This window comes from Chelmon rostratus, chromosome 9 (assembly GCF_017976325.1).
Source record: "Chelmon rostratus isolate fCheRos1 chromosome 9, fCheRos1.pri, whole genome shotgun sequence".
Taxonomy (NCBI): Eukaryota; Metazoa; Chordata; class Actinopteri; order Chaetodontiformes; family Chaetodontidae; genus Chelmon; species Chelmon rostratus.
Genome location: NC_055666.1, coordinates 18,155,064 through 18,298,661, shown reverse-complemented (window position 1 = coordinate 18,298,661; position 143,598 = coordinate 18,155,064). Strand labels below are relative to the sequence as shown.

General features: G+C 42.6%; 6 protein-coding genes across 11 annotated transcripts in view; 3 read left to right on the top strand and 3 right to left on the bottom strand.

The window, feature by feature from the left end:
* drp2 (dystrophin related protein 2) overlaps positions 1-42,979 on the top strand; it is a 75,821-nt gene extending 32,842 nt beyond the window's left edge. Inside the window, exons 4-24 of the mRNA XM_041944829.1 lie at positions 780-900; positions 1,438-1,549; positions 3,124-3,280; positions 5,543-5,689; positions 10,725-10,803; positions 12,532-12,592; positions 14,032-14,093; positions 14,622-14,696; positions 16,238-16,439; positions 19,369-19,454; positions 22,115-22,272; positions 24,728-24,894; positions 25,797-25,908; positions 26,798-26,934; positions 28,915-28,980; positions 33,927-33,992; positions 36,422-36,568; positions 38,777-39,029; positions 42,047-42,164; positions 42,324-42,410; positions 42,842-42,979. Of these exons, the coding sequence (XP_041800763.1) occupies positions 780-900; positions 1,438-1,549; positions 3,124-3,280; positions 5,543-5,689; positions 10,725-10,803; positions 12,532-12,592; positions 14,032-14,093; positions 14,622-14,696; positions 16,238-16,439; positions 19,369-19,454; positions 22,115-22,272; positions 24,728-24,894; positions 25,797-25,908; positions 26,798-26,934; positions 28,915-28,980; positions 33,927-33,992; positions 36,422-36,568; positions 38,777-39,029; positions 42,047-42,164; positions 42,324-42,410; positions 42,842-42,861 (2,433 nt within the window). The 3' untranslated portion in view covers positions 42,862-42,979. The remainder of the gene's footprint in view (positions 1-779; positions 901-1,437; positions 1,550-3,123; positions 3,281-5,542; positions 5,690-10,724; positions 10,804-12,531; positions 12,593-14,031; positions 14,094-14,621; positions 14,697-16,237; positions 16,440-19,368; positions 19,455-22,114; positions 22,273-24,727; positions 24,895-25,796; positions 25,909-26,797; positions 26,935-28,914; positions 28,981-33,926; positions 33,993-36,421; positions 36,569-38,776; positions 39,030-42,046; positions 42,165-42,323; positions 42,411-42,841) is intronic.
* A 3,618-nt stretch (positions 42,980-46,597) lies between these two features.
* LOC121612081 lies at positions 46,598-56,301 on the bottom strand. The gene is made up of 9 exons (XM_041944827.1): positions 56,206-56,301; positions 54,798-54,977; positions 54,233-54,421; positions 52,995-53,171; positions 52,394-52,535; positions 49,212-49,424; positions 48,838-49,037; positions 48,033-48,174; positions 46,598-47,412 (listed from the first exon to the last, which is right to left on the bottom strand). Exons 1-9 carry the CDS (start codon positions 56,299-56,301, stop codon positions 46,598-46,600), a joined length of 2,154 nt encoding a protein of 717 aa, XP_041800761.1.
* A 1,446-nt stretch (positions 56,302-57,747) lies between these two features.
* On the bottom strand, positions 57,748-67,102 carry taf7 (TAF7 RNA polymerase II, TATA box binding protein (TBP)-associated factor). The gene is made up of 12 exons (XM_041943678.1): positions 66,931-67,102; positions 66,052-66,128; positions 65,883-65,961; positions 64,253-64,386; positions 63,955-64,075; positions 63,767-63,825; positions 63,193-63,265; positions 62,415-62,528; positions 61,072-61,266; positions 59,190-59,302; positions 58,540-58,599; positions 57,748-58,153 (listed from the first exon to the last, which is right to left on the bottom strand). The coding sequence occupies exons 1-12, from the start codon at positions 66,947-66,949 to the stop codon at positions 58,109-58,111; spliced, it is 1,089 nt and encodes a 362-aa protein (XP_041799612.1). The 5' UTR covers positions 66,950-67,102; the 3' UTR covers positions 57,748-58,108.
* Positions 67,103-68,106: 1,004 nt separating this feature from the next.
* slc9a6a (solute carrier family 9 member A6a) lies at positions 68,107-79,804 on the top strand. Its single transcript, XM_041943677.1, has 16 exons — positions 68,107-68,517; positions 69,717-69,916; positions 70,885-70,962; positions 71,150-71,226; positions 71,362-71,474; positions 71,891-71,996; positions 73,696-73,837; positions 74,347-74,452; positions 75,294-75,382; positions 75,783-75,896; positions 76,070-76,181; positions 76,836-76,989; positions 77,320-77,350; positions 77,444-77,529; positions 78,066-78,171; positions 78,792-79,804. Exons 1-16 carry the CDS (start codon positions 68,226-68,228, stop codon positions 79,062-79,064), a joined length of 2,079 nt encoding a protein of 692 aa, XP_041799611.1. The 5' UTR covers positions 68,107-68,225; the 3' UTR covers positions 79,065-79,804.
* A 4,534-nt stretch (positions 79,805-84,338) lies between these two features.
* fhl1a (four and a half LIM domains 1a) lies at positions 84,339-99,331 on the top strand. Of its 2 annotated transcripts, none has more exons than XM_041944031.1 (6): positions 84,339-84,434; positions 94,321-94,502; positions 96,223-96,400; positions 97,132-97,301; positions 97,498-97,684; positions 98,611-99,331. In XM_041944031.1, exons 2-6 carry the CDS (start codon positions 94,347-94,349, stop codon positions 98,763-98,765), a joined length of 846 nt encoding a protein of 281 aa, XP_041799965.1. In that variant the 5' UTR covers positions 84,339-84,434; positions 94,321-94,346; the 3' UTR covers positions 98,766-99,331. The 2 variants fall into 2 exon arrangements, with proteins under 2 accessions (XP_041799965.1, XP_041799964.1); XM_041944030.1 differs by lacking the exon at positions 84,339-84,434 and adding an exon at positions 91,084-91,224.
* A 49-nt stretch (positions 99,332-99,380) lies between these two features.
* Positions 99,381-128,586, bottom strand: map7d3 (MAP7 domain containing 3). Of its 5 annotated transcripts, none has more exons than XM_041943928.1 (20): positions 128,455-128,586; positions 120,182-120,283; positions 119,787-119,867; positions 118,723-118,886; positions 118,357-118,468; positions 117,252-117,335; positions 116,410-116,517; positions 115,587-115,688; positions 115,051-115,149; positions 113,001-113,126; positions 110,784-110,923; positions 107,151-107,281; positions 106,818-107,038; positions 105,149-105,269; positions 104,460-104,745; positions 104,149-104,202; positions 103,990-104,068; positions 103,629-103,797; positions 102,529-102,821; positions 99,381-102,438 (listed from the first exon to the last, which is right to left on the bottom strand). In XM_041943928.1, the coding sequence occupies exons 1-20, from the start codon at positions 128,498-128,500 to the stop codon at positions 102,431-102,433; spliced, it is 2,526 nt and encodes an 841-aa protein (XP_041799862.1). In that variant the 5' UTR covers positions 128,501-128,586; the 3' UTR covers positions 99,381-102,430. The 5 variants fall into 5 exon arrangements, with proteins under 5 accessions (XP_041799862.1, XP_041799863.1, XP_041799866.1 ...); XM_041943929.1 differs by having other exon boundaries at positions 110,784-110,899; XM_041943932.1 differs by lacking the exon at positions 113,001-113,126.
* Positions 128,587-143,598: the final 15,012 nt, after the last annotated feature.

The following is a 143,598-nucleotide window of genomic DNA, read 5'->3' as shown; positions in this document are numbered from 1 at the left end:
TTATATGGCCCCAAAATACCAGTTTGTCTGAGGGCTTTACAATCTGTGCAACAAAACACACTATCTAACCTTGTTTCAGATAATTGATGCAGTTAAATCAACTTAAATGGATATGAAGCAGTTTATATGAATGATGAGTTCATGCTAAACACCTTCTGCTTCTTACCAGTTTTCTCCTGATTGGCAATTACTGTTTGTTTGGTAGCCTTTAAGCCTATATAACTACCAGGTGCCATGACTAAAATGTTCACTTTTCTCTTAGATTTTTCACATTTTGTCAACATTTTCCTTTCAAGAACCTTGTTCCTGTTTGATTAGATTATATTTACCATTAACATGTTAACACTGTTCACCAGTTTCCCACCATGTGTTGAAGTGGTATTGGCTAGTGGTATTGACAAAAATAGATTTCTGACTGATTGATTGTTTAGTCAGAAAATATCGAAAAATCCTCACATTGGAGAGGGTGGAACCAGCCAATGATTGTCTTTTTTGCTTGATAAATGTATTAGTTTAACTTTGTTCCATAATCGAAATTGTTGTCAATTCAGTTTTGGTCATTTGAATATTTTCAGTACCAGAAGGCACCATTACTCCTGGTCTATGTTTGGCAACAGCGTCCCGTTTGAGGAGTAGGAGCATGTTCAGCTTAGCCTGCAGGACTTTGCTACTCGACTACATTGTTGATTGAACCAGCACCTCAGTTTGAAAACAGCTTATGTCTTTCATTCTCTTCCACTTAGTTACACTCTCCCTCCTCTCTGTTTGTCTCCCGGCAGGCGTTCATGGAGGATGTCAAGTCTCGCGGGCCGTTCATCTACTCAGTCTTGGAGTCTGCCCAGGCCTTTCTGGCTCAGCACCCCTTCCAGGAGCCAGAGGAGACCCTGACCGATGGAAAAGGTCTGCTCCCTTCATTCTCTGTGCCAACTGCTGCGCCAGCCAAAATATCATACTCACAACCTCCCTGAGTTAAACCCCCGGAGTTCATTTGGTAGGACCCATGCAGGTGAAATCTTCCATTAGTAGTTATTAGCAGTGATCCGTCCTCTGATGTCACACTGAGTTTAGGGAAAGTATTCAGGTCAGGACCAATTAGCCGTTGCTCACCAGCTCCACAGTCCTGTCTGCTCAGATCAATAATACAGCACGCTTGGCTTTTCCACCAACGCGTCCTCCTCCTAATGTTTTGCTCTGAACATGGGATGATCTCCTGAGAAATACTGTAGCAATCTACCCTCCTTGTGTCTCCAACTCCCTCCTCCTTCTTTCCTTTCATGGAGTTGATGTACCAACCTCCTCCAATCATTGCTCTTCTCTTTGTCTGACATGTATCCCCTGCTCTCCTCTCTACCCTCCTACTCCTTTTTTATGTCTTCCTTTGCACCTTTATCTTTTTATCCCTGCGTGGCCTCATCTGACCTCTTTCACCCTCTGCAGAGGTCTCTCCACGTCGGCGGATCTTAAATGTGAGCCGCTCAGTGTGGAAGCAGGCAAACGTGGCCAGCGACCTGTGGGAGAAGCTGACGGCACGCTGTGTGGACCGCCATAGGTCAGACACAGTTCTTTTTTTTATATTGAGTACATCTTGTACAGGTTAAGTGGTGGGAAGTAAATTCACAGAGGTATGTTATTCAGGTGCAATTCTGAGGCACCTGTCAGTTGGATGCTAGTTTACACATCTAGTCTTCTACATGTCAAAGAAAAGCAACTATAGTTACAAGCTATTTTACAGATTCTTTATTTTACATTAATTAAAAACATAAGATAAGTGCAATGCAAGATTAAGGCAGTGGTTCCAGACCTTACCTTACCCAAACTGGGGCCTCTTGTCACATTTCAGATGAGTTTTTAGCAGTTCCATCAAAGAGACATTTCACTTAAACTAAACTTGGAGTGATTTGAATAATTGATCAAAGCCCAAAGAGGTAAAAGTCTTCAAGGTTCACAAAAAAGCAAAGATTAGAGAAAAGAGAAAAGATGAATTTGTGTAGTTTTTTTCTTATTTCCTACCTCATGTCAGTTTTATCAGTATTAACAATCTAATAGTAAAGTCCACGTTGCTGGTAATATTTTCGGTACTTCTACTAAAGTGTTGAATGCAACCCTTAATACTTGTCGAGTATTTTTAAATAATTGTATTGAAGTAACGGATCTGAATACTTTCTGCACTGTTATTACTGGGCCTTTGTCAGTAGTTGGAAAAGTACAGAGGAAATATTAAAGGTTTTTGATGGTGATGTGATGAATGATAATGCTTGTTTTATATTCAAGGTTAGTGTTACAGGTGGACTTTCATTCAGAAAACTGTTCCACACCATTTTTTTGTCCTTGTATTTCCAGACTTGGTGATTATTTCAGAATTAAATTGATGATATTAATCATGATTATAGGTCTTAGGTGGAGACAAGTAGATTCCTCAGTCCATGTGCCCTTGTTCTGCTCCTCCTAAGTGACGAACTGTGTCATGCTTGAATGTCAATGTTGTGCCTGGCAAGCAGTGGAAGATTTGTTCTTTTATTTATTCAGTGTTTGGTGTAAATTTGTTTCTTCCTTCTTTTTTCTCTCCCCATGTCTCTCTTTTCTATATTTGTCTATACGTAAGAGGAGAGAGAAGCAGGGAGATAATGCTGTTCAAAGATATGTTATGGTTAAAAAAAGTCTATGTTTGCTGGAAATTTAACAATAAAAAGCTGTTTTTACTACACAACAGCAATGTGCCTGTACCCTTTACAGCCATAGAGTCGAGAGCGTTTTTTTCTCCCCTTGACTGTGTGTGTTGATCTGTAGCAGGGTCATGCAGCAATACATTACACATAACGCAATTACCATAACCTTATTACAAAACGCGGCAAATATAATCCATTACAGGAACAATTGGGAAAACACATTTATCAACTTTTAGCTTATTGAAAATTCAGTTTACTTTGCAGAATATTAAAACATGTCTTGTGAAATGATGGTTAGAAATAATTTGCCGAAATGACAGCCTGTACATTTGAATAAATGATGTGTTTGACTGCATGCTCTGTGATTTAGATTTTTTTTTTTTTGGCTGTTGCTCGCATTAGCTCCAAATTCTAATGGTCGAGGTGGTTAAATGTAATGGATTATATTCCCCACCAGACACATGGAGAGGACTTTAGAGCGTCTACTCCAGATCCAGGCAGCGATGGAGGAGCTGGCAGTGGCCATGGAGCAGGCAGAGGGGGTGAGAGACGCCTGGGAGCCTGTTGGAGATCTCTTCATCGACTCATTGCAGGACCACATAGACGCCACCAAGGTAGACGCATACAGAAAAGCAAGCTGCATCACAAGCACGCCGTCTGCTTTCTCTTTATCTCTCTCGTGCACACACATTTGTACATGCAGACATACTATCAGGAATCTCAGATATAAATTGGTTTTACCTGTGGAGTAACTTAATTGTCTCCTTTGAGATAATTGCCTCCAGCTAACCCTAAAAACAGCACACATCGTGACCCTCCGTGAGCAAACATAAAAAAGAGACATCCAGCTTTTTTTTTTAATCACAAGAACGCAGCATTGATATGATACTCGTGAAAAAGTGAGATAAGCGTACCAGGCGGTGTTGCTTTAAAATGTTTGTTCTGGTTGCCTGCAAACAGTACGCATCCCGGTCAGAGTAGCTGTGATGTGACAGATGATGACAAGGACGTGGCACTTCAAACTGAGGCAGCAGAGATGGGGTTACAATCCTCAGTTGAATAGATGTTGTTAAACAAATGACAGGTCATTGGTTTAGTCATTATGGAGTGCCGAGTGCCGCTGCTGCCTGTAATTGCGAGGCACCATTCATTAGAAGTGAGGGCACTTCACAATAATCATGTCACTGTTTGGACTCCTGTCACAGCCAGCACATGTTCGGCTCGCTCTTCAGGGCAGGCTTGTCAGTTGGCCTCATGTGCACTTCCTCGCTCATTTACGTTCACACACAGACACACACAAGAGCAGAGACATGGATGCATGCAAACAGGACACGATCATACAGTAAATCCGCCTTATGCAAGCTTGTACACACATGTACGTACAGTATAAGGCTGCAACTAAGGCTTATTTTCAATATTCAGTATTAAATTACAGATAATAGTAGAAAATATCTTTCACAGCTTCCCAAAATCCCAGCTGATATCTTTAAATGTCTTGTTTTGTCCAATCAACAAGCCAAAACCAAAAAATGTTTACTATCAAATAAAACAGCAAGAACTCAAATTGGAGAACATGGAAACTTCTTCTTTTTTTTCTCTAAAAAAATACTTAAATGATTCATTGGCAAAATACTTACAGATTGAAATTCTGTTGATTGACATAACTAGCAATTGCATCAGCTCAGTGTGGTATAGCATACAGTATGCACTGCACACAAAGCGTGCACACTCCCATTATAAAGGTTTTTTTTACATTTCTGCTTGTCATTTTCTTTGCCTTTCTCTTTTACCAGCATTCCTGCTGGTGCGTAAACAGTCAGCACATTTGCCGGTATCTGAGATTAATTTCCTGCCACTAAAAGAAGCCATTTAGTGAATTTCACAAATTGCTCAGGCTACAGTAAATCATCCATCATGTTAAATATGAAACCTTAATGTTGATTTCAGCAACATTTGTGTCTGAGCATTATTTGAATGTACTGGAGTTGTTTTTTTTTTTGTTTTTGTTTTTTTTTACATGAATTCACATCCTTTCATTCAAATGACGCTCATGGAAAGAAATGCAGGGAAATGATAAAAAAAAGAAAAAAAAACATGTGACTTCAGGCTGTCCTGGGGCTGAGTTTGGTGGCGTTCATGCCATGCAGTCACTGCTTACTGCTTTTGAACAGCGCACAGTACGTTTCACGTTTCACAGTCTTTTATTTATGCCTCTACTGCATGCTGTCAAATTAAGACATCAACACTCAAAAAACACGAGTATGACTTATTTACTTATTTATATATTGGGTGTCTTTGTTTGCCCTCTTTTAGATGCATTACTTTCAAGTTAGGTCCCACGCTGTGAAGTTCGTAAAAAGTTTTAAAAATCTACAGCAAAAGTTTTCACAAACCAAAAAGAAACAATAAACAAACGGAAACGAACACACTACAGTGCAAAAATAATTCGGGATTAATCATGTGCACACATAAGCTGCCCACACACTCACACTTCAGTGTTATGATCATGGGTTGCACACTGTTTATTGTAAAAAGTCCCTGGTTTCCTTGATTGTTCACATATAAAAGTCTACAATAATCAGACGCGGGTGCTATTCCAATATCATAAACATTCTTTTCACTTTCATTTATATGATTGCTGCCAAGTAGTTTCTAAAACAGAGCTGACAGTAACACTGGATCACAGTTCAAATGATCAAAATGATTATTGTTAAATTTGAATGGAGTTTGGCCAGACTGCATGTTTGTCTCTTTCCATTTCACATTTGATATTTTTCCAAATTTGAAATGTTTTGTGTTTGAGCTGCTTCCTCTTTCCCTCCGCCTCTCTCTACCCCTCTGCCCATCTCGCTCTCTCTGTCTTGTCCCCCCTACAGTTATTTAAGGAGGAGCTGACCCAGGTGAAGGAGGGCATGAAGCACATCAATGATCTGGCCCACCAGCTGGCGATCTCCGATGTCCATTTGTCGATGGAGAACGCCCGCGCCCTGGAGCATCTCAACAGCAGATGGAAAGTGCTTCAGGTAGGGTTCATTGCTGGGTCTGTGCTGTCTGTTTGACATTGTCAGCAGCAGCTTTTTCCAGCAGTCAAATTCAAGGGAGACATTAGAGAGTGATTCCATGTGTAATGTTTGTCCTAATGGAAGTTAAGGGTTTACGCCAGGCTCCAATGGCGCCTTCAAACCGGGCCTCCAACTGCTTTATGGCTTTTTATCTTTTTGAGCTCGTGAAGGTCATTGGGGTGTTTCAGGAGATGGATAAAGGGTGTGTGATAACAAATTCTGATAACATAAGAAGGGGAGATCAGATGAAGTCGGTTAATCACAGGGATCATTAAAACCACTGAACTCTGAACTGCTCCCCCCCCAATACTTTAAAGACCCACACCAAGGGGGTGCCCTGGGGCCAAGATACCGACCATGAGTCGCAACATCCCAGCTTTGAATATAGACAGGAAGCTTTGTTGCATCTCTCTCTCTACTCATTTCCTGGCATCCCTTTACTGTTGGTTATTGAATAAAGGCTGGAAAAAAAAATCCACACCACTTTGCAAGCTTGAGCTGTAACTCCCTAAGAACAAATATTTTATATTTATTCTTTTGCTCACCTTTTGGATGTAGGCTGCACAGTTTTAGGTATATGTTTTGGCATTTTCGCCCCTTATTAGATGATAGGCAATGGAGGATTATTTTAAACACAGATCCCCAGCTGGACTCAAACCAGGGAGGTTGCAATTACAGCAACGGCTACACAAGGGCAGCTTATCTTGTGTAAACCATCGCAGTGAAAGGAAATGAAAAAAAAAAATAAACAAAATGAAGAGAAACCAGAGATGCAATTCATCCAACTGTCTATGACAAGCATTGTTAGCGAAATGGTCAGCGTGCAAAATAAAAATGATTTTTATAAAGGGACTGAAACCTGTTTAACAGTATCGTCTCTTAACATGATATAAGACCAGTAAAAGTGAATATGAGGGCGTTATAGAGGTTTATCTGAGCTGCTACAACTGTGGTGCTGCATATTCAGAAGTTTGGAATCACAGAAGCTTGATTTGGAGAGATGGCTGAAAGGATTACTCGAGATTTCTGAACAGTCTTTTATGCTTTTAGGTTGTAGACGGTCTACAAATAAATGTCATTTGTATGAAGGGTTTGCAAAAATAGCGTTTTGTACACAATGCACAATGTTGTACAATGGTTCAACCAGACTGACAACTGAGAGGGCAGAAAGAGACAAAGATTCCTCTGAACAACAGTTAACTAAGAAAATGAGACGACCAGTCACTGGTAAAAGAAATCTAAAGTTTAGCATCAAAATCTGTGGGAATTTAAATGGGGAAATGTTCCTGTTTCAGTGTCAAGTGCACAATAATGACTATAACAAGCTGAAATTAACATGTTGCTTTAGCAAAGCTGTTCTTAAAACTTCAGAATAGAAATCAAAGGTTAGTTTAGGGTTAGCACTATCAGATGAACATCCTGTGAGCTGACACGGCACAGCTTACACCTATTCACTCTAACCACCGAGCAGACTGCACAGGAAAAACAAGTACCCAATTGCGCCGTTGTCATTCAATCGTGATCCAGGATCAGTGGCGCTTTTCTGGACTGTAAAACAAACGAAAATCAACGGGGGAAAAAGTAGGAGGAAGAGTGGTCGACCCTGTCATGCAAACTGTTGGGACATTGACTGAATGGAAGTTTTCATCATTTAATTCTTCTTTTTGCTGTCTGAATTATACTGTTGAAGGAAAGATGAAAAACAGTCAATATAACAGGTGATTCCAAACTTTTGAACAGTGGTGTATGTGTAGGTCAACTTTGATCGGTGGTTAAAACTTGCAAAACTAACATCTGGCCGGCGCGTCCAGCAGCTGCATCAAAGTAATAGACTATCCCAGTTCTACAGTACGTGAGTGGAAGCTGTTTACTCTAAAGCAGCTGCAGTAAGTTTAACTTGCAGCTTTAACACACTATTCTCGGGATGTACCTGCTTTCTAACAGCTGTTGTTTTTCTGCAGCGCTCCGTCGCTCTCGGTCAGAATGTTGAACAGTTAAAACGAGGAGTCGGTGTCCAGATCGAGTATTTTCACGCACTGTGAGTTGGAAAGAAACGCGACAAAAAGACGAATGCTGAAAAGAAAGATTTGAATTCTTTAATGAATCCAAAGCACTGACTCTTAAAGTCTATTCAAAATTTCAAGAATAAAGTGCCTTGGATTGATTGAACTGGACTTGCCCTCCCCTCGGTGCTTAGCCGAATGTATGGATGCATTATCCAGTGAGCATTACTGTAGCTCTAGTCAGTGTGCAACTTTCAAGCTTGGGCTGGCTGCTCCATCAGCATCCTCTGCGGCGCTCCTACAGGCACAACAAAGCCCCACTCAGCCTTCCCCACACCTCATGAGAGAACACCCTGTTCCCATTAGATAACCTTCATGACACCCTCTCCACAGCCTGTCGGTCGCGTCGTCGTCAGGATGTTGTAATTGCCGCTCCGGCCTCTCCTCCTCTCTGTCTCTCTCTCTGTCTGTTATGTGATTATTTCAACATCCCTTCAACAATTCTGAGAAATTAATTTCCACTATCCACTTTGCACACTCGCTGTCTCCGTGAGGGGGAGGGGGCAAACCAAAAGAAATCAGATCTGTGTAAATGAGCTGTGGGTTTGATTTGTAAGCCTTTTTTTTTTTCTTATTCTAAGCAGGTTTTTAGTTTTGCAGTATTTTCACACTGCTAAACTGGCCGAATAAAGTATACTAAAGACAAACACATATGCATACTAAATACTGTCGATTTTTGAGCGTGTTGTTGAAGCACACTGTACTCCCACAATGCAATGCACAAGGGAAATGGAGGAGCTGAACAAAATGTAAATAAATTGTGGGTGGTGGTGAAACAACAATAAGAAATAGATCTTGGGATGTCACATTTAGTGTATCATTTCCACTTGGTGTAAAATGGTATTTTGACACTAACTGCTTAAGCACTTTTAATATGTTGATTAGCATGTTGCTCATACTGTATAGAATTATTATGTAGCTTGGATTTCAGACACAGCTTGTTTTTGTTAAAAGGTGCTCCTCCTGTGGAAGGTTCTCATGTTTATTTCGAGCTGCGTTCATCCATTTTTAGGATACTCGTTCGACCAGGTTCAAGTGCTTGAAAAACCAGTGAGATACTTCAAATCCTACAGATGCAGCTATACAAACTGAGGCTTTGTATAGCTGTATAGCTGTGTGGGATGAGCTGGCATATCTGTCAGTCTCATTTTTGTGCACACCTGCCCTCTTTTTCGATTAAAATGTTTTTCTTTCTTACGGGGCATAAGGCATAGCAAAGCTTAAATGACCGTTAAGAACATTCAGATGTGCGTAAAAGTGCAATGGCACACTTTCTGAAGCCTGAATTATCCTCTGCAAATTGTCACCAGAGCTTGGTGCATTTTAGGAAAGGATTGCTGGTGGAAGATTGAAAGAACAGAAATTGAGGCTCATCTTGCTCCCCACTGATCCCTTTGTGTTGGATGTAGAAAGAGTCGTCATGAAAAACTTCTTTTAAAGGACAATTTCTGCTAAATCTTTCATGCACGGTGAGCTACAGCAGGTTGGATGTCCTGTGGTCTTTGATTTAGGGAGTAAGTGAAAGCCTCTAATCCCTCCCAGTGATCAACATTCTTCAAAAGGCTTTTAGCACCATAGTCACCAGCAGATATTCATCTCCCAGATCTTGAATCATTCTCTGACTTTCTGTGATATCAGTAGAGCCCAAGTGACAAGAAGTGACATGAAGTAAAGAGACAGGTGTTGCAGATGGCTTTAGAGAGAGAGAAAAAAACGCCCTTTTTCTGTGCGTTTTGACCTTCTTTGAGCTGCCTTGCTCGCACCCCCGGTCGATCTGCTATCTCTGCTCATCCACATTCATTAATTGCAGTGCAATAAGATGCACTGACCTGGTGCTGTGCTATCTTTCACTGTGAAAGCAAGCAGAATGGAGAAACCTTTTTCTTTGTCTCCCGCTCTGTGTCCCATTTCTCTCTTAATTAAAATGATAAATGCTAAATCCCAGCAACATCCTGTGCCCTGTTGATTTTGGCTGCTCCAACACCAGCGAAAATGTATTTCCAAATTTGATTTGCTAATATTTGTCGATCAGGGGTAATTTAGTCATTTGTCTTCCTTATGGCAGGCCAAATTGCCTGTACAACAAATAGATTGTGAGACACGGCACAGTTGGCAGTAACATCTCCGCAGCACACTGACAATGCTCTATATTAGTACCAACCAATTTAAGTCTCGGGTACAGATTATATTGTTTTATTTTCTGGCGAGGGAGCAATGACGTGTGCACACTGAGGAATGATAACTTAATACATCTAACTTTAGACATTACGACTCATTGCGTGTGCTTCTCTTCGAAGTCTAAAGGCTGCTCACACTTTCTCCTTTTATCCGTCTCTCTACCTCACCGCGAGTGGATTCACCTCCCATTGTTTGATGACGCCGTTTCAAACATCCAGCTGACAATGATTCATATGCCAAATCCAATGCATTTCAAGTAAACCAGGATTAGTCAAACTAAATCCCATTTGGTGGGAGACACAACTGACGTGAAGTGCTTTTACAAAGGCAATGGCAAACTTAATTTAGTCAACGCAGTCTCCATGGTTATTGAACACATGCGAGGCTTTGCGGCTCTTTCATTTCATCTTCTCTTCCTCCAAGCTCTTTTCCACACTGACAGTGCAACCAGGAGCCGTTGTCCTCATTTCAACAAAATATATTATTTTGTAATCTCTGTCTTCATTTCCTACCTGCTGCTCTTCAAAGGCTTTCAAAGTCCTTCAAGAGGGCCAGCAGAGGAAAAAGACATAATTTATATTCTGCAGTTAACTAATGGAGGAGAAGCAGGTGGTTTGTGTGCACACTATTTTGGGGGATTTGTGGTGGAAAGGGATGATGAACAGCATGATTCCCTTTGATTTAACTCTGCGTGTGTGTGTGTGTGTGTGTGTGTGTGTGTGTGTGTGTGTGTGTGTGTGTGTGTGTGTCCTCAGGGTTCGATAGAGGAGCGGCTGAAGCAGCTCCAGGATGCACATAGAGACTTTGGCCCCGGCTCGCAGCACTTCCTTTCCAGTAAGAGTCTTCCTCTGCTATTTGAAGTTGTTACCTCATATCGCAACGATATGTGCTGTGCCAGGGCACCGTCTCCGAGTGAGTGAGTGTGTGTGTGTGCGTGGGGGGGGGTGAAAAGAAAGTAAGGTGAATTACAGTTTTTTGTGATAAGGTTATAAATCGCTGCCTCTGTGTGTGCGTGCATGCGTGTGTGTGTGTGTGTGCGTGTGTGTGTGTGCGTATTTGGGTTAGAGGTGGAGCTGGCAGGCTTTGTTCGTCTGTCTTCATCAGTTCCAGCAAGCTGTTGCGATAAGCATCCCCAGTGATGCTCATCACAACAGTCATTGCTCTCATTTGAGCAGAGATACATATTTGTGAATTCTGTCTCTTCTTTTACCTGCTGCTCTTCAAAGGCTACGGAGGGGGAGCCGAGGTGGAGGTGGAGGGGGTTGGTTGTTGGGGGGGTCTGAAAGACGTGATTTACATTGCCTAGTTTAAGCTGATGAAGGAAAAGCTGTGTGTTCCTGGGCTCTGTGTGTGAGCGCGTCTGAAGTGGTGTGTGCTTGTGTGTCTTCGCTGTCCTCAACAACCCCATCCAGTTTTGCTGCTGTCACGCTGGCTCAGAAATGCCACACTGGGGCTTATATAGCTCTACTCCACTGCCAGCTCAGCCCACTGCACCCTGCAGGAACGTCTGGGTTTACGTCTGTGTCGGTCTTAAATGCACCCACATGTATATTTCACTATGTTGTTTGATACAGCACATAGGACATGTGGTCAGTGCATATGGTGCTTATTGTACACAGGTAGACAGATTTGTGCTGTGATGGAATGTAACTGAGTACATGAGTACACTTTTGTTTTGTACTTTCCGTTTTATGCTACCTTTCAGAAGGAATATTGTACTTTTTACTCAGCTTTATTCATCTGACAGCTACGATTACTAGTTACTTTTCAAATTAAGATTTGGAAAATCTGATAAAAAAACAGATAATACAAGATTTATCTTGTGACCCTTTGTACTAAACTACTGAACTGTATGTAAATTAATCAAAAGAATCTCCACTCTGACCAGCTGCAACAGTGAAATGCTTCTTATGCATTGATGCATCAATATTAGCAACCTTATCAAATAATATGTAATAATGTGTTAGTCAAAGGGGACACTTTTCTTTATAATGACTGCTTTTGTTTTTCATACTTTGCTGTTTTTCTCTTAATACTGCTGTAGATTTACTGAAATGGGAGTATTTTTACTTTGTGGTACTTGTACTCAAGTAAAGGATCTGACTATTTTTTCCACCGTTTTTGAATCTGCTTCGGTCTTTGTACATGTGCATGCTTTCCACATATACACAGCAACAACATACATGTGCCGTGTCATAATACAATAATGGACATGAAGTGGTGTGTTTGTGCTGCGTGTATGCCTCTGTATCAGTATGTTGGTGCGCATTGTCTGCCTCTTGCTTCTTGTCCTGTTTTATCCTCTGCCGAAGCCCCTGTGGTTCAGTTTGGAGGCCGGTTAAAACGCTCACCCTGCCTCACAGACATCACCACCTCCTGTATTGTATTAGGCCGTGCCAAATAAACCAACACAATAGACTTGTCTCTTTGGCTTTACGGCGCTTGTTGTGTACCAGAGCAGCTCTGTTAAGAAGGTCTGAATGGACAGGCTGTCTGGACGCGCTGTCAGCTTTTCATGCATGACGTGCCTATTTTGAAATTGATTTGTGTGTGTTTACTTAGGTTCGGTGCAGATACCGTGGGAGCGTGCCATCTCCCCGAACAAAGTGCCCTACTACATCAAGTAAGTGCAGCTTCAGGGTCAGTGTCTGCATTGTGGGAATTAATGTACTTTTTCCATCGCAGGACTAATCTTCTATTTCTCTCTTGAAATTTCAAGAATAGCTTTGCAAAAGCAACACGCCTGTTAATTCCAACTCAAACAGGAACTTTCTCCTATTTAAACCTGCACAGATTTTAATGCTAAACTTCCAATTTCTTTTACCAGTGACTGGTGATCTCTTATATTCTTATTGAACAGATGCTCTTAAAGCATCTACTTCAACACAAAGAAGTGTCTCCATTGTTTTAGGGTAGAAGCTTGGTTTGTTTTCGATGGGTAGGGAAAATCATTGAGTGTCGCTGTGAGTTAATATTTCATTATTACAAACAAATTCAGGAGTACAATTACCCTCCATCGTGCTTGCTTTAAGCACAACCTGTCTTATATTTAAAAAATAAATTCCATTGTCCAAACTGCACACAGTTACCATTAGAAAGCAGATGAATACTAAATACCCTATTGAGCTACTTTGAGCCCAGTTTGCCTGAGCACTCATCTGTTTATCTATTTACCTCATCAATACTATTTCACCTTTAGAGTGCTGCTGGTTTGATCAATGAGCTGCGAATGTGTGTGTGTGCATGTGTAGGAGTGTTTCTCTGCTCAGAGGATGGTATTTTTGCGTGTGCAGGTTAGTGACTGTGCAGGGCCTTTTGTGCAGTTTGTTCCTCTGCAGACTATGAGTATTTATTTTCTTAATCATTTGCAACAGAACCTCATGGGTCTTGTTTTAGTCCACTAGTCAGTTCTTTATGGGCTATATTACTGTACCAATGAGGGTGGGAGTAGTACCTGAGTAGCACTTCATTGGGTACCAATCAATGAGCGCTCGCACTGGTAAAACGATGAGTGCTGCCCTAAAAGGCCCCTGAGTCCTGGCAGACTTCCTACTTCGGGGTTTCTCATTTATTTTTGCTGCACCTGTCCTTTTTTATTGGATCTTTTTTTCTGAATGTGCTCATAGAGCTAGTAGAGGCATAGCTGGTGTGAATGTGTGTTTCTGATGTGTATGTATGAGTTGGCATGTCATTCAATGTCTCTGAGTGAAGTTTTTTAAGTTACTGGCCATATATCTCCAGCAGAGCAGCAGCAGTATGTAATTTTGATGCCTGAACCTGAATCCTTTTTCATGTTTGATGTATGTCTGCACTTTACGGGCCTGAAGTCTCTGTAAACAATGGTCGCCCTATCCTGCCCTCTCATTTTTCTCCTTTTCTCTCACTTACTGACCTCTGATCTCCCTTCTTTTACCGTGTCCCACACCTGCCTGTCTCTGCTCCCTCGACTCATTTGTTCTTCATTTTTTCCTTGATCTTTCTGGCCTGAGAATGTGCGCCTTCGTTTCTTGCCGGCTTCGTGAATTTCTGTGCCTTTGTTTCATTTTTTCTGTCTTCTCCCAGCCATCAGGCCCAGACGACGTGCTGGGACCATCCAAAGATGACAGAACTGTACCAAGCACTGGGTGAGAAAGGAGACAATTAAAGTGCCCTCTGAGTCGTGCTCATTCACCCAGGACCCCCACTGGGCTGCAGCAGCACCAGCAGCACCAGCAGCACCAGCACCTGCTTTGAAGGCCCTGTCACATGGCTCGTTAAGGACCCTGTATTTCAAACACCTTGGGGACTACATCACTGCTGCCATTAACCTACGAGGCCCAATTTACCAGCACTGCGATTGCTTTTTGCTCAGCCTTTAATTAATTGTGATTAAGCGACATCATGTGTTTTACTGTTCATCTGATCTGACGTGGGAGCTTGCAGGCGAGACAGGCGTGCCGTCGCATGCACACATACATGCATGTGCACGTACACTGATAGCATTAGCAATACAGAACCCTACTAATGACTTCTGCAATGGTGTGATAAACATGAGGAGAGATAGTGATGCTTAATTCCTCGATGGCACGGTGGAGTGGTGCAGAATGGGTTTGTTTTCCCTCATCTTTTCATTTACTCTAATCTCTTTCTATCTCTCTCTCTCCCTCCATTAGCGGATCTGAACAACATCAAGTTCTCAGCATACAGAACAGCTATGAAGCTGCGGCGAGTTCAGAAGGCTCTGAGATGTACGTACAGTATTTCATCGATGGTATTTTCTGTCTGCAGCGATGGGATGGCTGGTTAAGTGATATACTGCTATCGTGCACCATCAGTAATCCACTATGACAAGCTCTCTGCGGGAATGAGATGTAACGATTAGCTGTGGCACATTTCTTTATTCAGTTGTCGATGGAATGGTGACTCCTCTTCACCCTACTTGAAAATGCAGTTGAAAATATTCCCTGTGCTCGCCATTACTATTGGCTTTAAAATGTAGAAATCAAAAGTATTGATAAGCTCAAGAGCCATTCAACCGCCGGATTCGTTCCTCATTTTCATCAAGGCCTGGATTGCTGGCATGTTAGGTAATTACAGCCATTAATTGGTCAATTTGGCTTACAAAAAAAGAAGGTAATTAGTTTTTGCCGCATGGTTGAGGCTTGAATGCGTGTCTCTTCAGGGTCACAGCATTTGTTGTATCCTACTTGGGGCCAGAGTCTTTCACTTTCCGCCCATTTTTCTAACTACTGCCGATTCCCCCAATGCCTCACATTCTTTGCTCCGTCATCTCTTCGCTAGCTCAAACATGGCTTTTCTTTCTCCCTCTTCGTGCTCTCAGCCATCCATCTTCCATCACCTGCAGTGCTCCGACTCCCACTGACTCCAGATGAGCCCATTTGCCACTGCATGTGGCCGATTCTGCACTTTTCCTAATTCACGTTCCTTCTCTTTCAACCTTCCTGCCACCTTATCGCTCTTCCATGTTCCGAGCTGCTGTAATAAAAACTCGGCATGCTCAGACCAGTGTGAAAAACCTCTTTCAATGACTCTCCTTCTTTCTTTCTTTCTTTCTTTCTTTCTCTCGGCAGCACTCTTATCTCCCCTTCCTCTGGTCTACTAGTTGATATCGTTACCGAATTTAATTGCCAGGCAGACTTGATAACTGCAGAACTCTCATTCTTCCTCTCTGCACACTTTGTGAATGATTGAGCAGTGCTGCATAAGAGCCCATCAGAAATGCATTTTTAGGTGACTCCCTCCCCAACCCTTAGAACACTCCTGCTATCTCCTCTCTCTGTTCTACCTCATTATCATGCTATCCAATTATACCTGGCATCAACGGACACGCTTTTAGCTCCACTCTTAGGGATGGACCATCAAATTAGTTTAGAAGAGCGAAATCAAATTTGTGTCACTGCTCTTGAAACATCTGGTAGGGCTTAAGTGGGCAAAAAGGGTGAATAAGCGCCACTGCCGCTTGTGCTCTCATTTAAGGAGGTGAGGATGATGATCCGGCTCTGTGTCTGCGTGTGAATGTGCAGTCATGTATGTATGAACGTAGGTGTCGAGGCTGCAGCATGTGCAGATGAATGCCTGTTTACATGCTCTTAAACGGATGATCTGCTTACTTTATTTCGAACCGTATAAAAATATCACATATTTTTGCAAGCAAAACATGACATACATGAGATTGCAATTAAAAGCGTTACAGTTTTAAAAGACTTTCCAGCACGTTCTAAATACAGATGAGTTTGGTGTTATAATAAGAATCCACGTCTGATTTCAGTGGATTTAGTGGCGCTGGGCAGCCTCGTGGAGGTGTTTCGGGAGCAGGAGCTGCAGCAGGGGGAGCACGTGATGGATGTGGTGGAGATGATCCATGGCCTGACGGCTCTGTATGAGAGGCTGGAGGAGGAGAGGTCCATCCTGGTCAATATTCCTCTCTGCGTCGACATGTGTCTCAACTGGCTGCTCAATGTCTATGACAGGTGGGTAAGCTGCGGCGAGATGTTTCCAGCTTGAAGAAAGTGGCCATATTGTTTTAAACAATTCATATCACGATTATTATTTGCTGTGGTTGGTGTACATAAGGCAGTTGAGATTTGTATTTTCATTTCTGTCCTAGTTACACACACCTTACATAGAGTCCCCCCACGGATATGCATTTCATCAGAGAGGTCAGAGCTCAGGGTCGTCTGCAGCACTGAACCTCTGGATGTGCATAGGAAGAAACATTACTTTACCAATCCCCTTGGGGTCAGTTGAATTCAATTAACTCCATTGGTCAATGGTATATGGGGAAGCAGGTTGGCCTAGAGGTGGAGGCCGGCTGGCCTGTAACCAAACTTAGGCATGGATGGTGGATGTGAATCGAGCCACGCTTCCTGCCGGTGTCGGGGATCGAAGCAGAGACCTTTCGGTCAATGGCCAGCCTCTCTATGTTTAACCCCAAGGGGATTAGTAAAGTAGAGCAACATGAGTTGTATTTCTTTCCATCTGGTGAATTCAAGTTCAGTGTCTTTTAGCTTTTATTCAGTCTCCACTAACTCCTGCAAAGTATGAGTGTCTTTACCTCCAGAGATGATTGACTTTCATTTCGAGTGTTTACTGTATTTTGACTCACTGCTCATTTAGACTGCCCGGCTGGCGTGGACCGTGTGTTCAAAGAAACGCCCAAAATGATGAGATAAAAGCTCTTTGTTAAGCCATCATCGAAGAGTACTTGTCACTGACCTGTATAGCTACTTAAAAGGGAACTATGCCAATTTTACACATCAAAGTGTGTTTATAGGTCTGTGAAATAAAGTTGTATAAAACCTTTCGTAGCTCCGGAGGGATGAATTGTCTACAAGTCTGAGAATGAAAAAAATCTGGGGGTGTGGAGTTAGAAAGAAGTGATCTCACCCGACCTCTGTAGTCCACTCCTCATCGCTGCTTGAGGCTAGATTACAACACACCCAGTATCTCCGACCTAACTGTGGGCAGTGGAGTTGCATTATGGGTAATGTACGCCAGGCTTTGACGAGGCAGAAGAATGCATTGAATGAAAAAGACTGTGTTTTTGCTTCTGCTGCATCGATTTTGATTCTTTTTTCTTTTACAGTAGTACATCTTTTAAAGGACATACTCATCCCTGTCACAAAGTGCTCATAAACTTTTGTATTATAATGACAATTCACAGGGTTTTGTATCAGCCTGTGTATAAACAAGGTTCCAACAAATATATCCAGTATATACTAATATACCAGTATTATCAGTATCTTTTTTCTCACTGTGTGTGATATAAAAACTATTCTTAACTCTTCCTCACAGTCCTGGCCCTGTAATCTGTCTGTCTGCAGATTGATGTAGCTACTTGTACAGACATCTATAAAGAGGCTAAAACTTCAACAGCAGTGTCCAGGCAGAGGGCCAATCATCCCTTCTGAGACACGGCAGAAACAAATCCTCCCTCACCAGCATTCAACCCGTCTTTGCTCCCGTTTGACTGCTTTGTCTCCAAAGAGAAAACACAAAGCACAGACACAGAAACACAAGAATAACCCCACTAGTGCTGTAAATTCAGGCAGCAGCTCTTAACTACTTGCTGCTAATGAGAGACAATCAGAGACTTTACCCTCTGCATAAATTTCAGTAATTGCTTTTTGTTTTCCAATAAATAGCAGCAGTGAATCTGAATGAAGTGCATGTACGGTTGTGTGTCCCTTTTAATGTTTGTGCCAGTGAAAGCGCATTACAGTAGCGTGCAGCATCCACACACACACGCGCGTGTGTGTGTGTCCTCCAGAAGTATGTCACACTAGCAGGGTGTGCAGGAGTGACATGTCCCCCGAGGAGCAACACTAGGGTGCATATTGAAGATGGCATGCAAGTGTGCATGAAAGGTGCTGACAGCCAGTGGTCCCTGTGTGCTCTCGAGCTCCTCTGGACCAAATCCAGCTCTGAGTCTAATTGGAGGGAAGACAGTAATGCTCCCGTTATCGCTTCACGTGTTTCCCCATGTGACTCAATTTTTCCTCGACCTGGCTCTAATGGTCTGGCCTGAGCTGGTGTGACCTATCAGCGAATTAAACAGCAGTGTCCCTGATTTGTTCTTCCAACACACCGAGAGCAACATCCAGCTCCGGGAATTGAACTCGCTCTTTGATTCAATTATATACTTCATTGATCTGACGCTCTCAGATGAATGTGATGTGCTTGATTCCTCAATTAACGATTCAAATGTTAATTCGATAAGCCTGTGGTTTCTGCCAATGCTGCTCAGCGCGGCGCTGAATTCTTCCCGGGCCGGCTGCGTTGGCGCCGGAGCTGTGAAATCTTGAACAGTGACGTTGTGGTTGCCTCTCAAATCCGGTCTTCCAGCAGTAGCTTCCCCATGTCCTCGTTTTTTATGTCACGCAGAAAAAAGAGCTAATCCGACCCTTTTAGGCTCAGGTCAGGGCACAACAGCGTCCAACTCACTGGCCTTGCCACTGGCCAGTGATCAGACTATATATTCAGCAGGGGACTCCGCTGCTGATCCTCACAAATGCCGGATATGTGCGTATAATTCGCGTGTGTTCTCATATGTGTTTATGCAGTATGCATGCATGTGTTTGCCTGTAAGTGACATTGGGGTGTGTGTGAGCTTATTATTGCTCTTCTGGGCATAAACTCATGGACACAACACTTCATCAAGTCCCGGTAGTGCCTTTAGTTACTCTGGATGTGCTCTAATCCAATTTCACACTGTTGCACTGACCTGCACTGTACAGCTTTGACCCACGTAATTCCTCCACACTTTGTCCCTCCCAGCAGGGCTCAGCCAACGCATGACCATATTACCACAACACAATAAACCGTGATTTGAGGTAATTCACCGTTGGAAAATTCTAACCTGACACGTTCTTTTTTTTCCCTCCTCTTTCTTTCCGCTAGTGCTCGAAACGGCAAAATGCGAGTTCTCAGCTTCAAGATGGGATTGGTGAGCCTGTGCAATGCAGACGTCCAAGAGAAATACAAATGTGAGTCTGATGCTCGCTCATGTGCCTAATGCATCTCCTCAACTGCAAACAATGAGCCAAAACAAAACGGCTCTGATTGCCAGTATTACATAAAGACATCCACTTAGTCTAATGGAGGAAATGACTCTGCTTCCATAATGGAGAAAGCTTTCGTCTACTACTTCTCCAAAGTACACCAGGGGCCTTTAAAAGGATTGCTTGCCAAAGACACCATTCATGCACACAGTCTTTCTATGGCTCTCACTCTCATTTTTCTTCTCAAGTCAAGCAGCAAAGAGCTAAGTCGCTCCCTTCCCCCCTCTTTCGATTATAAATTATGCTGTAATATTTTATTAGTGTGCTGCTCCAGTCAGAGATATGTTTTTACTGTTCTATTGTAACCCCAGTTTACGAGTCATCCTGTAAATGTAGGTAAAATGGAGAGTGAGCATTTGAACTGACGATACTTGGACCTGAAACAGCTTGTTGATACAGGATCTGAGACAACATGGCCAAACTCATGCCAGGATTATTCATCCCTGGCACACCATCTGTGTCAGCTCCTACAAACGGAGAGTTAGCAGATTTGCCTTCTATTGAGTGGTCCCTGAGGAGAGTCAGCCCATTTTTGGGGGGGTTCAGGTAGACATGTGGTGGCCTTAACAGTTTGTCATTCCTCTGACTGATCCCGTTTTTGCCAACTCCAGACATCACTGGATAATATTTGCAAATATATCTGAAGCATTTGCATCAACCCGCTTTGAGATGCAGATGGTGGGTGTTTATTCCATCATCACCCAGTTTTTGGCTTGTGATTAAAAAAAAAATATACTTGTCAGTACTTGTCATTACTGGTTCAAAAGTCATTTCATTTCTTGACTTTACGGTGACACAAATTTTTGATATGTCATCTGAAGTGCTGCTTTTATTTAAGACAAGCACATTTTTGCAGACATGAACATGAAATGCTTTCACCTCTAATTTGACAAATGCACCATTTGCTGTTCTGTCACTGGCTTCTGCTTCCAATTTTCATATCGGCAAAACATAGCAGCTATTTGAAAACCAGTTTCTGAATATATTTGAGGAATAAATGGTCCATACAGTTGCAGAGTACGACTCCATTTTATGTTTGCAGCGCTTAGTTTAAATATTTGTACATGAACATGTTTTGATTGTTCTTCGTGGTGGTGAATTATCAAGCAAGCTTAACTCCAGGCTGAAAAATCAAGTGAAAATTTGGATTTGTACACTTCGTTTCCTCTTACGTAATATTAAAAACTGGACAAACTCCAGGGTTCTTCTTTTGCAATGCAACTCGGGATGCAAATGTGTATCTGTTGGCCCACCGCTTTCGTCCAGACTGAAATATCTCAAGGACTATTGGATCTCATGATTCTCATGATTTCATTTGTCTCGTGTTTTTGCAAAACTAATCAAGCTCATCTGTAGACCTACATGTATTTAGTGGTAATTAGCAAATGCTAGCATGCTAATGCATTAAACTAAGATGGTGACCATGGTAAACCATTATACCTAGTAAACAACAGCATGTTAGCGTTGTCATCACGAGCATGCTGATGTTAGCATTTAGCTAGTATTAGCTAACTAAAAGTGCAACCAGTGAAGCCATGCTTTCCTTATAACTGCATGTGCACTTCACTGAGGGCTTTATAACTATAACTGCACCCACAGTTGAGTAAAGAGGAAGTTTCATACTAACAAGTAATTAGTAAAAACTTCACAAACAAACTTGGGTGTTCAGATAGTTTGTGGCTTCTGCAGACAGCTCCAGGAATACCATTATCCCACCGCGGGGTTTGCAACATTGCAGGCTGCGTGTTTCAGATGTAATAGTCCTATATACTGCGGTGATGTCTCCGTAAAACATGTCCAAAACTCATCTCTATCAAACAGCTCAATGGGAATGTTTAAAATGTCAAACACACCTCAGCTCTGGTTATGAGAACTATATAGAGGAGGCTGTTTAACATGCAGGTGTTAAACCCAAGTGTTGTCCCAGTAGGGTTGAATAAGTACACAGAGAGGAGGATACATGGGATGATTATACTGGCATTGTGCAGCGCCCTCACACGCCTGTCAGCATTCATCTCCTCAGTGACAGCCAGAGTCCCAGCTAGCTTGGTAAAGGCCTCATTCAAAACCTGACAAGACTCCACTTATGCAGCTCTTTCATCTCCAAGTAGACCAACCAGTCCACTATTACTGATTCTGTCTCTGTCTATACGTCACAGAGGTTTGTTTTATTCCACAAAGCTAGGTTTGGTGAACCTGTTGCCTCATTGTTGAAAAATACATGTAAAACAGATGTGTGGCTTTTATTGACAAGCACTATGATCACACTAAAGTTACTGTATGCTATTATTTTGCAGACAAAGTGCAACACTGTCTAAACTGTTTTACATTTTACATTTTAATTGCATTTATTGTAATCTATATGCTCTTTGTCTACATTGAAGTTACACTTTGAAATGTTAAGAGCATGAACATAAATACAAATGCTTAAATCAGCAGTTGTAGCTGCAGAAGAAAAATGCACATGTTGATAATACCTATGCAAGCAGCTGTTTCTCATGCATACAAATCCAGTGTACAGTCAATGCTCAGATCAGGTGCTGCATAATTGCTACTTTACTTTATGTGTTTTCTGGTGGTTGCAGACTTATTCCGTCAGGTGTCCGGTCCTGGAGGTTTGACAGACCAGCGTCACCTCAGCCTGCTGCTCCATGAAGCCATCCAGATCCCCCGCCAGTTGGGTGAAGTCGCTGCTTTCGGGGGCAGCAATGTGGAGCCCAGCGTTCGCAGCTGCTTTCGTGTGGTGAGGACAGAGGCGCCGCCATGCATGTCACACCTAAACACATTCACGGAAAGGCAACGGTGCGTGCGCACTTTGCTCCATGCGTGCACACACGTGCTATGGACAATGAGAGCAGACGAATTCATCAGTCTGGAATATTTAGTGAGTTCACTTTGTACCTCACTTGCGCAGATAAACCTAGTTCTAGCACTTTCTGGCGTCAACTGCTACTATTGCAACTGGATTTTAGTGTTAAACCATCAGATTCACACTTGAAGCGTGAGCAGCTGACCACCGCCTGTAAGACTTGATAGTTCTAGCTCCAGTGCTTGAATCAATGACATGATTGCCCCGACAAGACATTCGAAGTCGACCTTGAAACCCCACTTATTGATGTTATTACAGAACACTAATGTATCTCATACCCACTAATCTATTAATTACTGGAAATAATTACTAGAAAATAATAAGTGACCTCCACATAATCTGAACGGTCCGTGCCATTTATTACAAATACAGAAACAGAATTTTAAAGGCAGACACTTAAAAAATTAATGGCAAAATCAAACAGTTGCCTTTGGAAGCTTTCCATCAAAAGCAGAGCATGAAAAAATAATGATGTCATACCAGGAAGCTGCCAGCGATGTGAAGCCCATTGTGTTTTACTGACATCAGCACAGTCGGACTTTCCTTCAGAGGAAGGCGAAGTTAAATGCGTCATCTCAGGAAATGAAGAAGTTATAATTATTCTACTTAAAGAAGCCCCAGCTGCACCACACACACTGTTGCCTTACAAACATTACAACACATTAATATTTCATTGCGTTCCTTTCAGTGCTCATAAATGGAGTCAGTGGGAGATAATGCTTGATGTAGCTAGCCATACATTGTCGGTGAAATCCAGGAAGTTTAGCTGGGAAAGCTGCTGACAGAATATGATCTATTTGGGATATTGATATGATGAAGCGAGGTCCAGTAGTGCACAGAGCAACAGATAATGAGGACACATGCTCAAAGCATGAATTTTCCCTCCTTTGCTTGTTCTGAATGCGCCTGTCGTTGTGTGTTTTGGCGAAGGTTGCAGAAACTTAACCTTGCGACATTCAGTTTGGGACACCAGATAATTAGTTAGTTGTCAGCAGCAGGCTGCAGCTTTTTTGGAAGGTGGCCCATGCAAAGCCATTTAATTCCCCCATTTTCAAGGCAGATCCTGATTATACACACTGCATTCTGATCCTGTGCTTGCTATATCAGCTACAGCTACTCAAAATCAATTCCTTTCTCCATTTGCTCCATGTCAGGGCATTTAGTCTTAGATGAAATATCCATGTAATGTGAATGGGTTGGGGGGTGACCCATTTGGCTGTTTTTCACTTGGCATGGAAATGAGTGACATCATTAAGTGGAGATGTGGGTAGAGCGTCTGCTGCCCCCTCGCAAAGACATTGATTTTCAGACTGCTGGCAGAGGAGCAGATGGGTTGAGGCGGTCACACAACAATATGCTGCTGTTGAAGGTGTTGTTGCAGAGGTTCTTAGGTCAAACTCACCTGAGGGAATAACTCAACAGTGAATATTTTCAGACTTTGTGAGAAGCGTTGTACGATGATTTGTTTGATTCGCAGACACATGCCATTCAGTGGATATATGGTGCAGAAAGAGTTGTGATGGATGACTGAATGTTTATCACTCGACTTGTCAAATGATGTCTAAAGCATCCCATCTGCTCAGCGCGCTGCTTTGAGATGCAGCAGCGTGCTCAGCATAGTCAGGGCCGTTTCCAGGTGTTTGGTATGCGAGGGGACTGCTGTTTGACCTCCCACGTGGAGCAAAGCTGCCTGCTCTACTACCAGAGAGAAGCTCCTTTATCCCCGGGAGACTCTGTACCTCTGTACACCTCACAGTCTGTGTGATCAGTGCGCACACACACACATTTATTATGCTACTTTGCTTGAGCGGTGGAGGAAGCCCCAGGGAAATCAACCTCTTAATGCATCTCTGATGCAGACTTAATGAGAATTTAGCACATCACGGATTTTCAGCGCTTGGTGAGTCATTCTTTTATTAGGTTGACTTCCTTTTTATCCCACTTTCTGGATTTCTCAACAAGGTGAGTCTGCAAACACATAAATTCATGTACAGTATACACACAGACACATAATTTATGTCTGCTGAGTTTTAGCCTTATAATTGTTCAAGTAGTTAGATAAAAGCAACAGATATCCCACAGTGTATCACATCTTTCACCCTCTCAGTCCTTCTCTTAGCTTTCATTTTCTCTTTTATTTCTTTTTTTCTATTTTGTATTGTAATTTCTTCCTCTTTTTTTTCAAACAGTAGCTTGTTGCTAAACCGTCTTTGAAAAGGAAGCAAACCTTCTCCTCTCATTACTTCATGTACTGCCCTGCTGTTGGTCTATATTTGGGTTGTTTATAGTCTCCTGCACTTCTTTCCTCCCTCCAACCTTCCTTTTCCAGGCTCCAGGGAAACCTGCCATCGAGGTGTCTCACTTCCTGGAGTGGATGAGCCTGGAGCCCCAGTCCATGGTTTGGCTGCCTGTCCTCCACCGTGTGACTGCTGCGGAGTCGACCAAGCATCAGGCCAAATGCTGCGTCTGCAAACAGTGTCCCATCAAGGGCTTCAGGTAGGCCTGCCAGTGAAGGTAAACAAATGTGCAGGTACATGCAGACACTTCAGTATGTAGTTCACATGCATGTATAAGTAACAGCACGACATAAGATGACCCTTCAGTGATCATGTTGGCCTATTGCCACATGTAAAGAAAAGCACATAAATGAAAATGTTCCTAAGGAGGAACATGTGCACATACACAACCCAAATACACGTTAAATAAAACTGTGAATTTCTATGGATGTGCTTGTGGGAACTTTCTGAAAGTCAAAAGGAGAAACAAAGAAATCTGTTTCAGTGATGGCAGCTGGTGTTTTCATTATATATAAGAATCACTGCTCACTAGATAACGGCTTGCTGGAGACACAGCAACTAAGATACAATAATATTCTTTGATTGAGGCGAGCTTTAAGCATCATGCATGAAGGTCTGTGAACAAAAGCGCGCCTCCAAAAAATCTGAATATCGCACAGACTGTAGTGCAGATGCTGCTTCTATTATTATGCAATATTCTTCATCCTCATAAGATGGCACAGAAATTAATTTGTGATGTGTGCAAGCCTCAACTGTGTTTAATGAATATGGTAATCAAATACTGAATTCACCTTCTTTTATCTCAGTTTCATGCATTAATCACAAAGCACATAGCTGAAAGTAATCCCAATACATCATTTATTACTTAAGATACAGTTACTAATCACAATTTTGATTAACAGGTGGCTGCAATGGAGCGCACACACGTCTGGAGCAGAGGGATATGTGACAAAAGCATGCATGTGGACAAGCATATAAATTGGACACACAGACATGCACCGACCGTTTATTCTGCACTCACACGCTCACACACACCCCTCTAGTCTGCCAAGTTCTCTTTCAGACATCAGTTCAGACTCTGTGCTGTATTGATCTTGACAGGTATCGCAGTCTGAAGCAGTTCAATGTGGACATCTGCCAGACATGTTTTCTAACTGGCCGCACTACCAAGGGAAAGAAGCTGCACTACCCCATCATGGAGTACTACACCCCAGTAAGACAAACACAAGTGCTTTCGCTGCGTGCAAAAATTCAAGGCTTCAGGGACGAATAAAACTCAGCTGTTCTCCAAAAAAATACTACTATCTCCTTATTCCTGCTGTCAGACATAGATTAGCCTCCTCTCCAGTGTAAGATCTCTTTCATCTCTAAGTGCACGCTGTTACGTATGCTCAAGATGCCTCATCCAGATCTATCGTATGCAGAGATTGAGTACCACTCAGCAGTAACATCCTCTCTGGCTCACATAGTGCACGCATAAAGTGCTATTTGGAGCACACATTGAGGACTAAGCCCCAATAAAACCAGAGTCTTAAGCGATTGCACGCACAGTTTTCGAAGTGGAGTTAATTCCAAAGGAGTAGCTGTAGCACTGTAGCTGCAGTGCGCTGAGATGGTGCCAGATTTAATCTCTAATCAATTCTGAGCTGTAAAATATGGCAAAAGGCCATCTGTACAATGATTTTTTTTTCCACTGGACGATATTTTATATTAGCTAGTGACAGTTTTTCACAGCGGTGAGGCAGACAGGCGCCCATAGATTTCTACCATGATAGAGACAGCAGGAAATAGACAGAGAGAGCGAGAGAGAAAAGGGAGGATTTGAAGAGGAGGAGGCAGACAGAGCAGCAGAAACTGAATGAGAAAGCAGATGGAAGAGAAAGTTTGTCTTCTAAAGTCAAAACAAGACAAACCAACGCTGAGTCAGAGAGGGCAAATTTTAGATGGTGTCATTTTTTGAGAAAGCAATGCTTTCAAGAATTCTTAAGCGGTGTAATTTGTCTCCCACCCATTCACTCCCTCTGCCTCTACCACCATCACCTCCGCCACCTCTCACCCCTCCTCCAAACCCCCGACCGCTCTCCTCCTAAATCACACTCCAGACGACGTCGGGAGAGAAGATGAGGGACTTCGCCAAGACTCTGAAGAATAAGTTCAGGTCAAAGCAGTACTTCACCAAACACCCTCAGAGAGGTTACCTGCCGGTGCAATCTGTGTTGGAAGCCGAGAGCTCGGAGACGTGAGTCACACACGTAAACACTCGCGAACACTCACATCTCTCGGTCTCTGCTTTTCTGTCATCCATCTCTCACTTTGTCTCGATTCCACCGTAGCCGCTGAAGGCAAATTATCATGCTCCGACAATTTTGGGCCCTCTGACTCGATGAGATGGGTTAAAGGGACGGCTCTGTGTTCAGAATTAACATAACATTATTCCTGTGATCTCAGTCTGGATCAGATGCCCTGTTCACATGAGTGAGTCTCACCCAAAGGGAAAAACAAGAGTGATGAGACCAAAATCCATGAGATTATCAAGAAGCATATCTTAGGGCTACTACAGTACCCAAGAAGATTTTGCATGATTGTGGGTCCATGTTTTGGCTGATTGTGTTCGCTGTTGGGGGTCACCTCTTATAACCTCACACATTACATGAGTTAATCCTGCCGTCCACTGGCACACAGCAGAGATGAGCGGAAGCCAGATGCAAGTTTTATGCGGAATAATCCCTCATATTATTACATTAATATATTATTTTATGTCATTATACTTACTGCTTATTATATTATTGTATCATTGCTACTGGTGCATTAGTGTTTAATCAGCATTTTAATGTTGTAGCTGGTTGAAATTGAGCTGATTTAAGCTTTTTTATACACCTTGCGGGGTAGTTTACTACAGAGGTTTGTAGCCTGGAGGTGGGGACCCCTCAAGGGAGTTTTAGGATAAATCTGAGAGGCTGCAAAGTTATTAACAAGATGGAGAAGAAGACAAAAAAACACGTCCGCAACAAAATGTGTGTTTATTTTTTTCAAACTGCTCTGAAAGCTTTGTTTTCTCCTTGTGAAGTGTTGGGTAGTTTGACCTGAATGTGACTAAAACTCTTGAAACAATCTGAGAAGGAGTTCTTTGGTTGAAATGCTCATAGAATAAGGAATGAAGGTGCTAAAAGTGGACAGGACAACTGAGGCAGGATCTGCAATGAGGAGACCTGGAGCACACTGAAATAATATAATGAGACCTTTTAATAAGGTGCAGCACCTGCACTGCAGCAGAAAACATGTCTTCATCAGACTAAGAGGAGACATTGTAAACATTTAAATAGCCTGCGCCCAGCTGATAGCTGTCTCTCACTGGATGGACTTTAGTTTGGTCTTTGCTCGCAGTACTTCTAGCCAATGTCATATTGCTACATATATTAATATGCATAATAAAGCATTATAGAAACCATCAAAGTACTTTCGAAGCATCAAAGGAAAATCATAGAAAACAAGATACATTCATTTCCTCATTACAGTCCATCGTTCAGTTGTATTTCATTTGTAAATCCAGTAGCATTCCCTGCTCATCAGTTTGTTTGTGTCCTCTCCCCAAGGCGACGTGGAAGTCCTTTCATTACCCAAGAATTTCAGAGTCGATCCATGTTTGCATTAACATAATGATGTACCACCATGTATTCAAGATTCTTGGTCCAGGGGCGCCACGGCAGCTACTGTCTAGAGTGTGCTCTGAGGCTGAGTCCTGCGTCCTGGGCTCAATTCCAACCTGCGTCCCTACATGTCTTCACCTCCCCCTCCCCACCTCCTGTCTCTACAGCTCTCACTGTGACTGTATGCTCCACAGCTCATCTACTCATAGCTCGTAGACATATGCAACCTGTGGTGAAGGGCCATGAGTAGTGTAGCCAGAAATGTGGGAAATAAACAGAGATGCATCACATTTTAAGACAAATATATGTTTTGTGTGTAAAATCCTCAAAATTGTGCTAAATTACAGGACTTGCCTAAATGTTCAAGTTTCTCTTTCCTCCTCTGTAAAGCTAATCAGATCTCTCTTGTTTGCATCCTAACAAGACAGGTTTCCATGTTTACAAAAAAAAACTCTCTTCCTCTGAATTATAGCAAATATATGTGAGTTAAGTTAAGCTTTGGCTTTGGTCACACTTGCAGAGTGTTAAAAATGTCTCGGTGAGACGCTGACGTTGGCTTCTGTTGTTCTCAGGCCGTGCTCGTCGCCCAAGCTGCCCCATGCAGACACACACAGCAGGATTGAACACTATGCCAGCAGGTACGTGGCTCTCTGTGCTGTGCTACACATCAAATCATTGCAACAAAGCCTGTCTCCCTTTAACTCCGCCCCTGCCTCCACCTCTTCTCCTCCCCTGCCTCCTCTGCTCCCTCACCTTTCGGACTTCGCCTCGTCCTGATTGAAGTATTGATTTTGCCGCCCTGTGCACTGTACTCCAGCCGGGCTAGAGACTGTACCGCCCAGCGGTTTCCTTCACGCTTACTCTCCACGCAAACACACGCTGGTGCACACAAGCAGAGCAGCTCGTGGCTGTCGTTGTGTGTGGAGGTCGGCGGGGTTCAGCGTGCCTAGCGGCTTGTCGCTTGCTGGGGCAGTGAGCCCATTGGTCACCTGGGAGCTGCTGGTGTGGATTAGTGTCTGTCTGACAGGTTATAAACAGGCCACAGCACTGGACTCCCACACTCCTGGCAGCTCTGCCCACAGTGCTGCAGAGCTGGACACACACACACACACATACACACACACACACACATTACCCCTGAGCCTGCAGTGTGTGTCTGTGCTTGTAAATGTGCTATTGTGTATTACCTCCCTGAGGCTTTTACACAAAACTGCCTTACATCCTGCCAAAACAGAGGGAACACACACCAACAAGAGAGCAGGCACAATTGTCCTCTTTACTCCTCTTATCTCTTCCTTTTTTCCCCTTTCTCCTGTTTTTTCTTGCCTTTTTTTCTTTCCAGTCTTATCTTTGATCCTTCTCTTCTATTGTCTCCCACCCACACATTGATTCCCCCTTTTCCCATCTCTTGCTCTCTTTCTTCTACTCCTTTCTTCTTTTCTTTAATATCTTCTCAGTTACATCCTCCTACGTTAGCTCATTTGCAGCTAATTAAAGTACAATTTGCTTCAAACAGCACACGTTGGTCACTTAAACCAGCACAGACATTGTAGCTGCCAACAACCTTCACCCAAACAAACTAAAGGAAGTGAAATGCAAACGTGATGACGGTGAGACAGTCTGAGTTAGTTTAAATGAGACACATTCATGGAGGAAGTTTGTCTTAGCCTTCCTCCACGTGTCCACTGTATCTTAGCAACCTTACTCATCTCTCAAGCATCTTTTTCTGCTTATTCCCAAAAACAGCTGAGCAGTGTTGCTTTTAGCAAATGCTACACAAACAGAACTAAACAGTGATTTTGTCGCGGTCTATTTTCAGCCTCGGATCTGGTGAGCTAGCTCCTATTTTTTGGCAGCAGAATTTTATTTGATGGATTAACTCTAAATAAACTGCAGCGCCCGTATTCATCATAATGGGACATGTCACCCGGTGGCACGTTGATGTGTTTTTAATAGTTTTGAACAACAATGGCGCTCTGTGGCTCAGAGGCACGTATAAGCTGTATCATGCTTTGCAAGACAACGCTTGTTATTAGCAGCAATTCAGTGTTGGTTTTGGTCCTCTCATGCAGTTTGTTGACTGAAAGAAAAATACAGAATATCACCAGACTCGTGCTTTGAAACTGCTTGTAAAATATCTGTATGTCTTTGTAAAGACTTACCAAATGCTTTGAAACACACTGCTCATATGTCTAGTTATACATCTTCAAGCATTCATATATACACTCATAAGCGGAGCTACAGACACATTAATTAAACTTTGAAATTTCCTTATATTTGCTTACACATTACATTATAGTATATAATGTTCCTGTCTGTGATCATTACTCAGTGTTTGGATACTGCTAATAAATGCTCAATAAAGGGGTCAAAATGAAGTGTTACTATTGTGCTGCATGTTGCCACACATGGCACAAGAACACGAGGATGTTGCACACACAGGGGCAGTTGCACCATTATTTTCATAGTGTTTACCACTAACACACACACCTGTGCAATTGGCTGCAATTGCCCGGCAATAAATGACACAGCTTTGAAACTCATTAGCGTAAATCTTTACTGAGACAGAGTCAGAGGTATTTGAATTCAATTCAGTGGCACTTTCTGAGGCCTTTGTCAGCTGTGTGGAGTTGGCCTGCACGCTACTGGAGATGGCCACTAATCACAGGGTTGGCGGTTCGGTTCCTGGTTCCTGGTGCCAGCATGTCAGCGCTGCTCCGGATGGTTCGGCCGGTGCCTGGCATGGTCGTCTGGCGAAACAGAGGCAACAAGATTAGAGGCTGAGCAAAGATGAGAGCCATTGTTTTCACTTTACAAAAACAGTATTTACTGGGTATATTGTACCGTGTTTTTGTTGTCTTGTCCCCCTTCCACGTGTAGGTCACCTACCAGTATGACTTTGGTCCAGCGTGCCGTAAACACGTTATACTGGCTAAAATAAATAAGAGTCAGCATTTGCAGTTTTAGATGCAATAAAAAAAGAGAGGTGAGAGCACTGATCTGAGCACTGTCGTAATAGGAGAGGAGACAGTCCTTATTATAGGAATGTTAAGTATTTTATCTTTACTCAGGCAGCTCGCAGAATTGACTTTAATCGTCTTTTTCTTTCTTTCTTTTTTCTGTCTTTCTTTCTTTATTTCTTCCTCTTCTCTACCTGTCAATTAATATAGGAAATAAAGGGAGAAATCAGGTTTTTATTTGAATTCATTCCCCGTATTAATCATAAAACAGCTCACTTTGAGCACTAATGGAAAGTCAAGCCGATATCAAAATACTGGATGTCATCCCTGGCAGGTCAGTGTCTGAAATGTTCTCCCTCTGGATGACATATTAGACAGGTGTGTGTGTGTGTGTGTGTGTGTGTGTGTGTTTGTGTCAAAGTGCCCTTCAGCCAGTTAGGGGTGTACGTGTTAATCCATGGCAATAACGTAGTCTACAGTCATCTTCAGGGAGATAAAATATTGGATGTTTGAGGTTAGGAAAGCCAAATTCGTTCGCATGTCAAACACAGAGACGTCTCCCGCCCCTCCCCCCGTATCGATGCAGGAGTTCATTCCTTTCATCATCAGAGCTGCTTCGACATCTTACAGAGGATGGATAAGAAGAAGATAATAAAAAACCTCTTAGAGCTCTGTTAGGATTTCTCCTCTCTCGCCCTCGTGCTATCCCATTTCTCATTTCCTCTCACATCTATTTACATTCATACAAGAAGCTTAACACACATGTATGCACAAGACGGCCATGCGCACACACCCGCACCACTACTACCTATTACTTTGTGCCCTTTCCTTTCTCATTTGCTGTTGTCCCTGACGGAGACTCCGCGTTTGTGGAGGAGGTCTGATGAATAGCGTCGCAGGATGAATTATGAGCGGTCGGGTTCACAGGCCGAGCCTCCTGTAACGGGACATGGATAAATTCTGCATTTCTCAGTGTTATGGTCTCATTGGACGCTGGAGAGAAATAGGATGTAATGTGGATGTCCCTGACAGCCTCTACATCAGTCACTCCTCCTCCTCACATCCCTCACTCCCTCAGCTGACGACATTCTGCAAAAGATGATGCAGCACCGTGTGTGTTTGCTGCAGTGTAGATTTAACACGAGCTTTCATGCGGTACATGTGTGTGCACGGATGCATGTGGGCAGCCACAGGGCTCCTAGCACATCAGTGGGTTGGTTCTCTGTGCTGGTTAATTACCTGAAGTGAAGGAGAAACCCTCCCTTTGATCATCAAGCATTGTTATATATATATTGATGTGTGGTATTGAGTGGGCTGCACTGTCAACAAGCACCTACTTCAGATCATGTCTTCCATGCATTTCCTTTTAGTACGTGTCAGAGAGTGGGTGGCCTTGTGCATTCAGGTGTAAGCTATACCTGTGGGTGGAGGAGACAAAGGCGTGAGGTGATATGGACACATGCTCACATACACAACCCATACACAAAGAGAACACTACCAATGACTGAGTAAGATGCCAACTCTAAAAAAGAAAAGCAGTTGCATATTGTAACAGAGTGCTAAATAATTAAATAGCATGGGAGTAGTTTATTTGAGCTAGTATATTAGCTATAGCATACACTTTATATGTATTAGCCAAAATGTGCACTCTAATAGGCAGTGTAATATGCCACATTCTTGCCATAGCCAGTCTCTGTGTTTTTCTACCCAATTTCTCTTTATTTTCATTATTTATTTATTCAGTAAATGGACTGAATTTATCCAAAGCACACTACAATTTGCCAGTTCACACACACACACACACACACAAACTGACAGCAGTGAGCTATCATGCAAGACACTGGCCTAAATACTGGGAGCAACTGGGGTTCAGTGTCTTTGCTCAAGGACGTCGAGCCCATTTACAGCTTTTTATTTTAAACACGCAGTTATTTTTATGCAGTAATATGATTTCTATGCCATCAAACCAAAACAAGTTTAAGCACTGGGTATTTTTTAACACACTTCAACTATTTTTCCCTCCTGCAGAATTTTTATTTCTGATAGGACTGAAGCAGCTTACGGAGCTACGTGCATAGTGCGACTGTCAGCAGGACAGACAGCAGAACTAGAAGTGCTGTCCCTGGTCCCGAAAAGCCACGCAGCCCCTCACTTATTGCACTAACACACACACACACACACACACACACACACACAGTTGCAGTCTGGTATTCTGGACAGCAGCACATTTCTGAAAGGCTGTTTTATTGCCGGCATGCTGGTAGACAGAGTACAGTATTTTATCAGAATTTTATCCTCCCTCCTCGTGGACACGTTTATAGCCCGCGCTCTGTGGCAAGAGGAATTTCTGCCACTCTGCAGTCTGCATGTTCAGTTTCAGTCCATAATACTAAAAGGCCACAGGTCTTATTCACACCATTTAAAAGCTAAACTGCACTGATTGTTTGTTTTATCTTGTGTCTGTGGAAGCGTATTTCTACAGCGTGTGATAATATCAACATGTTGCTTTTGCTTTCTCCGACATTTGCTCTGACTCATCCATTGTATCCTGTATTTCTCTTTTTGTTTGTATACGTATGTGTGTGTGTGTATATATATATATATATATATATATATATATATAGATTGGCAGAAATGGAGAGCCAGAATTGCTCATTCTTCACGGATAGCCTGTCTCCTGATGAAAGTCTGTAAGTATGCTGCCACCCCCACAATATGAACTCCCTCATTACAACGTCAGCCTTTCACTGGGATTTTGTGTGTGTTTTGTGTGCACACTGCATGCGCTCAGGCTTGTGCATGTATGTGCGACTGCTGGGGAAAGAGTGGGTAATAGCTCACGTAATCGGCCGCAGAATGAAAATGACCTACAGCAAACAGCGTGCACACAGCCCCCGTTCATCATACACATGCCTGCTGTGATTGAAGTATTTGGCTGTTGGTAGATACAGAAAGCCTCGACGAGGAGAGGGAGCCGCGTGTGTGTGCGTGCTTGTAGAGGCTGGCTGAGTGGCCGGGCTGTGGCGAGGTTACAGCAGTGAGAGGATTGAGGGATATTGGATATGAATGAGGCAGCCGCTAAGGTGAGTCCTCATTTTTGAAAGCTGAGAAAGAGCCAGGTGGATGTAGTGGTTAGGGTTGTTGACATCATGCACTCATGTGTCCACGTGTTATTTCGTTGATGTGGACAGTTTCCTCCTTCTCTTTATCAAGCCTTAATCAGAGTTGCATGCCCAGCAGCCTTGTGAAAGGTTTTGCCTGTTTTTTAGGACTGCAGGCATGTGTGTGTGTGTGTGTGTGTGTCTGTGTGTGTGTCTGTGTGTGTGTGTGTCTGTGTGTGTCTGTGTGTGTGTGTGTGTGTGCGTGTGTGCGCGTGCGTGTGTCTGTGTGTGTGTGTCTGTGTGTGTGTGTCTGTGTGTGTGTGTGTGTGTGTGTGTTATGTGATGCATGCTCATTATTCCTTCTCAGATGGGTCTCATGTGTGTGCACGCTGAGATAAGGCTGTGATTGACACCACATTAAAAGCTAGTTTTAGGCTTAGACAAGACTACAGTTCTTTGCAAGCAGTGCAGCACTTTTTACTACTGACACCTGTGCTTCTGAAGCCTGCTCCTAGCATCTCTGTTGCCATGGTGCATGTATCCAGAGTTTCTACTTGCTTAGATGGAGTTTTGTCACAAAAATGTGTGCATATCAGTGCATGTATGTATAGTGTTGGTGTCTGTGTCCGTCTATAATTCTGTGCCTGAGAGTGTGTTTGTATGCATGACACTTCACTTCTGCTCCTTATGTGTAGTGCTGCTGCTTCCTGCTCTTGTGCCCTTGTATCTTGTTGCTCCTATTCTACGAGCATGTCCCTCTGTCTGTCAGCGCCTCCCTGGTTTTCCTGCTGCATGGCTCTGTGCTATCTGTGCCTCCAGCTGGCGTTTGGCTGGCATCACACTGCTTCCTGTCCTGAAACATGTTGCCTGTGTGTGCAGCCTTCACCCTGCAGCTGTATGCATTGTCCTGAGTTCACTGCTGCTGCTTATTGCCAGGTGATGGTTATGGAACTCATTGAACCCTTAGATGCAAAGGTCAATAGAAACCAAAAATAATCTATATCAGAATCAGTGTTCATATTTTTTTAACATTTATGTGCATAATAACATTATTAAACCTGCAAATATTACTATTAATATCTCCTATTTACTTATTAAGTGGAGTGAGCTACTAAACTACTTAGCTATGTCAACATTTCAATCACAACTGCAGTAATGCAGTAAATTTAAAGATCCCTTTAGATTTCCATTTAAAGGCGTCAGTTGGGTCATTTTTGACCCACTTATGGAACATTGGGATAAAAACCTTAATAAAGCAAAAGATGTAAATAAAAAAAGAGTTGACTGGCATGAAATGAAAAACAGGATTTTTAGGAATACCTGTAATATAAAATGCAGAGAAATTTTTCCGGCTCATTGCTGATCCACCAATCCATCTGACGGTTAAGTGGGACCTCCTAAATAATAGATCTGACTGTAGAAGAGGTGTGCTGCAACCAAAGTGGATCTGGCCATCTCTCGACAAAACCACTCTGCTTGAGCTTGGCCTATAAATACCTCTGTGATGTATAATTTGGCGTCAAAATACAAAGCCTATAACTTGCTTTTAACTTTGGCTCGATGAAGTATTTTACTTTGTAGCCCAAGGCGTTGCCGCAACATATAAATCTAGACAAACAGCTGTCTTTCCATTAAATTAATTGCCCAACATTGACAGATGCATTTGTTGTTTTTACAGCTGTAGGCCTACTATCATAGATCGGCACATTAAGTTTCTGTTCTATTGCCAATAAAACGTTTATTATTTGGGCAATATATGAAGATCTACCTCCCATTTTTAATAAATGTGGTGTGTTAAGCCAAGTTTATTATAGAACATTTAATATTTGGACTGTGAACCTGGCACAGTGCCTTTGCCATAGCGTCCCGTGCTAGTCCGTCCAGTGTGGTTTGATTGCGTCCTGCCTGCTTGCCTTGCCCCGCTTTGGCTTGCTCCATGCCGTCCTTGGCTCTGCTTTGTGCTGCTGGTGGCTGTGTGCTGGTGGCTCAGTGTGCTGTCTCCTGTGTGGGGGACTCAGGGATGAAGATCAGTACCTCCTGCGTCACTCCAGCCCAGCCCTGGACCATGACTCACCCTGCGGACAGCACATGCTGCTGGCCCACCTGGAGCACCAGGACAAGGAGCAGCTCCAATGCACCCTGGCCCGCCTGGAGAACGAGAACAGGTCTGTATCCAGGAAAAACAAACATGAGTGTGCAGTGGGTCTGGAACTGGGTTCCTTTCTTGATTTGTTTGGGTGGAGGAGTCATTACTGCATGTTTGTTTTTACAAACAATAAAACCTTCTGAACCAGACTAACTGTGCTTATTGTTGTAAGCCAACAGTGCACCAACTCCATCACATCCACAAAACATGGTATTTATGTAAGCATTTGATTTGGTTGTAGAGTTGAATGAGTTTTAGATTATAAGGCATGTAGCAGAGAGATAAAAGTTTGGTTTAGGGAGTGATTTCCATCACTAAAGCTCCCCAGAAGCATAATACGTGTGTGTTGATCTGGAGGCATTACAGTCTTTTCGGTTTGTCTGCTGCCATTTGCAGCTCTTCTGCAGGGAGTTTACACTTTCACACTCTAAAATCCTATTGAGCAGCCTTAAGAAAACAAAAACTGCATTCTGTGTGCACATGTCACAGTAAGAGCCTGCAAGAAAACGTGGCGATAGCATGGAAACACTTGACAGTTTGTTGGTGTCTTGCAGAGGAAGAGTCCATCGCGCTTTGACTGGTGCGATTCGAGTATAAATCCTCTCTGACGTACATTAGTTTAGATGTTAATGCTTGAATTTGAATGCATTGTGTCCTCGTAGCTAAGAGGGTCAGGCATTTTACATAAATGGAGCAAATTCATTTCTCCTGTCCTCTTAATTAGTTACCAGAGGCAACCTTTATCCGAATGATTCATATGAATAATTTTCTCTTGTCTTCAGTTTGGTTGTGACCTTTCCGCACACACACACACACACACACACACACACACACACACACACACACACTTGTGCCCTTTGGGTGTCTAAAACCTTGACCCAGTTCACTGTTTCTACAAAGCACGACGCCTCCTGTTATGACACTGCAGTGTGCTCTGTTGTCCTTGTTTATGACTATAGTTGCTGCTTTTGCTTGGTTTATATCCTCTGCTGCGGCTCTCACAAGGCCTGTACCTGAACGATAAATCAATACCAGAATCAAATAACTCGAACCCTAATCATCTTTTCGGGGGTCTGGGTCCTCTTTAAAAGCTTAAAAAATATACACTTAACATTGTTGTATCGGCTTGATATCTCGAGCCTTTTCCTAATTTTATGAGAATTGCTTATAAACCTGATTTTGAACAGATGACTCATAAGATGCAGACGTCTGCCACAGAAAATGATGCATCATGCTCCAGTTTGGTGTCTCAGATACCTGAGCAGTAAAACATGGTTAAATGCAATAGATTTTCATCTGCTCTATATCTGTGATTGATGTTGACAGCACATTTTATGCAGCGCTGCCCCTCCTTTGTTATTGCTTTGAGTTAACAGGGAGTTTGACTTCTCTGGGGTCTAATTGACTGAAAAAACTTTGGAAATGTCACTTGTAGGATGGTCTGTCATGCTCCTATTTGTGACTTTCTAGCAAACGAAAGAAATATTTGTTTATTCATGCAAAGCTCAGATAACTTTCCCTTATTATTGGAATAACAGCGCTTTATGGAAATTTCTGTGTTTTGTCACCTTCATCAAACGTCCAGGTTTTCTCAGTTCAATACTTTTCTGCATATTGTGTTGTAACAACATCAGAAAATAAAAATAAGAATATTAAAGGAAAAAATAGTTAATTTTGCAATTATTATTTTTATTAATCTGTGGAACCCCAAACAACGAGGAAGTAAAACCAAAATCAGCAAAACACAGGTGTTAATCCACTGGACTGAATTTTTGGACATGATGAAGCTGCGATATGTGCAGTTTTAACAGAAGGTTATTACTAATTCAGCACTTATGTAGACCACCATGTTGCTCCGGCAGCCAAATAAATTAAAAAACCTTTAGCAATGCTTCACAGCACAGTTAGCGGCCTTGGCGTCACACACGTAGCAGACAGAAGACACTGATTTATTGCAGCTGACATTCACAGTGAGGATGATTGCTCTCGACGTGGTAGGATATCAACAATACATTAGCCCCTTGCTGCACCGCTTTTATGCATTACTATTCGCATGTGGTGGAATTATTCTAATTATATAGCTCACAAACATTTCATTATTATGTGTCGGAGCTTTCCTATGTGTGAAGCCGGATAAATATGTTCAGTCATGTGCATCGGTTTTGTATGCTGCATCAACATGTGGGCCTGACTGTTTTCCCTCCATCTGTCCACGGTGGGACCTCAGGGTGCTGCAGGGCGAGTACAGGAGGCTCAAGTGGAAGCACGAGGAGGCGGCGTCGGTTCCCATGCTGACTGAGGCCGGAGAGGGCGGTCCGGGTTCGCCCACAGCGGAAGGGCAGCAGGATGAGGAGCTCCTGGCCGAGGCGCGGGTCCTCCGGCAACACAAGACGCGCCTGGAGACCCGCATGCAGATCCTGGAGGACCACAACAAACAGCTGGAGTCACAGCTGCGCAGGCTCAGGGAGCTACTGCTACAGGTACTCTGTGAGCGGCATGGTGCTGGGCTGTCATGCAGAGAGTGGAGCAGTAGTGCCATCACATTTACTCAAGTCCTATACTTACATACAGTTTTGAGGTGCTTAAAATTTTCCCTTATTTATACTTCTAATCCGCTAGATTTCAGAGTAGAACACTGTACTTTTTACTCCATTACTCCGAGTGTAGCTTGAGATCCTCTGGTGGATCCCTTTTAGATATTCCAAGATCTAGATTGAAACCAGGGGCGACCAGGTCCTTGCTGTCAGGACCCTGTTGCTCTGGAATGAGTTACCTATCCACATCATTTTCATTGTGAATTGAGACTTTTTTTTAGGTAAATGTTTTATTTTTTCATGTTTAGCTGACCTGCAGTGCACAGACCAACCATCACGTTAGCTTAGTATTTGGAATTTATTGAAAGTAAACCAACTGATCACTCTCTATTTTCCCTATTATTGTTCTGTCTTTGGAAAGTGATTCAGATTTTATGAACCCATAAATTAAGGAGTTACCATAATGTGCTGTAGATTGATAAACTCAGCGTTATAAAAAGTAGTTAAGATAAACTCCAACTCAACCAGGTGGAACCATAATATGCTGCTGCCAACTCCCATCCCCCATCCCCTACAGTGCATGGGACGTAAAAGAAGAAGAGCAGGTTTTAGAGGAATAAAAAAGGAGGATAATAACAGTAAAATAAGCTTTTTACATTGTTTATGCACAATGATGGATCAGAAGAGTACTTAAAAAGCAGTTTGGTTATTTCTCAGTGAGTCATTCACAGTGTTCCATCTTCCTCTGAACCAACAGTGGTGAAAGTGCTTCATCTGAGCATCTGATAGTTAAACACAGCGTCCAGACGACACTGGAGCCAATCATTTAACATGAAAGTTTGTGAGGATATCCGACACTGAGCGATAAGCTTCTCGGCTGCCCACACCCCACTCAGCCATCTTTTTTATGGGAGTAGCGACTCTGAGGAGTCCCTGAGGAGGTGAAGGGCTGAAGCAGTTTGTCAAGGTGGAGAGGGTGCGTACAGTGTGTGTACTTTTGGGCAATCCCATACATGTGTGTCATAGTGTCCCAAGTGGACAGGATGTGCAGGGATGGTGGGAGGATAAAGCCATGACACGTCTTCCCTGGTCGTCATATATTCTGTTCATTTTTCTCCCGGTCTTTCATAACTGGAATTGAAGTCCGATAGAATACAATATAACTTTACACTACTTAAAAGACAGGTATTAGTATTTTAGAGCATCTCAGCACTTCTGCCAACACTGGAGTTAATTCCTCCTTCCCCTGTGCCCCCCCTTTGGTGGGATCCCTCAGGGGTCTAGTCTGAGCCCACTTTTATTCATCACATACACGAAAGTTTGCAGCTGAGAAATTTAACCGGCCTGATCACTGCTTGAGATCCTCCAACACCTCTGCACTCATCATTCCAAAAATCTCCACTTGTCAGTAAAGGAGTGTAATTTGCTGTGTTCAGGGGCTCCGGGAGCTTAATGCACTGCACTGCAGCACAAGACAACACAGATAAATGGACAAAACACAAGCAAATTAGGAAAATATCTCCATTTGATAACACATCTGTCGCATTTAAGAAAAGTGGCTGGAATTGGTCCTCATGGAGTTATTGAAGTGGTGTCTGTGTATCATTTATGTTCACGTGATGGATTATCTGACTTTTCTTCAATTTGTGCAATCGCTGAAAGTGAGTTCTATGAATCATTTCAATTGTTTCTAAGGGGATTCTGTGTTTATGACAGACATTAACCTTTACTCTCCGACCAGCAGTGTTAACAGTCGGCCTGTAGCCTGCATGATAATCACATGGGTATTATTAGACCAGAAGTATCCCGACATACAGGCTAGAGTAGGTCATGCACTATCAACACTGACTGTCAACACATAGCTGAACTGTGGTGTGTAGTTTGAATAAAGAGCAAAGGCAGACACATTCAATGGTTTTCTACATTTGTATGCATACCATACATCAGCTAGCACAGCGCCTCACGTACATTCTTAAAGTGCAAAAAGGCAAAGACATATGTTAAAAAAAAATGCAAAATAACAGCTGCTCTGAAAATGTAAATTTTGAACTTTGAAGGTACGACATTGCAAGATGGAAGTAGTAGCCGGAGTACGTGAAAGAGTTAAGAAAGAGGATAAGCCTTCAGACACTCTGGAGCGTAATGTAAAAGGATTTGCTGCAGTCTAAAGGAAAGGTGTGAGAAAGAGATGGCTAGGAAACAGGAGCTGACGTATGCACTTACTATAATAAGAAAGTGTAAGATGTTAGCAACAGAAGTACAGATGCAAATTGCTTGTGCAGGTCAATAAATAAAGGCAAAGGGACAAAGTTAGTGAGAACAGGAGAAAGACTGAGAAAGAGGGACAGGAATCCTGTTCTTCAGGTCAAGACTGGGAGATTGAGAGTGAAGAGTAAAGAGAGTCTGGCAGAGGAGGGGGAGGAGGTAAACATTCCTGGGTTTAAAAAAAAATCCTATTCACTTTCATTTCCTAAAAAAATGAAATCAGCAAAATCTGCCTTTGTACTGTGTGGAAGTGTGGATTCCTCCCGGTCTCTGCAGGCGCCTCGCTTTCTCTGCAGCTACTGAACTTGCTCACTTCTTGAGTATTCCTACACTGTTGCTGAAAACAATACAAAAGAATATGTGGTATATGGAAATATCCTCCAGTTATTTTATGCATCTTTGATTGTGATTTGAGACCTCTGTCACTGTGTTTTCTGCAATGCTGCTGCGTGCAGCACAATTCATCTTTTTATCTGTCTATCAAAGCACAAATCACAGCAACCTGATGGCTTTGTGCAACAGCTGTCGGGCAAAATTGGCGTTTTTTAAAGGATTCTTCTCAGAGAGGACTCTTGGCTGAGAGCTATTAGCTATCACATTTATTATTATGTGAAAGGCCGAATGACTCTTTAGCCTGAGACATGATGGATATGAGCTATTATTTGGCCTGAATGATAATCAGTCTTTCCTAAAAACAGCCCAAAGATGACTCGGAGGCCAACGGATCAGAACCGTCAACCCTGTCTTCTCCCGTGTCTGGAGGGGGTCACCACGGGGAGCCGGCCAGCAGAGAGACCACTGACACTGAAGCAGCAGGTCAGCGATGTGCAGCCGGGCTCAGAAGTGGGCTTGACACATGCACGCACAGTGAATGTGAAACAATGCATCCTCCCCCTCCCATCCCACCCTTAATTGTTCACAGAGGTGTAACGTTCTGTGTGTGTGTGTTTGTGTGTGTGTGTGTGTGTATGACAGGGGATGATATGGAGCACGAACAGGATACAGTGCTGCAGCTCCAGGAGGTCATCGAGCAGCTGAGAAACGTCTTCCCCTCAGAACCGGGTGAGTTCGCCGGGGCTGCGTGGATCACAGCAGCCGAAGCCCCCCCCCCTTGCTTCAGAGCCAGAACCTTTGCTCCTCCATCACCCGCGAGAGAGTGAGAGATGGAGAGAAGAGCAAATATGTACTGCTGTGGGTCGATAGTCGGGGGGAGGGACAGGGAGATTAAATAGCGGGAGGAGGAGTAAGATAAAGAGAGACAGTAGCACAGAGAGAGAAAGAGAGCGTCAGTGTCACGCACTTTGCAAACTGTCCTGTCGCATTTAAAACGCAATTTGCAGGGCAGTCCAAAGCCTGTAACTTGAACAAAGAAAGGGATTATCATAATTATAGTCTTCATAGTTATAGCCAAGAACATTTTGTCAGTCTTCTGCATGTGTTCCTAAAATCGTAAAAGCTTTTTCACCCCTTCTTTTTCTGTTTCCTAATTTCAGGCACCACCTCACACATCTAACCCCGAGTGGGCCTGGAGGAGCAGAGTGAAAACCTGAAAGAATGCCTGATGGCAGAGGGAGGAGCTCCAGATGGCTGAGGTCAGGCCACAATACACCAGGCCCTGTGACCACTGCAGCAGCTATGATACCCAGAGCTAACCCTCCACTGGAACTCTGTGCACTAAAAGCCTTTTTCATGCAAACTGCTAAAGGCTCCCGCTGATGTCCGTTTGGCCAGGCTGTGCCTCATAACTTCAGTGGCGCAGCCTGACACCATGTTAACGAGCCAAAGGAAACTAACGTTAGCAGCAGGTCAGGGAGAGACTAAAGCAAAAGGAAAACGCCCAGCCAAGACACTGTGCTTACCAGTATGTGTGTAGTCGTTCAGAGGTGTGAAGCTTTATATTAGTCCACAGCACAAATTGGACCTTCCACGAAAAGAACTTGAAAAAAAAAATGCAAAAAGGAATAAGAAGAATATCCCCTTGTGTTTGTCAGAATGCCTGTATCTTCAGTGTTTGTGTGTTTTGTTTCCCTCCTTGAATGTGTTATCACGGTTGTTATTTTGGTGGTGGTGGTGCGTTAAAGCTTGCTAGTGCAAACTGGATCAGGGCTGGGCTGACTGCATTTGATGTGGCTGCGTGGTGCAGATCGTCAGGGAGTTGAGAGCACCCACAACGAGCTTATTTACTTTGTGAGAATGACACATCATCAGTTAAATCCATGATTTATTTAAGACTGCCAAAGTGCCCGCTAGCACAGCGCCTCTGTATGCACACACTGTGTTCCTTTAATCCTCTCAAACTGCTTGTCGCTCTCATTGCTCGCCTCTCCTAAGAGAGCCCTTTACGCTCGCGCAGAACCGCTTGCGCTCACCGTATGTGCACGCACCCCATTGACAGTGCACCCCCCCCCCCCCCCACACCCCCACACACACACACACACACACACACGAATGGCTCCCCGCATGATCAATAACGTGCTGCGCCGCGTCCCGAAAAAACACAGACTCCCATAAAGGATGGAGATCCTTTTCATGTCTTTGGCTCGTGGGATTCAGACGAGCTCTCAGTTTTGAGCCAATTTGGATTTGACTGAGATTGAGTTTCGTTGAGGAAATGTCTGCGATTAATATCAGCATGCAGGCGTTCGCTCTGGAATCTTAGTGCTCTCCTGCCGCGTGCAGAGAAAGGGGAGGAAGCAGCTCAGCTGAAGCCCTCTGTCTCCCTCTCCCTCTGCAAGGCCAATCCCACACACTACAGGGGGGACAAGGCATGCCACCACAACGTGGTCCAACACTGACTTCATCCTCAATTTCCCCCCCTCTCCATGTAGATTTAACAAGAACAGTAGCTGTTGATTCAACATGCCTCGTCTCCCATGCTAATGCGTACTTAATTGCTTTTAGATTTACAAAGAGGAGTGGTTGAAGTAGCCGTGCCCTCATCCTATCAGGGTCATTCTGTTCTAAACATAGCACAGTCAATTAATGCCTTAAAACTGGATCCGTATAGAACAAGTTTCTGGGCTTATTTTTCGTTATGTTTTACAGTCAGGGCCGAGGTTGCGTCAGGCGTGGGTTTGGATGTCAGTGAGTCCCTGGACAGACCTGTGGTTAATTTGGAATAACAGCAAGAGTGGGAAAGTGAGGATAACAGCGCGTGAGCACCCGTCCATTGAAAGCAGCTAAACAGGGCTTTTATGGGTGAAGCCATGATGCTGGGGATGCTTGAAGGGCTGAAAGATCTGAGACGAGAGAGGAAAGGCGGGCAAAAAACAATCCATTTATTGCTGGAGGGCTGGTGGGAGAGATCCACTTTGATGTGCCTGCCACAGCAGGATCTCCAGAAGCAAGACGAGCGATTGCCTGAAACAAGTACGCTGTGGCTCTGTGTTTCCCAGCAATCACAGCGCCTCGATCTCACAGAAGGGACGTAGACACGCGCAGTTCAGAGTTCATCTCAACCCTTAAAACGACACTGACCTCACATACATGAGTTCATTAAGGGCCGCCCCTCCAGACGCACAGCGCTCACATTTTGACTCCGTCCTCCTCAGCACTCGCCGCCTGTTAGTTTTGATGCTGTTGCTAGGGAACTGTCCCCAAGGACGCAGTACTACGGGGTTGCGAGTTGGAGAGGTGATGTGCCGTTCATCATACAAATGCTAATAGCCTTAAGGGAAGCAAGGGAGAGCGCCACTCTCGTCTTCTTCACTTCCACCTCCGCTGAAGCCTGCCAGTGTGTAGCTGAAGCTGAGGCTTTTCATTATCATGTGTTGAATCCGTCTCCGCATCAGCGGCGCCGCAGAATTTGTTTTGGTAAAGCTTCACAAGTCAGAACAAAGAGCAGCAGCTCGACTTGTGGGGCGAAACAAACAAAAAGAAAAAAGAAAAGAAAAAGGCCATGACAAGCAACGTTGATTCAGACATTTATTTATTGGTATTCACACATCTCATTACACATTGACGATCACCCGGCGGCCTCACGCTCCTATTTATCTCCATACTTTCGCATGTGGGTACGCAGGATGATGTTACAGTGACAGCGTGTGAAAAAGAAGAGGAGGCTTTCCCATTGGGCTGCATGTCAACATTTGTCGCCTGTATTTTAAGACAACACAGAGGAGGCAGACTGAAATAGATACACTAGGTGGTTAAGTGACAGTTGCAATATCATTAAGGCTGCGCTTACGATTATATTCAATGCTGATTATTTTCTAAAATGTCAGAAAATGGTGAAAAACGTCAATCAGTAAAAGCGCAACACGATGTCCTCAAATGTCCTTTTTGTCCACAACGCAAAGATATTCAGTTTAGGCGTGAAAAAACAGAAAATATTCATATATAAGAAGCCGAAATCAGATACTTTTGACTTTTTCTATTTAAAAAAATACACAAAATAGTTGCCAATTAATTTAATAGTTGACGACTAGTCGATTAATGGCTGCAGCTGTGACTATCATACACAGTTTGTCCCCGTGTTAAGCTCTGCTGCTGCCGTTTGACGTCTGAACTGCCTCTGGTGGTCATCCCGCGTGCAGGAGAGTCACGCAGCGACTCTCATCTCTCGTCTCTTTTTCTGAAGCTATCGCGACAGGAGCTCCCCCACCACCACCCCACAGAGGACGCATGTAGCCGGCCAACACGCCAGTGGCTCCGTTCATTACTCTCCCGACGCTGCGTCACACCCTCCACGGTTGCATCCAAGCTTGTAATGAGGACACACATGCTCGTATGTCACCTCTCACACGACAGGGCGATGGATCACCTAACCTCAAACAAGGTGTGGTTAACACTAACACGTATATACACACTCACTCATACCTTACAGGTGAACTGTGGTTTCTTTTTTTTTTTTTTTAAATCACCATTAATATACCTCATTAATCATTTCAAACATGTATTGTTTAATGGGTTTGGTTTTCTGTTATTTTCCAGCACTCAAACACGTCTTGCTGTCTTTTCTCTGGAGTTTTTAATCTGTATAAAAAGTTTTCTGAAGAAAGGCTTTTTACTGTAATAACAAGTGGGTTATTGGCTGCTTTCTACTCTTTGTGTACAGAAATAAAAACTTTGTATTTGGCAAACTCCTCGTCTGCCTGTGCTTTTTTCTTCATGTGCCTGCTCTTATCCCTCAGAGATCTGAATAATGAAACTTAAACAAATGCGGCTGTTTATATTAATTTCCCTCCTTGTGTTTATATTTGGATTCGGATGTGGCATCAGTATTTCCTGTTGAGACTTGAGGCTTGGCTTCACTCTCTGCCTCCATATTGCTGTTCTTTCCCATTTCTTTCCCGTTTTGTCTCTCTGGCCTCAGCCTGCCCTGCGTTCCTTTGGCTCTGCCCCCTATTGGTCTGTCCTGATTGAGTGCCACCATTTCCTGTTTTCTCACCAGTGGCCTTGCTCCCTTTGCTTGTTCTGCTTGGGCCCGGTGCAGCACCTGATTGGCGTTTGACCTTTTTGGCCTTATCGCTCGCCGATCTCTTGCTCGCTACATTATCTTTGCCCGTGCTGGTGGGCGCAGGCTCGCTGTCTTTATCTGTTGCTCGATTATCTGCTGCACCCTGCTCGTCCTCACGAACCGCGACGCCCTCCATATTTTCATTATCTAACCCCTCTCCGCTCGCCCTCCCACTCTCTGGCTCTTTATTACGCTGCTCTGATTTCACATCTGGATTTTTCTCTGTTTCTGCGTCATTCGCTCCGTCTGTCTCAGCGGAGGCGGGTTTCTCTGAGCTTTCTTTGTCTTCTGTCTTACTGTTTTCTGACTTCTTATCTGCTAGAGTTTTTTCTTCAGTGGCTTTCTGTGAAAATTTCTTCTTTCCTGCCGCGCCCTTTGCCTTGCTTCCACCAGGCCCCCACTTCTCCTGCGTCGTATCCCAGTAAGTCTTATTCTGGCTGGCGTGCACCGAGCGCATGCTCTCGCCCAGCTTTTTCAGTTCCTGCCGGACGAAGGGTTTTAACTTTGGGTCCAGCTTCTCCACCATACCAAAGTCCCTCCGAGCTTCATCCTCGTTGCACAAAGCGGCGTGCGCTCGTGCCCGCTGGTACACTGCCTTAAAGTTACCTATGGAGTACGAGAAAAGACAGCGGAAGGGTAGAAATATTGACACGTAAAGACCACATGAGGCAACGGGAGGTCAGGAAGAATAAAAGTGGGAAGCTGTAAAACTAAAATTAAAAGGTAAAACAAACTGCAGGAGGGAGGATGAAACAGCTGCACCGCACACCGGCGGTGAGACGGGAGGCAGGCGAGGCAGAAGGCGAAAGTTGGAGAGAGGCAAATGAAGGGAAAAGGAAAGCATAAGAACAACCATTTCACATCAGCCTCAACTATAAATAATTCAGTCATAGCAGAGACAAAAAGAAAACAATGAATTCATTTTTGACTGTGATGTCCATGGGTGGGTGCCAGGGGAGCGAAAGAGAGACTCAGCAATGCGGTTGTGAATGCTTGGTTCCTTCTTTCCTGGGTAAACACGGAGATCAAGGACTGCTGCAGCGTGAAGGCAGGTGTTTGCTGGGGGCAGGCATTTGTACTAGCAACAGATCTTGATATCTTTAAGATCAAAAATGAGGGTGTGTGAGGAAAAGCAATGAAAACTAAGCTTGTTTATATAAACTCATGTACCTATTTCTGGATCAAAACATTTGTTCCTCCTCCATCTTCACCCTAACATATATTACCTTTATGCTTCTTCAGCAGCTGGTTGTTGAGCTCCACCACTTGCCGGTATTGTTTCAGCTCCAGCATGCACTGGCTCAGGTTGAGAGTCAGCGGGAGGCGCACTTTCTCCAGCGACTCCCGGTCCTCCGCCCGCTGATCCACCTGCCGAGCACACACAGAGAGGACAACGTGAGTGGGAGGTGGCGGTGGTGAGGGCGGAGGAGGGGAGCTGAAAAGAAGAAAGGGCGCGGTAACAAAAAGAGATGTGAAGATGTAAGGGTTGGGGGGGGGGTGATGGAGAAGATTAGATGCTGAAGATGATAGAGAGATGAGGTAAAGGAGGGTAGAGGATTTTGAGAACGGGGGGAGGGGACATGAAGATGGAGGAGGGTGGGTTGATGAGAGGAGGAAGGCGTGAGGGAGTTAGACAGCGAGGTGTGGCAGGAGTGAGGGAGTTTAAGAAAGAGAAAAGAAGCAGAGGCGAGCGCTGTCACAGTGATATCTCTGTGGATAGCTGTTATTTTTAGCGCTCTTTTCTCTGCTCTTCATTTCGCCTGCATACCTACAATACCACAGCTGCTCTTCAGTAAAAAAGCAACCATGACAGATGATTATAGTTTACGAGCCACAATCCTTTTTACTTCCTGGCACAATCCATCCACTCATCCTGATAAATGGCTCCGACCGGAGGCCGTTAATATGGTCGGCATCATCCCTCTGAGCAACTAGTGTCGTCACAGAAGGTTTTATTTGACAGGAAAACACTGCATTATTATTTCTGTGCACGCTTTTACGCAACGCCAAAATATAAGCAATGACACTAACTATTTTCTGAAGGGCGTCCACGTATTCTATGGCCTCCTTGAACTTTGCAGAAGCATCTTGGAAGCGGTTTTCCTTCATGAGGAAGTTTCCCTCGTTCTGCAGCAGCATGACCAGTCGCAACATGTGCTGCCAGCCCTTCCCTTCGCTTTTATCAGAAGCGTCTGGGTTGGTCTCAGAAGGGCTTGCTTCCTCTTTGTCACCTGTTCCCACAGGTAAGAGCTCCTCTTTATGGCCTTCAGCACATTTGGATGGAGATTCTTCTTCACCTTTTTCCTCCCCCACCACATCTTTATTCTCTGCGGCCACGCTGTCATTGTCTTCTTGCTTTCCTTTGTCTTCCCCCTCCTCCTCCTCCTCCTCTTCCTCTTTGTTTTTTTTCTCCCTCGTCTCCAGCATGTTCCAGTATTTCTCCTTCTCCTCCCAGTACTTCTCCTTCATGCGCTCTGACATGGCCCTCAGCTCTCGGTTGACTAGAGAGGCCAGGGTGACGTCCAGGTGGGCCACCATGTTGTAGTCTCTCCGTGCTTCCTTTTCATTCCACACGGCAGCGTGGGCCTTGGCTCTCTTGTAGTAGCCCTTCACACAGTCTGAGAAATAGCAAAAAAAAAAAAAAGAACCAGAATAATGAGAAAAAAACATGAATAAAAGGTTATTGATGACTAAGCTAGAGATACTCAATAATAAACCTGAGGTGGTGACTGTCTGCATTTAGGACTGTGTGTAGGTGTGTACTGTGTATGTGTATTTTTTTAAACAAACTGTATCTTTATTCCTCACTAAAGCAAAAGTTTGACATTTTGCAATATGCTTATTCTCATGTCTGCTAAGCTACAGCTAGCAGCCAGTTAGCATAACTGAAGACAAAGATTGGAAATACCCAAAGATGACACAGCTGACCACTACAGATCACTAACTAAAAAAGTAAAGGTGTACAAAACAATAATTCATCATTTTAATGAAATAGTCCAGCACAATACTCCCAGTAAAATCTTTTTGCTAAGCTAACCGTCTCCTGGCTGCATGTAGATTTGACCGTTACACAAAGCTAGAGCTACCAGTTAGCTCAGCTTAGCATGAAGGTTGGAAGAAGGCAAAAAGCCCAGCTGAGTCTGTCCAACCCCATCACTTTGCTTTTGTTCATATTAAACGTACAAGACAGCGTGTTAATTAGTTAGCTTTAGAGGTGCTATTAGGCAGATTTTGTTACTTTTGCCTGAAGCTAGCTAGCTGTTGCCAGACTTTACGTTAAGCTAGGCTAACCCGCTGTTAGCTGTTCTCTTATATTTAACAGACAGACACGACGGTGGTATCGATCCTCTCAGAGGATGATCCAAAACATCGAACTAAATCTTTAAAAAGTCGTGGACACGCACACACACACAATATCCTCACACACACACACACACACACACACACACTGCTCATGTGTTTGGTTAGATATCCGCTGATGGCTGAGCTTTCTGTTCCCCTGCCTTTAATTTCCCTCCACGCTAAGTCTTTCAGCCAACATTTAAACAGATTTCTCTGCTGCCTCTGGCAGAAGCAGAGACGCTGCAGTGAGCCACCACTGGCTCGCTTGCTTCTCTAAAGAGCAACTGGGCTGAAGGCATGACAGCAGAGTGGAGAGGCTGACATGGACTGCTGCAGACAACATGATGTTGATGACAGGTGGAACAACAGCACGGAGGATGCAAGCAAAGCGGAGAAGAAAGGGAGACGAAGGTGTGAAAAGAGGGGAAATGAAAGCGAAGGTACAGCTGGAAAAGGATTGGAAAAGGGAGACTAAAGGCACAGAAAGAGGAGAAAGCGAGGAGAGAAAGGTGGAGTGATGCTGGTGTGGGGTGGATCATTCTTTTGGGCTTTGTGAGGAAGGATGAAGCTTTGTGGCGGCAGCTAAAAATGGGCCAGTGGAGCTCAGAGACCCCTGCCCATCATTTCCATGATACCGACTCACTCTCAGGCAACTCTACACCCTTCCTCCTCCTGCCAAACAAGCTCATGAGCACATGCATCGTGCAGCCACACACGCACACACACATACTTACAACTGTACACACTCCCTCCTCCTGCCACACACACGAAAACAAACACAAAACCAGAAATCCAGGCTGAGGGACAGAGAGTAAAATAAAGACTGCCTCGGTAGCATAATTCATAAGGCTCTGAAGTGGAGAGTGTGCCAGAATGTGAGCTCCTCTAGGATTATATGAGTAGCCATGGGTATGACAGCACAATTCCCAGGGCTGCACCGACTGTAAAACCCTCGGTGTCATCAACGTCAGCCCTCCTACACGCTCGCCCTGAATTCACGGCTGCAACATGCAACAGCCACTGCAGCGAAGTCAGCCGAGGCGTCAGACCCTGAGCTGTCACTGTTTTACAACAGTTTGAAATTACTGTTTGTCACAGCGTTCGCACTGTGTCCCGGGCTGGAAGTGACTCCGTACAAGCCCTCATTTTACTCTTCGCCGAGCAGCTTTTAATTTACTTGATTACAAAGAAAAGTTTGACACTTTGGGAAATACTCTTGCCTTCTTGCTGAGAGCCAGATTAAAAAAACATGTTGGCTCATGTCTGTCCATAAAACGTGATACTAAAGTCTGGAGATGGTTAGCTTAGTTTAGCATACTGACTAAGAGCTTGGGGAAACAGCTAGCCTGACTCTGCTAAACATGCTGTATTTAATATGTTTAACCCATACAAAAAATAGAGAAAATATGACAAGTTGCGGTCTTACAGGCTAGCTGTTTCCCCTGCTTCCAGTCATTATGCTAAGCTAACCCTCTCCTGGCTGTATCTTCATATTTAACGGAGACATATGACAGCAGTATTAGTCTACAGGAGATAGTTATCTTAGCTTAGCTTAGCTGGTCTGGCTCTGTCCAAAGGTGACTCTCAAATTAACAACATTATACTCATTTGTTTAATTCATACAAAACCGAAGTGTAAAACTAACAAGTTAAGGAGTTGGACGGAGTCAGCTGGGCTTTTTCCCTTCTTCAGGCGTGCTGCTAATCTCTGTGTTTACATTCGGACAGAGCCAAGGTAGCTGTTTCCCCCTGTTTCCAGTATTCATGCTAAGCTAAGCTAACCACCTCCTGGCTGTGGTGTGATTCACTCACTCTTCAGCGACCACATGTTGCTACTTTGATCATGAAGGTGACTTTATAGAGTATAAAGGCTATAATATAGCGTAGAAATTAGTAGTTATAGTATATATTTTACTGAATATTATAGATCCAAGAGGAAACTGACAGAAGGGTGAGACTAAGAGAAAAAAGCACAATTATAAATCCGTCTGCTGCTTCAGCACCACGGACAGCGCCATGGATTCACCAATACACAGCACTTCTAACTTTAACAAACCTCAGCTAAAGGATCACTGAGTCAGGAAGACTAGACTAGACTTCTCTCGGTAAGAAAATGAAGAAACATATTTGTGAAAATGATGCGATGCTGTCTGAATGTAAAGCTCGGTGACACTGGAAAAGAAAAGCAAATTAAAGACATCTTGCCAGCAGTGAGGATTAAATCAACCCTCCAACCAGACATTTACCTTTGTGCTTCTCCAGCAGCTCGGTGGTGTGCTCTATAACTTCATAATACTCCTCCAGCTCCAACATGCACTGGCAGTAGTTCAACTCCAGGGGGACGATCATTCGACCCAAATTAATGTAGTCTATATCGCCCGGCATCTCCTACACATGCACATGTGCAGATGGAAGAACAAGAACACGATCAGCGCTGCTCCCTGGTGCTGCTATGTCGCTTGGCATCTCCTACACATGTTTTTAATAAATTATGTGAATTCTGTGGGTTTAAATATTTTCACAGAGATTCAAATATGACATGGCTTTGGGACAACGGAGCATCACTAGCTGTTCGTACACAGACCAACTATTTGAAAGTCTCCGACATCACAAAAGGGTCCTTTACACTCTCCTATCAGAACATCTCATTCACATTCTCCCTCCAGAGTTCCTCCACCCACCCCTCCGCCTGTAATAAGGGGTATAGAGCAAAAGATAAAAACAGGAATCTCCCCCTTGGAAAAGAGCTGCATGTCCCAAAAACCTAAAATCCTTAGAAAACCCTGAAAATTCACATCACTCATTTTGCTCCCTCATCCCGCCTTCCTCCCCTAATCGTTCCCTCACTCTGGACTGGACTGTTTTCAGCAGCAGGACAGCCTCTTTGTACTTGCTGGCGGCCTCCCTGAACTGTCTCTGCTTGACCAGCGCGTTGCCCTGCATGTGGAGAATTGGCACCATCTGCAGCTTCTCGTCCTTTTCCATCATCCATGACTCTCTCTGGTACGACATGGGGTCTCCCACCTGGAAGTAGCAGGGGCAAGGGGAGAGCACACCAGAGCAAAAGCATCAAACGGAGAAACTCCAACAAAGGAAGCGCAGGTTAATGCTACAGAGGTGCAAACGGTTGCAGTAGTGCAGAGAAACAAACTGTGCAGCTGCGCTAAACTACAACTTCAAGGTATTTGTACTTTGCTATTTCTAATTTATGGTACCTTATACTCCTGCTTCACCACATTCCACTCCACTACATTTTTTGGCATACTAGTTTAATTTTACATAAAAAACACATGATGTACTCATATTAAATGTGGTGCGTTGTTACAGATTAAAGGCTCTGCTTTAGCACACGGGTGTTTTCAGTTACGTGGCTGATTAAAACTGCTCAGGTTGGAGTTATGAAAAGCCCTGCTGGGATTTACACAAGGCTGCCAATAACGAGGATAAAGATAACCTGCAAGATAATTACTCGTGTGCACAAAATATTACATTGTGCACATAAGGTAAAAAAAATATTCAGGACCTTGGGCAGGACAAGCTAAATTGGGTTATTATACATACAAGTGCTTTGGATACTTCAAGTGCATTTTGCTGGTGATTACTTTATTTGAGTGGACTTCTGAATGCAGGACTTTTATTTGCCACAGAGTGTTTTTACATCGTGGTATTGCTTCTTTCACTTGCAGGATCTGAGTACTTCTGAGCTGTGAACTTGGGTGCAGGAAAGCATTGTTAGACTGAAATGGGGAAGATGTTAATTTACTCCTATCGCTGCTGGACCCCCTGGTGAGTTTTGAGCTTGTTCTGATGCTATATTATTTCAAAGCTGAACGTCTCAGGCAGAGCGGGACTTCACTTTTGTCATTTCTGTCAGTGGATTTTAGAAAATCGCGCGTAGGAGTGTTTCACTTGCAGAAGAGGGTTTGGATGAATAGGTAAATGTGTCTTTTTTACTGTCAGCCTCTGTTTAAGGATGCTAAAATCTGAGAAAAGCTGCTTCCTGGAAACAGACAGCTGATTGTTCTGCACTGTCTTCTTCTTTTTCTCTCCAGTGTGACGTACAGTATTTTGGCACCAGTGCTTACCTGCAGCAGCTCCATAATAAATATGAGTGGTTGAGGTGTTCTCATTAGCTCATCCAGCTCTGGGAAACCAGTGGAGTGATAGTGGAACATGTTTCCCATGCCACACATGTGTCTCTGGCCCTCTAGGGGGTCCTTCCCTTGAGCAATCAGCCTCATTCCCTTCGAGACGATGGGGTACAATCCTGTGTGCTGCAAAATAAACTCATCAACAAAAGTATAAACAACAGGTCTGCGGCAAGACATAGGAGCACTTAATCATGCTAACCCCCCCGGTGCTGGCAGCCTGTGCCAATCAGTCTGCCAGGAAAACACAAGAAATGGCCACAATTTTACTTGCAGATTACAGTTTCCTCCAGAAGAAAAACACTATGATTCGCTCGAAAAAGGATTGTTTTTGTGTTTATAATACTGAGCTGTAGGAGGCTTCGGAAGGTTGATTCATGTGCATCATAATGAGAAGCAAAAGCTTCCCTTACTCGCTCGTGAACACATATTAGGACCTCTCTCAGGGGCCTAATGTCCCAGAGTATGTGTGCGAATGTCTGAAGGCTGTAGCTCGACTCACAGTGGCGTCGCACCAGAACTCGGCCACCTCTCCAGTCCTCATGGACGTCAGCAGGGTCTCCCAGACCTCCATCTTGAACATCTTCCCGACAAAGATCTCAGCCGGTCTGCCGGCCAGTCGGCTGTCGTCGATGACCGTGCGTTCAAAGTTGTCCAGCAGCGTCTGGAAATGGAAAACCAGCTGGGATGGAAGGAGGGAGCAGGAGACAGGAAGTGTCAGACGGTGGAGATTAATAGATTGAACTATTCATCAACAAAATATACTTAAAAATGCTGCACAGCTTGTCCATGTGTTACTAGGTCATTATTTTTGTCCTATTAGTATTGAGGAATTTCAGCAAGTCTATGAATGAGTCCCACATCGTTTCAAAGACCTTAGATTTCCCCTTTGAGACAGAACTTTAAAGACCCTTTCTTCACTGGCTAAGAGATTTTTGTGGGTTTCTCGAAAATACTATATTTAGTGTGCAGATGATAGAAATATACCATCTTTTTCCTCAATTTTTAAATCACATACAGTGGAAAATTGCTGCCTTTGATTTATCTAAGTGTACATACATGTATGCATGAACGTATACATCCAGTATCTGTGTTTCCTGTCCTTTCCTTTGTTGACTGTGTTTTGTATATCTGACATAGACACAAAACAAGATGAATACAACAGATGGAAATAGGCTGTTTGCCAGCTTTGACAACGCGCAGCTGTTGACACTTTTATGATTGTTTTTTAAAGCTTGATATATGTATTTTTTAATAGTATTCTCACAGAACGGTGTCACATATTTGAGTCACTTCTTATGTAACACAAACATGCTGGTTTTCATTATGTGTTCCATCTGTTCGTGTGCATGTGGAAGACTTACAAAGCCTTTACTGTAAAATTACGCTGCCCTCATGTAATCCTCTATTTATAGCTTGACAGATTGTGTATAATGATCTGATAGCTGTGCGAGCAACTGGGAATCACCTCACCTGGGAGGGAGCACACGCTCACTGTAACACAGAGGCACAGGTAAATGGAAATTCATGCTGGCATTGTCATGGAAAATGTTTGTCACGGTGTCCAGGCTCGCTGCCACATGGCTGGATATGACTTGGAAGGGAAAAAAGTCGGCGACCGGCGGATCAGTGGATGAACAGAAACACAGATGCGGAGCCAAAAAACATGTTGCAATTTGGTTGACCAAATGTTTGCTCTGTGTGCAAGTGCCAGATACAGAATAAATTTCCTCACTTCATGAAAAATTCAACAGATCTAATTGAAGTGGGCAATGAAACAGCTAAAAATAGCCATTTCTCTGTGGAACACTAATTACATCACAATGGTAATTGTGCAAGGGATCAGTTCCAATCACACGGAGTTTGAATGTGGTATGATTTAGGCTGTCAGGTTAACTGTGGCTTGTTACCTTCGTCCCAGGAGGAAAGTGTGGCAGTGGTCCTGTGCCTCCAGCCAGAATCTTCTTCCTGACTCCTGGATGGTTCATAAGGTACGTCTCCTCCATTGTTGCTTTGTCTTGAGCGGTACCAGACAGAAAAGTGAGTGTTTTGGAGATTTCTTTTTCCTCTCTAGGTTTGGGTTCTTCTGGCTTTCTAATTAGCCTAGTGCGAGAGTCTTGGCTGCTTAGCTGCTCTCTGACAGATGGCAGGATTAAGCAGGGTTTGGAGGTGGACACTTTAATCTGAGGAGCTAATCTCTTGCCTACCCCTGCGATTGGTGGGGCAATCCCTGCAGGAAGGAGCGGGAGAGGTGGGGATGACCACCAGGGCCCTGAACAAGAAAGGCCCAGATCACTCTCGACCGGGTTGAGATCATTCTGGAAGGAGATTAATCTGATGACGTGATGATGGTTTAGTGACGCTGGACTTTACATCACACAGGTAGGTGGACAGGAAGTGGCCCTTCACCAGTAACTCTTTAAATTTGAACTAGGGCTGAAACTATTGATTAATCTACCAATTACATTCTCAATTAATAGTTTGGTTCATCAAATGTCAGAAAATGCCATCACAAGAGAGGCCCGAGGCGATCATCAAATTGCTAGTTTTACCAACTGTCCAAAATCCAAACACATTCAATTTATGATCACAAACAGCAAATCTTCATATTTAAGATGCTGAAAACAGAATTTTTTTTGCTGAAAAAATTACATCAACAATTCAAAGTTTGAAATTGTTGCTGATTAACGTTTTGTCTGATCATCTGAGCTCTAATTTTAACAGGAGGCACTTGAATACGTGAGAAAGTCAAGTGAGCTCAGTGGACGCCTCACTGAATACACTTGTGAGCACCAACAAAGATTCAAACTACTATAAGCATCCACAGTCAACTCGACTTGAACCTAAAGACAAAGTGGAATGAAAAATACATTTTCCAAGTTCAAACCCTGTGAGTTAATTATTCATCAACTCATTATTTTCTAAATATGTTTCAAAAACATATTTTCTATAATATCAAAATGCCTCTTTTCTCTCTCTGTAAAACCTAAAAATATTTCTGATGACTCATCCTGAACTCAGGGGCGGTTACGTAAGTTTATCCAATCAAATGTGATTTGGGACGACAAGCTAACCCCGCCCATCATAAAACACCACATTTGACTGCTGGCTCGTGGGGTTCTAGCAGAGCAATATAGTAAGATGTGTTCGTTTGGACTTCAGCTGGTAAAGCTGTGAAAAACGAAGAATGTAGTTGAGGTCTAATCTGTTCAGTTAACCCATGGAAAACTGCCGCCGCCTCCAAGGGAGGGGTGTGTGTGTGTCGTATCTCAAGTTTCGTGTGGAAATTTGTCACATTACAGACGCTAAAGATGCTCTAACTTCGCTTTCACGGTGTCTTCAACACTTGGAGGAAGGTTCATCCACCCACATACGTTAATGACCAACATGAACCTGCCCACTTGTAGAAATGTCCGCCCAAATTAAATAAAACTGCCAGTTTCCATTTCTTGGACACTTGTGTATCAGTGTAATTTATTCTTCAAACAGGTAATGAAATACAGAGATGGCGAGCTGCGGTAAAAACTGTCTGACAGCAAAACAGACATAATAGTCACCTCTGAAACCAACCAATTACTTTAATCATACAGTAACTAACAACACATTTTGTCAACTTAATAAAAAACATTGACTTTTAATACAGAAATCAATATCCTGTATGTGTCATGTATGAAAATGACAAACTGAAAGGAATGACACGGCAAGTCAGCTAATAAAGACTCCCTCCTCCCTGGAGATGAAGGCTCCTCTTCCTCCTCCTCTTCTCGTGCGTTAATGCGTGGCAGAAGATGACGTGAGGCTGCCCCCTGGTGGTCACTTCTCTATCAGAGAGTCCAGCTGCTCCTGCAGGGAGGCCAGCTGTTGGAGCAGAAAATAGAAGGCGTGATTGATGCCCGACAGCCCCGGGGTGTAATTGCAGGGTAAGTGGATGATGATTAACATGTCTTTTCACATTAATTTGCTGCCTTCATTTGTCAATACAAACAACGACCCCAAACAGTGGGTGGCCTCTATATGCCATAGCTGCAAAAAGGACTCCACTCGTAGCTGCTGACAAATTAAATTTCCCATGATGGTATTTGAACTTTGCTATTAGGCATGAGAACTATTGGGTTTAAAAAGGGCAGCGAGCACAATGCCATCCGCTAACATGGTTATTTGACATTCATACAAGATAAATTCATGCAAAGTGCTGAAAGCTCACAACAAGCACCGATCGCCGGCTTTTACGAAGAGGTTCTTACCTGCTCCATCTCCCGCTCCTCCTGCTGAATAATCTCATCCAGCAGAGCTTGGAAGCGGTTCTGCGAGAGGAGAGAGACACAAACAAGATCTGTTGGAGTCGACATGCTGAGCCTCATTAAATTGAGATGGCTTTAAATGTGTGTCTGCCTGTGCTGCTCATGTCACTATCTCCTCTCTGACAGAAAGGCCACTTGGAATGCCAGTCAGAGACAGCTGACCTTTTCCCTGCGACTGTGATAATAACGACTGGAGATGGGGCTTTGACGGCCCCAAAACACCGGGCAATGAGAGCGCGAAATGGCAACGTAAAAAGGGCCACGTCTGCTCATGTTTCACTCATTGTAAAGTCTCCACTAAAGAGCGCTTGGCAGAACAATGAATTTTCATGCCACAGCAATGCTCATATAGTAAACAGCTGACGGGAGAAATTTAATATTTAAAGCTTTAAAAACATTTAAAAAAAAAAACTAAAAAATGGCCTCAAACAGTGTGTAATCAGCTGTCTTCATCATCACTATTGAGAGAATTTATGCTGCATGAAGGCTTCTGCCTCCAAGCTCATCTACATGTCCCTGTTTATGTCTCTGTGCATGCAGACCCAGTTTCTGAATGACTGTGAAAAAAGTGTGTGCGTGTGTTCACGGTTTACTTTGAGGGCCTGGTTTTCCACTTTCATGATGAGCTCCTCCTGCTGTTTCTTGCGGGCGCGGGTTTCCTGGAGCTTGGCCTTGACGCTGTTGATCTGCACCTGATACTCCATGACTGCAGGGAACAGCAGGAGGTTCCCGTGTTACGACTCATACAAACACAAACGCCATTCACGCTTCTGCTTTCATGCGCAGTGAAAAGCAAACAGGAAAAAAAGCTGAAGAGATTGGATGATGTGAGACCGTTTGAGAGCTGTGAAAGCCGTGAGGGCGAGATATGCACCTTCGCTTGCCGAAACACAAGGAAGCCTCCATTTCACTCTGACAAATTGCGGTTAATGGGAACAACAAATCCATTTAAAAGGATGTGAGCCAGCAGGACGAAGCACTAAAAGACCAACTAAATCAGTCTGCTCTGGGATCCTCAGAGGGTTCTCATTAAATCCAGCCAAAGTGATAGCACCTCGGAACAACCTGCGGCTCCCTAACCATCAACTATCTTCCAAACTAACTGCATCCATCGTATGCTTCCCCTCTACTGACTCACAATCCTCTCATACTGCCGATCTAATATTCACCACAACGGGAGACCCATTTAATACAACTTTGCAGCGCCGCCAGAAACACGCACAGCCAGACTCCGACACATCTGCATTAGCTCTGCTGGGCCGCTACGATGGAGCTGACCAGTAACGTGGCTGACTGACAGTTCCGTGTATGTAGATAAGGAGGCATTGAGCTGTCAGGCTGGACAGCTGTCTGAGCCGAACGCCGAGCCACAACACCTGTCAGGCTGGTTAGCTGAGGAGCAGAGCTGTCAGCGTTGAGCATCTCTGTGGGCGAGGGCGCAGCACATGTGTTTAAGTGAAAGTAGGGCTACTCATTTGAGTGTGCGTGCATGATGTCTGACCTAGAAAACTCAGCTCCGATTAGAAGTCCAGACACCTGGTTCAGGTTATTTCTGACCTCTGCCTCGACAAGTGTACGAGGGGCTTTGTTTTAATTTAACGTTGGACTGTCTCTGGTCTACAAGTCTGCTCTGAAATTAGCATGCGACTGGCTACGACTGAAAAATGACAGACTGTCGGTGAAAGTCGGCTGGAAGACCAGCACTCGCACTGAAGGGTAAATGCAAGTTGCAAGCACAGCACAAGGGATTGCATAATTCTAATGCTGCACTCACTTCATTCACCTAAGTACGCACACACAAGTACACACTTTCCAGAACAGCTTTCACATGCACACATGCTCAATTTGAGAACAGATGTACATAAATATGCATCTCCCACCATATGGACATACATCTATGGGTCATATATATTGAAGAGTTTCTCCATGAATATTACTTCACACCTGGCCCTCAGAACTGGAAACAACTTAGTAAGTGATGTAAACTATATTTTTGACAACAACAAATGCTACATAATGTCAGTTGGGCTGCAACTAACAATTATTTTCATTAATGTCATTAATTCCAGTTCATCCATCCATTGTTCAGTCTATAAATCTCTCTCCCAAAATGACAGAAAATAGTGAAAAAAGCTGACGCTGTGAAATTGCTTGTTTCGTCCAACCAACAGTCCAAAACCCAAACAGATTGCATTTTTTAAAAAATATATAAAAGAGAGACGAGCAGTAAATCCTCACATTGGAGAAGCTTCAACTAGCAAATATTTAGAAATTTTCCCTCAATTAAGGACTTAAATGATTACTTGATTCATTGTTTTGGCTGTTAATGTCAGCATAATAAAAACCATAATTATTTGAGGATCATTTTTTTCATGAAGCTTGTCATACAATCACTGATATTCCTCATTCTGTGTATGTTCATGTGGATTTTCCATATGTTTCCAGGCCTGTGCAGAAACCATGATATCCTCTCACCGATCTGGTTGTTTCTGTTGCTTTCATGCTGTGCAGAATCCGACTCGTTGAGTTTGTCCTGGAGCTGTCGGACCAGATCATCCTCCGTGTCCATGATATTCAGGTCCTCGTCCTCGTGCCGGTCCCCTTCGTCCTCCTCATCCTCACTGGAGCTGCTGATGTCGTTGAAGATCTCCCTCAGTTCGTCACGCTGGGCTGGCCATGCGGAAGTGCACATTAGTGTTATTAACATGGACAGAAAAGTGGAAATAAGCACAAACACTTGCTTGGGTTTGATGTAGGTCACAGAGACTTTAGGCTAGTGAAAATCAGAAGATGCTGGGGATTCACTGTTGTGTGTCATACACCAGGTATGATTAATGCAAACACCCAGCCTACTTACTTATGATGTTGTGAACAGTTTATCTTACATAACAAAGAGTCTGTGCTCTCTAACACTTGGCTGTATAGTAACATAGCAGGCAGCAAACAAGCGGTTCTTTTTTTTCTTCTGCTCCAGAAATCTTTTTGTTTTCTGTGCTACCACATTTTTTAAAGACGTGTCATTCATACCTCTCGTGCACAACGCTAACATCAACACCTCTGAGTGCCAGCACAGTCGCACTGTGCACTTGGTGCTAGGAAGGCCGTCTGGTGAGTCTACAGGCAAAAATAATCTTAAGGCCAAAGAGTAACTAATGCTTGGGTGCTCTCTATTTCCATTTCAAACCACTGGGGCAGAGGCTGTCAAAAGGGACAAGGGTGGTGTGCATGTTCAAAATGAAGAGGGAAACCTCGGGCGGTGAGGAGAGTATCAAAGAAATCACTGTATGACAGTCAGGTCATCTGCATCATTTCAAAGCAGCTGCACATTTCTACACCACAACAGAAACAAACAGGACTCGTTTTTCAGCCCTTCAGAATTACACTATAGATGTTAATCAGAACCGACCTTGCTGCAGATATATCAGGATCAACACTGGCCAAAAAGCAGCAAGAAATACGACTACAGAAATGCCAAAGATTCTTCTGAGATGAGCTTAAAAAAACAGAGTCTCTGTTTCATAACTTTGCCACTAGAGAGCAATGACAAGTTTATTTTTTAAATGTCCCACTTAGTGCATATCTTGGTCATATTTCTAACAAATCTGAGGGATATTAGAAAAATGTTTATATGAATTCCACATTATTGAACTCTCAAATATCTGTAATGGCCCTGAAAACATCAATTTGCCTTTGCTTTGTGTTTCTCTTGGCCATGTGGTCCAGATAACAAACACTAGATACCACTTTTGCTGCTTTACCACAGTGGAGGAACCGGCACGCTAATGAAGCCCACCACATTTTACTCCTCCTTCACTTACCAGAGGACCCGTGACCCATCTTGTGTCCCGAGGTGCCAGGTGAGGAGTCCAGGTTGGCCAGAGAGCCGTGCTGATCTGCTTCCTTGGACTCATCCTCTGCTATGATTTCCCACCCTAAACATCATGGGTTAAGGACCACATACTGTACGTTCTGTCGCTCAGAACTCTCACTTTCCACAAAGTCCTCTTTGAAGAAGACTTGAAAGGTAAAAACCAGATGATACGCCACAGGAACTTTAACTTTCATTAGTGTGTCATGTGTATGTCTGCTGCTGCATGCAAACGCTCCAACTATAATTAGAATCCAGCTTCACTGTGACCAACTAAGCAACGATAATGAACAGTCCATCTCAATTAACACACAGCAAGTAGCCACTCAAAGCAGCCCTGCTGTGCTCTTATTCTGTCAGGCAAGTTCAGAGTTTCATTAGTGCACTAATAGCCTCCTTGTAAAGTGCATCTCTCTCACAAAGACATTAGACAGAGTCAAGTCAGGTGAGTCACCCGCTTGGACCTCAGATCAACCTATTTTGGATGTTAGATGGAAGCGAGGTTATGTTTGTCCTGAAAAGAAGAAAGAAAACAAAGTATTTTATGCTTCTTAAAAGCTAAAGTCATAGCTCGGGGTTAGCTTTCCATCTGATTCTACATTACATGCTGTTGCTTGCTGTTAAAGGAGATGAACACCAGTGTTGTTTTGCTTGGTGAAACTGCTAATTAGCATTTTTGGGTTCACAAAATGGACACGAGGACCCGCTGTTGGTATCTAAAAGGATACGGACGCTGACAGCCTCAGCGTCTGTGCTTAGCAATCTCTTCACCTCCTTCTCCACATCAGGAGATTCAATGTACTGTGAGAGAGAGAAAGAGATTGGGTTACATGTAGCGTTAGCAGCAGCATCTCTCTCGCTGTGTGTCTCTCTCTCACACACTCTCTCACTCACACACACACACACACACACACACACAAAGGTAGCAGCTGGCTGCATGCCAGGAAGCACATTAGCGATTAAAAACAGAAGGGGCCAAATCAATATGGCTCAGCTCTGCATCTTCAGGAAGATTTATTCCGAAGACAAAGTAGAAGTGTAGTGCTCAAGCACAGTCGCTTTCACTTTGATCAAAGCAATAGTGAAATTGCTTTTTTGCATGCCTTTGGGGCAAACTAAGATGGAAAGGCTTTATTTATATGTAAATCTTAGTTTTCACTTTCACCACAGTTCCTATTTTATGAAATGTAAATGTCTTGTTGGGAGAGCGCCTGGGAAAGCGATGGATCATCAGACAGGATGCTAAAGAGATGGATTGGAAAGGGGAGGCGAGCGCTGAGGGGGAGAGGAAAATGTCAAAACCTTCTTTTTCGCAGTTTTCCGAAATCTTCTCTTGCGCGTGTTCTTCAGAGGGCAGGTGACTGGGGACCAGAACAACAGGATTAGCGGAGTCAAAATGGCTCAATCAGCTGTGGAGGGCAAACTAGGCTTCCTGAACTGCTGAACTGCTAAAGTTTCCAGCACTCCCAAAAACTGCTCTCTGTACTTACTGCCGTGGTTCCAAACAAATTTCTTGTCCTTGTCTTTGTCCTTCTTCTTGCTCTTGGGGTCAGTGCCAGTTGGCTCCTCTAAAGGAGGGTAAAGGTCTCCATCTAGTGTACATACCAGCATCTAACCCATGCAAGCAAAAATGAATGGTAAATTACTGTGCATTCTGCTGACTAATGTTGTACTACAGTTGTATAAGGAACACGAAAAGACAATATCTCAGTTTTAAATGTAAATGTTAAAATTAAATGTTTTCAATGAAGGTGACATCCTACATTTAATGCCGCTGCAGTGATTTACCTGGCAGACATCAGCAGTCTTGTAAAATGTCTTCTTGTCCACTGTTTTCATAGACTCAATCATGCAGGGCAGATCCACCAGTTTGCAGGCCAAGGGGACACGGTCTACTCTCACTATGCCATGACGACCATCGGCTACGAATGAGAGGGACAAAAGGATTGATTATAAGCACAGGTTTGTGAGAGATAGAGGCAACCATTTCTATTAGGACACTGCAGCCACTGTTAAGTTGAAAAACAGAGTAAAAATGCAGGTCCAAAAGGTGTCTTTCAGACAGGTTTATTTGATAGTTTATTTGAATTGGTTCGTCAAGCTGACATTTGTAGTTTGTAATGTATTCCAACAAAACGGAAAATAAAGTACACTCTGAATTTATACCTGCAACATGTCCCAAAAAAGTTGGGAAGGAAAGACACCAACTGTTGAAGTTTTGTAAGTGAAATTTTTTCCCATTTTTACTTGGTATATGACTTCAGCTGCTCAACAGTCTTGGGTCTATCTTGTCATATTTTGCGCTTCATAAAGAGTCACACATTTTCAGGGACATACCTGAAAAAGCAACAACTGAATAGCAGCATATGTTGCTCCAAAACCATGCAGCTACTGTTAAGAAATGCAATGTATTTTTCAGCATGGACGTTGCCTTCACAGATGTGTAAGATACCCATGTCATGGGCACTGGCACACCTCCATACCATCACAGATGCTGGCTTTTGAACTTCGCGCTGTTAACAATCTGGACGGTCATTGGCCCTTTTTAGGCCAGGGGACACGACATCCATGATTCCCAAAAGGTTTGAGAAGTGGACTCATAAGACCACAGCACACCTTTCCACTTTATGTCAGTCCATCTCAGAGGAGCTTGGACCAAAAGAAGTAAACAGCATTTCTGGCTTTACTTAACTTTGCATGGTGGAGTCTTAACTTGCATTTGTAGATGCAGTAATGAACTGTGTTTCTGAAGTGTTCCTGTGCCCATGTAGTAATATCCTTTAAAAAATTATGAACATTTTTAATGCAGTGCTGAGGGCCTGAAAGTCAGGGGCAGTCAATGCTGGTTTTCAGCTTAACATGCAGAGATTTCTCGAGATTCTCTGAATCTTGATTTTATGGATTGTAGATGGTGAAATCCCTAAATTTCTTGCAACTGTGCGGAGAGACATGTTGTTATTAAACTGCTGGACTATTTGCGAATAAAGTTTTTCACAAAGTGGTGAACCTCACCTCTACACACTTGTTTTTGTGAATGACTGAGCCATTTGAGGATGCGCCTTTCATACCCAATCATGATACTATCACCTGATAGTAATGAACCTGTTTACCTGTGGAATGATCCAAACAGGTGTTTTTGGAGTGTTCCGCAACTTTCCCAGTATTTTGTTGCTAAAGTCCCAACTTGTTTGAAACATGTCGCTGTCATCAAATTCAGAATGAGCAGATGTTTACAAAAATCAATGAAGTTGATGAAGTAAATATATATTGTCATATTACTATTACATATATTGTCTTTGTACTGTTCTGAATACAATATTTATAATTAATAATTGAGCAAATTATCACACAACATCCCATTTAAACTGGGGTTGTACTGCAAATGCAAGCACTACAACTACTAATAAAACAAGCTTACGGTGCAACTCAATGGTGAGTCTGTCTTTCATGTTCATACTGCTAGACTGGGCAATCCTTCTTACTGTTGAGGCGTACTCCTGTAAGACAAAACATCCACATCATTTTCAGCAAAGGGTCAAACTGACCTTTATAGATATGACTGATTTTAGCATGTGTAACTGTCTTACCGTAGGAAGCCTGAGGATAAACTGGCTCTCCAACTCATAAGGAGCATCCTCTTTATTCTTGGAGCCGACCTTCCCAACTAGAATAAAAAAACATCAACATGATCAAAACGGTAACATGGCCTCCTAGTTGTTTGCAATGTACAGTATGTACAAAACTTCAATGTGTGCAATACACTACAAACAAGCAGTACTAACAAGTAATACTGTATATTACTGCTTGTCTCGTCTTTTGAACAACTTCAACTCACACTTCTGAGCTTTTTACTCGGACTAAGTCTTTAAAAAGACCTCTACTCGTCTCAAGATAAACACTAAAACTAAAGTGCAACATGCTGGTAAGAACAACCTGAAGAGCATTTGAGTAAATTCACTCACAATCCTTTCACTTTTAATGCTCATCATACTTTAATTTGGTGTCTCTTACGTAATTTCATTTATAATCTTCTTGCACAATAATAACAATAAATAACTTGCTTTACATTTTGTGCGACTTACATCCTAATATTTCTATTCAGCCTTGGTACTGCATGCTTATTGATGCTAACTGATCTTGTTACACATGTGCAAGTGTGTGAACAAGGACCAGCTGAGTAAGTTCACCCATCTTTTACAGTAACGCTAACGCTAAGCTAATATAGCAGTTACAGCAAAACTGCGTATAATGCTACAGTCAGCCCTAATAAAACAGCTGCAACACTGCTGTTCACATCTTGAAGCAACGGCATTATCTTCATTTTATTATTTTTAATCGTAATTAATTAATTCCAACACATACCGCACGACCAGAGGCGGAATGTTTACAAAAGAGTGCGAGAGCTAGCTGTCGTTAGCTTCGTAGTTAACGTTAGGCTAAAATAATGATACCGGCTACTAACATACCTTTCAGTTTAGACGTCATCTTCGGTTTTGTAATTTGGACGGTGCAGCTGCACCAATGTGTCTCGATGATGAAAATAAGAGGGGCAAAATAAATACGCTGATTACGCTTTGATTAAATCAAATAAGCGCAGCGACATGAACACATCCCTGGCCGAAACACAGCTAGATAGTGAGTGCGGCCGCTTGCTACATTCAAGTATTCCTCGGAAATTGCAAAACTAACATTCCAGCACACCATTTATTGCAGACTATGCATACAAATCCACATTCCAGTGTGACTCTGTTAAATAAACTCTTGTGATATGATAGTTGGGAGACTTGCACTTTGCTGTACTTTATTTTTATTGATGGTCATTATGAGGCGCTATGCTGTCTGACACTATAGAGCACTGTGTTTGAAGTCTGTCTTTAACCGCATTGTCTTTTTTTGCAGTAATTGTTTGACAACAGTCCATACGTATGTTATACAGTAGAGAACTATTTGCAGATCTGGGTACAGATTTAGTCGTTTTGTCCGACTTCACTAATTAAGGACAAAACATTAACATCAGTTCATATGCTTTTTTTACCCACTATGAAACCATAATGTCCGATCTGTAGGAACGTCACATTCATTCCCCGGTTTTATTTTATCTCGCGAGACTTGTGACACTTAGGGAGTTTAGGAGAAAAAAAGGATGAGTCTCAAACATCACCTATTTTAGCAAAATATTAACGCAGTAGCTGTTTTTGCATCCTTGTACTATATGTCGATGAAACGATTATTACAAAAACACCCTGAGCAATATAGGAATCTTTAAATTTTCTACAACACTAGTTTTATCAGTCATTGAATTATCGCTCACAATAAAGAAGTTGGTGAACAAGACTGGAACAGATAAGAAATTTTCTAGCTTTTTATCTCACTTCCTGTTCAGTGTGATGGAAATTGCGAATTTCATAATAAGAGACCTCAGTTAGAATCACTATAATCCGCTATGGAAATACACCGTGGAAATGAATAAAATCAATATCTTTGTTAATTTACAAATCGTATAGATTACACATGACACGCCACGTTAAGATTAGTCTGTTGTGGTTTATTTAAACTAGCAACAACCTCCTGTGGTGCTTTTACATCGAAATAAACATTGTACACTTTCTGGAAAAATTAGTTTTCACTTCCGGGCCGGAATCGACTCTTCTGTTGCTGTCGTCTTTCTGCTCTCTACTCCCCCCGGTTCGTGGATAATATTTGCCCAAAGTTTCCTGTTATCCACGGCGACACTGCAGCATTTGACCGCCGACCGGCCGAAATGGTGTTTAAAGTGACTGCCAACAGTGCCTGGAGGGCAACGAGGACGCTGTGGCTGCTCGTGCTAGTGAGCCTGTCTGTGTGCATCTGTGTTTGCCGAGCATCATCACCTCAGGAGGACAGTGCCATGGAGAACATCGTTACGGAGAAAAAGGCAGAGGAGAGCCACAGGCAGGACAGCGCGGACCTGCTCATCTTCATCCTGCTCCTCACCCTCACCATCCTGACCATCTGGTTGTTCAAACACCGGCGGTTCAGGTTCCTGCACGAGACTGGACTGGCGATGATTTACGGTGAGGTGCTCCAGCGTGACTGAGAGGCGTCATCAGTGACTTTAACTGGGTGTACTGGGTGTTAGATCTGAAATGAATGCATACTTCCCCCCTTTGCAGTAAATTACTAAGCATTTTAAATACATGTGGGCTGCAGGCTGCTCCAGGTTGATGCTGTAAGGTAACAACCTTATTTAAGACAGTATAAACACCTTCACCTGCTTGCTCTATAACATCCAAGCAGGTGAATATTTTTAGGAACTACCGTAGCGTGAAAAACACAGCCCAAAATTTCACTTCTCTGCATTCTCACTTCTCTAATGGATGCGCTTGAAATAGAGCAGGCTGTGCAGCCTGTGACTGACTGTTCCCTGTTTCAGTCAGACACCAACACAAAGCCCCTCCCTTCACCTGATAGGACAAACGCTCACCTGGCTGTCACTGGTCTTCACTTCCGGTTTCTAACTCCTGTGAGATGGAGGCATCTCTGGAGAGTTGTCAGATTTCTCCTGAGCCACTTCCTCCTTAAAATACATTTCTGAATGGATGAGAAGTTGGTCACACTGGAGCAGAATCAGGTCACATTTAGTTTTTTACAATGACACAGTTCAGTAATTGCCAAAACCCCCTGCACATGCATTGCTGTTTTGACTCATGTAGCCTTTTTTTTCACAGCAGACATTTTGACAAGTTGTAGTTAATAACAATAGTAATTAGCTCCATTTAAATGTGTCAGCTCCTGGCTTTGTGCACATTGGCTCACTGGCTTGGCTTACAGGAGCCGTCAGTAGCCTGCTTGAAAAGTGAAAGTGCCCGAAGTGGAGGAGTTAAAGCGAGTGCAAGCTGTGCTTGACTGCGGCATCCTACTCTTTCTGGTTAGTTTTGTCACACCTGTTAGGGTGTCACCTGACTTGTTGTTGTTTTTGATAAGTGTTTGGTAATTCCATGTAATTCCAGACATAGTTCTGCTCCACTTCCTCGTAGCTATAGGTGCAGCGCCTTTAACAGGTCATCACCCAAACACACACTGTGGCCTCCCTAACGTGTCTGTCAAAGCAACCAGCTGACGTTTTTCAGAGCATTTTTCAGTCTATTCTCCACAAAATAATCCCACTGATGACCCTCTGCAACAAGTCCTCTCGTGACATCTCCTCATTGATTTTTTGCAGCATTCATCAACTCTGCCCTCTGCATCCTGTCTGTCTCACCTCTCTTCCCAGGCCTACTCGTTGGCGTGGTGTTGCGCTACGGCATCCACGTTCCTCGAGACATCAGCAACATCACGCTGAGCTGCCCCGTCAACGCCAGCCCCGCCACGCTGCTGGTCAATGTCAGCGGTAAATTCTATGAGTACACCCTGAAAGGAGAGATCAGCGCCAACGAGGTGGACGACGTGCAGGATAATGAGATGCTGCGAAAGGTACAGGAAGTCATTGTCCGGCAGAAAAGACAAGAAGTTGTTTAGTGTCACCTTTGCTTACCTTTGTCATGTTCAAGTTCAGTCTTTTTTCTGTTGTCCATGTCGCAGCTGTATAATACAGAGCTGAATCAGTTGAATTAAGTTATAGTTCAGTTATATACCTCTTACATTTCATCGACTAAAATAAAAAGAACTGATAATGGATTATTAGTTGTATCCTTAGTGAGATGTATTATTGGGTGTTGTGTCTTAATGGACCACCAATTCTGCATTCTCCATATTACCAAAAATATATCTTCTGTTATAGAAGCACAGAGTCGAGTTATGCACTCTAAAACAGATAAAGAACTTTTACAAACTGAGTGCAAATGGTTGAAAAAAGGCTTCTTCTTCTGGTAAAATAAGTAGCAGGAGGCTTCTCTCAATGAAAGGCCTTTGCCCGAGGGTCTTTGAACTTTTTGGAGCCATAACTGTGACTCTGTGGTCACACGCTGGTGAAATTCAAACCCAAAAAACAAGCAGTAAGTAACCAAAATGCAACAGAGGCTGCGGCCTTTCTAGCGGCACCATTGTTCGTCAGTGGTTGAGGTTCGTTCACCATCAAATGTCCTCTATTATGACTTGACTCTAACTTGTCTCAGAAAATCATACACAGACAACTGTTAATGAAGCAGGTATGTAGATTTGCAACTAAAAACTGTGAATATGTTTGTCTGTGCCTGAGTTTAGAAGCTGTCTCCATTTCCCACCTCGACATTTTACTATTATTACTACGTTTTGTTGTTGGTCCTGGAAGCTACTTCATGCTGTCCTGGATGTGTCATTTATGATTAATTCATTTATTTATTTATACAATGATGCAACAGCCTAGAAGTGTCCATTAGAACAACTTTGTTTGATCCAGAACTGTAATATGATCCTGCCTTTTAATGTGTGTGTGTGTGTCTGTGTTTGTGTGTGTGACTCAGGTGACCTTTGACCCTGAAGTGTTCTTCAATATCCTCCTCCCGCCCATCATTTTCCACGCCGGCTACAGCTTGAAAAGGGTACAGTGATATTTCAGCTACTCTCTCGACTGTTTCATACTACTACTTCATACTTTATTACACCTGTTTGACTCCCGATGAAGTGATGCCTTCATTTTAATATGAAATGCTAAAATCCACTCATTCCTTCATCCGTGTGCAGAGATGGAGTGCAGATGATGATGTGTTTAACTGTTTTGTCTTTCAGAGACACTTTTTCCGTAACATGGGATCCATCCTGGCTTACGCCTTTCTGGGGACAGTTATTTCCTGTTTTGTTATTGGGTAAGAATATTAATGAAATTATACCAAAAGAATTGTACGCCAGAGCAGTATTGTGGTGGTAAAGTGCTCATAATGGCAGTGGAGTCAGTGGTGTTTATGATGATTTGTGAACCCCCCCTTCTGTTCCCCTGTCAGGTTGCTAATGTACGGCTGTGTGATGCTAATGAAGAAGGTGGGACAGCTGGGCGGAGACTTCTTCTTCACTGACTGTCTGTTCTTCGGCGCAATCGTCTCTGCCACAGACCCTGGTTCGCAGTGCTTACTCTTCATATAAATATAGACCGCCTTCACTTTTATCTCTTCAGTTGCTCAAAGCTTGCAGGAAGCAGCACACAGGCACAAACAGTTCATCGCAACAGTAAAGATTTGTCAAATTTGTGCGTACTATGCTAAGAATAATTGAGTTCATGCTTCATTCAAGCTGAAAAAAAGGAGAAAGAAGAATGAAGAAGTGCCATCATGTCTGTTGCGATTGCTCAATTCTTTTCTTATCATGTCCCAAAATACATAATAACATAATAGATCATAACACTCAGTAACACATACTTTAGTGTATAGTCTGGGATTGAAACACAGCTCTTGACCCCTCCGTCCATCGTGCTCAGTGTCGTGCGTCATTATTTTGGTCAGTTTTTTTATTGACTGTGTTTGTCTTTGTTCACAGTGACGGTCCTGGCGATCTTCAACGAGCTGCAGGTCGACGTGGATCTGTATGCTTTGCTGTTTGGAGAGAGCGTGCTCAACGATGCGGTGGCCGTGGTCCTGTCCTCGTAAGTCGTCGTGACATCACACCACGAGTCTGCATCAGTCCCAGGACTGTCTTAATTAGCAGAACGCCACTAAGCTACTGGTTTATAGAGTCATAGTTTATAGAGCGTAATGGGAAAATTCATGCGTTTTGTATCGATCGACCTGTGACCTTTTAACTAACTCGATGTCAGCTTCTCATTAACGCCGAGCCGAACGCGAGGAGGTCTCAAAGCTAACGCTCAGTTTTTCTCCTCCTCTACATGGAACTGTTATTACTTCCACAGAATTGTAAATTATAATAGCAGGCTCAGCGGAGTGGCCGGTGCCTGCGGAGAGACTCTGACCGGCCCATTGAACGGGTGCACTAAGTAGAGCGTGGCATTGTGTGCCTTTGCGGTGCCTTGAGACAAACATGACAAATCACCGGCCATTTGTTTTCCCACTTGTTCAACCGGAAATGCTGAAGATTTCAGTATTTATTCATTTATTTTTGCTTCCTCACTAAACACTTTTGGATATTGCGCGCCAGCTAAGAATTGCTGTTATCTCCTGGAGATACTGTATACGCTAAAGCCAAGGAGAGGGCAGGATGCCAAGTGCTCCTATAGACAAAATGCCTGGTGATTTGTTTTGTGAGTATGCGGCTGTGAATGGAAAAGGCTGAATATATCACTTTCAACACTTTTTATCGCAGAAGCACCTCAGCAGAATATCTGAAAAATGATTTTTCGTAATTGTTTCCTCTGACCGACAACCAGCCTGTCAAATTTTAAATAAAGCTTCTGTGATAAAATCGCTCTCGTCTCAGACTTGGTTTAAAACCAAGAAATGTAACCTGCAGCAGCTTTTTGACCCTGTGTGCTCTTGTTCTCTCACGTCTGACTTTTTTGACTCAGTGTTGGTACTCAACTACCAGGTGACCCAGAGGTGACAATTCTTATCTTTTTTCATAAAAAAACAAACAGTAGCAGAGCATACAGTCCATGTTGGCTGTAAGACAGAAGTATTAGTGATTTTGTTGTGTTGCTTTGGCACACTGAAAACAGTTTAATCACATTTTTATTTTTCCCTTAAAGCAGACTTAAGTGAAAATTCTCCTTATTTGGCCTACATTCTCTTAGAGGAAGAAAGAAGTCTCCTTTTCTCCTGCAGAACTGATTTTCTCCTTCTTCCAACTTGAACAAACTGTGTATTTAACAGCATAATATTTAACATTTCTTATTCTCCATCGTTCTACCTTTGCACATGAATTCTAAAATACATTTGACCTCAGTGCAAACTTACCTGCATATATGCAGTCTAAAGGACACACTACTTATCTGTACTCTTAAGCGAGCCACTTCATGAGTTGAGTATTAACACTGAACTATCAAAACCGAGACTCCTTTGTTCCGGCACTCTGCCCTCTGCTTTTCTCTTTATCTGAAGTCCTCCAGTTTACATTGTGAGAGTTTTTGCTGTGAAAGCCTGCAGAGGAACACCTGAAGTGTGTCCTGTGCAAGGAGACCTGCTGGATTGTGCAGTTCTTGACATAAATATGTGCCAGTCAGAGGAAGATTTCCAGTAGACGTTGGGCTGTTAGATCATGTTTTACAAGTGCTGCTACATTTCCTGTAAGCAGGCTTTAAGTGAAGTTTATGTATAACTCCATGATTTACGCTCTCTGTACACTGTGCATGCGTAGCTGCAATTTAATGGTTGTGCTTTGTGTTACATCAGGTCTATCGTAGCGTACCAGCCACAAGGCGACAACAGTCACACCTTCGAGGTCATGGCGATGCTGAAGTCTTTTGGGATTTTCCTCGGAGTTTTCAGCGGCTCCTTTGCTCTCGGAGTGGCCACCGGAGTCGTCACCGCTCTCATATCTTTTCTGTCATCGAATTATTCACTAATTTACTTATATGAGAAGAAGAATAGTTTTTAAAATGTTCCCACTGAGACAAATAAAGAATCAGAGTAAGAATAAAATGTTTACCAGCAAAGCATATTAGATTAAACTGGAATTATTTGCTCAGTTTTTAATGATGTCAGTAGTCGTGTTTCTGTTAAATATAAATGAGGTAAAATTATTACATTGCAAAAAGTAATGGAACTTCTTTGCAGCATATTTTTCTTGTTTGAAGGATCCACTTCAAACAGGTGACGGTTGAAATAAAGACAAGCGCTCCATTAGAAGCTGTGAGTCCATTCAAGACTTGCCCTTGAATCACTTTGCTTTGGAAACAAATGAAATCGTCCCAGCACGGCGGCAGATTTCTTTCTGATTCTCCTGCCTTCTCTCAGATGTTTAGAATAATAGATAAAAGTTTAGTGTGAATCCATCCGGTGGCGACTGAGTGTCTCGTTAAACTCCTTGACTGTTTTCCCTACGTTACCAAGTTCACCAAGCTGAGGGATTTCCAGCTGCTGGAGACCGCTCTGTTCTTCCTCATGTCGTGGAGCACGTTCCTGCTGGCTGAGGCCTGTGGCTTCACAGGTAACGCACACAGACACACACACACACATACACACACACACACACACACACACGTGTTTTACCACTTCAGGGGGTATTATATTGACTTACATTCATTTCCTTACCCTAAACCTAACCTTAACCCAAGTCTTCACCCTAAAATGTAATGATTTGCGTTATGTGGACTTGAATTGTCCCCATAAGTAAAGCGAGTCTTCACAGTGTGACTTTGTAAACAGATTTATGTCCCCACAACATGAGTAATACATGTCCACTCACACACACACACACACACTCATGCCAACGTGCATCCACCCTGCAGAAGTCTCCTCGAGCAAGGCTTGAAATTGCTTGGACCCTGTTTACACATTTAAATACGTTTCGGTAATCTGAACACAAGTGGACAGCCGAGACAGATCACACCTGTGTCTGTCATGTGTCTCCAAGGTGTCCGGATGACCACAGTCTGTTCAGATTTGTCACTGCCTGCGTCAGTGCCACTAACAGTGCACAGTTATTACGTCTGCCTGTCGTTGGTCCAGCGCTAGATTTGTTTGCCACAGAACTAATGAACACGTCTGTCAGCGCAGCAACCACCACTTCCTGAACTGATGATGTAGTTTCCTGTCAGGTCCCTGTCGGGGAGGCATCAGGACGTTACACTGCAAAAAAATCTGTACCTCAGCTAGTGGTTTATAAGTGATCTGATCTCAATGTGTTGTGGTGCTTGAACACTTGAATTTAGCGCCGTCCGCTTCTGAATTAGAAGTGTAAGCAAACCGAACATTTGAACTTCGTGTTATCGTTAATAATCGGCGTTGACTGACTCCTCTGTATCTCTGTCCCTCCCGGTGTGTTGCAGGTGTGGTCGCAGTCCTGTTCTGTGGAATCACTCAGGCCCACTACACCTTCAACAACCTGTCCCCTGACTCACAGGACAGGACCAAACAGGTCAGACCTGGACTACAGCCACGACGCTGCTCTCTCTGGTCTTTTAGTATTAGCTTGTGTTTGACAGATGGAGTTTACAGTGATCTAGTCCAATGTTTTAAATGTGAAATGAGTGTGTCACTTTACAAGCCATAAAATGGTGCAGTAGTAATGTTTCTTTGTTAAAGCACAGTATGCTGATATGCTGAATCAGGCGGCAAAACCAGATTTAATAGATGGAAGAAAACAGGTTTCAATGAAAGAGACATCCAATGAAAGAGACATCCAAGCCAAGTGTGTTGAATGTGCTGTTGGATTCGTTTAACAGTGTTTCTTGGTAATTTTCTTCTCTTTTTCTGTGAAGCCTCCACTAAGGTTGCCATTATCTCAAGCACGTGATGTTGTTTCTCTTGTGTTGCAGCTGTTTGAACTGCTAAACTTCCTGGCGGAGAATTTCATTTTCTCCTACATGGGTCTGACCCTCTTCACCTTCCAGAACCACGTCTTTAATCCCATGTTCATCGTTGGAGCGTTTGTATCTTTTGCGTATGAGACTAACATGTGCGTGATCACCAGAGGTTTTCACTCTTGTGTTAGTAACCGCGTAAAGACGCACATGGTAATTGAATTAAAGGGGCAGTGAACGGGCTTGGCCCAGAGCGAGGCGCTGTGTTTTGTTGTCCTCTCCTTGACCTCGTTCCCACTCAGGTGGCCGTGTTCCTGGGAAGAGCTGCGAACATCTACCCTCTCTCATTCCTGCTTAATCTGGGGCGACGCAACAAGATCAGATCCAACTTCCAGCACATGATGATGTTTGCTGGTGAGCACACAAATAGATACATACCGTATATCTCTGTACCACTGTGCAAACCTTTGAGCTAAGAATAAAGCTTTGCAGGGAATCTAGACATTTAGGCCCCTGTATACAACAACGATGTGGAAAACATAAATAAAACAGAAAGCAATCATTTGCAAACAAAACAGTTTTAAGTCTTCCTGAGTCCATGTAGTAACATCCTTTTTCACAAAGTGTTGAACCTCGCTCCATCTTTGCTTGTGAGCGACTGAGCCTTTCCAGGATGCTCCTTTCATACCCAATCATGATACTATCACCTGTTACCAATCAGCCTGTTCACCTGTGGAATGATCCAAACAGGTGTTTTTGGATCATTCCACAACTTTCCCGTCTTTTGTTGCTCCTGTCCCAACTTGTTTGAAACCTGTTGCTGCATCAAATTCAGAATGAGCAGATATTTACAAAAATCAATGAAGCTGATGGGTCAGACATTAAATATACTGTCTGTATTCTAATTCCAATTAATGTCAAATGTCAAAGCATCTGTTTTATTTATGTTTTAAATTTGTTTTATTTATTAAAGACAATGAAGACAGGCTTATAAACAGAAATCACCTGATTTGTGATCTATAGCAGCTATTTGCTTGTGTATAACGTTTTCCATGATGTGCTCTCCAGGACTGCGAGGCGCGATGACCTTTGCCCTGTCCATCAGGGACACGGCGACATACGCCCGTCAGATGATGTTCTCCACCACCCTGCTCGTGGTCTTCTTTACTGTTTGGATTTGTGGAGGTGGCACCACCCAGATGCTGTCCTGCCAGCGCATACGGTACGCCTCTCCTTCACCTGCCGAATCCATCCCTGCGACATCAAGGTGTTTCAGATAATGTGAAGGATGTCGGAGAATTTGGCTTTTTCTGACTGTCCAGACTTTATGGCCTCCGTGTTTAACTCATCTGCTCCTCCTATCAGATTAAAACATTTATTACAACCTTGCTCTGGTGAAGCTTGAAGCTGTGTATAAACAGTACACCCACCTGTATGTGGAGCGTTCCTGCTCAGGAACTTGCTAAACAGGGGAAACACGCTTCACAACACTGTTCTGCTTGGACGGTTCATAACTGCAGCTTATAATGTGCTTTTTTTTCCCTTTTAACAGAGTGGGAGTGGACTCGGATCAAGATAACTCTGTAAGTGTGGCCCCTGTGAAATACTTATTGCTGTAATGTGGTTTTCAGTGACTGTAAGAAAAAACCTAAACCACATTTTCTGTGTTTGGACAGATGAGCATCGCTGAAGGCTCAGAGAGAAGAAGCACCAAACAAGAAAGTGCCTGGCTTTTCAGAATTTGGTACAACTTCGACCACAAGTATCCTTCAGCAAGCAAACGATGAGTTTCCATCATGTCAAAAAGGAAGAAAAATACTCATTTTTATCGAATGCTGCAGCTCTGAGACCGAAACTTAAAGTGCACGTGAGATATGAGCAGCAGAAATCATCACACAATCACAAAATACCATTAGAACAGCATAGAATTCAAAACCTGCTAATACAAACACCACAGAAGCTCCAGCTCTGCAGGACGACTACAGGTGGCATCAAACATGCTCCAGCTGAGTGGTGACGACTGTGCTTCAGTGTCAGACAGCAGAGGGAGCACCGTGTACAGACTTGAAGACAAATGATCCATTTTATTGACTGTGTAGTATTAAGTTTTAATGGATTTTAAATGAATTACTTCATTTTTGATCATTTTGACTCGAGTAAGAAAGTCAGACTTTTTCTTTTAATGCACTTACTTTGCATGCATTAATCACACTTTACAGGAATCTTTGATTATCACCACTCTTTCTCTGTTAGCTGTTTTCTGTGTTGTCATGTCCTTGACTCGAGCCCCCTCTCCAGCTACCTGAAGCCCATCCTGACTCACAGCGGCCCCCCTCTCACAGCCACGCTGCCTCCCTGCTGCGGCCCCCTCGCCCGCTTCCTCACCAGCCCTCAGGCCTATGAGGTCAGCCGCTGGTTCATACAGGAGCTATTTTCGGCCGAACTGTGTTTGTGAAGTTCTACCTATTACTGGGTGGGAAAAAAAGTTATTCTGATGAGTCACGAAGTCAAGAGGTTTGGTTTGAATCTGAAGGTTTTGTTGGGCAGATGAGGAAACAGCAGTAAGCACCAATCAGAGTCTGAGCCTTTTATTGGTGAAAAGTTTGCTTTATTCAGTGGGTTTAAACACAAAAAAAATGGATGGCATGTTCTGAGAAGTGAAGCCAAAACATCTCAATCGCCCCCTGCTGGCTGGCTGCAGTAACCCCGCCTCCATGTTGGCCTAAAGATGGTTTCTCATTTTGGGTAGTTCTTATCATGCTGATGTATGATCAGGTGTTAATTTTTTCTGATAAGTTTGGTTTTAATTAGTTATTTGATGCTATAAAGAGGGGGCGTGGCATCGGGCAGGTGTATGGGCAGGACCTTGTTGCCATGGCTCCACACCTGAATCACTACCCTGCAGACTCTGGCTCAAAATGGCGTCACCAGTGTCTGTGTTCAGGATATTTTGGCTTCATTTTTGTACAGCTCGACAAAGCATTTGAGTCACTAACTCTGGTTATTCCTCTTCCCCGTCACCAGAATGAGTGCCAGCTGAAGGATGACGACTCTGACCTCATCCTGACAGACGGTGACATCAACCTGACCTACGGCGACATCACAGTCAGCACAGACGCCACAGGTGCCCACACCAGCGGTGGGCCGGCCTTCGCCGGCGCCACCACCTCTGATGACTTGGACAGAGAGTTGACGTACGGGGATCACGAGCTGGTGATGAGGGGCACACGCCTGGTGCTGCCCATGGATGACTCTGAGCCGCCCTTCACAGACCCCCAGCACCGCTTGCGGATGTGAAGACAGCCCGTCAGCGCAGATCCAGACAACCGTCCGACTCAGACTGACCCGAGCCATCAGCGAGCGACCAGTACCTGACACTCCGTCCTTCACTCCTCGGCTTTTTCACATTCTCTCATCCCGCTTTCTTTCTCCCCACACATTTCCTCACAGTCACGTTTTCTCGCTTCCTCAAATCACTGTCTCTACCTCGTTCTCGCTCTGCTCCTTTCCACACCTTTCTGGCACCTGCCGTAGTTGTACGATAATCTTATTTATTTACAAGGGTTTTTGTTTTTGTTGGTTTTCACTTGAACATCAGTTTCTCTAAGTTGTTTCAGCTTAAAATCAGTCACCTTACTGTAGCATTGCACAGAGGTCTAGCAGCATGTGTTAGTGTGTAAATGCAAGTACCAACCACTAGCTATTATGTCGATGTACAGTATATCACAAGAGTACTATAACTTTGATATGCATGCAGAGGATGCTTGTTGTTTTCTTTGTGTGGGAGGTTGAGGGCTTTCGTGTTTCGGGTCTGACCATGAATGTTGCTGCCTTCTCTCTGTGCATCAGAGGCATGCTGACCCAGTGGACAACTTTACTGTACATTTTGTTACAATCAAGTGCCTGGGAATTGTAGTCTTAAGCCTGGCAGCCCGTACGGGACCGGCTCTGGGAAGCAGAGCCAGTTCAGGAAGGGCGGTCATGCAGTTGTAGTTTTCCTTTGTAAGAAAGAAAAAAAAAAAAAAAACCTCTGTCCATAAGGTAGCAATACACTCAGCGGGTGTTTGGGCTGTGAGTTCGTGCTATTTACCTGTACATAGTGTATAACAATGTGATGCCACTGATGCGGTGTAACCTGGCAGTGAAAGTTGTGGATCTCTCCCAATGACCTTTGACTGTGACACAGAGAGGGGCTTTGCACCTTATTTTAGAAGCTGGTGTCGCTCACAGCAGAACGACGGGCTGCTGCTCTGAGATCCGGACGGGTATTGACGGAGAAAGCTTGGTGCCATATCCGTCCTGCATTTTGACTCTTTGTGAAAACTGAATGCGGACGACCTTAAAGTGTTTTGTATTCTTTTTGCAGCAGAGCTTAAGGACGTTAAGCTGAGTCACCTTTTTCATACACGTTTAGCTTTGTGAATATATTTTCTATTACAATCATGCATTAATGTCGAGACTTTGCATCAGATTTTAGCACCGAATGAACCTGAAAAACATACGTGAAATACAAAAGTGATTCTGTGAGTGTCGGGCTGCAGCCAATGATTATGATTGATTTTTGGTGTAAATGATTCATCGTTTGGTCTAAGCTGACTAATGTAAATGTTTTGCCTGATCAACAGGTGGTATTCACTCACAAAGAAGCTGGATGCATTGGAATTTGAAAAAAAATGTAAAAAAGTTACTTAATCAAATATCAAAATTGTTGCTGAGTCATTTTGTGTTGTTGATCAACTAAACGATTAACCAGCTAATTGTTGCAGCCCTGGCTTCTATACAAGGAGATCCATAAAATCAGTGAATAAGTATAATAATTTGCGTTGGTACTGAAGCAGTTCATCACTATGAGAACTGCCAGAATAGAACAACAACAGCTGTTTGTATGCTGGATGTTTTTTTTTTTTTTGTACAAGAAAGGCTTCCTGAGGGTTAATGGTTAAACAGGAGCTTCATAGCATTAAGATGCATGAAGTCATAAAAATACACCCCGTTAGCAGCGTACTCGTGGATGGATGGGTTACATTTAACTTGTAGTCTTGTGTTTCAGGATGGAAGGGAGGTTTAGAGAGCTCCTTCGTGTGCGGAGTACAGCAGCTGTTAATGCGGGCTTAACAGGAAGTGTTGACAGGGCGTCGCCGTGGCAACGCTCTGTTGATGTGGGCCGAAGCCAGAACAACACTCATGAACACGGCGACGTAGTCGAACGCAGCGGTTTTCGCGGTTCATCCTGTCTTTGAGTCTGAGAGGGGAAAAAACCATTGGGTGTATGCGAAACGGATGCAAGAGAATGATGAAAGAAAGAGATAGAGGCTGGTTAGTGTGTGTGTGTGTGTGTGTGTGTGCGTGTGCGTGTGCGTGTGTGCGCGTGTGTTGGGGATGATATAGAGGTGGGAGGAAGAGCAGGCTTTGAGATATCGCTTTTCCTTCCACAGTTATCTTCTGCTGTGCAGGAACTTCTAATTGAAAGTGTTTGTTTTTTTTAATCAGGCATGCCTCTTGACGCCACATCGTCCAGGAAATGATTTGTTCTTTCCACCATTCTTCTTTTTTATACTCTTCATTTGTCGTTATTCCTGAATTTTATTTTGTTGAAGGGAAACAATGATGTGAAAAACAAGAAATTGCACTCGTCCATCCAGAATGTTTTATTGTTTTGCTACATTGTTTGTTTTATCTAACTGCTGCTTTTATATGATTTACCTTTTACGTTTTGGGAAGGTTGTGGAAAAAATGAGCAAACTCATGTCAGTTTAATGAATCTTGCGCTCGGCGTTCAGGAGTTGCGTCGATTCGTCGATGTTCATTTGTAAAAGAATGAGCTCCGCAGCGCAGCGGCAGTCGAGATGATAAAAGTCCTTTCATACTGTTCCATCTTCTCACTTTGCTATTCAGGTACTTTGATGTACGTCTGCAACAACTTGCTGTCTGAATGCTGTTGCCATGACTTCTACAGAGCATGAATCATTCATCTGCTGATGGTGGAAAAAAAAACATATATATATACAAGCAGAATTGTGTGCCACTGTTCTTCAACTGACACATTAAATAATGAAATCTGCAAAAGCTGATATAGGTTTTGGTGTTCGCCTACTGCTCTGCCAGTATGTTCTCTCTCTCTCTCTCTCTTTGTTCTCTGAATGGTGACTCGTGATAGGCTTTGATCATTGGAAATCCTGTCTGAAGTAGCTGACCAAAGAGGCCTGCTGTGCTTTGTGTCTTCAGACAGTCCAATCTATCTTTATACTGCAAATTCTCTCTGTGTGTGAATGTGTGTGTTCATGCCTGTATGTGTGTGTGTGTGAGAGAGAGAGAGAGAGAGGGACAGAGAGAGGGAGACACTGTGCTCTCTCTCTCTCTCTCTTCGTCTGTGTTGCAGGTACTGACTGTTTACATCTGTGTAAATATACTCTCACCTGTTCATGTGCGTGCAACGGTCAATAAACAGAAGCCTGTGCTTTTGATTAAAGCTCTCGCTGTAATGGCCTCCTCATTTACCTTGTTATTTTCTTCTACTGGGTGTCTGGGTCGTGTAAGAATGTATCTGTGCAGATCAGCCTTCCGCAAGAAGTATGAAAGAAGATTAGTGCCAGCGGTGATTTCATTTGAGTTGCATACTGTGAATCTGAGAAGGGATTTTCTCATTATGCTAAGAACAGGTTTATAATCTTCATAGCCTTGAAATATGGCAGTTAGCCCAAGCTTACACGCTGTTAAAGACTGTTGAATATTCCACAGGGATAAAAGTCGCCTCAGGACTGGGGCTGGATGCTAAAAGCAGGGTTGTTCCCACCAAGAGGTCAAAAAATAAACGTGTGAGATGATAAGCGGGAATGGAGCTATGAACAAATATACAGTGTTTCTGCTGCAAAGTTGTTTTTCAGACTTATTTTCCGTCAGGCCTCTAAAAGTTTAAGAGAAATTACCTGTAGACATGTGCAGCCTGTTATGATGGTTCACACTTAGACACTGTTTAGTTTTACAAGCTTGAAATGTTGGGTATCTTTTCTCTTACGTGGAAAAACTGCAGCTAAAATTCTGCAAGTTTGGGTTACTTGTTCTGCAGTCCAGTACGTCCTTGCTGCAGGTTAACTCTGAGAGCCTGCATGTGTCAAACCGTCTCTAGTGTGCGATGGCTAAATGCCTCCTCATGCTGTATTTATTGAATTAATTAGTTTTTCTAAAAGTTTCATCCTGAGGCACCTTGTAAAATATGCACCTTGCTCATCTTCTCATCTATTATTTACATCTTATTCTCCCAATTTCATCGCTCACCAATCCTTCAAATCATCACGCATTAATCCGCCATTTTCCCATCACTTTTTGCTGTAAATGATTAAACGATTCCACAAATATTCTCCCAGGACGATCTTTGCCAGATATCAGGTAACATGTTCCTAATATGGGCACAACTCCCTCCAGTCTGCTCAAGAATGTCTGTGTTAGAGTCCAGGGAGGAAATAGTAATTTTAAAGGGCCACTTAGCTCCAGCTTGAGCAGCTATCTGTCTCAGCTGGCCTGTCTCATTCCTGCTGTCTCCACACAACAGTTGCTGTTGTTGATCATGACACTCAATGATTCCTCCTCCCGTGTCAAAACCTTTAAGACCCTTCTACCACAACAGTGCTGCACACCTTCTGTTGCATTTGAATTCACCCAGTAAATGCTTTTTACTCATTTGTTAAAACTTGTAAATAAAATCCTCCTCCCATGAAATGATGAACCTGCCCTCACTCCTGCAACTGTGCGCAGTAAAAAAAACAAAACAAAAAACCCTCTAACATCCAGATGTCCATGACAGAAGGAAGAACATGTGGCTCCCATCAGCAGTGATGCAACGTACATGATGTGCATGGTCCAGAAGACATATTTATAGCGTGCTGTTGCAGGGAAATGGAGCGGTGGCTCATAAGAAGTCATAGTTTGGCCTGATGTTAGAGCAACAATCGCACCAGACGTGACCTTATGAATTTAAAACCCTCCCTTGGTATCTTAACCCTGAGCGTGTGCATCCTCATTGTTCCATGTTTATCTAACACACGTTGGACTGGGTTCAAACCTTGATGGAAATGGCTGTTTAGGCTTTCTTTGACAGCTGATCTGGCATCTGCGTGACACAGCAGGGACATCCTCTGAGCATTTCATCACCCATTTGTCATTGTAGTGGATTAACTTTGAGGGTTAAGTTCACAGGCTGCATGTATTTACTTTGAAATGAGTCATCTTGATGTAATTCCTCTATTCATTACCAAAGAAGGAGACGAATGAGGCTGATGCAGAAGTGTGTCAGCCCGTCTTTTGTAAACAGCAGCAATGTTATAATATTGTGAGGATAATTGATATGATGAGCTGTATAAGCGGGGCAGACCTGCCTCTGTGGATGCGGAGGAGTTATGACTTTATTGTCTTCATGGTTGTGTTTGCTTGGAGCGCAGCGCCAATGAGAACTTCACTAAAGCAGCTTGTAAATTCCTGGTTGAGGTCATTGTTTATGAGAGCTCACAGAGGTTTGGCTCATGTCCTGCAGTTTCTTTTTCTTTTTTTTTTACTCTCCTCCCTCTGTCTTTTAAAGCCGCGTTGCCTCCCCTCATTTCACCTCTCGGCCAAAACGCACCGGACGCGCCGCTGGTGTCGAGTGAAAGACGCTCATCTGTTCGCTTTGCAGAGGTGAGTCCAAAACCACAGCTGGGTGTGAGCTCAGATTATCAGGCGGCCGCTCGGTTCAACTCAGGTGGCGTTTAACGGGCAGCGCGGCGGGAGAGTTTTATCACAAGGTTGTTGTTTGCCAAATAACGCCAAATGCGTAATGGCAGCTATTATCTTATCGGGATGGAGGCTTCCGTTTCAGTTTCCCAGAAGGTCCTGACTGAAAAATACTGGACTGTGCTACAAATCTCTTGAAGTCTTGTGGTCCACTTGATCATTCTGGGCACTGTGCTGTAGCGCTGCGCAACAGGTGATGCGCTTTATTTGGCGCTGCAGTGACACCTATTGTGGGCCATCATGCCTATATCTCTATATTCCATCCTAAATCTTCTTTTTCTGCTCTTTTTTTTTTTTTTTTTTTGGAGAAAGCTTTTCATTCTAGGAATAACCTTTTCCCTGTGTTAGTGGGCAGTCCCCTTCCCAGAGAAATACTGTACCTGCTTCAGTACAAGTTTGATCTATGATCAACTCTGCCACATTTTAGAGAGATCTATTGTATTTTTGCTCTATTTCTTCAGCTAGTTTTGCTGGTTATTTTTCATATTAAAAGTTTACAAACAAAACTATAATTACTTTTTAAAATGATGCACAGTTAAACCCTCCAGAGTATATAAAGCTACACCCTTACAGTAATGCTTACATGTTAAAGCGTCAGTAATTATAATCCAATAATACTGATTTAAAAGTATGTTTTGAATGTAGGGATTTTACTCATAATGAAGTGTTTTCATGTTGTGGTATTGGTACTTTTACTTAAGTAAAGGGCCTAAATACTCCTTCCACTCCTGATCACTATAACAAGATTAACTGATGAGTCTTATAATGTTCAGTGTTGGTGACGCTGTGTCAGGAAAGTGTTGATTCAGTTCTCGACGACATCGTTAGTGGAATTGTTGAGTCGACCTGCACTTTACTGTTAACTGTACCTAATATTCTGACAGCCTCTCCCTCATACACATGTAATGTCTGAGTGTACAATCTAATGCGCTCCAGCATAAGCAGGTAATAGTGGCTGCAGGATTGCGCTGTGAGTGCGTCAGGTCTATAGCTACTTATCCTGCAGATCAAACGCTGTGCCGTGATATTATTGTACTGCCGGCATCTGTATAATGAACAGCAGAACACAGAGCTACCATGTGTGGCTTGAAACTGTTAAAACATACATCAGTGTAACGTCTCCTCCCTTCTGCTTTGGGCAGCTGCCAAACCGAATGCATGATGTCATTAAAGAGACTTGGAGATTATGGTCCTTCCTCTGGCTACACTGGACCGGCTTGTGGCTCCAGTATGACTTCACCATCCTTCAAAACCCATAAAAACTTTGTACTTCACTGCGTTATGAATTAATCCACTTTCAGCAATGTTATAAACCACTTTTAGACAATCGGGCCTCCTCAGGAGTCTTTTTATTTTAAATTTTTGATGTAAAATCAGCACAAAAGCAGTGTACAAATCCAACAGCACAGTTGCACATTATGTATTCATAAAGCCTGGTATGTGGTGTATAATTCATATCTGTCTTCAGTGAAGCTGTTGTATGCCAGTGCCTGTGAGGTCTCCTCTCCATCAGGCCAGCCAGCAGCAGGACCATCGGTGATTAAGATGACTCGGCGGCTGCAGTTTATTCAGGCAGAGACATGCAGGGGTGCAGCACAAAATTCTGGACCCTGCACATGACCATTCTCTGTGGGCCCCTCCTCAAATCCACAGCTATTCATTCTAGTATCTTTGTGGGCCCTCCACACATGAGGACCCCGGATACTCAGACCTATTTTCCTCCCCAGTTTGACGCCTCTGGAGACAAGCTTTGATTGAACAGACGTTTCATCATTTCTTTTATTCTTGCAAATGGAGCGGAGAGGCAGAGAGGGTGTGTCTGAGCCTGGCTCGCTGCTCCTAAATAGGCAATGCTGCTCGTTTGTCCGAGTGGGCCGAGCGAGCCAAAGGGGAGGCAGGATTCGCTCTCGTGGACGTCGAACCGACGTCCTCTCCCTGTTCGCAGCTTCAGCCAGGGGAAAAGCCTCAGCTGAATTGCACATGATTGCTTTGTGAATAAAAGAGGGAGAAAGAAATGAGGAGCCACAAGAAGAGAGACTGAAAGAGACAGGGAGGGTTGGATGTCTTGTGTAAGAGAAGAAGCCAGTGTGCTCATGGTTTCATGCAGTACGTCAATAAAGGATCAACACCACAGTGTAAATGTACTCGTTTACAAGTGTGAGTCAAATTTTAGGTCTATTCTCTAAGTGTAATAGAGTAAAAATACAATATTTCCCCATTAAATGTGGTGGAGTAGGATATAAAAGATACAAATACTCAAGTAAAGTAAAGGTACAGTTAAGTTACTCAGCCCTGATTTTACATGTGCTTAAAAAATGAATGCATCTATTTTATGGTACAGCGTCTCTTGGCTCGCAGAGGGAGGATAAAGGCATCAAGATTAAAGAAAATGATGTCAGAAATACGGCTTTGTACCACTTTGACTACCTGAAGGTTGAGTGATGTAAGTCTTAAGAAAAGCCTCAAACTGACGAGCTCTGTTTTCTGATGTTTTATGTACGCGCTCGCCGAAATGAAAGCAACTCATTAGGTTGCTTCTTCGCTCCGCACGTCTGACTGGGACTGATGGTTTCTGTGTTGGAGGCTTGAGTCATGTGAGACCAGTGAGAGCTGAGTGTTCGCCGGCCCACAGTGACGGCTTTATCTGAAAGTGTGTGTGCGAATGTGTGTGTGTGTGTTAACGGCACTCCAAGCTTTATCCGTTGGACAGGAGTGTCAGTGTGTTGAAAGAGCTGCCCTCGTGGCCTTTTGTTCACACGTATTTGACCTCAGCGCGTCTGGGTCTTGCAGCCACACCCTGATTTCTCCGGTCGCTCACTGACCTTCTGTCCGTGTTGTAACACAGCTCAGCGTGCGGACAAATGAGAGCGTGTGTGTATGTCCTGTTGTCTTGACGCTGTGTTGTGTATACACGGTGAGTCACCGAGCCCCCTGACAGAGATAGTGTTGCTCAGTGCGTCGCTGCTCTGTCTGCCCACTAACCCGCTGAGGAAGGTTACTGAGACACATGAACGTCCGGGGCGAGAGGTGTTGCTGAGACATGAGCTCTCAGACACACCGACAAGGCTTTTTGTTGCTGCTGGTAACAGTGAAGAGGGTGTTTGTTCCAGTCACACTGAATGTTTTCCTCCCATTTGTTCAGGAAGTACAGACCAGATTTCCTGTTTCTTTATGCTAGCAACACAGCAAAATACCACCTAGAGAGGTGAGAGGTGATGGGATTGTAGCCTAGAAACCACGCTATTTACCAAATAAATCGTGATCACTGCATCTTGCGACAGGGTGAGTTTCTAAAATCACACAATAATTGCCGGCGGTAAGGACAATTTTAAAGCTGTTATGCTCTCTTTTTTCCAAATTACTCACACCACCAGTCACATCTTTAACCAGGATACTCTTATTCACCTGATGAGACAGTTAATATGCAGCATGGACAGTCTGAAACCAGAAATTCTTTGTATTAGTGCTGTCAGAAAATCACAACAGGAAGAAAAAATGGATAAACAAGCTGAAAAAAACAATTTAACAATGCTAGTTACGTAAGGTAGTCTGGCAAACATTAGAAAATGCTGATAACATTATTTTTCATGATTTTATGATTTCCTCATTGTACTTTTGGTGGTGTTTATATCAAATGTGAGAGCAGGAATTTATTTTTTTCTGATTCATAGAATGACAATTGAATGCAGCTTGAGAGTTGATGGATTTTGCTGTTATTAGTTCAAAAACAAGCTACTACAATGACAAACTGTCTGGTTTTCATATTTAGTATTCATTTGGTACAATAATATATGTCACATCCTAATTTTTCTTAGAGAACATCTGATATTTGGCCAACACAGGGAAAGCGATGGCAAAATATGGCTTGTTTTTGACCATTTGGCTGTAAACCTCTGATATATACTGTGAACAAAATGTTTTCATCGTGCACATTCATGATGCTAATGCTAATTATGCTTCCATTGGTTCCTGTAGCAATTTGCTAACTTGACTTACAGAATTTTTAAGAATGACATAGAGTTTCTACGTGGCTTTAAGCACTTTATTCTGCATTATACTCTCTTCATTTATTTGCTGAATGATGCTGCCCAATAGCCTGCAGCTTTTCCTAATTATCATCATCATCATTATACCTTTTTGTCGACTGTTAGATTAAAAATCATTTTGCTACCTGTCCGGTCTTTCCACAGACTCTCTGACTGTCAAAATTCACATTAATTCAATGCAGCCAATGATGGAACCAGAGAGAAATGCATCATGACAAGATATTCAATCAAGAACAATCTAAAATGTCAACTCGAGTGTGAAGAAACCGAGGAGGACTAACAGATTTCCTGATGTTACACCGAGGGAGGTTTTTGTAGGCCGGGAGTCATGGCGCCTTCCTGCTCATTAATTAGTCTTTGTGGGTTTAGAGTAATTAGGTGACAGATTATAAAAGGACAAGCGTAATGCTGTGCTCTGTGGTAATGGACCAAATCAAATCTGTAATTACATCCAGCTGCCCTTTATACACACACACACACACACACAAGTTAGCTAGCTGCACTGATTTGTTTTGTGTTTGATGTATGAAGAAGTTTATTTAATACAGTTCAGCGATGAGTCTTCCCTCTTCAGAAGGAAAGTATTGTGGTTTTTATCTGAGGTCAGTGAATTCATCATGAGTCTAATTCATTTCCCGTCTCCGACTCTAGAGGCTCTCAGTCTCCTCTCATTCCCATCAGGATCCTAAATTTCTGTGTTTAAGCTTGTCTGACTCTGCAGGCCCAAAACAATCAGAGTAAAGCGGAGCCACATTCGCTCCGCTGCAGAACACGATGATGATGATGATGATCCTGATGGGTTTGATCGTTATTGTTAGTTGGCAGCAATAGAAATGGCCATATTTAACTTTTAGGACAACCAAAGTGAAAGGTGTTGCTCGTAGAGACTAATGCACAGAGACTTATCTGACTCTGCAGGTCTCTGCAGCTCTGCAGACACTTTTAGCTCCAGCTCACTGTTTTGGTTTTCCAGCCCACAACTTTTCTGTTTTGGTTAACTCTCACGGTTCTCATAGCAGCTGTTTTCAGTGAAAAATCTCAAAAAATTCACTGTGCACCACCTGCACAGCACATAGAAAACGAAATTTTCTGGTGAACATTTTGCAGCATATAGCAACTAAAGAGCCAGATATTTCCCTCGGGAGGTGGTAGAGACCCAAAGCAGAGCTAGAAGGAGAGAGTATTGCACTAGTAATAATAATAAAGATGTATAGCACTTTTCATACAGGAACTGCAGCTCAAAGTGTGTCACAACAAAGACATCACATGCATCAAGAGCTTCACATAGAATGAACATAAAAACAGGGTTAGAAAATGAATGTAAAATATAATGGAGAATAAAACCCACTTAATAATGACAGTAAAAGTAAGATGGAATAAGGATGAAAATAAAGACAATGCATGACACGAGATACAAAATAAAAGCACAGAACAATAGTAGTAATGAAATATAGATAAAAAATAGAGAATGCAGAGAAGTACAGCAGTGCATCAGTACGAAAAGCTCAAACGTTTCAGCTCTGTATCAGGAAGTCGTAGCTAGTTCAAGGCTAATGTGAAGACACAAGTTTTATTAGGCAATACGCAAAAAGTTTGCTAATAAGTTCACCATATCAACTTAAAAGCTGCTTTTATAGCAATACATGTCAATGCTGTGTTCACAACCTACTGCTTTATTTTGTAGGATAGTAGTGGAGCTCCAAAGATGCTGATCCCTTTTATTAGCAGTATTTAGCTGCAATATATATTACTGACTTTTTAAACTCGAAGCTTAAAACTTGTTAATTCTGACTTCAACATCAGTGCCAGCTGTAGTGAGTGCGAGCGGATTGAGTGTAGCTGGATGAGGGCTCCTGATGTCTTTCTGTCAGGAATGCACTGGGTGTTTCCGGGGGCTTTAAAGGAAATATTCTCTCTTGGAATAAGAACCGCACAGATAACAGAGAGAAAAATTCATCACTGACACTCGTTTCTTTCTCCCATTCTAAAATATTCTACTCTGGCTACACTTTATAGTGGAGCATCTTTTTTTTCTTATGGAAAAAGTCACATACAGTATATACGCGCACACACACACACACACACACACACACACACACACACACAGTCTTGGACATATAAGAAAGGATGCTTATATAACTCTCCTCGGCTCAGTCGCTGTTATCAGCCTGCTCCTCCTGTGAGTCACCGCTTTGAGTTATGATGTCGAGTGAGCCAATATGTCATCTGAACATGTTCTCAAACAAAACATCTTATGTCGAGGCGGTGGGTGTATCTATTATCCCACGTGGCCGTCGTTTAAAGCCTGTGTCTTTTTGTTGTTTTTCTGACCCTCTGATGTTACAGCAGTGGAATCCAATCTCTATCACCTAATCTATCCCCTGCGCATCACACTCCCTCTCATTCGCTCCATTCTCCAATGCATACCCTAAAAAGGACCGGAGGGCCGAAGGTTGGATTTGGACGTGGGGTCGGGGGAGTGTGTGGGTCACAGACGGGGTATATACAGCCCCCCATAACATAACCAGGTTTGTGGTGTCCGGGTTTGACCCTCTGTGGATGCTACTGTCTCCTCCTGTCACTGCAGTTTCTTTTCTCCTGCTTCTCCTCCTGACTGGAACCAGTCATGACTTTCTACAGACACTCAGGTAATATAAAAAAAAAAAAGAAAGCAGGTGCCAAGGCATTGGATGCTAGACAGGTTATCGAATGTGTTATCAGGTGCAAAATGTAGAAGCTGTCTGCTACTGGCGTGCCAACATTCAGAGCTCAGGAAGAACTGTCCGAGACTTAAAGTGAATTCCTACGATTTTTAACGCAACGTTGCGGTCTGTGAAAACAGGGATTTAAAATTTTTGAATGTTTATTTAGCTTGAGAGGTTGCAGAATTTTATCTGCAAGTGAAGCAACACTTAATTCTTCCCCTTATATGTACGCAAATCTCCAAATTTGAAGATGCGCCTTTTTCACCAGACAGCAACAATCCATAACAATACGATCTAAGCTCTGAGGTCCACTGAGCTTTTTGGAGCTTTTGTTGAACACGTTCAAACAGTCTCTCGCAGCTAAATGAAATGCTACAGTGCTTTAATGTGGAAAATCTAAAGCCATTTTCTACTAGTGGAGACTTAATTAGTTCTATTATATTTGTGTTATATTGATTCACTGGTACAGATTCAGATTCTTCAAAGAATAAACCACATTATGTTACTTTGCATATGAAGTTTATTACAATGAGAAATTAACTCGTAGAGGGGCCAAAAAAAAATAATTAATGCCCTTTTTTCATGCTCAGTGTGAATACTTTTGACTGCTGGGAAGATTTAGCCTTATTCTGAAGTGAAATAAACTGAGCATTGGTAGTTCTATCATCTCATAGTAGATATCTGTGGTCTAATATCTCATATTTCATTTCCTGCTGCGTGTTGAAGAAAGCCTAAAGAACAGACTCTTTCAGGGTTTAAATTGTGCTTCATTTTCACCTTGTTTCATTGCAGCTCAGTGATTTATTTTTCCTCCAAAGCGCCATGTTAGTAAGGTGCGATTATGTTAAAATGATCTGACATTGTTGGAGGCCTACTTTGAAGAGGTCATCTGTTATCTGAGACAGTGTCGCCACTGTAGCTGTTGATTTGGTTTGTTGATATCCTGCCTCTGACCCCACACTGCTCTGACTCACCTCTCCAAACTGCTCTCATGTTGACCTTTCCTGCTCCCCAAAGGGACCACGGTGGTATAATCCACTCCCTCTACATCTGAGCATATGCACATACCACGCCTGTTTGAGAGGGGGCAGCTGTCACGCTGTTTGTAACAAAAGATTAAAGTACTGGACACATCTCAACTGGAGCCACAATAGCTGCATAGTCCCAGTAGTCACCACTCTGCATCCATCTCCATTTGTCCCCTCTGGAAGGTCAATGCACTTTAAATAGAGACAGCATGTCTAAAATAGATCTCTGAGCTGACTGGGCTCAGTAAGGAGACCCGAGCATTGTGTACGTGATTTGACTGGGCTGGGCTGGGTGGATTTTTCCTGTTTAGCTTCATGAAGTGCTGCTAGGAGGTGAGTTTAGGTGAGCGGGGCTTGCCAGGCCTCAGTTTGGTCTTTATCCCTGCAGTACAGCTGCAGATGGGCTCCAAACCCTCTCCCATCTATCCATCCACGCACACCAGGGGCGCATACCACGCCCCGGGAGGCTCATCCCTTTCACACGGCTGTTTACCACATCCCACTTAAATAGCTTCTGCAGTCTCCTTTCATAAATATTTTCCTTGTTCCCATGGTTACATGGACAAAATGCCATTCCACCCATTGTTTCCTCCATCGCTCCTGTTGTCCTGACTGGATTAAAATGATATCTGTTGCACAAGATAAATCACTTTCACTAAAGGCCCTACACTGTTCAGCCGCTCCCCCTGACATCCTCTGTGAGAGAGAGAAGCTTGAACCCATTCATGACTGACGACTATGAATATTTAGTACGTTAAAGAAGAGTCTCTTAGCTTTTTTTTTCCGGTAGAGGTGGAAACACGAACTCTGCTGTGGACGTGACAAAATCAAAATGTTTGATTTCACACATTCATCATGTTTTTATCGGTAGACAAAGCTGATTTTCTTTTAAAAAAAAGATGCAAAAATAAGTTTAACATTCATTTGACATGTTGAGTGTCAGATTTATGTTAATGACATGTTTTGAATCCAGTGGTACCAAATCATTTGATCTAACTACTTAATGAGATTTCTGAGCCACTTCTGTATCACACTATATTTCATTGTCAGTTGCATGGCATTGTAAACACACAAGTGGACATACAGGTTCCTATGAGTCCTTACAATAACTAAAGTGAGGATATTAAGAAAAACTTAAAGTGTAGCCTCACACTTTGACCAATTTAAAAAATTTCAGTGGATTTGTGCTTCACTCAGCTGGTACTTTAAATGCTGGAAAGGACAGTTTAAGATTCCACTTTGGTCACTACGGGGTTAAAGTGATGTAGATAAAGCATAATATGCCCACACACTCCACCCTGCTCGACAGTTGTTCCAGGAATCTACTCAGTCCGCTCCCAGTGGACGCCGCCTGTGATGGAAGTGAAGGAATGTTGATGAATGAAGAAGCAAAGCAACTTAGTTTACAGTGTTTACACGAACAGCCAATAAAATGACGCAGCCGAAAGAGAGAGTCCTCCAGGTGGTCTGTGTGGGTCTGAGGGGGGTGACAGGAATGGGCCAGACAGTCTAAAAATATGACCTAAGCTTTCCAGGGAGAGCTTGATAAAAAGTCTGCAGGCTCACTCACACTTGTCTCATCAGTTTGGTATGTAGCTGTTAAGAGCTGCGTCTCACTGTGTCCAGCTAATGTTAAAGGGATAAAACAGAAAAAAACATGCAATTTCTGCAGTAGATTTGTTTTGTATTTCATCCTACAGAGGTCACATTTACAGCCTTGGGCATCATTGTGCTGTTCACCAAACTGCAGTCATTAAATTCTTGTTCTGTCCTGATGAAGTGCTCATATTGAACTTCATGTCTTTTATTCTGCTCTCTGAGCTGTAAGGCACTTTTAATCGACTGTATCCGTCATTGCTGAATGGGATCCTGCTGGCTTTGGCTTACATTGTGCAGGGAATCATGGGGAAGTTAGAAAAGGCAACACTGTCCCCAGCTGGCATCTAGAGGAAGCGTATGAAGGGAGGAGAGGAGCCGTACGAGGCCCCCGTCTGACGCTGTGTTTCCACAGGTCCCAGGAGTTACCTCACCTCCACCATGACCGACCGCTTCGACTGCTACTACTGCCGTGACAACCTGCACGGGAAGAAATACGTGAAGAAGGACGAGAAGCACGTGTGCACCAAGTGCTTCGATAAGCTCTGCGCCAACACCTGCGCCGAGTGCAGACGCCCCATTGGTGCAGACGCCAAGGTGAAAACACGGTGCGAGTGTGTGGGTGGAAGGAAAAGGATGAATGAATAAGGGAGGGAGTGAACAAAGCATCAAAATAAACAACAAAAGCAACAACAGGGGAGTAATCAAGTACATTTACTCACCTTAAGTACAATTTTGAGGTACTTTACTTGAGTAATTGAATTGTTTGTTACTTTATACTTGTACACTGCAACTCACTACAACTTTTTACTCAACTACATTTATTTGATAGTTAGTAGTTAGATTCAGATTATTAATACAAATTATGACCATCAAGTAAAATATGATATGTGATTATAGATTAAGGTACCGGCCAGGAGTATATAAAGTCATTAAGATTAGTGGCACTTTTACCAGCTGCAACATTAAAGTGAGACGTATAATAATCTATCACTGATTATAATCCAATAACATCATATACAGTTAAAGAGTACTTTAACTTTTAGTACTTTAAGTACAGTTTGATGATACAACTTTTGTAATTTCACTTAAGTAAAATTTTGAATGCCAGACCTTTGCAGGTATTTTTAAACTGTATTGCTACTTTAACTTAAACTGACCAACTTCTTCCACCACTGCTGATCAGATATAAGACATTTAATTATACATGTAAAATATGATACATGCATGAAGTACTTTCTTAAAAAAATGTCTGTTTATCATGCTTTCTATTCTTAGTTAATCATTTACTTGACACCAAACTGTATTTCCACAATTTGCCATATTCATATACATTAAACCTACATATTATTAGTCTGAGAATAAACTAATGATTTGATGTTTTGTAACTGATATCAGAAGTCACTGTTGTGGAAACAGCTGCATAGGTTCTGGTGGCAGCAGGTACAACAAATATACTGTACTGTGGTACACTTCAAATCTCCAAAATGTCAACTTTTGACAAAATACAAATAACAGGCCTTTTTAAAATGCATTTAGGAGATAAGAAATAAGAGAGTTTTCTTCCCAGAAAGGAACACTTACTTCAGTTTTTCATTTGATGTGCAATGTCAAAACAACCTTTTAAATCAACCTGAGCTTTTGTTAATCATGATATACAGGAAATAACTACAGACATAACATTAGAATAAATACGTGTATTTATCATCTATTGTGTTTGAGTGACAGAGAGAATAACAGAGATCTTTTATGGGTTTTATAGATTAACAAAACATCTGAAACTCTCAGTAAGGAGACTAATAACACTCACAATGTCTCTGTTTTGTTCAAGTGTTGCTGGTTTTATTACATCTGTGCCACACAGTCCTCTGTAAAGTTCCTGTCTGTCTTGACTTTGTTGATGTCTTTGGCTTAACGTGAACACAGACGACAAGAGAGGAAGTGACAGGAAGGAAGTGAGGACGTATCTGTCCGGAGAGCTCTGTCCCAGGCCGTTACACGACCCGTCTGTCACCGGCCACTGCCACCACAACACCACAGCACAAATGTGCAAAAAAAAAGATGTGTCATTAATGCTAATGGGGCTTAAATGCTGTGTATTGCATTTTCACCATCTAAATCCCTTAAACTCCTTCATGGCTCACCACATCCCAGTTCACTTCATCTCCGCTCTAATGTGTGCCACATGGGCCTGTTCTGCACTCTGGCCCCGGGCCCCGGTCCACATGACGAGTAAACAAACTCCACTTTAACGAAGTCTGCGTGAGGCCTGAGCCGGGGCACCTCCGCTCACCACGCACCTCCTCTCTATGTTCAGGAGCTGCACCATAAGAACCGCTACTGGCACGAGGACTGTTTCCGCTGCGCCAAGTGCTACAAGCCGCTGGCCGCTGAGCCGTTCAGCGCCCGGGACGATGGCAAGATAATGTGTGGCAAGTGTGGCGCCAGGGAGGATGGCAACCGCTGCCAGGGCTGCTACAAGGTGGTCATGCCAGGTGGGTTTGCTTTCTGGGTGCTTTCTCTTTGTAAAACCTATTTTCTGCTTGAGACTTTTCTCTGTTTGTGTTTTTGTCTCAGCTGGAGGAACGTGAAGTCACACACTCCAGGATCTAGTTGCATTTAAATCAAACTCCAGTGATAATTGAGGGTTATTTTTTCTCCGTTTGTTAGTTAAATCTGATCAAAAACAGTCCTGATGAAGCAGATTAGCTGAGTTTTGAAGCCAGATTTCTCAATAAATAATAGGCTAAGATGTTCTTTCTAAACATTAACCCTCATTATAGCTTATTTAGCTACACGTATTTCATGTTACATGTAAACAAAAATCATTTGAAAGCAATTTTCAGGGGCTCTAAAAAAAGATTTATGCCGACATCACAGCCTTTTACTTCTTATACCATCTGCTTTTTTTTTTTGTAATGCTATTTTGCTGTATCTGACCTCTATTTGGACCCCTTAATCATATTGTTTTGCTCTCTATAAAGCCCTGTGTAATTGAATCAAGTGCCACATAAATACAAGTTATTATTACCAGTTATGTTAGCGGTCCTGGAATAGCGAGCTTCCTCATTTGAGCCCCTCAGTATCCATTAACCCCTCAACATGCAGCGGCCTGCTTGTCCAAAACACACCAAATATATCAGGATGATGTGTAATATAAATGAGAGAAAAAATCCATTAACTTTAAGCCCAAATGGTTGGTTTTATTCTATATTTGTGCTTCTAGGATCCCAGAACGTGGAGTACAAGAACAAGGTGTGGCATGAGGAATGCTTCACCTGCTTTGAGTGCAAGCAGCCGATCCGCACGCAGAGCTTCCTCACCAAGGGTGAGGACATCTACTGCGCTCCCTGCCATGACAAGAAGTTTGCAAAGAAATGCTTCTGCTGCAAGCAGGTACAAGCCATCACTGTGTCACTGTGTATGTTCTGTGCTTGCAAAAATATTCATGAGCATGCTCATGTTTGTTAGTCCCCAACAGTATGATACAGTGTCCTGTGGTGCAGATGGTTTATTTCACGCTGCTCCAGAAGAATGAATGATAATCCAGTGTTTGAGATCATGATCAAAGTGCTCCTCTGCCCCCTCCAAGCCCATCACCTCTGGAGGGATCAGCTACCAGGACCAGCCCTGGCACTCCGAGTGTTTCGTGTGCAAGACCTGCCATAAAACTCTGGCGGGAGCTCGCTTCACTTCCCATGAGAACAACGTTTACTGCGTGGACTGCTTCAAGACCGACGTGGCCAAGAAGTGCCACGGCTGCAAGAACCCAATTACAGGTCAGAACAGCAAAAACACGCGTTCTCGTTGGTGTGATTTCTGCTGGGAACACGTCTTTACGTCCTGTTCTTCTTCTGGATGTTTCCTGCACAGTTATAATGGTCTCTGACAGATGACTCAACAGACCATAATGCAATGCAGCCATGAGATGTGTTTTCAAGGATGAGATAACTACCACAGATGATATGTCAGGAAACTGTCCCACAGCAGACAAAACTAGATTTTTGGATTTTTTGTAAAACTTTATTTTAGGGGCCTGCAATTTTAAGTTATTGTAATTTTCAGGAGGCTTCCTGAAAAAAAACTATTTAACTAGTATTTTGGTACTACTGACTGAAAAATTGTGTTGAATTGATAGACTTTCAGTTAATTAACTCCAATCTTTTTTTAGCCATGTGAAATTTGTCATCAAGCAAACATACAGTTCAATATATAGGAGCATAAAGTTTCTAATAATAACTATGAAACTGATTCTGACTTAGGTTTACATTGACCTTTTCTTTCAACAACCTTTCTGCTTTTCATATAATTAGTACCAAATTATGTCATTATTTTCTAAAACGTTCCTCGGAAATTATTAGGAAGTTACAGGCGTGTAAAGTCATGATTAAGTTTATATTGTACTCTGATCCGAACTGATATCTGATCATCTGATATTTGAAACCTAACTTAACAAATTACTGGGACGAACTGTCCCTGTACAGTGAAGTGCAGCAGTAGTTCACAACAAAAGCTGGAAATCAGACTTCCTTGTTTAAATATGGCAGTAAAGCCTCAAAAAGGCACTTTAATTTCTGATTCAAGATGTCAGTCTTTTCATAATTTAGGACCAATCTGTGCTGAACGTTAGAGCGAGAGGAATCTTTTAAAGGGATCATTACCTTTCTTGCGCTGCTGACCGACTGATGTCCTCCCGTCTCTGTAGGTTTCGGCCATGGCACCAATGTGGTGAACTACGAGGGATACTCCTGGCACGAGTACTGCTTCAACTGCAAGAAGTGCTCCCTCTCACTGGCCAACAAGCGCTTCGTCATCAACGGAGATCACATCTACTGCCCCGACTGCGCCAAGAAGCTGTGAGCTGCAGCTGTGCAGACGGTCGCTGTTTAAAGGGGAATTGCACCAAAACTGACTTCTAGTTCTACTTTTGGGAGTTTTTGGAGCGTGGATTAATAACAGAAATGTTATTCTGTTTCTGAATTAGCATAAAAATGTCAAGAGTCAGTTTTAGTGAAACTTCTTTCTATGCAGCTGACGGTTATTTCTACTAAATATGCATTAGCCTGAATCATTTATCTACATATACATTATTGCAACTTGGTCGATGTTTGATACTAACATGGCAGCAGAGTGTCTTTTGTAGGATTGTGATGTGCACTATTGGTCTAGTCTAATTCAGGATTCTGTGCAGCCGTGTGAGACAAACGTCTTTTCAGTGCCTTACTGGAATCTTTCAGAGAGAATAATATGCTTTTTACATGCATACTGCTGCTTTGAATCATTATATGTAACGTCTGATGGCTTGAATGGATTTTGAAAAGTGACAAAAGCGTTTAGCAGGTTTGATGCTGAAATATAAACTGCTCGTGTATTCAAGACTTGTGAAGTTAACGGTCAAATAAGAATAAAGGAGGACGTGATCTGAAGTCTGGTGTTTCTCTACAGCAAGAAATTAAAAACATGGCAGCATGGGAGCATTTTTGCAAGACTTTATTGTTTTAACAGTTCGTATCATCTCAGTACACTTTAGATATATTTACAGTACAAATCTTATTGTGGACAGGACATTGTTAGGTTGGTAAATCTTCCAGAGAAATATTCATATTCATAAAGTTGCCCTGGTTGGGTAGACTGATTGTCGAGGCCGAGGTAAGGACGAGCTTTCTTACTTAAATGTGATACAATAAAAATACTAAATCTCAATCTAAGGCACCGTTCTATCCTATTATTATAGACAACGTTGAGGACTAAGAGCAGTCGGCTCTGTACTCGAGCCCTCAAAGATGCAGCAGGACCTGGAATAGATACAGTATCTGTTCAAGCAGCAGCTACAACAGCCCCCCAACAGGTGCTACTCATGAGCGGAGAGGGGAGGAGGAAAGGTTTTGGGGGGAGTTTGGGTTTTAGGCAAGTGTTGGGTTATGAGTGAGACTTCTAAAACATCTGGGAAGGAACAAACCACAGACAAATGATTGTGACTTCCAGATTTTCACACAACTCTCCTACAAGTCTGTACAGTAAAGCTACTCCTCGGTAACCATCCTTTAAACATAGCAAGTAATCTGTGACAGTGCAGACAGTCTCATGTTTTCTAGATGAATAATGGATGAAAGCTAAAAGCGGGCAGCTCTGAGAGACACTGTAAATAATGAAGGACGGTTTCTGGAGTCTATTACATTCTTTGAGCTTATTGATCAAAGCTGACATCTAAAGCTTCTAGTCTTTATGTTCAAAGAGATTTTAGTTAGCAAGAGGGTATGAAAGCCAGCAGAGAAAAAGGCAAAAATCAAGGTCCCAAAATGTCATGCTAGCACTTTTCAAGCATAGGGAACTTCAAGATTTTGATAGAACCCACGAGAGATCCAGAAGAGACAGAAAACAATATGGAAAACACGCTGACCCACGTCATATTTTGCCTGGTGCCTCAAACTACAAAGTAGAATAGCGGCGACCTGAGCTGATATGCCTTCCATAACTATCCAACAACATCTCCACATCCTTTGACATAATATAAAACATATTCTGATGTCATTAAAAGCATCATACAGAGGCACAGCCATGACTCTCATCATGGGTCAAACATGTCACAACTCTGCTCGCCACCAAAATGTCCTCCTGTTAAGTCTCTGTGAGGCAGTAAATCAGAATCAGGGCTTGGGGATAAGAGGCTAAAAGCCCTCAAACATACACACAAATACACACATCATATTTTGAGAAACATATAGTGGGTCCCCGCTTGGCCCCTTGTTTTGCAGAGCTCTTGAGGAAGAGGACTCTATGCAAATGTTGGGTTTCCAGGCTGCCCGAATGTAACCTGACTACCATGTCACAGGGCACGAGTCCGACAGAAACCAAACTTATATAGCACAGTCACATACACAGAGACTTCAATTATCCACATCCTGACGCCACCCCGTCCTGAACATGGCTTCATTTGCCTAATACTGATTATATACACAATACAATAACACTTAAATATATGTAGAAATGTATTTTCATATATAAACAAACAGCCAGATTTTATATTATAAAAAATAGCTGAAATGCATTTTGTCAGGTGTAGCAGCTAGTGTGTTGGGAATCCTCAGAGAACGTTAGTGGGAAACAAATGTAACCAATGAAAGCTGCACCGACAGACGGATGGATGGAGACGTGCACGTGGATGTGCTGGTTAAGCTCGAGTTAACACCAGATAAATGAAAAATCATTTTTTTTAGTTTCAGCAAAGGTGAACTCTGCAACAAACACAAACTGCCTTAAGAAGCTCAGAAGCAGCTATGAATGAAAGTAATGGACTTCACCTGTGTGCCAACTTAGTAAGTTATAGTTATGGTTGCAGTCGGTTGAGTCGTCGCTTAATGAGACTAAAACCGGATGAGATTCTCATGGAAATTAGGACGTTGTTGTTAGTAAACTCAAATTCTATATACAAATGTAAAAAACAACAAAACATACATGGACCATAAGCCCTAAACCAACAAACTGCTGAAACTTCACTGAACAACATATGAATTCACTACAGTGTTGTCATGAACCTCAACACTCATCAGCTTCAAGTGTAACTCGTCAGCATTGTGCTCCTGAGGCCCTCTAGTGGCCAAAGAAGGAAACACACGTTGAGAGAAGCTGGGAGACAAGTGTGTGTGTGTGTGTGTGTGTGTGTGTGTGTGTGTGTGTGTGTGTTATGCATGGATATTGGGCCTGAAGGAACAGAGATCTGTGAAGTATGAACACTGGAACCACTCTGAAGTCTAAGCACATGACGGACGATTGCTAAACTGTGTGTGTATGAGCCTCAGAACAAGCGTTTTAGTATATTCACACTTAAAAATTCAACGTTGGGAAAAAATGGTAAGGCCATATCTGCTGGATGCTGCCAAAAGCAGCCGGTCAAGTAACTTAAGATGAATCACATGCGAAAACCTGGTATGCTGTCCCCACCCAACCTCCAACACAACAGAATGTATTAACCATCCTTCAAGTCATGATATTAACCTCATGTCTAATTCACACAGCGTCATGTGCATGTGTCCTGGAATATTCTCACACAAGAGAAAAAAAGACTACACTTATGATAACAATAATTACAATAACAAAGAAGCCAAAATTAATAAATTACAACAATGCAACCCTGACGAAGACAAAACTCTTAAAAAACATCATCAAAATTGAACATAACATAGAAAAAAAATGATGGAGAGGAACTAAACACAAGAGGAAGAGGAAAGAGACCTGAAGTGAGCGCATTGAAGGAATATATGGAATTTCCCTGAAGTGTAAAGTAATAATTTTTTAATATATATATAATTTTAATATATGTTTCCACATCATTTAGGGTGCAAATGTAGCACTTGGGTGGTCTTTCCACTTTACCTTGTGCTCCTCCCTCAAGAAGAGGAGGAGGAGAAAGAGGAGGAAGCTGTTCAGAACTAATTGAGGACTTTTTTTTTTTTTTTAAAGGAGCTCAGCGGGACAGGAACTTTATGAGTGCAACAGTAAGAGGCTTCTCAGCGACGGCTGCAGCATCAGATTTCTACAGAGACAAGGGAAGAAAGGAGTTATTTATCTTTTAAATAAATGTCTAAAAGTGCACAATTCCAAATAAGAGTAACTGACTCCTCACCTGAGAGGGCTTCTATGGGCTGATTAGAGGAATGCAGGGTGTTGACGGGGGTTCCCTTGTCCTCGAAGGCTACCCTGGTCCCATCTGAGCTCCCGTCACAGTTAATCAAGACCTGGTTACAGTCCTCCGCCTCGATGAGGGGCCGAGTCTTGGCGTGGACGTTGAGGTCAATGAGTTCCTCAAAGCTCCACTGGTTGGATTTACCGTTGAGACTCGAGACCAAACCCACCTTGGCAGAGTCCTGCTCATTCAGGAACTCCGAGCCCTCGACGAGGCGGCCCTTTGGGACTGGACTGGAGAGGTGAAGAGAGAGGTAGTGGGAGGCAGTTAGGAAAGTGACGTGGGAGGTGACAAGACAAATTTCTCACACTTGTCACAGCGTGAGAGATGGAGAAGTGACAGAAAGAAATCCAGACCAACGGAGGATAAGCCTGGAGTTATTTCACAAAATACTTGGCTGGTGATTGGATGAACCATGTGTATATCATGGGCTACCACATGATGTAGCCAAAGCCAGTCAGGAGAAGAGAGAACATCTTTTGCATTGAGAAAAGCCTTCAGTGCCGCTCTTTCCTCTTCTTTAATGAAGAACTGATGCTACAGCAGCATCTACGCTAACCTCTTTAGGAGGCGCCATTGTTGCTTTCAAACGAACAAGCTTCAAGCTTCTCGCTGTCATAGCACCTAAACCACGCCTGTAGCAGCCAGTAGCTCCTTCATAGGACAGTGACTCATCTGACCCACTGTGCTTCGTACACAAGCGCATAACTTGAAGCCTGGCAAGATGGATTCTCGCGTGATCTCATGTGATCTTGCGAGTCTATCTGCCTTGCAAGGTAAGGGCACCGTAAGGTCTTAAGAAATGATGGAACAAACATCCTGTGATGTGAACGTGATAAAACTGGTGCTTTCCTGGAAAGTTCATGTATGACTCTGTAAATTAGGGTATTGGATGCCAACCAATAGCTGTGGGTGTTTTATGCATCAGTAAACAGTACTTTAAACAGTACTCTTCATTTCAGAGTAGACTATATTCAGCAGTTAATTTAATACTCTGAGCAGCTTCTGTGCAGGTTTCTTTAGCTTTTCTGAAGTCATACCTCACTGCCTGAGTTTCATCTGTGCTTATGCCATTGTTATTCTCCTTGTCATCTGTCTCTGGTTTTCCATTCACACTGCCCAGGGGATCCTTTCGCTGTTCCACAGGCTCGCCAGAGGACAGACCGCATGAATCTGCGTCAGCCTCCATGGTCATGTCGTCCATCTGGCCTGGGATTGGAAGAGACAAGTCAAAAGTCACATTGAGAGTTATGTAAATTCACACAAACAAGCCATTTATTTAGAGTATATGCAAACACAGAGAGAAGACGACACGCCTTCAATCTCAGCGGCAAAATACCAAATTCAAAAATGTGTTGACGCGTACATGAATCATGCACTCTGATATCTGGAACCACTTACTCAGGGTTTCAGAGTTCATCTGGTCCACTCCCTCCTCTTCATTCTCCTGTGAGCACTTATCATCATCACCTGCATCTCTCTACGCAGGAGACGCAAACATGTTAACATTCAGTATCGCTGACACTTTGAGAAATATGGGCTGAATGGACGCAAGCTCACCTTCAAGTCATTTTGGTCCCCTTTTCTTGTTCTCTTCATTATCTCCTCAATTCTCTGAAAAGGAAAAATAGAGATATTTTCTGTAACTGACTTGATAAAATCATCATTTTGGATTCTGCAGTTAATGACATGTTAGAGCGATGAATACATCAGGTTATTTCAGAATTATTTTTGTTTCAGAGACTGACTTTTGCTGCAGTACCAGTGGTCAAAACCATATCTCAACTTCTTTACAAACACTATTTGATCCAAGTCTTGACGATAAAGCAAACCCAAATAAAAGAGGATTCTCTCCTTCAATCCATCTGTACCTTCTTCCTCTCCATCCGTTCTTGCTGGTTCTGCTGCATGATGCGGTCTCGCTCCTGACGGACCCTCTCCGCCTCCTCCTGGGCCTTGGCCTCAGCCTCCTCCCGTTCCTTCTGGAGCTCGGCCTGTCTCACGGCCTCCTCTTCTGCCAGTCTCACACGCTCCTCCTCCGCTAGGCGGGCCTCTTCCTCTTCTTTTATTTTCCTCTCCTCTGCAAGCTTCTTCTCCTCCTCCAGGCGTTTCAGTCGCGCCTCCTCTGCTAAACGCTTCTCTTCTTCCTTTCTCAACCTGGGAAGACAAGCGAAATGCTGAACAACAAATATGAGCAATTTCTGTGAGTGGACATGCAGAAGGTAATTTTCAACAGCACAGATACTTTTGGTGTGGACGTCTCATTAGTGAAAATGACTTGCAGTGTTTTACTGGTTAAAACTAGTGCTCTCTGCTTACGTTTCATATGCATGTATATGCTGAATGTATCTTTTCAAACAATTCACATGGTTTGGTTTCACATAATAACAACTACTATTCCCTTGAAAACAGCTTTATGGAAATTACAACAGCGCTGTCGGTGGTGCATTGCTGTGACATGTGATGCATTGCTGCTGTGCACAAACTGACAACAAAATGGCAAATGCGTTTTTTTGGGGGGAGATAAGAATAAGACACTGAATATTTCCAATAAACTTACTTCTCCTCTTCCTCCCTCTGTAACTTGAGCTGCTCCTCTCTCTCTTTCTGCTCTCGCATCAGTCTGCGGTTCTCCGCCAGGATCTTGGCGGCCTCAGCAGCTGAGCTGGTGCCCGTCGAGGCTTTAGCGTTTCACAGGTGGAAAGACAAACAAAGAAGACAGCACTTAATATCACATTCACAAGACGTGCAAAAGACAGCAGCACAATAGAGAAGTTGTGTAACTTTTACATGATCATCCCTCTTCTCTTTGAGAGAACTCTGACTCCAGTTATTCTCTGTGGAAAGGTCAGGAATTTAATTTGATTCATAAATCAAAAACAGACCTTACCTTCTGGTTATTTTATTCATAAAAGCTTTTCAGTTAATTTTCCAACATATTTACTATATCCTGATATACAATGATATCAAATTACATGAAGAGTGATTATTTCACCTTCTCAATATACTCCTAAATATAAATGTGCATTCTTCAACTCCGCCTCCTGCAACAATTTTGTTTTTACATCTTGCTAATTGACAGTGGACAACAGTCTGTTGCCTCTTGCGTGCAGTACTTAACCATCACCAAGCTGCTTTATCTTGCAGATCATGATTTTCTCCAGGAGGTGGCAGCAACAACAACCACCACAGATCTGTAACAGGATGTGACTCCAGCTGGAACTTAATAGGTCTCCTGCTCCACTGAGATTTATTGCTAACTGAGCTGCTGCCACGTCAGTTTGCAACACACACACACACAAATTTCTGTATGTGGTCTGGCTATCAAAACAGATAATAATGCTCTATTATCTCCAAACTAAACTGACTGCTCCTTGAAGCAGTATTAAACTATGATCACAGTTTTTCTTGATGCTGTAAGTGTTTCTGATAACAGAGAGTGAGAGAGAGTTAAAAAGGGAACATCAAGCGCTCATTACTCTGGTTCACATGCAAGTGGCTAAGTTAGCTGTTACAGAATAAAGATGATGATGTTGAAAATAACATTTGAACAAACATCTCATGTCTTTTTTGTAGCTATAACAGTTTGATTTATAATTCAACAATCTATGAAGGCACAAACTCCTCTGCAATTTCTTTTTGATCATAGATCTTGTGCTATTTAATGTCCTCCTTTTCCTTAGTTCTATATACATAATGCTAAAGTTTAAATGGACCAGGTGTCTGGACAATGAATACGAGGAGAATGACTAGTAAGAAGGCTTTGTGTGGGCAGGAACATTTTTTTCTATGACAGATTAAGGGACACTCAACTATGCAAAGGTAATTATCTGGAACAACATGTGTCTCAGTAAAATGCCAGAGGGAACAAAGCCATGCGGGTTTTTATACTCTCAGAAAAGATTATTTCTGAGAACATCCGTGATATTTAGCTAAGATGAAAAAGATCTCAGCTTGTCTCTTCCCTCTCTGAAACTGACAGCATTGACTCGATGCAACAGTGCAAACATCCTGGTTGCCAGAATAACAAGTCTTAGTCTTGGCAAATATTGGCCCAAACTAATTCAAACCAGTCAGCTGACTATGGTTGTTAGGTCTGCTTCTATATGGGGCTGTTATCACACGTTTTGCACTAACATCAAACACCTTCTGCAGTGAGATATATTTTTATGAAGCACAATTAACCATTGATACTATGATCTGCGTTCTTATCACTGAGAATGGCTCACAATCTTTGTCTTTGGTCTTGCTGGAGTCAGAGGACTGTGGGGAGACAGCCTGGACAGGACACAGGTCCTTGGACTTAGAGTCCCTCTTTCGCAAAGTGGGGGGCCCAGTTGGAGTGAGAGCTGGTTTCTGGATTGGTGGAGGCTTCGCTGACGTCGGCTGGGGGGATGGGGGACGTTGTTTCATTGCACCAGGTGAGGGTGGGCGTGTCTTTGAATTTTGCCTGTAAGAGGAAATTGTGAGTTGTGTCTGTTTGTATTTAAGGCAGCATCCAAGCTGTAAGTGAAATATCACTGAATCACAAAAACTGCACTGAAGAATGCTTGCAGCCCTACTTGGCTGCTGCCGGGGAGGGGGTCCTCTTCGGAGCCGGCTTGGGGGCTGGGGATGGTGAACGGTTACGTCCCAGGGTAGTAGAAGGGGAGGCGGGACGTTGCCCTCCAGGCGATGCTGACTGCTTGTCCTTCTGTAATTCCACAGAGATGAGACAGGCGTGAAGTAATTCATGATTGTCACTGAACAAGGATCATGTTAAGAACTCAAAACACATCCTCACAAACACCTTTACCTATTCCAAAAAGTCAATGTTAAATACATTTGCATCATAAGCAAAACGGTTGGAAATCATGCAACTAAGTTGAATTGACATCACAAAAGGATCAGTCCACATCACTCACTGCCACTGACTCTCAACATTTTGCCTCTCATCAGTGCTCATGGCCTTATGTAGACATGAACTGTGAGCACTTAAACCAAATAATATTTTTTCCTTCTCATATTCTATCACTTATGGTACTTTGGAGACCACAAAGACGGGAACGGATCTTGAATTAAGGAAGAAAATGGCAAAAATGGAAAAAAAGACTAATACTAATACTACTAATACTGATTTTCAAATTTATCCCTTTAATCTTCTTGTGATCCTTAATGTTGATCTTGGGACCCGCAACAGAGTCCCATCTAGCTCGGGAACCACTGGTATAGGCAACTGAATTATCTTTACATGCCGACAGATTTAGGAGTTGTGTAAAGTTCACAATTATGAAGAAGAAGAAATGCATGAAAATATGGATGCCTGAGTAATTTTAACTAAAATGAAAGTAGACTGATTAACTAAGTCTGCCTCTCTGTCTTTGTTTCACTGGCATTTCAAATGGTGACACAGGGCTGATGTGAAGAGGCCATGTGTCAGGTTTTAATTCATCTATTTTTAATGCCCATGTGCTATGTTTGGCACTGTAGACATGATGACAGGACACAGCAAGGTCAACCATGTGACGCTCAGACAGACACAAACATACAGTACTGTCCAACCTCACGCCTTTGGTACTGAATGATAAGTAAATCAGATGCAATACATGTTATAAAGCACTTATAATGAACTGAATTAGGTCTGGTTACACAGCTTGACAATCATTTTAAGCATTAGGAGGATGGGAAGGAAGAGCAGGACAGTAAACAGGCGACTGGTGTACAGTTTCATAACAGGGGCAAGACCTCCCTTTTCTATTTATGTCAATATAACATTGGAGCAAGAACAGTGAATAGACAGAGTGTCTTTGTATGAAGGAGGGATCCAGACGTAATCTCAAAGTCACACACAGCAGTAAAGGACATTTACTGTACTTTACCATGGTGAGCCTAAATGCCTCATGACATCCTTTAATGCTGCTTTCAAATTTGCCCTGTAATCATCTGATATAAGAAATATCCACATTCTAAGCAGGCAGCCTGACTCAGCTGACTCAGTGACACAATGCCTGAGCGATAGGCTGCTAGTGTCCATTATCTCGACACCAATCTGTGCATGTGGAGGAGAGAAGACAATGAAATGGTGAGGAAAGTCAAAAGCTTTTTACATTTGGCCCCAGGGTCAGGGTGGGGTCTGCTTTGCATGGCCTGATCTGTCATTAATCAGGTTACTGTGGATCCCTTTGTCTCAGGCTACGACAATGAGTCCCTTCACAGCCACAAAGGAGGCCGAGAACAGGCAGGTTATGAGAGAGAGCCGGGCACTGTGGCCATCTCAGACATCGCATCTGAACGGCAGTAAGTAGGATAACATTTTGTCGATCTATAAACATGTTCATATTACAAGTGACCAGCATCGGCCAAAGAACAGCTGGAGGAACAACATTTCCCTGTGGTTAGCATCCTGCAGCAGTACTTTGACAGGCAAATGCAGCCGGATATGTGCATATAAATCAGAGTCCTTGCTGGCATCCACTTTGTTCTCTGAGCAAAGTAATTTCAATGTAGCCAAGTGTGCATTTGTTGTCACTACTCAAGACAAATCTGTGCCTTCAACTTCATGCTGGTTTCCAGACAGCTTCTGGAAAAGGTAACCCTCTCTTCCAGTGTTACCAACAGTTAAATCATGTGTCAACTAGGGATGTGCGTGATTAGTCGACTAGTTGAATAAATGTTCGTCGGCAGCACATATACAAGTCAGTTAAACTTACTATTAAAACAGTGAAAAGACAAACCAGAAGGTTTTGGTGAGTTTTATTTTGTTTCTGTTGAGTTTGAATGAAGTGCATTTTACGATGCTAAAATTACTGTATCTATAAATGGAGCCTGCTGGCTTTGGCAAGAGCGATATAGCAGCCGTTTCTGGTTAAACAAAAACTCTCTTACTCTTCAACAAAAAGGGATCCTTTCCATAGTATTGTCAGACAATAATAACAATCTGAGCCCGTCAGTGGCAAAAACCAACACTTTTAGTGGACTACACTGACGGTGCGCAATCGCCCGGAGGGGTTGTATTGCAGCCTGTTCGCAGCTGATGGCTGTAGCGCTCTCATTCAATACTGGACCAATATCAAACCACGGTGTCCCCATTAGTCACTCACACACAGCAACATGGAAAATAGGGTCCATAAGCACAGGTAACATTTGACCAGAATTTCTCTCATTTGTCCGGGACACTGAAGCACAGAAACCCCCGATGCATGGTGCAAACAGTATAAAAGATTAAACTGTGTTCAAATTTGACTGTTTTCTGAGTGTTTTCTTACTTCAAGTTTAAAATGAAAAACCATACTGTAAACTACTAACTTCTTTTATAGTCTGTCCATACTTTCCAAGTCAAATTTAATAACTTTCCCATGGAAATAAAAGCAGAATATTGCTGGTAATTAAAAGACATAACATGGTTTACAAACACAGTACTCAGCATTTACCTTGTACTGTATAATATTCTCTGTATTCAGATTTTTTCCAAAAGTTTTAAAAATGTTTTTGATAATGTACATTATGTAACTTATTTCTACAACCAGAATGTCCAGAACAGGTTCTCACAGTACATTCTGCACATGTACTAACTTAAATGTACGTATTATTACTCTGTAGTTTGGACTGGAAGACTAGAAGATTAAAGATACAATCTAAAAAAACTCTCATCTATGTTTCTCCATCAGGCAATGCAATTTGACTAACAGAGCTTTAAAAGAATTAAACTTGATGCTTCTGACCACATAATAAATAGATCTAATAAAATTCTCAAATTGAGATATCATTAGTGACGGTTAAAACAAACAGATTATATTACAAAATGGTTCTCCATACAACACTGATATTTGGGCTTCCAATCTGGGTAAATAATGCAAAAGCATGAGTGACTGCACCCATTAAATGAAACGTTATCAAAGAATTGACAGCAGCTTTCCCTTCCAATGCTCTACAAGCAATCAGACCACCTCTGGGAAACAATATCAGTCTACTGCCAACTCATGCATTGCTGTTTACTTGCACAGCCATGTAAGATATACTTACTCAATGGCGATAAAAAACCCAGCTAAAGGAGAATGGAGCAGGGAGGACATTCAGAAAATCTATCTGCAGTGAAAGCTTTCGCTTCAGTTGATCAATAACAACTTCATACATTTATTTTTGTAAATGTCTGATTCAAACATTTTTTTTTGTAGGCCAGAGGTGTTAGTAACATGAACATCAAGAGGCGTCCTCACCATTGAAGGGTCGAGGGCTCCGTCAGCCGACACAGAGGTGGTCATGCCGCTCTTCTGCCGGTCAATGCTGCGGCTGCGTAAGGGTCCACGCGGTGGGTGCAGGGGACTGGCAGAGGCTGAGCGAGGACACAGGTGACACTCTGGTAAAGGACACAGTCATCGCAGGGCCAGGGGGGCACAACCAATGGGAGGCGTGATAAGCGGCCGAGTTGGGCAGCAAAGCAGCGAAGAGCAAATGGACAAAAGGATAAAGAGAGTGGAGAGTAAGAGGAAGTGGGAGAGGAATAGTGAGAGGAAGGGAGGGCAGATGATGGTTGAAAGAAATGCAGGAGAAGGTTTTTGTGAGGGGATAAGAGTGCACACACACACACACCCGCACAAACAAACACACATACACACACACACACACACACACAAACACACAAAAAGCGATTTGTTAGATATAGCACTTTACGCAGGCAACAGCTTTGATTGGGCTGGAGATTACTGGAGACATGAGCAGCAGAGAGCAACAATCTCACAAAAACCCCGGACACTCCACAGTCGGAGAAGCCTCAGGACACAACATGAACAAACCTCAACACCGAAGCACAGCACACACTACACAAAACCTACCACCAACACAGCAGAACAAACAATGACACTGCACACACATATCACACAGATTTCTTTGTTTTTAGTAAACTAAACACACAGTGAATGTTGACAGTGTTGTTGTTTGTGTTGCAATAAGTAAAAAATGAGAATAAAGACCGCATCTTTGAGTCCTTCCCCCTTTCACGCTGTAACTCTCCACACCCTAAATCAGACTTTGAATGCAAGGTTTGCTGTGCTTTCAGGACAAAACCGTCTCTAAAAAGGACTAACTGATCTGAAATATTGATGCTGAGGCGCTAAATAACTATTATCCTGGAATAAAAATGGGTGAAAAGCACTGTCTTTAGCACTGAGTATATGTGTAGCCTGTACTTAGTAAGGAGAGCATACTGTTGTCCACTATCTTGCTGTGTCAGATTGAGGGATTAGCCTGTGATAATCCCATGACCTGGAGAACTCTCTCTGCCACAGCCTGGTCACAAATGTATTTGTAATTTATTCTGACTGCCCACTGAGAAGCACTACAGCATGGTGACTATGAAATTTGCGCTGCCATGGGCTACCACTGCTGCTGCTAATGCAGATGTGTCATGTTTCTACTGTGACTATATTTAGCAGAAGATCTATAGTCGCTAATGGGTTTGTAATGGTCAGTCAATAAACACTACAACCTAAAACCAACATGAGGAATACAGTTGCAGCTTTGGAGTGAGTCAGTGCTTTACAGTACGGTTCTCGCCATCTTTTAAAAAAAACAGCAACAAAAAAATGTAGCATCCAATAGTGTTGATAAGATATTTTATTATGGGTGTCGATGCTGCCTGAAATTACTCCCACTGGAGCATAGAAATCCAAAAAACTATTCACTCAGTCATCCAGTGAGACATAAGACCTCAACTAGATGGCTTCAGAGAATATTTATCTGAAAAATGTCAGCCCAAGTGCCAGAATGGCATACTGAATTTGATTAGTGTGACTTCAAGCCTATATATTATATGGAAATGCAAGTAATTTCATTAAATTAAAGTCATTTCAGTGTGGACTGGATTCCCCAACCCTCTGGTCACACTACCATAACACATGCAATAGCACAACAGTCTGATTCTGACGTAACAAGAACCAACAGGTAAGCAGCTTAGAGCCAATCTCCCAGCGTGGACTCCGAGGCTCCTCAGATACAGAGAAATGCTCCCGGCCAAGTCAGCCCTGCTCAGCTCAGCACACAACAGCCAATTGTGTCAGATCTTAGAGAACATGTGAGCTGGACGCTTGTGTGTGTGTCGATATTTACTGGGCAACTACGCTCTCTCACATGAGTGTACTTTGCTGCAAATAACTACTGTACATAGAAAACATCAACAGCTGATTGCTACAATAGCGGCATTTAAACATGGGGAGCTGCGCAGCTACTCCCGTAATTCCACCACCATGAAGAGGCCACCATTCAGTTTGAAAAGATTGTCCCAAAAGCACGAGGGTCTGCAGCAGGGCACTTGTAAAGTGATACTGGGAGCGACTGGGCTGACTTTCTACTGATAAAAAATGAGGCTAAGTAGGAAGGACCAGGGTCTGTGTGAAGCCATCCTTCCTCTCTGTCAGGGTCTCCTAAGCGGAGGTTACCTGGAGCATCTGTTCCTTCAGCTGACAGGGCGGCGGCGCTCTTGCTCCTAGCTAGTGAGGCCTGGGTGGGAGTGAGCAGGCGACTAAGGACCCCTCCATCCACTGTGCTGACCGGTGGCCTGCGAGCTACACGGCCAAAAATAAAATCACCCGAAAAACAGAGGAGAACAAAAAGGCCGAGAAGGAAAGAGTGGATGAGAATGGGGATGAAGGTAAAACAAGGAAAGGGGCAAAGGGGGGTCAAATTAAGTTTAGAAAGGTCACCATGTGATTTAACCAACAGGAGAGAATCATCATCAACAACCAAAGGTTAGGTCCCAATAATCTTACATGGGCTCCTTATCAACTGTCTTTATCCTGAAGTTTTAGTGGCATTCAATAAAATGAGGAGAGTCAGTAAAAGACAGTAAAGAAAGGGTGCCATGTAAGAGTGCTGAGACGGACCAAATACTGATTGTATGGTAACTGAAGATCAGTTAATACAGTAATCAGAGTAGACAATTAGGTCAAATCAATGGTTTCTTGGGGCAGAGGGAGGTGTGCTGATGGGGAAAAAAAGAACCATTAGTGAACTTCAAAAACAGCAGAGGAATACTATTGGGTAGGAAGATGAGAAGTGAAAGAAACCAAAGACTAAAAGTGATAGTTCAAGTGACTGTGGTCAGGCAGGAGTTCTGTATCTTCTGCTGTGCAAACTTTTCAATGCATTCGATAAAGAATTTTGATTAAAGTGAGGAGGCTGATGACATTAGTCAATACTGAACAAGTCAGCATATTACAAAAGCACAACGGCAGACATTGATTTCACAGCAGAAATAAAGAGCTCCTGCTTCCATGAAATGGGATAAGGTAGAAGAAAGAACAACTCCCGATTTACGCCGTTGCTGCTACCTGAGCCACAAAGTAGAAATCATACTAGAAGAAGAGTTAAAGTGTTGACGGGTTGATTTTGTCACATGTCCTTAAATGCCAACTCTTGAAAAGGAGAGTGCAGTCACACTTCCCTTTGGAGCCCCTTACTGTGAAGACATCTGTTGCAGACAGACTTGTTTATTGTTAGCTGGTGAGTGCTAGCTCCTGGTGCACTTCAGCAAGGCTTGCTGCTCTGACCCAGGTACTAAGAATGGAGGTTATTAAGTCTGACATAAGGTTATTGTTATGAAAATAATGTTGTGTGGGAGCTTTGGGATTTAATAACTTTAAGATCTTTTTGCAGATGAGTACCAAGTGCTATGTCAATAGTTGTATTATTGCCTAGGCTAACCACATAGAACAAACATATATACAGAACAGGAACATTTTCACAACTCATCATCTGCACGATGAGGCTGGCTATAGGACAAACAAAAGCATTGGTGGTTAATAGCAATACAGAGACTGCAGTCAGTTGCTGTGGTCATTTCTGCGCTCTGGGGGTGCTATGGTGGGATGGCACTGACACACACCACACTGAAGCACGAGCTCAGCGACTTAAATCCAGCTATGACGTTATCTGGGAGGGAGAAAACAATCGACACTTTGTGACAATAAAACAATACACTGTGTTAGTGCAGACACAGCACACAGCAAAAAACAGTCCTGGGTTGACACTTAAAATAAAACGATAAAAGGGTTAAAATAAGATTATCCATCAGTGAGAAACATGGCACAGTACAGGTTCTGGTGAGTTCAGAAAGCAGAGGTTAAAGCATACGTGGAGCGAACATTGTTCCCAGTTAATTGCGGACAAACAGTGCAGAGGAGCTTAGCTGCCTATGGGTAATTCAGCAGTCAGTGAGTAAGATTTAACTGAAAGAGAACCAGGACAGAAAGAAGAGTTGGCCAGTTTAAGACCCGTACAGCTGATGACACTGAATGTCATCCCCAAAACCTCTTAGTAGCCGACAGTGTTGATAAGGCTTTAAAAAAAAAAGAGCAAATTCAAAATAAGCAAGCTGTTAACATCATAGCAACATGCTGGTTATTCCAAAAGTGGGGCGAGAGCTTCAGATAGGGGTATGGAAAAAAAAAAAAAAAAAAAAAAAGATTGCTGATTGTTCATGCTAGCCACCTTGATCATCTGTTGTCCCCTTATCAGGCTTGGCAGGGGTCTGTGCTCTGCCCACACTTACTCGTGTGAGGGAGGAACTTCTTGTCTTCATGGAACGGCCTACAGACATGAAAGTGGAGTTACAGCCAAACAGGCGCTAGGAAGGAGTCAACAAGGAATCCCCAAAGACAGTCTTCGAGTCATGTGCACTTCATTTCGCCTTATGTGAGTCATCAGCAGCTGATGTCCCAGTTAAACAGATGATGCTTAAGCACACAGAGAAGTTGTAACTGTCCCTTCTGATCACACTACCTGATGCCCGCTAATTCAAACGACTACATAATTAATACTAGAACAGAAGACCAGCTGTGAGTGTTTGCACCATTATCATGTGCAAAGTCAGCTTGCTATGGAGTTGTCGTAGCTGTGACAGATCTTAATTTATAATGGAAATTCTTGAATATTTTCTCTATTAAACCTGTGGCGGTTTGGCAAACCGTGTGCTGTACATCATCTTTGTTATAAAAGCATAGTGTGGGAGAGGAGATCTTTTGCACCTGTCTGTTCCACCTGAAGCTTTTTGCCGTCTTCCTTACTGGCCTGAGCAGCATTGTCACTGCTAGGCAACCGGTTACAAGACGAACTCCTCGGCTTAACCCCTGAGAGACAATGATGAAACACCCAATGGTGAATTTACACAGTGCTCGCTAATGAGTGTACAAAGTCTCTCGGACTTTTTAGAATACATTCATAGGCCTGGGAAAGGAAAAGCAAAAATTTTTACAGGTTGAAAGGTATAGAGAAATCAACAATATTACAAAGAAGAAATGGCACTGGCAGCCCGTAGACACTGTGGACAGATGTGACTTGACTGATTGTGTTGATTATTTTTTTTGTACAAATCAAGTATGCTTTTTGTGAATCATAATATGCTTTGGATGGTTTCTATTACACCACTACAAGTACATGTATTAATGAATCACAATTTGGCTCTGATTGTGAAGAGCAAAGAAGTAGCAGAATTGGGAGGTCAACAGACCACAGACAGAGGGCTAAAGCATTTTTTACCAGTATGTTTGTGCTCCAGTGAGCCTGTGTTTAAAACCCTGGATATGGAGAACACAGGGTCAGAGATCACCCAAGGCTTAAGAGGTGGAAGTGAAAGACGATCTGGTCCAGATAATGTATAGTTTGTCACCTGGCAGATCTCAATACATTAGTCATCAATGAAAAACATTCATCCGGCTTATAATGGACGGTCTGGAACATACTACATTGGTTAAGACAAAGCACAGGAATGCAGGGAGGGGAGGAGGAAGGGAGGGAGGGGGAGAAGGAGCAAATGAGGAAGGGAGGGGGCGGGAGAGACAGGAGACTTACTTTTGTCAGGAGATTTGATGAGGGTGGCAGAGGAGGAGGATAGGCGTTTGCTGATGCCAGCCTCAGACGGCTGTTTCAGGTTCATAGTGGATGTGGAGCGCTTGTCCACTAAGAGGGAGGAGGAAAGACAGACAAGGGAGGCAGGGTTTACACTGGAGGTTGGCCAATGGGGGAGGGCAATGGGTGAACACAAGGGACTACAAGGTTCTGCAAGATTTTAATACCCCTAATATGCAATGGCGGATAAGTTGCTTCATTAATATATCTAAAATAAAAATACACAAACATTACATACATTGATATATCATACCCATTAATCCATTGTTCTAATGTGCTACTAACGCAGTGCACATTTAGTAAAACACAAAATATGCAGAATGAATTTGCTGGGAAATACCATGTTTAACATGGCAACACACACTACACAGCAAACCATAACAAAGTTGTTGTGGCATGATGGTTAGTAAACAACAGATGCTTATCTTTTTACCACTCCAAAGAGAGGAGCATCAACAACATTACACAGCTCGTGCTAGAGAATCCAGAGGTGATATTGGGCTTCCATGCGAAGTCGCCCATGTGACCTGGAAGTGCTCGATGGTATGAGTAAGTGAAAAACCTAAAGCTACACTTCCAGCTATTCACCCAGCACAACGCACATTCAGAAAACAGGCCCCATACAACAAACGGTTAGTGAATAACTGCCAGTTAGACTGCAGGTGAGGGTTGGTAGGGTGGGGGAGGTTGGTGGGAGGGGTAGGAGGTAACCAAGCTATCTGGAGTGCCAGTGCCAGCCCATGCTGTGTTGCTACATCGGTTAGCAAATTATCAACAAACAAAACCTTGTCGACTCCTTGGTGGCTTTTCTGGTGAGGCAGGGGAGATAACTATTGTTACTGGAGATGAGGCGCTGGCATCAGAGTCTCCTGTGGGAAAAGACAGCTCTCAGAGAGGAGCCATAAAATACAAGATGCTGAGGCACATCCTTCATACAAGGGAAGAGAGAGGAGGCGAAACCTGGCGGGTTGTCAGCCTTTGCTTGACACTCAGTGGCTGAAGCATGAAATACACGGACACTATATACAAATTTGGCACAACATTAAAACTGAGTATCATGAGTTGGTACCACAACATAAAGAAAGTGCAATGTAAATGAACAATTTTTTTCTAAGCTACAAATGTTCTGCAGATTTCTGCAGAACGTTGTGGTTTACTGTGTCCAACAATGGGAGTGATTGTACAGAGGAGTCAAGTGATATCTCATGCGAAGAGTGAGAGTGCGAAAGACTACAGTTACAACTGACATTTCTGTGTAATTCTTCAGATCTCATTAAATAGATTGGAGTTCATGAGTTTGCTTTACTTTATTTCTTTATAACTCTTCTTGCTTGAGGGGGTTCTGACTTTGAGCTACTACATTGACAAGCTTTAAAAAAATCACATGTAATGCATTGTTGATCAACTGATACCCAACTAGTTGCTAACATGGTTGGGTTGTTATAGCTGCCCCTGAAAATGAGTCAAAGGGACGCGATTCAACACAAATGTAAAGATGGCAGGAGAACTTAGTATTGCAGCTAGATTTTGTGGTGAAAGACAGTAAAAAGTCACGCTCTCTGTATCTTTGAATAACAAAAAGAGATTAGAGTCTTGCGTCTTTCTCTAAAAACCACATTTGACCGTCACACATCTCAACACCAGCATCACCGTCAGTGGCCAAAACGCGGCCTTAAATTGCTTCTATGTACATTGTTGCAGGATTTCACCCCAAATGTGGTGAAACGTGATCACATTGTGAAATTTCACGCTGATTTTTTGCTTTTGTTAAAGAAGTGAGGCACTTTTGGTGTGTCCTTTTTAAAACACTGTGTGGCAAGTGGGTGATGAAATTGAACAGAAAAATAGAAAGGAAAGGCTGAACTTCTCAGGTGAAGAAAGAACATCTACCTGTTCGTCCATCTGAGTCTGTGGACAGTCCTCCCCAGGACCATCGTTTTTGCCTCTGCTCTACACGCTGACTGCGCTCCAATGTCCGCCGCATTACTGCCTCGTAGTGCTCCTGCAGCATAACAGCGACAGAGGAAGAGAAACATGCAAGTCATTTACAGCAGAGCAACCTTTATTCCTAAAACTAAAGCAGAGAGGACATTGCCCTCCTTCCTACATCTGTTGTTAAATATATAAGTGAAACACTGCAACATAAACCTGTATTTCTGTTTGAAATTTAACTATTTCAGTCACATGAGTAAAATCAACTGAGCAACATCAAGCACTGCCCCGTGGCTCTTTAGACTCCACCCATGCAGCATCTACCTTTTCCTCTTCCTGTTTCTGCTTCCTCTTCTCCTCCACAGCCAGTCGTTTCTGCTCCTCCTTTTTTCGCTGTTCCTCAACCTTTTTCTGACGCTCCTCCATCTGACGCTCCACTTGCAGCTTGGCCTTGCGCTCCCGTTCCATAATCTGAGACTCTCGCAAAGCTGTGTGCACATACAGCATATGTGCATGCATGAATGCACACAGGAAAAAGACAATCTTTAGTATGTTGTCTTATGCATGTAAACAGCCTCTAAGTAATAATCCCTTTGTTAAAAGCTGATAAAGAACAGCAACGTTTTTTTTTCAATATTCATATGAGGCCTAGGTTGCTATTTTCTGCATTTACAACCAAAAGCTTGCTGCTAATGAGAAAATTCTAATAAAATGTAATGATATGATGATTCTATCATCGCTTTAAATTTAACAGGGTAAATTTAGCATTAAGGTTGGGCGATATGACGATGAGTAGAAATGTGCCCACTGGGAGATCTGGCAATAGCGCTTCCAACTTCGTGTCAGTCTATATATTTAGGGTAGACTATGCATCAAATCAGGGCTGGATTCTCAAGTGATCTTGTGAACCCAGCTGCCTTGGGAGGTAACGTGACCCAGGCAGCCAGACTGCTTACCACATTCTCATATGACATGGGAGAAACAGTTGGTGGTGGTAATGCACCTTTTAGCTGGTTTGACAACCGCCGCAGAAGAAGAGAGTGAGATGAAAACATGGAGTACAACAAGGATTGTGGCTGTTTTGAGCTTTGTGTTTTTAACTGAAGTGTCTCTTGTGAGGAAGTTGTTTTTGCTTGTATAGAAGCTTCAAATAACAGAAGAAAATAATAAAATGTAATGAAGTATAGTATAGTATGTTTATTTTAAACCATTGTTAATTCAATTTACAGAACAATTACTGTATTGTGATATACACCGTAACCGTGATACAAAATTATATATACCATGGTAGAAGATTTTGGCCACATCACCAAACCCTATTTTGCATAGTTAGGAAGGTTACAGCTGGCTTTAGCTGAAAATTTTTCACACATAAATCGGCCTCTTACCCTGTTGTTTGTCTGCCTCTTCTCGCCTCTCTTTTGCCACTCGCAGACGGTCGTCTATTCTAAGTGCGGCCCCGTCAATGACTGTAAACACATGCATGTGTATATGTAGTTAAAAACAACGCATATTCAGAGAACAAAAGAGGGGATAACAACGCAGTGTAGTGTTGCACGGGCTTTGCATCAGGCAAGTATATGTGTGCATGTGACCGTCATTAATGAGCTTTGTCAACTGTTACAGTAATAAGATGATGACTAAGATTTACCTGCAGTAAGCCACACTAAGTAAGGATTGTGTTGCATCTAATGGCTCAGGTTATGGAAGACAATAGAGCGAGTGACAGAGTAGTATCTGTGACAACCAATGTGTTTCCGTGTCAGGGTGTGATGTCATTTACCTGGCTTACACCCCTGAGGTTTAGCTGATGTGTTGGTTGTAGGTCCTGGACTATTCCCTGCCAGGCTACGCCGTTCCTCGGCCTGTGCCTGTGCAGCTGCAGCTGTACACAGGGAAACACACCATGCACACAGAGATGTAGAGTCACATCATGTCATGACAAAGCAGGTATATCAAATACTATCAAGGAAACAGAAATGCTCTGGAAACTCCAAACCAATCAAGTCTAAATCAGCCATTTCTCTCTGTGCTTTGTTTGTCCTCCGCAGGAATGCTAGTTCTAGAGAGATCCAACGGATTTGAAACTACAGAACAATCCAGCTATTCAGGCATTCGACATAACGCCCCGCTCATGGTCAACCCTGTAGCCAGCAATACACTGCTTTCTGTGACAAGCTCGGAGGCACGGGCTGTTGTGAGAAGCATGTCTGGAATCAAATCCTTGTGAGCTGCTATATGGTTAATATGCCCAGTGGGGCTGAAAATTTTAAGCACAACCACTCCCTAATACATAGAAATTGCCCTATGATTTCATAATCATAGGGCAGATTTCTGTGTGTAGTCAGGTTTAGCCATCTTGAGAAACCAGACTATAAGCACAAGTCTTCCTGTTGCAATGCATAAGTCATCCTGTGTTTCCAGCAAGCTTTTTTGTTTTAAAATTTCCTTCTTTGGAGATGTGATTTCTAGCACCACAGAGACAAAATGACTACTGAACCATTCAAGATAAAGGCAGGGGTTGCGAATATGCTTTTAAGATAGCAAATACATCAACTCTTCTTCAGGCAAAATCTACTCGCAGGAATATCATGGTTAGGAGTTACAGGAGCAGGAAGGAAGGAAACAGTCAGGACATGATCAAGCTTTATGAGCCCTAGTATCAGCCTTCTCTCCTGTCTCTTTCCTTTTGTGTCCCTGCGTATTCAGCATTACAGAACTGCTGACAAAGAGGCAAAATGATGGTCAGCCATGTGATATTCACATTATTGATGAACACGTCTGTGTTCTCAATGTCTCTCACTGTTTCTATTGCTAACATAAAATCCTACTGTTGCCATAACTATCAGAACTAGTAACTCCCGTATACTGATTAAACTTTCTGACAACATTTCATAATCATAACATCAATATTTAAAAAAAACAAAAAAACAACTGTTATGTGGAAATAAAGTTAAAACACATGGACTATATAAAAAGCTCTGAGTGACCAAAATTTTAGAATGAGCTGCAATGCATTCACATGCTTTATTCATACTGTATTTTACTTAATCAGTGGAGGCAATGACTTCCTGGAAGGTAGCTACAATTATCAGTCTAAAAAAATATGGTATGCTTTGGCAATTTTTAGCCATAATGTATGCAACTTCTATGTAATTGCACTAGAACGCTTAATCAATCATCAAACATTTGTCATCGACGACCTGCAATTTCCCAGCTTGGGATAAATAAAGTATGTCTATCTATCTATCTATCTAACGGTTTGTCAACATGAAAAGCCCACTGATCTGTTTCAAACATTATCACAAAAAAGTTAATCCAAATGTACTTCTAGCACAAAAGTACTGCTTCCTCTCATCTTTCAAATGGGACACAAGATAAGAAATGCTGCACTGCTTTAGTATAGCATGCTTTTGACATGATGCGCTGAGTCATGATCATATGCGCCCTCCAAGCAGGGGATAATAACACTGACAATATTGTGGCCCTGCTTCATAACAAGACTGAAGCGTGACGATCTCTGTCTACACTTACTGAGAGCTGCATCTTTGCAGTACTGTAACTAGAGCTTCATTTTTAGGTCTCGTTTGTTCACTTCTTACTTCAAAAACGAACTACTTGCCTTTAACATCGTCAGATCTCCCGCCCTGCAGCAATTAAGATGCTGCTGATGCAAACCCAAGATTTTCTGCTACTTCACGTCAAATCAATTTCCACCAGAGAATCATCGGAAGGATTTTCTTTATAAAACAGCTACAGGAGGTTCAGCCTTATTTGCCACTCAAGTAAGCTAGACATTTGTCTTCAAAGGAAGCAGCCACAATGAATTGGAATGGTTACATGAGGCCGCTTATTGGACATCATCAAGTAAGCATCACCTTTTACTGTGTTGTCTTAGCGTATGTAAAACATCCATGCTGTGCCTGGCACTGCCCGCCACAGGCACTGATCATGGTTTCTCTTGAGTACAGCATGCCATGCACTTCCTACCTATATGGAAATTGACTCTACACTCTACCACCTTACCCTCTGGAAAGCAGAGAGGACAACGGGTCCTTATTACATGAAGTGACACCAGCAAATTTAGTGATAGGGTTTGTTCACTCAGCTGACTCTCAGATACGCTTTGTTTGGACCCCTGAACCAGAGAAGGATTTTTGAGTGCAGAGTAGACAAGAAGAAATAACAAAAATAACAGGGTATCTGGATAGAAATAGTAAGACTGCCTACTGTCACAGAGATTATGACAAAACAATTCTCCTGAAGTAGTTGTAACAAACCGTATATTAATTACCAGGAGATGGACAGAGCAAAGAGAGCTGACAGGGTAAGTAGTCGTGCACTGATTATCTGTATTATGCAGCTGCACTGATGGTCTCCAGTCAAAGCAGCTTATGAGGGTCAAAGTCTGCAGCCAATGCCCAGTGGAAGTGTACAGGTCATTTCCTGTTTGATTTCCTTCTTCAACCCCACCAGTGAGAAGACTTAATGAAGCTTTCGTGGGTAAAACAAAAATCCATGATTTTACTGCACTTTCAACAGCTTTTTTGATACACAACAGTAACTAATAAAGCATGCAAATGTGCATGTGAACAGGTTATGATACTGTATGTTTAGCATACAGTATAGGTTAGCATATGGATTTTAGGCCACTGTCAACACAGACATTCACTTTTACTCAAGAGAATACACAGGAAAAACAGATGGGGCACTGAAGGCTGAAGAAGGTGATCTATATTCAGAAGAAAAAGTTATCTAATTCTAGCATGAATAAATCACACCCCAAGTAAAAACACAATTATCTCTCCAGGAAGATGTAAAAACAATCTTGATGGCTCCATTATCAATTGTGTGGATCAAGTAACTAAAACATCCTGGCTTTGAAACTAGCCCAGAATCTTTGTTTCACATCATGTCTCACTCTTTTTATCTAACCTTCCCTGTTCATATAAAGGAAAATAGAATAAAATGCCAAGCACCCTGTGTAACAGAGTAACTGTTGCTAAGTGATGCACACAGCAGCTCAGGATGGATGAAGTGCTTCTCAACCATGCTTATGCCTGTACCAACGAAGACACTGACTCTGAAATGCTGATGATTCACAGTAACACACAAAAACAGTAAAGCTTTGAAAGATTACTCATCAGACTGTCAGTTTATATGCAACAATTACTTCACATTTGGGCTGCACAATATACAGTATATTTCTCAACAGTACCACCATGTGAATGAAATGATGCTTATATTGCAACCCATAATCAGCAAACTCATGATAAAGTCTATGAAAGGGCTGCTCCAACAATATTAACTTGTACAAAATACTGTAAGCAATTTAGTTGAGACCCAGAATATTGACTTTCAAAGTATGACCTTCTTTCATGACATGACATAGGCTTCAGAATAACTGCATTATCTAGTCTTTAGAGGGAAGTAAAAGCAAACAGGAAAGCAAAGGGGCTGAGTAAGCAACAGCTGTTAAGACAAAACCATGCATTGTTTCTACTGATGCACGTCTATTTATGCATAACATCATCTGCTATAATATCCAGTTTAATATGCCTTCCTGTCACAAACTCTGATTCATGATTTTACTGACTTTCTGGGTGCCACAACCACAGTGGATGTACGTACTCATTGACCCTCATGTTCTGTAGTGACAAGAAAGAAGCTAAATAAGAGCTAAATTAGACCGAGTCACACGACACACTCTCCAATGACACACGGATTCACGTGCCAATTAAATGAGATGTAGGAAGGTTCTGTTTTCAACAACAAACCTCAAGAGGGCCAGGTGTGCTCATAGAAATGAAAAGAACCAATCAGATGAGCTGTCTCTCATCACTTCATCACTATGGAGATTTGCACACATTAACATATATCAATGCTGCTGCATCGACAGACTTAGCTACACCCTTCAATTGGTAGGAAGAACAAAACCACAAAAATGAACAATTATATATTGTACCTGGCTGATCGATGGTATTATCTGAGCTGGATAATCAGTTGTTCGGGTAAGTGTAGGTAGTAGTGTTGAGGAAAAAGAGTTAAAGATGCAGCAAAAAAGTCAAAATGTAGTTTAATGTAATGTGTTTAGTCTGTCGTTAATGTGGGTGGTAATATTGTGAAATATATATTTATACAGCTCTTGTGACACTGATTATAGCATCAGCCAGCAGTTTTAAGTACAACCCTGATTCCAAAAAGTTGGGACACTGTGTAAAACATGAATAAAAAGAGAAAGCAATACTTTGCAAATGTGTTTACCAGCAACTGTTTGACAAAGTGTTCTCGACCCATGTAGTAATGTCCTTACTACAATCATGTGTTGACAAAGTGGTGAACGCCGCCCATCCTTGCTTGTGAAACTGAGCCTTTTGGGTATGGCCCACTCATACCCAATCATGATACTATCACCTGTTATTAATGAACCTGTTTGCCTGTATAATGTTCCAAACAGGTGTTTTTTGAGCATTCTGCAACTTCCCCAGTAAACACATAATTACAAAAATCAATCAAGTTGATGAGGTAAATCATTAAATATATTGTCTTTGTACTGTTTACAAATGAACATATAAAAAAAGGATTAGCAAATTGTCACATTCAGTTTTATTTATGTTCTATTTATGTTATTTATGTTCTGAGCCTCAACTTTCTTGGGTTTGGGGTTGTTGCCGGAGATGCTCAAAAAACACTGGAAAATCATTCTGAGTGCAGCACATATACATATTGATTAGTTGTGGTCCAGCCTTCAGGCTACTGAGTTATTATGGCAGCAGTAAAGACCACCAGGGGGGCTGGAGAAGGCCTGGCTCTGCAGGCCAGACAAAAACACCAAACAGGAAGCAGGCCAGCCTGCATTACGTCATAACAGTTCTAGTAGGTAAAGTTAGACAGTGTTGGTAAAGTGGAGAAGCAATAGTTTGTTAGGACTCTTTTCGGTCTCTCCTTTCAACTGCAGCCATTAATGTGTTCTACTACATGGTACAATTAACCAGCTTGTTGCACAGGAAGTGTCTGCACTGCTTGATGAAAGGGTGGACAACCATTTCCAAGTGAGTAATAAAACAAAAAACTCCACACAAACACACAATATAAACAGGTCAATTCACTGACCAAAACAAACTGAGCCAGCAATTAGTTCCTTTTATTTTGTTACATTGTCCAAAATCACTGAAACGTCTTGTGTAGTAGCTGACTACAATAAAAACATCAACACTCTTGGTCATCTGTGGTACAGAGCTTCCCATTGCAGGCTTAAGATTTCAAGTCCTCGGATAACACTGCTGATGCACGCTCTCACACATGCACACGCATGCGTGCACAAACACACCAGATCTTCTATGGGATTACTCAAGACCTGTTCATGCAAAGGTAAGCCTGAGCTATTTGCAGTACTGACTGGTAGGATAATGATGACACATCCCAGTTTCCCTGGGAGTCTCCTCTTCCAGGCGGACTGTATTTTCTTGTGGAGAATGACATGGAAAGAATCTGATGATATCCAAATCTATTATCAGCCCAATTATCAATCCAGTTCTTGCGTAACTTGTTTAATCTATTTTTCATTATATGGTGTTGGAGGCTAAAGCTACTGGTTTAATAGTGTTCAGTTTTATTGCTTAATAATAGAGGGAAAAAAACTTACAAAAATTGTCAAAGTTAACAATTTGACAAGTATTTAAGTATTCTGTGATTACAAGTATTCTGTGATTACGAGTTACATGCTAAGAAGAAGATTGTCATTAGTCTTTATTACTCTATTATACCAGTAATCATTTGGTTTATAGCCCTCTTTGAACTAAAACAAGTTACAACCAAGAGGGTCGAACCAAAAATCCTGTTCCAACAATTTGTGAGTGACAAACAGAAGTTTTACCCCTAATACACACATCTTATCTTTTCAGCTTTCTGTAGTTCAGCACATTAAATCAAACTCTGACACTATGCTGCATAGACGACATGTGTCCGTGTGTTTTGTCTATCCAAAATCTCTTGGCCAGCTTGTATGTACACGCAGATATGCAAAATGTAAGTATTTTCTCTAATGTGAAATAAAAGAAAAAGAAGAATAATCCAAAAGGAAACAAGGAATAATTATGATACCTAAACATACCAACTGCTGCCTTGTGAACAAAACTATTCTGATGATTGACTGACCTTAGTTATAGCCTACACAAATGAACAGGTTTTGCTATTCAAATCTTTGGTGTGTGTACGTGTCTGCAGGTACGTGTCTGCTGCAATACATCTTAGTGTTACTTTAAAAGATTAAAATAAAACAGGGATGGGACATTTGTGCTAGAAGAGAAAAGCTAAATGGACAGATCCAAGAAACAACATACCGAAATTTAGGCTGGTTCATTTCCTCTTCTGGTTAAATCCAACCAGCTCAGAAATATTTCTCATGCTTTTAATTCTGCAGCAGCAATTGCTGAGCCAGGATCAGTATAACCTTGCAGTGTGACTTGCAGTAGTGTGATCTCCCTTTATAATAGCAGGTTACATTTTCTCCTTGCTCACATTCTTGTGGAAATGAACATGAGCTAGATTCCTAACATTACTTTATTATTGTCAGTCTTCTGCTCTGACTGGAGGCCAAGCAAACTGACATCCTCTTATTCCTCACAAAGCCAGGATTCAAACTTTTTGTGGATATTTCCATAAGACCACAGAATTGGGTGGATGTAAATTCCAGATTGAAAATACTGAATGGAAAAGTTAAGGGAAACAGGAAGAAGATCAGTACTAAATATGGTCCAGTTGTTGCCAGGAGTAAAACATGCCTACACCCACACTGGGTATGCAGAAAATTCCCTCTTACCCTAAAACACTAACTGTCAGCCCAACTGAAGCTTAAGTCACAACAAACCATGCATTCATGCCCACAGATGCAGACACAGTAAACATCCATGTCTAGGTCTGGACGGGGCCAGCTGAGGCATGGATAAGAGGCGTTGATGGAGATTTTGCTGCAGTTCTGCAGTTAGCCTGCATAGTACTATTTACAAAAACGCAGTGTGGCTATTGCTTAACAGAACTGTGTGCTGCTGATCCAACCAAAACTCCTTTATCGCTTCATCAAGACATTTCAAGAAAAGCAACCATGCAGCCTTACTCTCTTATCAGAGCACAGTGTCTGACAGTGTCTGACACTCAAGCTTTATCTGAAATTCAGGTCAGACATTGTTATAGTTACCCTCCCTGGAGAGCGGAGGGGGTTATGCCATATGCCAACATATAAGCATAAATGTCGATTAATAGACACAAGAGAGAAAGGGACACTTCGTATGGGATAGTTTTGAGCAGGAAGAACCAAAACTGCTGATGTACTATGAACCATTTGTCAGTTGGTGCAGGCATCAACTCACATTGCTGACAACTTTATACACGCACACTTTCATACAAAATGCATGTACGGAAACGCTTCCTGAACTCTCCCTGGAAGAGACAGCAGATGATCACTTTTGACAATAATCCCCAAGTGACGAGCGACGTTACCTCGTTAAGCTACCGACGAAAGTCAGTTAAAAAGCAGATAGTTAGCTTCGTTTACCAAGCATTTGGAGCCTGCCTGTTCATTCATATAACAGCACTTTGTCAGAGTATGTGATTAAAATGCGGCAAAGCAAAGATAAAGCAAAGCTAGGCGAGCTGGGCGCCAGACGAGTCGTGATATGTCAACCGGCACCCGGGCTACAAAATATAACGTTACAACTTTAGCTAACAGGTACTTCAGGTTAGCAACTTCAGTGAGTTGAACCAACTCGTTTAACTTTTCTCGGATTTTAGAAATACAGCCATTGGTTAAGATGGGCAAATTCACTCCAATTTACAACGTTTAATGCGGATAGAAGTTGCTAAATTTTCCGCATCCATTGTCAGCAGACAACCGGACAGCGAGCTAACGTTACTAGCCAGAAAAGCTGGCCGCGGTACAACACGTTCAAATAGCCCGGTCCGCGGCGGCACTTGCCAGCAAACATCACAAAGTCATTACTACATTGCAAGAAACAAATGGGTAACAAAAACAACCACGACCGCCAAGAGTTTTCTTACCCATTTGGGCTCGCAAGCCTTTGAGAGTCGTAGCACCCTCCGCCATTTCTATGAAGTTTTCCTTCTCTGTTTTTTCTGAAGCAGGGGCGCGTAACACATCGCAGCCGGTAGGACTCGGACACCACGGGGACGTGGACATCAAAGAGAGAACGAGAAGTGACGAGGGCTCACTCTTACCTGTCTCTCCGAAGACCGACAACCACGTCGCAAAGCGCGTAGGAACAGAGTGTTCAAAATGCTGCTGTGTATATGGAGGGTTTTAAGATATGGTCAGCTGCAGAAATACTGAATAAAAAACTTACTCGAAAGTAATTCCGTACGGACAAACAATATTTTAATGTTAGACCAGTTTGTCCTTTACTGTTAAAAAGAAGCCATTTGACATTTTTAAATCACGTTTTTTAGTTTGTGGGGAACAAATGAACACTGCAAAAACAATTCATGAGCTTAAGTGTTTGCTGCAAAAGACTTCAAGCATGGCGCCCCTTACTTCCAAGACAACTATTGTACAGGAGGGGCGGCATCATTTCGCAGATTCTTTTTTTGCTTGAGGATTATAATCATAAAGGAAAAGTTGTGCAACCCGCAAGGTGTACCATTATTGTAAGTTGTAGTGACTCATCCTGATAGACGATCTATGGTTTTGCGCTGAAAATGCTAGACAAATCGGCTACTGCAACCAAGCGCACCCCCTAGCGTCTGTGGCAGTTGTTGCATGCCAATAAATTGAAAGTGATCAATAAAAGATAGTCCAGCAATTAATTTTCAAAGCCAATTAACAAAACAGGTATGATACTTCCACGAAACAAGAAGATGAAGTTAAACACATAGAGTACTTTACTTACATAGAGTGATGTAAAATATTTTTCATTAGGCCTCTGAGATTCTGAGAGTCTTCAGAGGAGAAGCAAGATCTTTGTTCTTAAACAACACACTAAACTTTCCTGAATAGTTGTTCATCATTTACTTTTCAGATGGCTTTGAAAAATAGCGAGGGGTAAAAAACTGCGATCTTACCAGATTGAATGTGAAGAAGAATCTGCAGAGCTAGAGACCGAGGAAAATTATCAGGCAAGCCTCCCAATGAGAGAATAAAATATTTTCTCAAGGCTCTATGATTTTTTCTCTTGCCATGAACACTGCATCCTCTGTCTTGGTCAGTCTCACATGCTTTAGCCAGAAGGCCTCTCATCTATTTTACATGGTAAACAGGAAGTAACACCGCGTGTAGGGTTCAATTGCAGTGGCCTGGTTATTCTGTTATTTAACACTCAAAGCACAAACAATGAATTCTTCTCACTATCACACTTAATCAATTATGTGACTTCTATTATAATAAGGATTATATTCGGATGGCACTTGAGAAGGCACATATCCACACAATTAAAACACAACAATGAGCAATTAGGTGAAGAAAAGTTCTTTACTCAAAGTTATTATTTTCATTAGTTCAAAAAACAATTAATTTCAGTAAGTCTTTGTGTCTCAGCACTAGGTGTTGGGTGATCCATCTGTCTGATAACAGTGTAACCATGCAAAGTGGATCAGAAATACTGTATAACAGCTGGAGAAATGGGAACACATCCCGAGGGTCTAAGTGTTCACTTGTTCACCACAGCTCTGTGTATCCTGGCAACAACTTTGGGGTCAGGCAAGAGCGCAGCAGCTTGAGCCAGCTGGGGCAGCAGCGTGTAGGTGGAGGTGCGCAGGTACTGAAAGAGGTCCTGGAAACCTTGGAGATGAGCGATGACCTGAGGCGGGACACCCAAAGACTGTCCGAGCCTCCTCAAAATCTTCCTGTTTCCAGCAGAGTCAAGCAGCAGGGACAAGTCCTGGACTGAGTCATAATCAAGCATCTCGATACTCTGACCTGGACAGAGTCAGAACAGAAATGACTGCCAACACGTGAACTCATTTATGGAGGGATGAACCTGCTAGGAGGGCACTTATTTGCATACCTTGAGCCACTTCCCATATTGTCTGAAGTTTTTGCTCCATCTGATATTGACACAGAAAAGAGGACAGGATAAAAAACAAGTGCTACTGATGTTAATATTCTTACAGGAGATTGAATTAATAAGAAAATATATACCAATTGCAGTATAATTTCATGTATTTTCTGGTTAAAGGCTCTGCTGTGTGCTTGGTTTCTCTCATTGATGCAATTTTAATTTGAATACCTTTGGTTTTTTCCAGCATTAAAGACCTGCTGTAACTGTGTGCTGTTCATCATTATTTCTGACAACTTTTATATTCAGGGAAGAATCAGTGAATCTCAAAATATGCAACTGAAAATAGTATATAGTTATAGTAACAATAACAGTTAGCTGATAGTTACAGCCCTGATTGGATTTGAGTCTTACTCCTGGGTATATCAACCCTCCCACAGGAATGCAGCTTAATTGTTCAGGATTTATGATGTACGTACATATTGTAACACTGAACCTGAACAATGAATTCTCCTAACTTTGGTGATTGCCTGACCCGTCCTCTAGCGCCACCAAGAGGTTGATGTTGGTGGTTTTGAATGAAATGTCTCAACTGCTATTGCCCCTTAAAGGGCTAGTGTGTGTGCTTCTATTGTTGATGCTGCAAGTTGGAACCAGCTGAATACCCCTCACCTAACCCTCCCCTTACAAGTGTGTAGGAGAATCTATGATGGCCATTAAAAGACATGAAAATGCAAAAAATAAATATATAATGATGAGCAGACCTTGACCTTGGCACTGAAATGATACGATACAGTAATCCACTTTACCTCCTCCACTGAATAGCAGCTGCTTTGCTGTTCCTCCTGTGTGATGCTCTCCTCCTTCTGACCGGAGGGCTTAATGTTGGTGGTGACATTAATCACAATAGAAGTAGGCTGCACCTCATTTTCGTGACCTCTGGGTAGAGATGACATTGATGTAAATAATTACATATGGACAGATAAGAGGTAAACTGAATGCATCATCAAGCTGTATGTAGCACCTCAGGGGATCTTGAGCTGGACCAAGTGATTGTGAAGGGGCCTCTGATTGTTTGTCTGCTCTCTGTGCAGGTGTGCACTGAAGGTCATCTGCAGACAACAGTCCTTCCGGCTCAGGACTGTTCTCGGCAACCGGCTCTGAACAATGCAATATGCATGATCCAAATTTAGTAAAGCAAACAAAAGACATGGACAGAGATCTCAAACGTGACTCGTCTGACTCACTGAATCTCTCAGCAGTCAGGAGGAAAGCCCAGAGCAGCAGAGCAATGAGGAAAATAGAGGAAGCCGTTGCTGAACCAATCAGGACCACTGAAAACCTGTCTTCTTTTACTCCTTGATTAAACAGAAAGTCTGTCAACTGAAATTTAACACAAGAGTTGAAATAAAACACTTTTTGCACTAAAAAGTGAGGGTCCACAGGGGTACTCACTCTTCTCTTCTGGCTCTTTGACGTTCCCCCTGGGCACAGTGCCGGCGCTCTCTGTCAGAGGACAACAGTTAGAACTTTTCCTTGACAACATATCTGGAAAATCACTGGTCAATAAAACTATTTATACAAGCTTATTAACAACGTTTAGTCTGTGGTTTATCTCTGGCACTTACGCCCTTTAGAGCCTTCAGCTGTCGGAAGCAAACACTCTTTATGGACTGTGTCATGGTTGTAACAAGGCACACAGGGCAGCTCCACCTGCCCAGTCATGCTCCTGAGTTCATAATACCTGCACACACAACCACATTCAAAAAACAAATGCAAGCACCTAACAGGCGATAAGGCTTGGCGTTGCAGGTGTAACTCACCCAGGGAGGCACTGACCGCACTGGGCATCACCAGTGGGTGAGCACGCTGTCTTCTCCAGGCGGTTCAGCAGATCGCACTGGGTGCATCGCATGCAGGGAGCTACACCTGTATCTACGCTGAACTTCCCGTCTTCACAAAGTCTACAGACACCTTCACCACCATCTCCAAAACCACAGTCCTGAGAATGACGTACAATATAGATTTGGAGGGAGAAGACCGGTAAAGGAAAGAAAGCTAGAGGGCAAAAAAATGGAGCTGCCACTGTGATGTGTCCGGTGTGATACCTCTGAGAGCTCCTCGCCCGGCCCACATACAGGACATGCAACACAAGAGCCGTTAGAGTGGAAGAACTCTGTCTGATCACAGCTGGGCTCGGGATTCACCGGCACACACCAAACCTAAGGAAACACACATTAAAAATAATCAGTGGTGGAAGAAATATTCTTTATCAAAGAGGTATAATACAAAAGCTAATATTACCAAGAAAATGTACCTAAAGTATCAAAGTAAAGTGCTTGTTTTGTGTAAAAAAGCATTCTCTTTTGGTGTTTAAATTCTCTATATAAGCTATATATAAATTGGGGTCAAAACACGTTTTTTTTCTTAAAGCACTGAAAGATTGACTTTTATTTTCTAAGGAAATTAGACTTTAATATCTCAATGAAGGACTATTTTACGTGCTGTTTAATGCATTATATCATATAGCATAAACTGGGAATAAAAGCAAAATAAAAGCACCTTAAAAATTACATATTAAACGCCATGCCTGATAGAATGTTCTTAGTTATTTTTGAGCGCTGAAAGTAGATTATCTGGAAATAATGAAACAGTGAAAGTTTCAGAAATCTGTGCAAGGAAACAAAAGGTCGAGCTTAAAGGTCAGACCTACCATGAGCAGAGCAGCACAGAGACAGGCCTCTGTTGTGTCCATCGTCCGTCTCTCAGGAGCAGAGCTACACTGAAACTGCAGCCCTTCACAGGTATGTATTGCTTTGTAAACTGTTAAACTTCTCTACTTCTACTCACATACTATAAAAAAAGACACATATAAAGAAAGCCGATCCCTAAAAAGCAGATTCAAGCAGCACAAACTTACTTTGTTTCAACTGATCCATATAGTTCAGTAAGCTGTGAATCTCTCATAGACGACTTATTTGCAGCTTCCATCAGAGACAGCAGGGTTTGCCTCCCTACAAGCTGCCCCTCACTCAGCAGAGGTAAAGCGGTGGGAAAGCTCTTTGGGAATCCCCCTCGCTCTGCATCACTCGTGACGCAGGAGAGGTTCCCAACGAGGCTGTCGACCGGTGGTCCAATGAATGCGAGACGTTCAGGTCTCCCCCACCTGGGCCACCTCACGTCACACCTGGTCTTCTCGTGTTCCCTCTGGGGAAGCCGCTTGTTTTGGGTCTGGCTTCTCAGACGGGGAGCAGAGGAGGGAGGGAACAGAATTCAAATGCATGAATGAGACCCTTGTTAACAAATGTGTGTGTGTGTGTGTGTGTGTGTGTGTGTGTGTGTGTGTGTGTGTGTGTGTGTGTTGTTTTGTTTTCTTAGGTACTGACTCCACTGACAGGGGGCAGGCTAAAGGTGACACGCATGTTACGAATCATAAACTTGCTCCCAAACTGAGAAACACAAAATCACAGTTGCAATATACTGTTTGAGCACTCTGTGGCAGTATGGAGCTCTAAAACTGACACCACAAAAAAAAAAAAAAAATCACCACCCTGACATGTCATTATGTGCATGACAAAGGTGTTAGTGACAGACTTTTGATGAGGCTTAAAAAGGAAGGCTGTACTTTCCTTTCCTTTCTCTCAGCACACAAGAATATCACTCCGAGTGTTTGCAGACAATTTATGACGGCAGCAAACCTGACATATAGAACACATGCACGCACACACACACACACACACACACACACACACACACACACACAGCCATGAACACAGACATAGCCATGAACAGTTGCAACCCATGCAGACGGTCTTTTATATTCCTATAACTAATTGTGCCATCTTCTGCTTTTAGCTTCCCCGACTGTTAATGTCAACCACAGTCATGTGACAATTTTCATCCCGTAGAAGGAATTCAAAATTGTATATAAAGTTTCCTCTTTTGAATGATGTCACAGTTGTTATACTTCTGTGTCACCTGCACAAACAAGGGTGTGAGTCAAATCAGAGTATTTCTCTTCATCCTCTTTAACACTCTTCACGTAACTGTTAGGATAACTGTTCACACTGAGCCTCTTAAACTCTAAAACCAGGTGCTTAAATATGTGAACAGGAGAATCTTGAGGCCGATTTGCAAAGGTTTCATGAATTTTTAATGCTTTCATGCTTGTTAGTTATGTTTATTGCCGGTGATTAATGAGTAACTCAGGGAACTAGAGGGAGAGGGTGTGGAGGTCTTCTTATAGAGTAATAACCTGACGCTTGCAAACAGACTCACGGCTCAGCCAGCCACTCATGAACTGATACTGATCGCTCAATTTCTCACAAAATTGCTTAAACTTCGGGATTTGACCTTTTCAAGAACGTGACCATGGTAAGTTATCAGTCACATAAACATCAGTTAGTAATTATTCCATTATTTCTTCAAGGTCAATGCAAATTATCAAAAAAAAAAAAAAACCCTGTTTATCTTATTGTCACCTTTCAGCTGATGACCACTTGACCACTTGACCGGCATCACTGTGTTTTTGTTTGCTGTCATGAACTCCATCAGAAGCCTGTCTACGCTAACCATCTGTGTGTGCATACAGCTGTCGGTGTGTCTCCTGGCTTCAAGTAAGATTTCAGGCTAATTAAATGATTTTAAAGCAGTTAACAATGTAAAGTAGCACAGTATCACAAAGAGCCTTAAATAAAATAAATGTGTGTAGTACCAGCACTTTTTATTGTGCTAATGTTTTTTATTGCCTCTTATGGGAGAATTAATTAGCTGAAAGCAACGGAGAATAACTGATTGCAGCATCTTTATGGGAGCTTTTTCTGTCTCTGTGATGTTTCAGGTGCCTCTGCCAGCTCCAGCCTGTGGGGTAAGAAGATATCGTTCAGCGCTCGTCCGTGTGTGTGGCAGCTACAACCAGGTGTTGTGGTCCCAGACCTGAAGGAGCTGAGCGTGTGCATACTTTTGCGCCTCAACTTTACAACAGAATGGACAGGCTTTGTCTACAAAGCACCAGGGAAAAGACACATAGAGCTGGGACTTAAGGGCACAGGTGCACATCTGGCAGTGTGGCTGTTTGGGGAAGAACTGCGCTTGAAAACTGAATTAAAATCCCATAAATGGCACTCTGTCTGCCTCACCTGGTCTGGCCCAGCTCAGAGGCTGCAGGTCTACATAAATGGAACCAGTGAGCTCGAGTCCTCTTTGAGTCCCACCACACGCCAGCGACTGGCTCAAGGTGGCACCCTCACTCTGGGGGTGACTCATTATGTAGACGCATATGGTACAGTGAAGCTGGAGACTGGGAATAACCTGCTGGGTGAGATCGGTCTGTTTAGGATGTGGTCCAGGGAACGCGGCGCCGAGGAGCTGAGGGGGCAGAGCTGTGCAGATGGAGACGTGCTGAGCTGGGACACGAAGCAGTGGAACTACAGCTGCTCTCCTCAGCCTGACAGCAACCTACACTGTGGTAAATACAGCATGAGCTTCTTCTATTGTATTTCATGGTGGTCCAGTTAGAGCTCCAAGGTTTCCTCACATAACAAGGCAATCTACTGTAGGCCAGAGGTGATTGAGTGGGCAGATAATACACTTTGCTCTCCAGTAACTACAGTTTAAGGTCAAAGAAAAGGTAAAGCGCACATTCCTGAGTCGAGCAGTGCTGGTTCATAAACCTGTCGATAGGTCTAACATTTTAAATCAGTCCTTCTCTTTGCTTATCTTTTTTTTTTTTTTTTTTAGCGTGGCAACTCTACAAAATCAAAATGTGGACAGTCGTTCTTAACTCTACGAAGCCAGAAAATTGCTCAGTGTCACTGGAGGAAGTCACAAGAGGCTGGGTATGACGGCTGTGTGAATATGTCGCTGGAACTGTTGAACGGTCATATACGCCTGTCAAAATAATCTTTGTTTACCTTTGTTGTGGTCTCTTATCAGTTGGAGCACATTTTCCCTCGCAATATTTCTGTCTGTGACATCTTTGTGCCATTCCCAAGGTAACGTGACCTTTGTTAGCGAAACAGTTGTTCTCAGCTGGCAGTGGTGGAGGAAGTATATTGCAATAAAAACAAATACTTCATTAAAAGTTAATTTCCTGCTTTTGAATTAATAAGAAACGGTAAAAGTATTATTAGAAAAAATTACATGAAGTGTCTCAAGTAAAAGTTCTGAATGCTAAAAATGTTAACTTTTTTTTATACTGTTGGATAATTTAATCTATAACAGTGCATCTTATTTTGTAAAAGTAATAAGTACAATATTTCCTTTTGAATTGTTGTGAAATTAATGGAAATACTCAAGTAAAGTAGCTCGAATGAGTACTCAACTATAGTATTTGAGTAAAATGTACTTAGTTACTTTCCGCCACTGTCAGCTGGGTGAAGAGCTGGGTGTGCATATGGGCAGAATGATAAATGTGACTGGAGCATCATAAGTCTAACTGTGATCTCGGTCCTGTTGTAATTTCTGTTATCTGTGTTCCCACACAGCCGTACCTGCCATGGGATTAATGATTCTGCTGCTGCATATGTGCAACAACCTCAGGTACACCACTATTAGTCCTGAGTTTGACTTTCCACAGGAAGAAGCAGCAATATCCTCAGAGACCAGCTGATCATATAACAGATGGAAGCTTTTTTTCTGAGGAAGTGAAACAAACATTGGTTCAGAGGCAAGATGTAAATAATTAAATCATACAACCTTTTAATAAAGATATGAAAAAAATTCTGTGTTTTCAGGGTTCAAGAGCATTATCAGCCTCCTCCTGTGACAAGTGGTAAGATGAATTCAAGACCTACAAAAAAACATGTGACATGAACTGGATTGTAATAATTACAGTACTAATATGAGGCCTGCGAAAAAAAACAAGCCAGATATCCTCCACAGTTAGCTTCAGTGCAGTTCACACGAAGATTCAACCCATGTCACTGTGCTTAATCTCCAGTTTCAGCTGTGAAGTCTATGTGAGCGTTGATCCTGCTGCTAATGTAGAAGAGGTCCAGGCACACGTCGGTGAGCTGCTGAGTTCGACCTTCTCTTACAGCGTCTTCAGCCTGACATCTGACCCTGACAACATCAGCATACTGCCTGTGGGTGGGTATACTGCACACAGTACACTGCAGTCCTCCCACACACACCTGTGAAAGGCTGTCGTGTTTTATTGGATACCTGTAGCTGTCAAAGATTAACCAATCTGAAGTGTATTTACGTACATAATCAAGTATGTACATACGCACATATGATATTTGTTCAGTTCTTGTATTTATAGACACAAAGCAGACTCTGGGCTTAACTGGAAATATTCACTTAAGATGTCAACATTAACAAGCGTAATTCGATTTACCGTGCGCTTCCACTGCGATTGTTAAGTGGCTGAATTAAAATGACACTGCATAAACACACTAATGAAAAGAAATACATTAGAGTCAGACAGCGCATTTTTATATTTCTAAAAATACCATTCAATGACAACAAATGTGCAACTATTAATTATAAGAACGCTGACATTTCCATAATTCGATATTCATCAGCTATTTTTAATTCTAATTTTCCCTTGCATATTCTTTCGTAATTAATGGTTTGTGTCGTTAATTGCAGAGTTTTTGCCTGCGGTGACAGAACCACCACCAACTGTCAGCACTGGCGCAACTACATCAGGTGAGCATGCAAGACAGAATAAAGCAAGGTCCATGAGTAGCACAGGTGCTTTGACGAACTGGTAGTATGATAGTAGGGTTTTTATTTCTACCATCAGGTGCACTCTGCCAGACAATCTCTTTCTGTTGTTGTACCTTCTCGGAAATGGTGCCGTTTAATTCATAAACAGGTCCGACTCAAAGTCTGCCAGCTCGGCCCGGTAACGTGCCAACGACAGAAGAGCCTTTAGATCTCAACGAGACTGCTGGTCAGTTCACTAAACAACTCAGATGAATCACTGTGTTTGTCTGTCGTCTTCAGTCCTGGTTCTTCTTCATATTGGATTGTTATTGTCCTACGAGAATTTTTTTTTTTTTTTTTTGCTTGAGGGCAGAATTAAACCATGACAGCATTAACAATATGCAATAAAAAATGAGACATTAGACATGCTGGTCCACGGGTAGGAAGGAGAGTAGGGGGAAGATAAAGTGCTAAGCTGAGCAGGGAACCCAGATGCAGTTAGTTGTTGTGTTAGAATCAGAAGGGTTTATTGCTTATGATATGAATAAAATGATTGGAAACGTTAATCCCTGATCAGACATGTTTGTCTGGATTTGCTATGATGGATTCTGAATGATTTTACTTGCCAGCTCTGATTCCTGTTGCACACATTTAAATTCCCACTCCACCAAATCAGTATCAGATCTGACTGTCTGATGGATCTGTAAGATAACGCCATCAGCTCTCTGGCTGATGGCATTATCCATTTAACCTAAGCAGAATGCACAGTCTGTGTGACCCTTTGTTGCACATTACCTGTGTTCCAATCAAAGCTCACAATTTCCCATCAAAGGTACGAAGGTAATTATAGCTCTCCACAGTCTCCTCGTCTTGCCCTTTAACAAAGGTCTGACAAGGCAAATGTTTCTACAGCCAATAAGCATATCTCTGGTTTTAGAAATGTTCAGTCTGAGAAAGTGAAGGTTACAAGATCACCGCCCATGGGCACACTCATTTCTGTTTCAGCTGATTTAAGTGTTGGTCCTTGTAGTGACTTTTACAGCCAATGGTGTAGACCAGAACATTACCATGAAGGGCAACCCAGTGCCAAAGTGTAATATGTCAGTGACACGATTAGCCAATACATGAACAGAACACGTTCCCACTTTGCAGTCAAGTTAGCACTAATAAATATGAAACATCCTGTCAGACTTTCAAAATAAAGCTTGCTGAGAAACATTTTAGGTGATGGTCGTAGTTTGGTTGAGTTTAGGCACCAAAACTACTTGGTTAGGTTTACGAAACTTAAACAACTACTCCCTTAAAACAATCGACACTGACTAATGATTTCACACGGGAGTTAAAGCCTGGTCTCCTGTGTGAAGGTCCGGTGTCTCCCATCATTGTTGCCCCCTGCTGGTAGTGCACCTTCATACTGTATATGCATGTAATTGTCAGGTCTTGGTGGGCCAAAACGTGACACTGACTCGCTATCCTCTCGTGGATTTGTGAGTCTGTTACACACTTTGGTGTGACACTGGGTTGTGTAGGGAGTCTGTGGAGGACAAATGCAGCTTAGGCACCATTTCTATGTTCTCCTATAAGATCTCAGTTGGATTCAGAATTCCTCTTTGAATGGTGAGAATACCAACAAAGCACTCATGTAAAGATGCACTGCTGTCTTTTCATTCATGCAGTTGAACCTGATACATTCTTCAGAGTTAATGTGACCTTAAGTATGACTGGCAACCCTACAAAACCACAGGATGTTATTGAGAAATGGGTAAGAGATGCACATAACTGCATTTAAAAGCTGCCTTTACTAAAGATATATTTAAACTGAGTTATTCTCTTTGGGCAAAAGATGAAAGAACAGCTGGAGGTGAATGAAACCATGACTGTATGGAATCTCGTCATTAAGCAGAATGTTGACAAGTGGGTGCCATTGAATTAATTTATTCTTTTAAATGTTTGTCATATGAAAGCGCTGGTTGACTGATTATTAATATGTAATGTTTAATAGGAACATGGAGAAGTACAATGGACTGATGGTGAGTACGCTCTTCATTTTAATATCAACACAAGTTATATAAAAACACAAGACAAATAATAATTTCACAACTGAAGTTTCATCTCAGGAATAATATTTCATATGACTGTTGCAACGGATCTTTACAATGCAACCTCTCCTTGTTTCATTTCTTTTAGATTTTCCAAGGCCAAAAAAAACAGTAGGTGACTAACGAAAAATTATGATTACAATGCTGAAAGCTGCCACTGTCTTGGAATTGGTCCAGTACATTGACTCAGCTAGCAGCCGCCAAATGGGCTGCAAAAAGTTACCTATATCAGTTAGTTTGTGTTGTCATGCTACATTGGTGTATTACAGGGTTAAATCACACCCCAACTAACATGTTACAATACCAAATCATACAATAACACAAACAAACTAACCGATCGAGGCAGCGATAGAATGGAAACTCCTGTGTCCTGTGAGACACAGGAGTTGAGATTGATTGTGATTCTGGTATCTTTGAACAGAAAAATATAAAGGCTGTTTCTGGTTAAAGGAAAAAGGATTTTAATTTTTAACAAAAAGGTTTATCTCTGTACGGATCATGTCCATAAAGTTGTACATATTTAGAAAAACAATCAGAGCCTGTCAGTGGCAAAAACAAGCACTTTTAGTGATACTTTGATGGCACATTTGACCTCTACAGCTGCTGGCTGAGGTGAATTGCTGGCCCAGTTCCTAACATTTTGGACCTGTTAGTCATTTAGACCCAGAAATATGCAAAAATAGGGCCCAGGTTTAAAAATACCTGAATTACTCTTTAATTGAGAATACTATGGTTCAGATCAATGCTGTCGTTACCACTAACTGTGTTTTTCATCATCAGATATTACTGTGCCTTCCATGTTCAGGAATATACCTTGAACAGTGTGGCAGAAACTAAAACTCTGATTAATGCTGCCTTGACATCAAAGTTCAAAAATGACTCCATTACCATTGAAACTATGGATGTGGTGATCAAGCACATAGGTAAGCTGGATTCCTTGACACAAATGCAAAGAGAAATATGTGCTAAGTAGTGGAATAAGACCTGGCAACATCTTCAAATCGTTTTTAGTGCCAGAAAACTGTTTGGAAGATACAACTTCAACAATCTATGGACCGTATATTTGGCCTGAAACATTTCCACAAGACACCCAAGAAATGGGATGCATAAAGCCAACATCAGGGAGAGCATACAGGCTTTGGTAAGACATTAACTTCCATTTCCCAGTGGATTTCTATTTGACCAGAGACAATAACTATTGAATTGCCAGATTGTAAAATTATGATGCGAACACATGATCATTATCAGTCAAAACAATGAATAAATTACAAGATCATCATGTTGAAACAAAATGATTAGGCTGACTGATATTACACAGCAGCATATCATACAGTGTAATGTCTGTCATATAATAATGAAGCATATATTGGTTTACAATTGAGAGGAGTCTAATAATATCCAGGTGTTTATTCACACCAGCCTGAGTTATCTGAGCCAACATTCATCCTGGTGCTAAAATATGGGGAGAAAGTGAGGATTTTCTTTGTATATTGCTGCATACAGATCCTGTTTATCTGTGACTCAACAATCTGTTTATAGAGCAACAGCCCAGCAAGACAAGAAAATTCCCTCAATTACAATCTCCTGTTCCAACCAATCCTCCCTTTGCACACAACTAATGCTGTGGATCTGCAACTCAGGCAAAAATCAATTTCCTATAGGGGAATTATTAGTGCAATGAATGACTTCAGGCTTATTTCACCTGTGCCAAAATCTCATATAAATATCACTCAAGGGACAATGACTGCGTAATATAGGTAATCAGTTATATGGTCTCCTGGTGAAGCATTGTGCTGATGCTTATTAACCAGGTGTGGACATTTGTCTGAAACTAACAATCACCATGCTAGCTGAGGACCAAGATACAGCCAGTCAATCAGAAACAGACCAGAAAGAACATTTCTGAAACTACCTGTCATTTATGCGGCCTATGATTCTCTTTTCTCTTCAGCAAGTTGGACATTAAAACTGACGCAACCAGCTGGGCTTATCCCTATATGACTAATTGCGACCCGATTGTGAGCATACCAGGCCTCAACAATATCACTGTCACTACTGGTAAGAGGATCAGTCACTCACTCACTCTCTCTCTCTCTCTCTCTCTCTCTCTCACACACACACACACACACACACACACACACACACACATCCTGATTAGCATTTACATGTTTATGATATATAAGAAATAATTGCAATTCCAGAAAAAGCCTCTGCCAAAGTTCTTGAAATAAAGCAGTTTACTCTCATGTTTATTCTTTATCCTTCCATATAAATAAAATATTATGTCTTTAGTCCAGGGAAAACTTAAACATAACATGCCTTGTTCACTCCCAATTTCCAAGAAAGTTTGGCTGTGCAGTATACGTTAAATTGCAGAGAAGCAGTTCATCAAGACTTCAGAAGTGAGCAATGCCCATAACAACAAACATGAGGTCACTAATTAGGACTAGCCCTAAACTTCCCTGCCAAAGAAAACAAAATATAAACAAATGATAAAAAGGTGTAAAGCAAGAAACTAAAAAAGCTTCTCACTCCAATCACACTGTTACAGGGTGTTCCACAATTACAAGACAGTATTTATTCAACAGCAACGCGCAACAGGACCAACAGTGAATCCACTTTGGGACAGCTATCTTTATATGATCAATCCAGATCTCGCGAGAATATGTTGCTGAGACAGACTCCACAAAGTATCGAACAAACTTAATTTTTCTCCTGATTCATCCGTCTGAAAATACCACTTTGGTGTCAGAACATTCGGCCAATATATGGCAATCGATAAATGGGCCCGAAATTTACTGAGTCAATGGACTCAGGACCTGCCGCAAGTCATCGAAAGGGGCGGTGCAGCGAAATACAGGAAATGACTCTATAGTGTGTCGATTCTGATGCGTCTATAAACAAACTGGACAAAAGCCGAGCGCAAATTGCGAGACGAAACGGTGATACACGAATGAGAGGGTCCGAGTTACTGCACGCGAGAAATTGAACTAGCGTATAGACCGAGTTACCGCGAGAGACCGTAGCTCTAACTGTCGCGCACTTCTCTCGCGTTAATTCATTTTCTCTCGCAATTTTTGGTTAGGTTTTGTACGTGTGGCGACTCTTACATTGTTGAAGTAGGAGAGATGAAAGGAGGCAGATTGCTGTCAGCTGCAATTTATAAAGGATGTTGTCATCCAGCCCATGCAGCCCCACCTGTTTCATCACCAAAACCTACACACACACACACACACACAGAGGGGAGGAGAGACACATCTATGCTATCATAACAATAAATGTGGTCATGAGTCATAACAAAAAGATGAAAACGTGCCAGAACCCAATATAAAGTTTTAATTGCGTGATTGACTTCTAGGTAATGCAGCTGAGGTGGTGGACATGATTCAGGACCTTGTACAAGTTGAGTTGGGTAACAGTACGGAGCTCTCTGCCTCCGACCT

Bases quoted from the DNA above. Each gene is read 5' to 3' on its own strand.
- map7d3 (XM_041943928.1), bottom strand. From the start codon at position 128,500: ATGGCGGAGGGTGCTACGACTCTCAAAGGCTTGCGAGCCCAAATGG. The intron at 107,282-110,783 runs GTGAGGACGCCT...GTGGAATTACAG, and splicing joins GAGCCCTCGACCCTTCAATG to AAGGACAAGCAGTCAGCATC. The intron at 105,270-106,817 runs GTGAGCCATTCT...GAAACGCTAAAG, and splicing joins CAAGACCAAAGACAAAGATT to CCTCGACGGGCACCAGCTCA.
- taf7 (XM_041943678.1), bottom strand. The intron at 63,266-63,766 runs GTTTTGACATTT...TCTCTCTCACAG, and splicing joins GGAAAACTGCGAAAAAGAAG to TACATTGAATCTCCTGATGT. The intron at 58,600-59,189 runs GTAAACCGTGAA...CTCCTCTCGCAG, and splicing joins TGGAAAACCAGGCCCTCAAA to AACCGCTTCCAAGCTCTGCT.
- fhl1a (XM_041944030.1), top strand. From the start codon at position 91,203: ATGACTTTCTACAGACACTCAG. The intron at 94,503-96,222 runs GTGAAAACACGG...CTCTATGTTCAG, and splicing joins CCATTGGTGCAGACGCCAAG to GAGCTGCACCATAAGAACCG. The intron at 97,302-97,497 runs GTACAAGCCATC...GCCCCCTCCAAG, and splicing joins AATGCTTCTGCTGCAAGCAG to CCCATCACCTCTGGAGGGAT.
- slc9a6a (XM_041943677.1), top strand. From the start codon at position 68,226: ATGGTGTTTAAAGTGACTGCCAACAGTGCCTGGAGGGCAACGAGGACG. The intron at 69,917-70,884 runs GTACAGGAAGTC...TGTGTGACTCAG, and splicing joins ATAATGAGATGCTGCGAAAG to GTGACCTTTGACCCTGAAGT. The intron at 75,383-75,782 runs GTCAGACCTGGA...CTTGTGTTGCAG, and splicing joins CACAGGACAGGACCAAACAG to CTGTTTGAACTGCTAAACTT.
- LOC121612081 (XM_041944827.1), bottom strand. From the start codon at position 56,301: ATGGAGGAGACGTACCTTATGAACCATCCAGGAGTCAGGAAGAAGATT. The intron at 48,175-48,837 runs GTTAGTGTCATT...TGTGCTCGGCAG, and splicing joins TGGACGCCCTTCAGAAAATA to GTGGATCAGCGGGCGGAGGA. The intron at 47,413-48,032 runs GTAATATATGTT...CGTACTCCATAG, and splicing joins GCTGCTGAAGAAGCATAAAG to GTAACTTTAAGGCAGTGTAC.